This window comes from Dysidea avara, chromosome 4 (assembly GCF_963678975.1).
Source record: "Dysidea avara chromosome 4, odDysAvar1.4, whole genome shotgun sequence".
NCBI lineage: Eukaryota > Metazoa > Porifera > Demospongiae > Dictyoceratida > Dysideidae > Dysidea > Dysidea avara.
Window position 1 is genome coordinate 37,166,999 of NC_089275.1, and position 144,179 is coordinate 37,311,177.

Consider the following 144,179-nt stretch of genomic DNA (forward strand, 5'->3'; position numbering starts at 1 on the left):
CAAGCAGCTACAAGTACTGGAAGTGGCTTGAAAGGTAACAGATTGATGCATCTTTTGTGTAAATTTCATACACGTGCTTGCTATCCTTGGAGAGTTATGCTGGCTTTAATTCTTTAAAACCATTTATCTCGAAACTTCTAATGTGCGATTTGGATCGTTTTTCCAAAATCCAGTCACATATATTGATGATTATAGATTAATATCTATAAATATGTCAAAATCAGTGTCTGCAAATATTGAAAATTGATATGATATTGAAAAATTATTGTGATATTGCACACCACTAAGTATGGGTTTGGAACCGTGGGTATGGCTCCTAACCAACTTAGATAATCGTATCATTTTATATAGATACATAGGTGGAGTCATGGTGGGATTGGATATGTCATTTTAAAATCACTCAGTAAATGTGAAAGACCAAACAAGTATTTTGTATAAGAGCTGGAGAAATCGAAGCTGGCACCGTATTGGCTGCTTCCTTGGAACTGAGAGCAGTAGCTACTATAGTGAAATATGTGACTTAGCGTCAACAAGAAAAGGTATGAGTTGTTGAGTGCCCATGGTGTCATAGCAGTGTAAAGGACAGGGTATAAAATCTGTTACAGTTCGAAGCTTGAGTGCTGGCGAACAGTTGTCACATAGCACGGTTTTGATTATGAACCGCACCCACTTTACATATAGCACAAAATAACTATTCCATGAGGAAGCTTACTCATCTAGGTCTTTGCTAATAGTTTAATAGAAGACGAAACAGGGATAAAACACTTATGCACTGTAATAGAAATTTCTGTAATATTTCTGGATTTGTCCAAGTTTCTAACTTTAACCAACTGTAACTTGACTACTCAGTAAGCTATTGACCTAAAATTTTCACACGGTTGGTCCATAGCATTGTAAAATATCAGATAAAAATTTGAAACTAATGACATGCTCCTACATTGAGTTATGGTGCTTCAAAGCCATAAAAGTGGATGCGTGTGGAAGCCTCGTTTTGTCAAATTTGGTCACAATTAGAGATTGACTATGAGAGTAATTTTACAAGAACAAACTGACTACAACTAAAGGCAAACCGCTAGTTACTAACTGATAAGCGTATTGACAGGTGCACAACATGCCAAGCCAGGGGGTCTGGGGAAATGCCCTGAGGGAATTTTGAAAATTAGACTCTCTGAGATTAAATATGAGAGTACTTTAATAATTTATCACAATATAATTATAATTTTATTGGATCGTTATATTAGGGTAATGGCTAGGGCATCCTAAGCGTGAATTTTACAGCAAGCTTTCTGCCAAATACATACATATCACCTAGGAAATTTTTGTACCCTATGCCAGACTGATTGTTAACAATTACTATGACTACATATTTGCCTGATTGCTGTAATAGGGTGACTGTTCTATTTGAGTATCTCGATCTTATGTAGAAGTCACACTGTCTATATATAGGTGCCCTATAAGATGTTTACGAGTAATGGTTTGCTGCCATTGGCATTGCTTCACTGGTTGCTATGGATAGGCACCAGCACAGCGCAATGAGAGGCATAGACTGATCAGTATAGCAGCATCTACAACACGTAAAGACTGATTACATACGTGTAGCGTCAACCCAAAGATATAGATCAGTCTGTCCCGAAACTGGACTCTTAACTTAGACGGCACCTCTGTATATGTCACGAGTACAATCGTATTATAGACCCACACAGTCACACATACCTCAGTACGGCTGCATACTATCCTCTATATGGCTGTATACGCTTCTACTAGACCCACGCCTTGCCCTCAGACGGCCCTTATCCCTTCCGAAATACCCAATTAATGACGTCGCTTTCGATTTATTGTTGCTATTTCATGTGAGCCAAAACAAAGTACAGTTGTACAATAATGAAACTGAAACAAAAAGGTAAAACAACCTCATAGTCAATGAGTTTCAGTTATAACTGTTCTGCCTGATCATCACTGAGCTGTGTAGCAAGAGCCCACAACACTATCCAATCCTTGCTTTCTTCATACCGAGAACAATCACATCATTTCTTCATCTGCAAATAGTTAACATTAATGTTCATACTTCGCATGTAGTAAATATACTTACCAACACCAGTTTCAAGGTGAGTAGGTGCACTGAACTTATGGAGTCATTGATGGGACTGCTGTAGTGCATGAGATAAAAATTAGCAAAACCATACAGTATAACTCTACTCACATCAGTATCTCTCAAACTAACTGCTCTTGGAGTGCTCTATAAAAGCATACATGTGACCCACATCTTGCATGCCACGTACCACGCTGTGATATTCAGCACTTGTGCACCTTGAAGATTCAAGATTGCTAGAAATACAGGGTCAATGCAGCACAAATAACTTACTGAATCACCCAAGCAGGTACATCATACAGAGTTTACAAAGGAGTAGACAATATCCACTTTCCTTCAATGCATTATTCAATGTTCCAGCATTTCAAAAATATAGGCAGTCCAAAGTCTATATTGCATAAGTGCACAGTCACCAATTATTATAGGGTACACATATACACATACTGTTAGATCTCCACAGTGGTTAGTAGGACGTGTAACACCTGATTAATTTCATCATCCCTCTTCTCTTAGGTCCATGTCCTGCATGTAATTCTTCTATGAAAGGACATATGCAGTCAACATAATGCAGCTTGCATATTACAGTATCTGACTATCTGTAGTTTATCTGCACCTCTTTTTTAACTGTTTGTGCGATTCATTCACTCCTTCATGGTTGACGCTGTAAACGTTGGTGTCATAGTGTCGATGTGCTGCTCTGTGAACAGAATTAGAGATATAAGACAAAATTACAACTTAAGAAAATAGTCATCAGTAGGCCTGCGCCGATTATGCCAGCATAATTTGGGGCATAATAGGTAACCAAATGCTTCAGCATAATGCCAGCATAATAGGCAAAGTTTTGTACATTGGTTATCAGAGAAGCTGAAACTCTGCCTATTTTGCATGATGCAGAATGGGATAGTGTGCAAACATGGTAAAAATCAGATTTACAGCTACGTTGTGAAAAAAAGATTAGTTAAAGATCGATATACTCTAATAGAACAGTCACCGCATAATGAAATATTCTAATAGAACGTTCACAGATGCATTTGGTACTCTAATAGAGCAGTCAAGACACAATTTTATATGAGCATATTTGGAGCATAATGGAACACAACTGGGCATAATTGGAGCATAATAGGGGAAATTCTGGAGCAATGCTCAAAAGCATAATAGGTAATTTCAAAAGCATAATAGGCTCAGGCCTAGTCATCAGCTTTCTTTCTCATCTTGAGTAAATTTGTTAGCAAGTAATTGAATATAACAGTAAAAAAACCTATAATATTTAGGAAGTTGTTGTAAATTAAAAAATTGTGATAATTATAACACTGATTGGTAATGGCTCACTGCATGGACTTTCCCTTACTGCAATTTCATGTTGGTCATCTGACTTCACAGCTCACCAACGTCCTTCCTAAGAGTTAAAATTGCCTGTGTCATCATTTGGCGCTCTTGAGACCCACATGCAGCTATATAAGTAGAGAATATTGTACACAGGACATGATATACACAAGTAAAATTCATACCAATACCTACAGTAAATTATTATTTATTCTTGCCAATACTATTAGCACACAAAGCTAAGGGGTATATATGGCCACATGTTGTCTTGGGCTTGGGCTAGGCCAGTCACATGCACCACACCCAAGAGAGATGAGACAAAGATGAAACAGTTACACTTTTGTCTGTAACCGTAGTTATTATATTAATAACTAACTGGGAACTTTATAACATGGTACAGAGATTTAAAATAAAGCACACTACAGGAATATCACAATAATTAATATTTGTATGGGACTCATCTGATACAGATGGGTCTCTTAATACATTGCACCAGCTCCCACAGATGCAAAGCATCCCACAGAATTCCCATGCAAGAGACCAGACGAGTAGAACTGGTAAGTCAACCGTGTCAACAGTTTTATGAGTACGTGTAAAGAATGACCCCTTACAATCCCACACTCAAGCAATCCCGTGCGTACTACTGCGTGTGTAAAAGCTTCTGTTGTTCTTTTTGAAGGGGTAAGCATTGCCATACTGACTCAACAAAATTTAATTCTGCCATGGATTCACCTTCATTGACCCACTCGGAGTTTTACACCTCTGTTCCAAGACCACAGAAATCAGGCCAGCCCAGATTCTATGCTGGGACCATTGGATTGACTCTACTAGTCTGTTGTGGCCATGCCACTTTCTCTTCAGACAACAGATGAAATGTGCTGCCATATATGGATTGGCGGTGAGCAACTAGTCTACTTCCAGAGCACTGTTTTGTCATTGGGTCAGCAAAGAAACAGATGTTTTACTATGTGAAGCGGTGTTGTGCCATTACTAAATATCTACCATCAAGAATCTGCTAACGTTTGCACCTTGAATCAAATTTACTAATAACATGATGCTGATATTTCATACATCACAAAGAATCTCTCTGGCTAAAGTTTGTAAAGAGTGGCTAGGAATTCATATTGTCTAACCAAACTCATACAAACTGAAAATAATTATAACTAATATACGATCTGTAGCATTTAGCTAAGTCTGTTCCATGTCCACCAAGACTGTAGCTACATGACACTGTTTGTGGCAGTATGTTTCCCAAAGACTTTCTTTTCTTCCTGAGTGTAGCTAGCCGCATGATGTTTCATCCGTTGTTCATTCTCTTTTCTGACCCAATGACTAAAAGAATAAAAGGGACAAGCGAACAAGGGCACCTGAGTTACCCAAGAGTGGGCAAAACCAGTTCTTCCTTCCCGTTGGGCCGCTGGTAGCTCAACAAGGATGGCGGCTAACTGCTGTTATATTTGTACATACAAACTAGTACTCACTCGAAACATCAGTCACTTCTACCATCTGTGCTTCGGCTGTACCATACTGCCACTCGAGCGTCAGTCAATCAGTAGCTGCGGCTGGTTCTTTGTCACAATAGCGATTCGCCCCTGACAACGTTTCACACAATGCAGTCAGTCTTGACCACAATTATGTGAACAGAAGAAGGCGTTCACGCGTATATGTATCGTCGTTCATTGGCAAGCTATACACCTGTATACGGCCTGCTATCTTGCTCCGTCTCTATATTTTTCTGTATATTCTCCATGCCATATACGTCTGAAAATGACTGTTTTGTATATATCCGTATATGCTTCCAGTTGCGCTGTGCAGCCTATTATGCTTTTAATTTTACCGATTGTGCTATGCTGCAGTGCTCAAAAATTTTGCCTATTATGCTCATAATTATGTTCAAATTTTTTGCCACAATTTCCATGTTTTGTTACTTTCTATGGATAATGATAAACTTTGGCTTATGAACAACTGGTTAAATGTAAAAAGTACTTGTTGTGCATTAAGAATTTGGCTACATTGTAAACTATAATAACAGTTGTGTCAGATAACTACTTAATGCCATATCAGTGGCATCAACTGTTCTATCATTGTACTAAGTAAACCTTTTTCGGTGACATGCATTTTTGCTTACAGTATGACAACTATTCTGCTATTATGCTAGCATTATGCTTGATGCTTTCAGGCACCTATTATGCTTAAAATTATGCCAGCATAATAGGCTGGTACCTAGCTATGGATCTCATTGAGACGGGATGATATCTCTTATATTGAGGCTTCTTATGTATCTTCAAGTCTACAGGGAAGATTTACACTGTTGTAATTTTGTTTTATTGTAGCTACGCGTGGATAAGTACAGTAGCTATGGGCAGCTACTATAAGCCTCTCTGGAGGCCACCTTGGGGCCCTTACAAAATGGGTCCCAGGGCAAAAAGACACAGTCCCCACCCCCAGGGCAAAAAAAGACACAGTCTCCACCCCCAGGCAGGCAGGCGGGCGGCTGGGAAGGCAGGCAGGCGGGCGGCTGGGCAGGCAGGCAGGTAAGCAGTAGAAAATTCCATTGGATATATTATTTTTAAATTTCATAACAGTTTATTGGAAGCTTTTAGGATCGTACTTAGGGACCCGCCAATTATGCTGGCATAATAATGAGCATAATAGGTGCCTGAAAGCATTGAGCATAATGCTAGCATAATAGGCAGAACACTTGTGCATTACCATAAATTCTTGCTTATCAAAATATATATCACAGAAAAAGATCAATATACTCTAATAGAACAGTCAGAAAATAATAGACAGCTGACTGTTCTATTAGAGTATATCGATCTTTTCCGTGACTTGGATTTTGACAAGCAGGGATTTAGAGTCTATGCTTCAGCAACTTACTGTTTTCCCATAAAGTGCAAATTTACTAGAAAAACATGAGAACTGAGGTATAAATATTGAGCATAATTTGAGCATAATAGGTAAATATTGAGCATTAATTTAAGCATAATAGGCAAAATTTTGAGCAGTGCAGCATAGCATAATAGGTAAAATAATGAGCATAATCGGCGGGTCCCTAATCGTACTGAAGGCACTTTGGGCTTAATTATACCTAACCAATACTGCCAAGGTGCCAGGATGGAGTTGTGAAGCTGATTTTTGGTGAATTTTCTGGCTAGGAAAACCCAAATCTTCATGATCACTAATATACAGTACTACCGTACCATATGATGATGATGCTCTATCTATTAAAATGTTATAGTTTTGATATTTATGTCATCTGTAAAGGCTATGAACAGCATTATTTAAGTTGAATATAAATTTAAACAGTGCACATTAATTAGAATGCTACAATCATTTAAATATGTAATTATATACCCTGTAACTAAAAAATGCATTGATGCTTTAGCAATATATATCAGAAATATTTCTCAATAGATCATAAACAATGACGTACGTATTTCATAATAGTGAAATTTTACATTTGTTCAGATAATCAGAAATTTTATAAATTTCCACTTTTCACCCTAAGGTCCTTTTCTATCTTTCATGGCTAATATATTGACTTTCATCTAATAGACTTACATGGGTATGTTCCAACTGGCAAGTTAGTCACGCATTAGTTAGAAAGAATAGTGAACATTAACTGGAGTTTACAATTGCACAACATTTAATATGTTCCTTACAGTGTGAACAGCATGATTTATTAGAATTACAAATAACACATACCGTATGGCTCCAAATTTTCGTAGCTTAAACGTTTTGCAAAATTTATCCATTTTTGGATGTCCTACAGACCTTCAGATTTTTGCTGTAAAGCCTTAATAAATGAATTAATAAATAAATCACCAAAAGTTTCATAAAACTAAATTTGTAAACATAAAGTTAGGTAATCCAAAGGCTGCAGCACATGTTGCTGTCAGACCTTCATTATAAAGTGCTAATAAAACATATTTTTATGAAACATGGAGCACATTGTGTTTATGGTTCAATGCACATGAACACGAGGTTTGAACAATGTGGAAGCATGGCATACAGTGATGCCATCTACTGGAGGAGTCTTTTAGGCAAATTTTGATTTGCATGTGAGAGGCTTCCTTGTAGACCAAGATGAATGGGTACCAATGTGAAGTGAAATATCCGTAAACTTGAAAATCTCACGATATTTTGGCTGTGAAGGTGACTAAAGCTGACATAACTGTAGCTGAAGTAATGATACAGTCTCTTCATTTTGTCTTAAGTGTTGCTTCATAAACAATATGGTGCCTTTTTGTAGGGTTGGTGTAGTTATGAAAACTACAGACATTTTAAAGTTGGAGCCATATGGTATCAAAATTGTTAGAACACATTAAGTAAATCATCATTTAATTGCTATTCCTGTATATGTACAATATTCAATGTAGTGTTAAATGGTATACGTAGTCTCAGTTCAAGAGTTGTTTCCTTCTGAATACAATAATCACCCACGGTACGACCACATTCTAAATGCTTCCCTCCATAATACAGTCTTTGGTTATAAGGAGAAAATCCTTCTTTGTCTTCAATTTTTGTCATAACATATTCTATGGTATCTGAGTCCTTTACATTCAATGTGAGAAGCTTTCCAGTAGTAGTTCTAACAAATATTTGCACTCCACCTGAGTATGTACAAAATGATTTAATGAATGCAGCATAATAAACATATTGTATAGACCACTGGCACAAGAAGTATGTGTACTTATTAAGTGTTGCATGTTGTTATAATAGTGAACACTGTTGGACTGTGCTGTAAATCTTTTTAATACTGAAGCAACACGGAGCAATATTTTCTGAGTGTAGTAATGGAAAATAAATATATTAACTAGACTGAATCGTGCCAAATGACTAATCCTTCAGACTCAGAGAGGGTTATCAAGTTGAAGTGGCCACATCCAGAGAAATATTTGGATGTTTGTATAGCTTTTAATTGCAGAGAAATTAAAGTAAATTGCAGCTATTAAAACATGCATATGGTATGGTCCAACATTCATTGTGCACTTGTAGCCTCGAAGGTATGAAAGTATCATATATGAAAGCCAAGTGAATGTTGAATGGAGAGTCTCGAGTTTTGATTTCTCTGTCACTCAGTCCAAGATCAAGATTTCTTGCAGTGCAAAAGGTGTGCTGTAGCATTTACAGAGAGGTATATCATACAGTACGATAGTATCTGTACATGCTAGGGATCAGTTTTCTGGCTAAAAATATATCACTCCAAAGTTAGCTTCACAATATCTTCAGCATTATTGGTTGGGAATAATTAAGCCCAAATATGCCTTCAAAGGCACCCAAAATGCTTTCAACAAGTGTCAACGTGTATTTAACTGCATTTTCCCATTGACTGACTAACCAACTAACTTCCCGATGCCTTCAGACAGGTGTAACTCAGATTTAGGGATTGATTAACAGACAGTGCTTCCACCCAACTGGTACCTTTTGTCATACCTGAGTTTCTACAGCACACAGATCATGGTCCTACCTTTGTATTACATCACTTCTCACTGACAGTGCCAGGTGCTGATTTGTGGTAGCAAAATATAGTTTCCTCTCTATCACATGAATAGTCTGCATCTGTAGTAGTTGCTGGATTTAATGCAGAAGTGTTTCTCATACTGTTCTTTGTCAGTAAATGCTGTGTAACAGGTTGAACCTGGCTTTTAAACAAAACTTAATGAGACTTCACTATTGATAGTTGTGGCACATGTTCAGATGCAACATTATCCGTATGGCACTGTATGTCAGATACCATTCTTCCTTTTGATATGGTATGCGCTTGTTCACCAGTTACATAATTATGTTACATGAATAAACAATCAAGTAGAATGAAAATTGAGAATATTAAGTTCGATTAGGGATCAAAGGAAATTAGTAGTGAAACAAGGGAATACTATATATAAAACAATACCGAGTGTTTGGCTGTGCCTGCAGATATACTAGCCGATATTTAACTCCTAATTAATTGCAGTCACGGTTATAGACCAAAGTATAGGGATTATACTGTATGTCCAACCTGCAGTGTTGGGCAAGTTACTTTGTAAAAGTAACTAGTTACATATTACATATTACTTGCAGCTGAACTATTTAGTTACAGTTACATATTACCCATAAAATAAAGTAACTGTAATAATATTACATATTATATTACTTTGTGTACACAGCCTTAAGCTGTCACGTGTGAAACTGCCACCTTATCATGTGACACGATTGTGTTGTTGGACAATGTGCAAATCTTGATTATAAGTAAGAAGTTGGTAAATAAGCCTCATTCAGTAGGCTTCATTACTTCGTTGTCGCTAGGCGTTACTCAGTAGATTACTAACAAGATTAGTAACTTCGTTACTTGTAGGAATAATATTACGTGTTATTAGATTCGTTACAGTAACTATATTACTTAGGTAACGCGTTACATTTGTTAGTAAAATAACTTGAGTTATATTACCTGTTTTTATAGCGTATTTCGTTATATTACTTAGTTACCACTAAAGTAATAATATTTGTTTGATCTTCGTCCAGGACACCAGGATGATATTGCGAAACTGGTTTTTGGGTGATATTTTTTTGGCCAGACCTCCATGATTCCTAATATACAGTACTACCATACAGTACTACTATACTGTATGGCAGTCTGTGAGCCTACCACCAAATTTGACTGATTGGTACCATTCAAGGTGACCAATTCTATCATGCTTTCCTGAAGTATGCTTGTGTGTAGTTTGTATATTTGCACGATAGCAATGCTGAATCAGTAGTTTTCCCATCGTAGGTCCTAATGTTGCCATGGTGCAACAAGGAATCAGCTCCCAGACAATTTTATACTTCACTTTTGTGACCCAGTCTGAGAAAACCGGTCTTATCACCCATGTCAGCAAATTCGATTTTTCACCCAAGACACAAAGCTACATGAATAAATTATCTAATTCCACAATCAAAATGAGCTATACTTGAGTGGTCTGGTTTTGCTGGCTTCTTTTTCCAAGCCCAGTGGCAATCTATACGTGCAGTGTGGGGCCTTAATGGAGCTCTGGTCAGCCTAGGGATGACTGTATGTGGCTATACAGCTCTGTGGTGTTGAATAAGTATCTCTGCTGTGAATTTCCTTTCATTTTAGCCGATTTTGAGACCTTAATAGCCCTAAACTTGGCCTAATTCATCCCTACACCTTGCTTTTCAATTATCAACACCATCTTGCCCACCTTCCAGCTCCCCCCCACCTCCCACCCATTTTGCATCTCGCCTGATACAGTCAACCTAGGTTTAAAAACTATCTAAAATGGCGGGAAACTTAGTTGTTGGCTGCTTGCACAGTGGATGTTCTGGAAGGTAAGGAATTGGTGCAAACATTTGAAAATTTTGTACACATACTGTAGCTTCAACCATTAGCGAGTTACAACACACTAAATACTTTAAACCAGCGTTTCTTGGTACTTTTAAATAGGCGATAAGACTCGTTTTCCCAGACTGGGTCACACTTTTGATTGTATCTCCAGGTATACACTAGATATCTTAATTCTGTTTTTGAATATGTATACTTGTTACCATGGCAACTACCATAACTCTGTCACTATTTGTATTTTATTTAGATTCTTTCTATGTACAATAATAGCTGCTTAAAGGCCTAGCAATTTGTGGTGCCAACTTTGATTAAATCTGTTAAAAAGAAAGATATCTTGTGATTTTCATGGAGTCTACAGTAATGTGTCTATATTGTTTCACATACAGTACATCGGTAAAGATTTTAGAATATACAACAAAGGTAGATCCAACTTAACATAGTTACCCATAGTGTTTATATTGTTAGCTCAGATTATACATTTTCAAAAAACAGTTTCTAATCATAAAAGTGTGCAATGAGACACAGTGAGCCATGATAAAGCAGTAGATTATTAATGAAGATGTTACATGCATAATCAACATTGTATAACACATATCTACTTGTGTATACTGCACAGGCTTTTAGCAACCTGCTTATAAATCAATAAAATTTACTTAGATGAAATGTGTAGACAGGTGAAAATAAGGTACTTGGATGTTTTATGGCTTATGCTTTGTTGCAATTTATTTGTATTTAATGTATATGTAACAGTAGTAGAATTGATTTTATTAAAATTCAATGATTTGTTGTTCCCAAAAAACATCTAGTCACCCTTGTCATGATCATCACCACTGTTATTTTCATCACTATGAACACCTAATGCCTGTGTGAGTAACATCTCTATCAGTAGACTGGTTCTTGCAAACTAATAGTCTGTAGAGTTTGGACCATTTCTTACCCCAATAACAACACAGCTACAGAGTAAATACACTTCTCCTGACTTAATTGCTTGGTAAGTAAAGTTGTTCCGTTAATTACTTGTTCTAGCTAAGTAGCTAAATTTATAAAACTAATTATTTACAATTGTCAAAGATGGTGAAAAGTGTAAGGGGTGTTAAGATTGTACTTGAGAGTTTTTTCAATTCTTCTGAATTGATGCAAGGGAAGTCTGTGTGAATGTGTTTACTATAGAAAAGTGATTGGCATCAGAGATTATCTAGAATAGATTTGTTGCTTATTCCACTGCGTTGTTCATCTGTATACCATATCCATCACTAAAGCATCAATGTTTTATAAACAAGGTGTGGATTCCCATTTATATGATGCATGCTCTAAACTGCGTAGGTTTTGAAAGGTGAATATGCCATGCAATTGACTTCTTTACTACTGTACTATTTATAGGCTTCTGTGTTTGATATGAAAGACATAGTTGTCAAATATAATTTCTTAAGCTACATAGAATGTCTTTTATAGTACGATTGAGGATATATACAAAGAGTTCTGAAGGTTTCCACTTTCCAGCTTCCAATCAAAAAGCGCATCGGCAACTATATTTGATAATATGCACTGGGCAAAAACGGAAAGACGTGGTGAGCATCACCATCTTCCATATTGCAGTAATGTATTGATGAACAAATTTCATGCAAGCTGTTATACAAGGATTTTAGGAAGATGCATGATACTTAGTACTAAATCCACAAGCTGCACTGCCTTTAGCTGGCATCTAGTTTATTTCAGAAGTGATTGCCCTTCCATTAGTTGCTAATGAACAACTTCATAAATATTCCTATCAAGGTGCTTTTCATTGTGAAATTCCTCAGACAGTGGTAAATGTGTGTGTACTGCATTTTTTAGATCAAAGTTATGATTCAATGGACCATGTATTGTTTATTACTACAGAGAATTTGTGACCTTATTGTTTTCTCCAATGTAGTAAAGTTGTTTTAAAATCTACTTTAGTGACAGGGTTCATTGAGCTTATTCAATAATTAGAGTGGATACAAATGTCGGGCGCAATTCCACAAGATAGTATGCTTGGCCTGATTATAATCATGCCTCTAGTCCATAAAATGACAATGCATTAATAATATTCTGATGATCCGCAGTCAGCCTATTTGATTGCTGCTGCTGCTGCCGCTGATTGGTGCTGCTGTTTGCTGCTGCTTGCTTAATGTTGCCATTTGATGTTTGTGGCTGCACCTGCTACTTCAGCTGAATTCTGCTGTTACTTCTTGCTGCTTGCTGCTGATACTTGCAACTCCTGCTATTTGCTGCTGTTTACTGTTTTTGCTGCTTGCTACTGCTGCTGTTTGTTGTTGATACTTGCTGCTGCTTGCTGTTTCTGCTGCTGCTGCTGTTTCTGCTGCTGCTGCTGTTTCTGCTGCTGCTAATTATTTTTTATTAAAGATTATACTTATCACATGTGAAGATGCTGGGGTAGCCAGGTAGCAGATAAAAAGGGTTCCATGGAATTCTTTGGATTACCCCTAGGATGATGTTTCTGTATACGCAAGTATATATAACCAGGAGTAATATTTGAATCTAAGCTTTCATGAATGTTTGGTTACAAAAATATGGTTAGTTATCTTCACCTTGTCACACTTGTCACTCCTAATTGCTTTAAGTGACCAGGACTGCTAGCTTATAAATTACAAGTAGACTTGTTGGTATTGTCTTACTTCAAAACATTGCAGAGAATTGGGTTTTAGTAAATCAGAGCTTTTTACACTCCGATTTTCTCTAAAATTTTATTTCTGCCCTAATGGCACACTCCCTCAGCTCTAAAATCATGATAAATACCTGATACATGTACATCACTTCTGCCTTCCTCAACTAAAGGTGCAAAATTATTTGTATATGGAGCAGGGGGTTTGGGGGCACACCCCCTGGAACACACTCTAAAGCTATTTCATTTGTTTCAGGACTGAAAATTATGATGCAGAGTGATTTTATACACAAACATTTAAATCATACTGCTTTCTAAGTGGACTACATTGATCAAGAGTTATATAGAGTAGTTCGACTTACTATTTAAGCCTAAAGAATGGCATGCACAAGACCACGTGCATTACGCTTTTGCGGCATAATTCGAGCATAGTAGGGCAGAAAAGCATCACATAAGTATACAGACATTTTCAAGAATCTAATTTTATAAGCAAAATTAACTTTACTACACTAGATATGAGAAAGCTAGCCATGAAATTACAATACAATACAAACTTCAAGGATTTCAAACCACCTGTCAGGGGTGGATCCAGGAGCTGGCAAGGGGAGGGGCACAAACAGGCTAAGTTGTAGGTGGTTTGGGAGAGCCAGGTTCTTTTGGTAGTTGTTGCATTTTTTGAAACAGCAAAAATAACCTCTTAGCAGTATCACACTGTTGATTTTTGCTATTGTGGCCTTTGCAGATGGTTGTGAAGTCTTAAAAGCTGTTTAAAGGCTCTGAATGTTTTACAATAGCAACACAGTAATTGTTTTTAGAGGCGCTTAGTATGAACGAAGGTGCTGGGTGACAATTTCGCAGCCAGTTTGACTTTGAATCGCTTTGTTTTCAGATGAATTTGTAATAAATGCTTGTAAAATGTGCATATTTATAAACTGATCTTGGCCTGACAAAGTTTAGTATTTTAATCAGAAGTATCCTCCACAAGGGGGGGGGGGGGAGGGAATTTGCCCCAAATGCCCCATCCTGGATCTGCCATTGCCTATGTACCTACACATTTTATCAATTAAACAATATTTATAGGAAAATGAAAGCCCATGCACTGTAATATTGTTATAGCTAATGTTATATGATGCTTATTATGATGCCCTGCAGCTGCTCATTATGATTTGTAACTTACTTCTTTCTTACATGGATAAAGTGTCTTAGAGCATACTTTCAAAAGCTAATAAACATTATGATATATAATCTGAGCTGACAATATAAACACTAAAGATAATGATTATGAATTGGGTCTACTTTCATTGTACATTCAAAATGTTTACCAATGCACTATTTGTGAAACAATGTACTGTGCTTTAAACCCCACAATCTTCTAAACACATTTAATCAAACCATTGCTACCTTTAATGAGGGCTTAAATCAACTGTAAAATTATTGCCAAACCTGTGAGTATGTAAAACTAGATAGAAAGGATCTAACAGTATAAATAAACAAATGGCTACATTATCATGTTAGTTGCCATGGTATCAGGTATACAAATAAGTAACAATTCTTGAGGGCAATTGCATGCAAAAAGTACAGAATTAAGATATCTGGCATAGACCTGGAGTTATAATCAAAATATGTGAAATTTAAAATCAGCTGGGAGCTGATACCTTGGTAACATTAATAGGGCCGCACAATGAGAAAGCTACTGATTCATCACTGCTATCATGCCAACTTCAGAACACATGATAGTGTGTCATGCAACCAAGTACAGCCAGTGCAGATGTCCAACAGACAAGTGTGCAATTTACAGGAACCAAGAAATTGAGACCCCCCGTTTTCACGCATTCATAGCTCAATAGTGCATGAACAGAAATTAACCGGTTTTGCTGCAGAAACTTCCTCTGGGTAGGACACCTCCTATTCCAAATTTGAGTTGGATCCGCCCAGCCATCACTGAGATATGCACTTTCCTAGTTTGTCTTATTTCTTCACACTTCTCTTCTCAATCTTCTTACATGAAGTTCCTTTTTGCACATTTTAGAAAAATTGGAAAAATTTGAGATTCCCTACCCTGAGGAAGCTTCCACAGCAATAATGGTTAATTATACTGTTCAAGCACTATGAAGCTACAGATACATGAAAACTTCTTAAGATTTTTTTATTATTGGGGTCAAGCACCCCTAGCACTAAAGATGTTAAAAGTGCTGGACAAATATTAAGATAAAATTTCAATCAATGAGCTGGAGTCACTTGTCCCTCAGCTAGTGCAAGGTCAAGTGCTACTAGTGAAAGTGGACAGCCCTGATGTGATCTAGCTCCTTTCAAACACATAACAGCGGAGTGTAACAACGAATAAATAATCCTGCAACACACACATGACATCACAGAACTATGTGACAACTCTTTCTGAAGAGAGACAAGGAAAGCAAGTCTTCTGTAAAATACAGCAGCAGCATGACCCATACCACCCCGTATTGTTGAAAATACAAGTGTGGTAAAAAAAACCCATCTCAATTTCCTGCTTCCATTGTTTCTCACATTCAAAACATTCATAAAACAAGGATACTTGGGTACCATGATATAATAGCATTAGACACTTTCACATCAAAAAATGCCTGTGATTTCACATAAGCAGAAACACAACATATGTAAGCAGAAACAGAAACGTCTATGCGGGCTGCATCTTCATTATTAACTGTTGCATATTGAAGGGTCTCACCTGTAAGAGGCTGCAACGGATACATGAAATGGGATTTTGTGGTTCTGTAACACAAGTATGTTGCCTGCCCACACTGGCAGTACTTGGCCGCATGACAAACGTGATTATAGACTATTGTCATAATAATATTTTTGTAATACTTTAATAGAACACACATTTTTTTCTGAGCATTCCAATGCAATGCATATAGAATGTTCTAGAATTTCCAATGATAGATTTATGAGTTATCATTCTAGTGTACTAAACCAGAACCTTCATTTATAAGGTAGAAATTAAATGAGGTGAGCAACTAACATCTGTGGCAGAGTAGTAAAGGGCTTGGGTATATAAAAGTGGAGGTCCCTGGTTAGAACCCTGGAGAAAATTTTTCTGACATATTTTGCTCACATTTTTTACTTCTCAGTGATTGTTCTATTAGACTATCTCAGTCACACTTTTTTCACATGTTTGATTTTGCTTTATATCTCCTTAACTGATACTCTCAGTACTTTAAAGGCACAAAAGGTTTTTTGTACTACAATAGTAGCTTCATGTACAGACCAATTTTCAAGTTATTCTGCCAATCATATTGCCCTGTAGGCATGACAACAAATCACTTTTGTAGTTTCAAAATCATGCATTATTCTGTTAATCTTAGTTTGATCTATATGAAAATTGGACTGTAAATGTGCTATACTGTAATATTATTATGCTCTTACTGCGCTCCAAATTTGAAGTGAATTGACTAAAGCACACACAAATTTTTGCAATTTTTCTAAAGTGTGCAAAAAGAAATTTAGGCAATTCCTGTATTAAAAGCAAACAAAGTTAAAAGGAATTATCAAGGCCAACCATAGGCTGACTTTGGGACTTGCGATTACAAAAAGAAGTGATTTCTGCACATAAACAGCCAAGCTGTGAAATAGGTGTGGCCTTAAAAAGCCTGGGTGAAAAAAAGTTGTGAAATCAAAGGCAGCCAACAAATGGTTGCAATGATATTAATTTTAATAATAGCTGTGTGCATTGTTAAAATTCACATCATTGCAAGTATTTGTTGGCCACCACTCTTGATTTCACAACTTTTTCACCCAGGCAGTTTAAGGCTGCACCTTTTTTTCACAGCTTGGCTGTTTTTGTGCAGATACAATCTATACACATGTATCTTTCAGGAAATTCATTGGTCACCTTGAATAGTACCAACTGACTCTTGTGAGGTCAAGGACTAATAAGCCAAAAACCGCCAAGCTGCAAAAATGGGTGCTGCCCCCAAAAAAACAAAAGATGTGAAATTCATGGTGGTGGTCACAAAATGGCTGTGATAATGGCTAAAATTTTAATGACAATGCAGGTGAATTTGGTGCCAAGAGTAGATGGCACCAATGAATTAGTGTTATAATTTTTTTGCCATAAACCAAAACTTAAAAAATCACAGCCATTCCTTGGCCACCATCTTGGATTTCACATGTTCTTTTACCCTGGCCTTTTTGGGGCCACACCCTTTTTACAACTTAGAGCTGTTTTGGATTATGTATCATTTCTTTTTTGTAATTTCACACCTAAAGCCAACCTATGGCCAGCTTTGGGTCTTTTTCTTTTACTACAGGACTGAGCAGTATGGTCGTGAGGAGAGTGACATTTTTGTGTTAACTTTTAAATTACATTTATTTACAATTGTGTAGATTTATTATAAGCTATTATTATCACCATAGCTATACAAGTTGAACTGCTTCCACAGGGCAATATGTATTTAGCTGAAACTTCCACAAAGAAACTTCTAATGTAGCTGAGGTCTTAGACTACATGATGAATGGTTGGTACTTGAACTCTCCACAGGAGGAGTTTAAGCCAGGCATTGTCACCTCATTGCATCCAAAGTTTGTCATTTGGAATGCAGAATTATGCTTCTGTATGCTTGCCAGAAAATGTTTGCTCTCGCTATCTATACCCTCATACAGGTGTTGCAAGAAAGGCTGTGGTTGAGGGAATGGCTCCGGTTGGACATTACCTTTAGAACAGCAAAACAACTCAGTCTCCCCAGGAAATTTCAATGCCCCACAATGTGAACACTCTAAACTAAGTGTGCCTACATCTACTGTATTGTAGAAGTTGTTTGGCTGATAATTAATGCCCATTAACTAAACTAGGTAGTCTACTGGCACTTACCTGTTGACGACATGTGTTGTTCATCTGCTACTCCTGAGCTCTGTACTGTGAATCAGCCCAGGCGAGTTGATGAGCAACTGTCCTGCTGCTGTTCCCGTTGTCTTATGGCTGGATTAGCATGCACTTGTTGTTTGGAAGCTGTATCCCTCTGCTGTTCTTGTTATCTTGTGGCTGGATCAGCACGTGCTTGTTGTCTGGCAGCTGTATCCTTCTGTTGCTCCCATTATGTTGTGGCTGGATCAGCACGCTCTTGTCTGCGAGCAGTTGTATCGCATTGTTGTTCTTCTAATCTGCTGTCAAGATCTAGACGGGCAAGATGATGAGCTTCTGAGTAACGCACCCCCTGTCTATGGCATCTTCACTCAGTAGCCCAGTCTGTTCATGCGAGACAGTGGTAGTAGATACTGCCAGCTAATGTCACTCACATTGCCTGTCTGCATGCTGCTGTCACTTCACTGGATCCAGTCTTTGACATTGTTTATGTCTCTACTTGAGAAACACAAAATGAAGAACACTTTTACTTTGGCATTTAAGATTTTGAATTTTGAATGATGTGCTATAAATTCTGATGATCATGTGTAAAATTCGTGTGACATAAAAATGTGGTTTGACAAGAATGTACAGAAACAACTTGCACTAAAAAGGTTGCCAGAACAAAAAACAAAAGAAAAAAGGAAATAGCCTCTACCTGGATTTGAATTTGGGACTTTGTAGCTAGGAAGCATGTGCACTGCTACCAAGTCAACTGTCTAACATTAAACACTGGTCGTTGAAAGACTGGCATAGGTATTTACTTGTGGTTTACAAAAAAAATTCAAATGAAGTTTTGCTCTACACCCTTGCACTAAATGCATTGTAGATGATGAACGACTGCAGCTAGAAGCTTCATTTAATGCTATATAGCTTATTCCTAGATGATGAGTGCTTTGTTTGGTGCCAATACCGCTTTGATACGTGCAGCAACTGGCAAGAAGACCGCGTGAACTCAAATGGAATGCAGACAGACAGACAGACAGCTTTATATATCAAACAGTATGGTCATACCGTTTAGTACGGTCGTACCATTTAAGTAGGAATCCATATGAAATTTTTGTGTGCTGCCCAAAATTCCGCCGTTAAAAATCATCCTAGAGATATCTTACGAGACAAAAATCACCTTTATGGAATAGTACTAGTCCATATAATACACAAAAGAGCATTAAATACAACTAAACGCTTACAGGTGGCGGGATACAGAATTTTAAAAATCACCAAAACTTTGAATTTTAGACTGACTGCCTGACCACAGTCGCAAGCCTAGAGGCCAAATGAAGCAGTGCATGGCCACCATTTTACGCAACAATAACAAACTCACCAGTGGAATGTGCCTTTTTGGGTTCCGACAAGTGTGTACCAGGGCCTCTGCACCTTGTTTTTCTTTTATCTTCAATCAGGCTGCTTGTCTTCTTCTTCATCCAACAAAACCATATTGAGGCATTAATTTTCTGTATCAACACTTTCTTTAAGCAGCATAACAGACACCACAAGATTATTTAAGGTGCTCAGACTACGCTATTGTACAGAGGAATAGATTATATTCCTTACTGATATAATCTTTATATGATGGAGGGTACTGTACGGAGGTACTGGTACTACAGGGTAGATAGCTTCACGATAGGTCACAATATCGCGTCCATTCTTCATTCTACGTATTATCGATCTATCAATTGAAACCATGATGACACACCCCTTTTGCACTAGCTGGTATTTCAGTGACCACATACCTTCAATTTGGAAGGCTGACTCGACATACTCTATAATCGATTGAAACCATGCCCTTTTTGGGCAAGCGCACATCTTGCAGCCTGCCGCGAGATACTCTAACACAGCAGTCACCCTAATAGAACAGTCATATGTTTGTAGCTAGCTGTATGCCTTAACAAAAAACTAAACAAACTAATATATTAAAAATTATAAGTTTAAAAATAAAGTAGGAATCCAAGTTATAAAAAGTAGCGAAACAAGAGAAGATCAATGGTAGCTATTACAGCATAGTTCAGTGGGAAATTCCTAGTTTGGCATTGAACACAAAATAATGGCCATATCATGCCAAAGTAGGGATTTCCCACCGAGCTATGCTGTAATAGCTACCATCGTTCTTCTCTTGTTTCACTACTTTTTATCGCTTGGATTCCTACTTTATTTTTAAATTTATAATTTTTTATATACTATATATATATATATATATATATAGATATGCCATGTTTCCTCGAATAGTGGCTGGTCTCAAATATTGGCATGGGTAAAAAGTTGCCTATACATTTATTTCACTGAAGTAGCTTTTCATACAGGCCACTGGGTCTAGGTGAAAGTTGCTAAAAAGAAATTCCTGGGGCACTATTTGAGACAATACGGTATATATAATATAGTAACACTTTCACACCTCAGATCAAAGAAGCCAACCGGGCTACATAGCCCAGCTAACCAGGCTACACACGAAATGTAGCCAGTCTACAACTGGGCAGTGATTATATAGACGTCGATGCTGAAATCGATTGTGGGATTGATCAACACTCACGTGATTAGGATACACGACTTGGATTTTGCCATAAAAATTACTCAGACGGAGAAAGTTTTGTTATCCTCACCATCCTATGAGTTGAAAAATGTTGAACTAAGGTGAAAACTAGTGCTATAACCTATTCATCTATCATTTCCACACGTTTTTGAATAGGGACATGCCCCCATCACGAAGCTATTACTCTGCATGGAGTAACCACTCTACAAGCAAGCTTACCTGTCTAGGCTTTTAATGAACTGCATAATTTTTCTATAAACGATTCAATAGCACTGATTAAAACATTAAACTCGCGTAACGAAAATTCTCTGTGATATCTCTAAGATATGTCCGTTTTTCATAACCAAACATAACCAGAATATACTAGCTGCTGACCCATAATCACAAATTTTAGGCATGCATATATAATACATCCAGTGGCTGCCTCGTACTGGCTTTGGCGATTGATCACCCTGTACAGGCTATCAGCCTAATAAGTGTTACATATTAGCTGTAACACGGGACATTCGGGCTTTGCCTGATATGTATGCCCTCATGCCCATGTTACAACTATTACATGATTTAGATAAAGCACTGCTGCGAGTGCTATACAGGAAATATAGCACAAAAAGAGTGGGCGAAAGACAAATATAGCATGAGGTGAAGCCGAGTGCTATATTTTGTCTTGAGACCACCCTGTGAGTGCTATATTTCCCGTATAGCATGAGTGAAAGCAGTGCTTTATCTGGTATAGAGAACTGTCAACTTGAGGTACACACAAGACACACGAATTAATTAGAAACTCACGAAGGAGTGGTATCATCAGTAGAATAGGCATTGCACCTGTGTTTCACCTGCATTGCACTGTGCTGTACCTTCATTAGTTGTTTTGTGAGTTTATGTGAGCAAAACATACTAAGAACATTCACTACTGCTGACCACAAGCAACCATCATCAAAATCTTTAAGTATGTCTATAAATTAAACCCAGTGGTTTTGCTCTTACTGGTTGGGTTGACTGGTCAGCCGGTGCAGTCAGGCTATCAGCCTACACTGACTTGGTTGATTGGTTGTACTGGCCAGAATGAGTGATGATTACTCACTCAAAGTAGGCTGTCAGCCTACAAAATAGACCTAGCAGTTCTATAACTACTGATATAGAACTGTGGTCTATTAAAGTGTTCTATAACTTCCCAATATAGAACCAAGAGTTTATAATATATACTAGTTAAAGCACCGCCACAAGTGCAATATGGAAAAAAATAGCACGAGGGCATGGGCGAGAGACTAATACAGCACGAGGTGAAGCCAAATGCTGTATTAGGTTTGAGACCATGCCTGACTGCTATTTTTTCCATATTGCACGAACAATGTCGATGGGTTTATTGTACTAAAATAGTGATTGCGAAGAGTGGGGGTGATGCCAAGTAGCAGAAGGTAGGCCTGCACCTATTATGCGGCATAATCTTGAGAATAATAGGTCACCAATTTCGTGAGAGTAATTCCGGAATTATAAGATGGTTACAGGCATAATTTTAGAATAATCGGACGACCACGGGAATAATTGGTGGAATTAGGGGGCATGCCTCTTCTTGATTACCTAGAAGAAAGAGTTAAGCTACTACAAATGATATAAAGCTGACAGGAGTGCTGGCTGAAAGGAGCTGAAAAGCCTCTAAAAGATCGATATACTCTAATAGAACGCTCAAATACTCTAATAGAGCAGTCAGATCGTTTCATGCTAGCAATCTGCAGCCAGCATCAGGGATTTAACTGCATGATTATCTGAAACTTGTACATCTTATACCAGTGTATCTTCTTCAAGTCTTTGAGCATTATTATCTGCCTAACTTAGTAGTTACAGCATATTATTGTAATGCACTAATAATTAAATACGCTTGAATTATTACTCTAATTGCTGATGTAAGAATTCGTGGTGTTTGGCAGTCTCAAGTTGATGCTTTGTTTGATGTTCAGGTTGTTGACACAGATGCTCCTTCATATCAATCTCGTTCACCTCAGGCTGTCCTTCGTACTGCTGAAGTTGAGAAAAGGAGGAAGTGTGGTGCTGCTTGTCTGGCGCGTCGTGCCAGTTTCACGCCTCTGTACTTTTCTGTAGATGGTTTATTTGGCTCAGAGGCTGATTATTTTTTGCGCAGGCTTGCAGACTCTCTATCAGTTAAATGGGAAAAGAATTATAGTGTTGTGATGGGATATGTGAGGGCACGATTATCATTTGCAATTATTCGAGCAGCCTTATTATGTGTGCGTGGATCACGAACAAAATGGAGATCACTAAGTTTGGCAGATGGAGCGGCTATTGATGAGACATCTTATTGACAGTTGTGACAGATATATTCCTTTTTAATTGTCATATTTACTGTTGTTTCATTGTGTGTATGCTTTAATGTGTTTTACTCTAAATAGTTATTCTAAGTCTGCTGTAACTATTAATAAAGTCTATTATGGATAGAAAAATGATGTGTAAGGTGGAGTACTTCATATATGGCTATTAATAATTCGGACAAAGTTACTTATAGTAGCATCTTGAAAACTAAGCGACTAGCCACAGATATATACTGAATGAGAATAATTATGGAATAATAGGCTGGATACAAGAATAACAAAAAGAATAACAGGAGAATTTTTTGGGAAATTCTGGAAAGAATAATAGGTAAAATTTTGAGCATAATAGGCTCAGGCCAAGCAGGAGGTGAGTGCCTATCCACGTAAGTTCGAGACCGTGTGTATTACAGTGATTCAGTGTGATGAAGCTAGCTAGCTATGTCGCTTTAATTGATTTGAGCTGCCAAGAGCGACAGTAAGTGGCCAACTGTTTGTTCTTCGTTTGAGACCTGGCTTAATGTCCATGAGTAAGTCTGTGACTTTGTTATAGAGAGGCTTGCTATCGTGTTTAGCGGGTGAGAGTGCATTTATAGAAGCCATGGCTCTGGGAACGATACCACGAAGGAAACTGGCAACTAGAAGTGGATTAATTTAGCGCGTTCCACCTGGCTTTACAACGTGTGAATAGGAGTCACTTTGTAGTATTGATAACACCATCTGCTCTGTTCCCTGCTAATTGCATTCGCTAAGAATGGCTTTCAGGGCAGTGGTTTGGTGAAAGGGGTGCGATAATGTGTCTGTCATTGGTCATGCTTTGGTCAACTTGTTTACTGTTTCAATAGTGCTGCATTGGGATCAAAGAGAAAATACAGCACATTTGGGCAAATACAGCACAGTTGAAACAAATATAGCACACTGTCAGCTTTGAAGTGTGCAGCCAGGTGTACAATATGGAAATAAAAGCACACTTTTCACTTTGATCTTTTCACCCAAAGTACAACAATATTAAGGAAGAGTGTCAAACTGCCAATATAGCCTGTACAAACACACTGAGTAAAATTAGACTTTTGAAGTTTTGATCCAATTGACACATTTACTGGTGGAAGGCAAGTGTTGATATGTGTTGAGATGCTGAAACCTTTGTACAAACCAAGTTGTTGACATTCTATCATACTCAGTGTATTTGCTGGAATGTACTCCTCTTGGACACTCGCTCTTACTACTTTATATTATGAACTCTTGATAGAACACTTGGGCTTTCATGGCAAATATAGAACACTTTTTTGCTTTGATCCTCCCATGCAAATTCTTTATATATATATATCAAGACACATGGCAGTGTGTCGTGCGGCCAAGAAAGCCGGCAACCGCAACGTGAGTATATTTACAGGAAGAAAGAAAACAGCTTTTTTATGTGTGCATACCTCCATGTTCCCTTCTCCAAAGCACACCATTTTTGCATTATAGCTGTCCCCCAAGTAGGGTACGCCACATAGAAAATTTGACTAAATTCGCAACAGCCATTTGCGAGATATGGGTGTTCAAAATTTCGTTTTAATTTCTTGGTTTTTTTCTTCTTCTTAAGCCGTACAGAGGCTACAGGGGTTTCAAATTCTTTTCACACACTTAGCAAAAATTGCTATAAAATGCAAACGTGTAACTTGATTGCCACGATCTTTGGCACAAATGAAGAGCATGTAACGGTGGATTCATGTACTAAGTTTGTTGTGAATCTGAGTAATATTCAAGGAGTTATGAGTGTTCATTCACGTAAAACAAGATCAAACTTCTGTCACGGCTACAGGATAAACCAAGTATAAAAATAACTTGAAAATTGGTGTATAGATAGGCTGATCATCGTAGCAGTGCCTTTTGATAATTTGAATAGCAATAGAGTTACAGCAACAAAATTATAAAGCAAAAACTAAGCATATGTAAAGTCGCGGGATCGAGATACTCTAATAGAACAGTCACCGCAGGGTAAAAAATAATGGTGTGCAAAAATGTCGAGAAAAAAACTTACCAGAGTTCGAACCAGGGACCTCCATACCTAACACCTGCATCCTTAACCACTGAATCACTGCTACCTTTGCTGATCACCTTACTTAATTTCTGCTTTATAAATGAAATTTCTAGTTGAAATCTTCTCATAATCAGATGTTTGTAATTTCATAGATCTACCAATAGAAGTACTAGATTGTTCTAGAACATTCTATGTATGTTCTATTAGAAGTCCTCAAAAAATGTGCACTCTATTAGAGTATTACAATGATATCAAATATTGAATTAAATCATGCAATGAAATACATTTATAAGTCTGTCTTCAATAATCGTCATTGTATCTACATAGAAAAAAAGAAATGTGAGTAAAAACAAACCTCAAAGTCAGCCATAGGCTGGCCTTATAAAGTACAAAAAGGAGTAAAATCCACACAAAAACAGCCAAGCTGTGAAAAAATTGTGCGGCCTTAAGGGTGCTCTGTACAGTTCCGCGTATGGCTTCTGAGGTTATCACAGCTGGGGTTTACTAATGGATTCCCATGGTCACCAGTAATTATCTAATTAGTCTGTGGCTTGTTTAACGCGTGGCACGCCCAACGAGAAAATGTCTTTTATGATGAAATAACCTGCCACAAGCGAAGAAAGAAGAGCGATATGCAAGAAGGAAGCGAAGTAAGTGTTGTATCTTCTTCATCGTGGTGTAATGAATATAGCGATCCGTAATTTACCGATTATCTTCCGGTTACACAATTAAGAAACAATAACTGTGGCCATAGAACAGCTGCGGGCGCCTCAGTTTCTACATCTTGATACTAAAATTAGAACTAGTTCGTCATTTTAGACCCGATAGGCATGAAAATTTCTGATGGACAAGCATGATATTTATGCATTAAAAGAGCATTTGTCGTTTTTTGATAGCTCCTTCTGGCGAGGAATGGTGTGGAGGTAGAGAAGACTGATTAGTGCCAGCACAAAAGCGGAAGAAGAGTATCTGATGACTGAGAAGCCAGAGAACAAAAATAGAAACACACGTTTGTTTGTACAGTTTTCAATAATGTATTTTTAAAGAATCAAGTCTCTAGGGCATAAACTGTGGGACTAGTTCTAGTTTGAAGCAAAAATTTATAACTCGCCTTCTTCAGTGAGTTAAGACATGGGATTTGGACTAAACTGTGCAGTAGTGATAGCTTACTGCAAATAAATGGAGTTTAGCAGAATAGTTTAATCCGTTCGTTAGTTATAGCAGAAAACATAATTTAGGGGAAGCCATACGCGCAACTGTACAGAGCACCCTTAAAAGCCTGGGTGAAAAAAGTTGTGAAATCAAAGGTGGCGGCCAAGAAATGGCTGCAATGATGTTAATGCTAAAAATTTTTATTAATGGCTGTGTACATTGTTAAAATTTATAGCATTAACGTCATTGCAGCCAATTCTTGGCTGCCACCTTTGATTTCACAACTTTTTTCACCCAAGTTTTTAAGGCCGCACCATTTTTTCACAGCTTGGCTGTTTTTGTGTGGATATACAATTACACAAAAAAATTGGCTAGAGCAGGGACCATAGTACATCGATTAAAAGTACTGAAACAAGCTGGAGTAGTCAGTAAAACAATAAGAAGTGTTACATCCTTACTGTACTCAAGATACCATAACAGAAATGCACAGTAGGGATATAGCTAACACTTCTTATTGTTTTACTGTGATTTAATATCATAGACTACTCCAAGTTGTTTCAGTACTTTTTACCAATGTGCTATGGTCTCTACTCTAGTTAAAAAAATCCAAATTTTTTCATGTACTTGTTTGTTAACTTTTTGTAAATAATTTTATTATGACTGGACTTGTACGTAGAGCCTTTTGTAAAACCATTGTGCCTTCGGTTACGCTCAAACTATATATATCCTTAGTAAGATCGCAGCTCCTATACTGTGCACTAGTGTGGCGACCTCATCTCTTAAAAGACATCTCCAAAATTGAACAATTTCAACGTAGGGCAACTAAATATATTTTACAAGACTTCTCCTCAGACTACAAAACACGGCTGACAAAACTCAATTTGCTTCCATTAATGTACATCTTTGAAATATCAGACATAATCCTTTTTGTCAACTCTCTGAAACATCCCACTCCAAGCTTCAATATCAACCTGTACATTTCATTCTCCCATAGTGCTACAAGATCCAATTCAGTCAAGCTACTCCACAACATATCCTTTACTAGTAAAGAGCGTCATTTTTATTTCAACCGAATCTGTCGCCTTTGGAATTCCCTACCAATCATTGAAATAAGTTTGCCTATAGAAACCATCAAAAGACGCATCAAATCTTTTCTCTGGAATCATTTTATCGCAAACTTCAATTCTACTGACCCACACAAATATCATTATCTCTGTCCGTGTGGTAACTGTGTCAGCAATCATCTTGTCATGAACTTTGATCTCTTGTAGTTACATACTAATTAATTTATAATTAAATAAATAAGTAACTTACTGTAGTTAAGTAATTAATTTTTGTAACATACTCAGGCCACTAGCACAGGTTGCTAGTGGACCCTCAGCATGGACTAATATTGTTTTCATGAATGTATAACCACTGTATCTGTATGTAGTTGCACCCATGCTGAAAAGCCTTATAAATAAATAAATAAATAAATGAATAAATAAATAAGAAGAGCCTTTCAGTGATTGAGAAGAAATTGGATTAAGAAAACCTTGTAGTGTAACCAGCGTGTGTGATTTAGATACTCTAATAGTACAGTCACCATATAAGAGTGTTCAGCTACGTATGTTTAAACTATCAGAGAGAGATCAGCTCCAATGCAGAGCTCAGCTCTCTGTAAAAGTCACTTAGTGGAAAGTTCAGCTACACCCTGTAAAGAGCTCAGCTTTGTGATTCATTTCAAATCACTAAAGTAGAAAGTTCGGCTACATTATAAGTCACATTGCAAGAAGTTTACAAGTCACTCTGTAGAGTTCAGCCAAGTTAAACTCTGTTGGAAGTTCAGCTAAGTTACAGGCCACCCTGTAGTATAAGCCACCTTGTTGAGGGTTCAGTTACATTTCAAGTCACCCAGAAGAGAGCTGAGTTAAATGCCTATATAGCAACCCAAATTACATGCCACTCTGTAGACATAACAAGTCACTTGTAGAGAAAGTACAAGTCACCCTGTAGAAAGCTTGACTACATTAAATACAAGTCACTCTGTAGGGAGTTCAGCCAAGTTGAAAATCAAAATTCAGCCAAGTTACAAGCTACATTACAAGTCACCCTGTAAAGAGTTTAACCACGTTAAAACCACCCTGCAGAAAGTTTAGGTCATACTGTATAATTTTCAACCAAGTTACAGGTCACCTTGTAGAAAGCTCAGCTACATTACTTACAAGTCAACCTGTCAAGAGTTCAACCAAGTTAAAGCTTACCCTGTAGAAAGTTCAGCTATACATTACAAGTTAGCTCAGCTAAGTCACTAGTAGAAAGTTCAGCTATATTCTAAGTCACTCTCTAGAGAGTTCAGCTAAGTTACAAGTCTCTCTCTTGCAGTAAAGAAAAATATAAATTAAAATAAAACTTGATGTTGTGCTACTTCTAACTACCATGCAGCTAGGTAACTCATCTGGAATTAACCTACTATGTATTATTATTATGTTATTATTTTGCCTAATAGGTATTGGTTTTGCAATAATACCACAATTAATTAAGTTATTGCAATTTAGGATTTCATAATTGTGACCAGATTTGTGAAAAGGGTCTTCCACACACATCCAATTCCATAAACTTGGGAGGCCTTAACTTAGTGTTCAAGCAACATATTAACCTGACATTTTCACCATTTACTTGACTATTTTAGCACTCACCTCTGACCAAATTTCAAGTCAGTAGCTCTTTCCAATCTGAAGTTATAAATTGTCAAAGTTGGTAAGTTGGATGCGTGTGGAGACCCCTTTTTGCAAATCTGGTTACAATTCATGAATTCTTCAATTAAGTTGCTATGTATAACTAAGGAAGCACTTACTAAAAAATGCTTTTAATGACATATTACGCACAGAAGTATTAAACTGTTTTACAGTTTGACTATCCCAAAAATTCTTTCAGCAAAGCCTTGAAGCTGCTCTGCATTTTATTTGGGGAACAAGCCACTTTCAGCTTGAAGAGGTTATGCTATTCATGGTAGTCTATAAAGTCTGCAGCTCAGTTGTTAAACGCCCTTAAACCTGAAGGGAAGGTTATTCGCAAGTCTGACGTGAGTCAACACATTCGCATTTCAGACTGCCAAAAAGAAACCACCTCAGAGCAAGGTTTATTTGTGTGGAAGTTTAATACAGACTTCATTTCGCTTTTGCTTCTTACATGCAAGCTGCTTGTACTATTAAATGATTTTGCTCATGTGGGTTAATACTGACAAACATAGGTAGATGGGTAGGCACACATATACAAAAACAAGCAAAGCAAAGCCTCCGGCAGCCATGCAAAACATACCAATTTCCACCCAGTGAGCCAGCACTGGGATACCTGTGCACCATTCAGGATCTTGAGCCTTGTGCAGGAAAATCCTCCTGTAGCAGGGTTAGTAGCCCGCAGGAGGACTGTCCAGGCCTCATGGAGAGAGGTCACGGAACCTAAAGTTCCACGTCGACCCCGACACCACTAAGCAAGGTAAGGGCAATTGGGCATTGCTTCCCAGTTGACACCAGGCCACCAGGTTCCCATTTAAACAGCTGGGTAGACTGGAGCAATGTGAGTAAAATTTCTTGCTCAAGGAAACAACAACACAACAACAACAACATCAAAGTGGCTTAACTGGAATCAAACCTGGAAACTTTTGATTACCAGGCCAATGCCCTAACCACTTGGCTATGCTGCCTCACACACACATACACACACACACACACACACACACACACACACACACACACACACACACACACACACGCACACACACACGCACACGCACACGTACACACACACACGCACACACACATTCACAAAAACAGTTTCAGTAAACTAGGCATGTGGCCACAGCCGGCCGAATGGGTGCACACTCGGTTTAATAACAGCCAATCTACATGAAAAAAAGGGTGCAACCCCCAGAAAAGATAGGGTGAAAAATATGTGCAATCCAAGGTGGCGACCAAGAAATGGCTGTTAAAGTACAGTAGATTTATGGCACAAATTTTAATCATGACAATTCAGGTGAATTCTAAGATTTGGAATAGATAATTCTTGCACAAAATTGTGTATGTAAAAGTACACTAAGGCAATAAAAATATTTCAATATTGAGATAATATTGTTTATTGTGATAAAATAATTTTTGATATCAAAACTTATCAAAGTATGTGACCAGATTTGTGAAAAGGGATCTTCCACACACATCCAATTTACTAACTTTGTTGACTCATAACTTCAGATCGGTATAAGCTATTTACTAGAACACTTTGGTCAGTGATAAGTACTAACATAGGTTAATGTATGAAGAAAGTTTCAGCTTTGTATGGTTTTCAAAATCTAAGTTATGGTCTTTCATATTCATAGAATTAGATGTGTGTGAAAGACCCCTTTCGCAAATCCGGTCACATATAGGTTTTTCACAACTACTTGCTACATTCTTCAACTATGCCAAATTTTATAAAAATAATTTTACAATTCAAGGCTTGGGAATAGAAATCACTGAAAATAAAAAGTAAAGAAACCAGCATCAAACAAGCCAGCATGTTAAACACAGAGAGATCTCTATTTGTGGCCAAATTTAACTAAACAAGGTTTCCACTCACATCCAGTTATCTGACTTTAACCAACTGTAACTTGACTAATCAATAATCTATTGACCTAATATTTTCACACTATTCTTCCATAGCGTGGTAAAATACCAGGTCAAATTTTGAAACTAATGGCATACTACTACATTGAGTTAAGGTGCTTAAAAGTTATAGAAGTGGATGTGTGTGGAAGCCTTGTTTTGTCAAATTCGGTCACATTTGGACTTAAACAAGCATTTATACAGAAGTATTCTCAGTACTTACATATCTGCCCCTGATTTATGGAGATACTATTGTTTTTCCTTAGTTTCTAGTCCAAATAGAGATCTGTGTGTGTTTAACATGCTGGCCTTATTTGACTCTTGTTTCTTTACTTTTTTCAGCTATCTCTATTCCCATGTTTTAATTTTTAAAGTTATTTTTACACTAGTTTATTTACTTATTTATAAATCTATTTATGGATAGATAACATAACAACAAGAGGTACTGGTGGTGCTTGATATTATACTGTTTTAAACATGTATATGAAGCTAATCATTATGTACAGTAGCTGTTAAATGATCAGCAAATATCAGAGTTAGCGAACACCAGTGTATTGTTTCCTTACTAAATAATGTATTTATGTTATCCAGTACTCAGTGGCACACAACACTATTGCTCTGGTATGAATTTAATATACTGTGGTTAGGGACCAGGTTTTTTTTCCTCCTATTTTTCTTTCCAGCAATTCTTTTATTTTTCACCTATTATTCTCCATATTTTGCTCAAGAATTATGAATTTGTTCTGCACTTATCTTTGCTAATTGAATATTTTCCAAGTGCAAAGCTACAGTTTCGCCTTAAAGTGACTGTTCTATTAGAGTATCTCAATCAGCACTTACTCCAAACATGTAAAGCAAGAAGCCAGCTAATATTGCTTAACATGTGTAACTGTTTTATTAGGGTATCTCGATTCTCACTTGTTGTTCCTGTAACAAATAGCTATGCATTGTTGATATTTTAGTGCATCTGACTGATCTATTAGAGTATCTTGATCTTTTATGCAATTTTTATGTCCACTTCACAAAAATTGCACCTATTATGCCAGCATTTTGCTCATTGCTTTTACCCACCCATTATTCCAAAAAATTTGCCAACAAAATCAATGCGTCCCTAACTGTGGTCAAAATATAGGTAATGATGTAAGGTTTCCAAATGAACATGCCAATGTGAATGGATAGGATACTTATTAACACATATTAGCACATTGGTTTCTCTTGCAGAGACAAAGTCAGAAGATCAATGGCTTAGTGAACCTGCAAGAAGTAAATTTGCTTGAAAGTGGATGTTAACATTGCAATATGCATTTAAGAATAAGTCATAGACATGCGATGAAAGACATGGAAGGGAAAGTTATGTAACACTTATTCCCCAAAAGTAGTCACATTTTGCTCTAGCTCTGTGGAACAAATAATCATACAGTACAATAGTACTGTATTGTAGGGATGATGAAGGTGTGGTCCACGAAGAAAAATCTACCAAAAATAATCTTCAGAACTCCTTCACGGCGACTTCACAGTATTGGTCAGGTATATATAAACAAGCCCAAATGTGTCTTCAGAACGACCCGAAATGTTTCCAACGAAGTGCTACGAAATTAAAAAAAAGTTATTTTAGCAAATTTTCTACTGCCTCACTGATGCGTTCAGTAAAGCGTAACAGAAAACTGGCTATAGCTACAACCTTGCTTCTTTGGCGGAAACGCTTCGAATTTTGTGGTGAAAAAACCTTTCACAACATTAAATACCTACGATGTGTGCGCTACTGTCTTACTGTTTTATCTTTGATCCTTCTTTATCATGGCCATCTCTCATGGGTACGGCTTCCATCAAAGCACGCACACCACAGCTCCCCAACATATTGGAATAAATGTGTAGCATAATTGTAGCGAGCACATGATTTTAATGTTGGGATACACCTCGGGATATGCTGCTGCCTGTTCAACATCGCCAGTTGAGAAACTACACGTGTAAGGATTAGAGTGTTTGCTTTGGCTCAAAGGTCGAGTTTAAAAACCGGGTGTATATAGCGCCTCTCTACAGACTGTAAGGGTAGCTTTCCCAGAGCACTTTTCAGGTGTACTACAACTGAAAAACACTGTAGTAGACGTTATAGGCTCACGTATCTCGTCATCTAGAAAGTGGGTGTGACCCGTGCTTAAAAGTAAGAACAGCTCTGAGGCTTTGTTAAGAGACTTAGTGGAAAATAATACTGTAGACACACTATAAAACAGTTGAAAAGATACTTCTGTGGGTAATGTGTTGTTTAAAGCGGTTTGTTAAAAATACGCATCCTTAGAAACGTTTACCTGCATATTTCGGGAATTGCAGGTTATTCACGAATTACTAAATACAGTTATTCAATAAAGTTTACAAAAAGTACACAAACAAGTGCAAGAAAAATTAGGAATTTTCCATATGAGTATGGACTGCAGCAATAAAAAGTACTGAAACAAGCCGCTGAGACAAAACACAACTGAATGATTGCATTTTAATCCCTACTTGAGCTTGCTATGATGTATGGTTAAAGTAGGGATTAAAATGTAATCATTCAGTTGTGTTTTGTCTCAGCAGCTTGTTTCAGTGCTTTTTATTGCTGTAGTCCCTACTCATATGGAAAATTCCTATTTTTTATTACACTTGTAATAATAATCAGAAGATGAACAAAAATGGTAGATGTCAGTTCTTTTAAAAAGTACATTTTCTCTTCATCTTTGCTAGTGGACCTAAACAACTTCCAAATTAACTTCTGAGGTTTCTTTTAAGGTTGGAAGAGATTTCTAAAGTGGCGTTTAACTGAGTGTTCTATTGGTAGTGGTTCATGATAAGATGAAAAAAAATGGCATATTTCAGTTATTTAAAATATAATTTTATTGGCTCCTTTGACTTCATGTATTCCAGTGGACCTACACTGCTTCCAAATTAACTTCTATGGGTCTTTTGTGGTTGAGGAGTTTCTTAAGGTGGTGTTTTAGGTGTAGAAATTTGGCTAGGCCCCGGCTGACTTTGCCAGCATAATTTAAAGCATAATAGGTGACCAAAAGCATCAAGCATAATGCCAGCATATTAGGGATGATATTTGAAATTTCAATTAAAATGTGGAATACGCATGCCTGAAAGAATGTAAATAATCACTACCAATAGTATTGTTAGTGCATTTCACATTTAAAAACACGTAATATAATTTATTAAACTGTTTCTTTATTGGTAATTCACACTTTGCAGAAATAAGATCGAAATACTCTAATAGAGCAGTCAGAAAACACTAATATACTCTAATAATACAGTCAGTTCTAGAGTATAATCTTGATTTTGAAAGCATAATTTTGAGCATAATAGGCTTCATTTTGAGCAATGCTCAAAAGCACAATAGGTAAACTTTGTATAATAGGCCAGGGCTTAATTTGGCAAAAAACATAGGCGATCTCTACTATGAACCACTACTGTGGTCATGATAATGGTTTCTGTAAAGTGTGTGAAAGGAACACCTAAGCCCCTAAGCTCTCTTATTATACAACCAAGTACTAAGAATAATATGAAATGCGGTTAAAATTAGCTACGTCATTAATAATGAAATAAATAAATAAATAATGTTTGAGAAAACTACGAGGCCTAGAGACATGAACTAAGCGGGGATAGATTCGCCTGTGAATGAAGGTACAACCGTATAATAAGTACGCCTGTTCGTGCTGATGACTTTATCGTACGTGTAATTCTATATAACGCCCGGCACCACACTCTTTTTTAATTACAGATTGCTCTAAGGAGAAGATTAGTAAATGTCCGCGAAGAGGCCAGATTCCACTTTACTGGTAAACAACAACACTACAAGTATGTTTAAATGTTTGTAACTGTGTATTTTGTGTGTAGGATATGCGCTCCAGGTGTCATGCAATGAACAACCAGCTGATTACCAGTTGGGATACCAGCTGATGCGCTCATAAACAACCAGCTGGAACAACAAGGTAATGAGTAATGTAATACTTGTACCGGTGGTAGTTGTATTATACATCTTCATCTTTCATCTGGCTTGCTAGCGGCTGGAATTATTTTCCACTGGACTTATCTACTGTGAGCCGTCTGTATAATAGCTAAGAAGCCGATGCAGTATATACAACAATCTCCTGTATGTTGTGCATGGCTGTATGCATAATATTATAGACTGTGATCACTGTGCCAATGCCACACCGCTGATATACTGGCACATCACCTGTGGCCTCTAGTTACAACAGAGTCTGTTGTGCCATATTGGCTTGATTGGGATCAATTGTTAATTGTGACTTCACCATGTCCCTTGTTCTGCATAGCCTCATTTCACTGCTGAGTCATCTTGAGAGACACATCACACCTACAATATATAGCTACTTTCAATATAGCTAGCTTAACTTGGTTTTTGTGTAGGTTGTGTTTTAGTATTGTGGTTTTCTGATGCCAGTTAAACTCCCTTACCTGTGTACGTATGCATATGTATCATTTCCACCGGTACACGCACACTGCTCTGAGTGCTGCCTATGCCACTGTTTATACTTGCCCAATAGGTAGGTTGCAATGTTGGTGTATGTACTTGGTTGTATGTGATGCGGTCCTAGTTATACAACCAAGTACTAAGAATAATATGAAATGCGGTTAAAATCACGTCATTAATAATGAATGAATAAATGTGACCGGATTTCACATAACAAGGCTTCCACACACACAAAATCAAACTTACGTTTTTACCAGAAATGGATTGCTGGCCTAATACACTATCACATTCCACACTGTACTTCCTTCAGGACTGGCAAGTCTGGTTTCTGTGGCAGCTTTCTTCCGACCCTGTCAAAGCCACGAGTGGGAGATTGGCGCCATTGAATGGCCATGGCTTTGTGATAATGGTGTGTAGTGAGCTGGGACTTCACAGAGAGCTCACCAATAGTGTTCTCGGTCAATTTGGAGTGATTTGAGGGCCATGGAGAGCCCAAACTTGGCCTCTGGATTCCAATCGTCTTCTTACTCCATTTTATACCCGTATATTAAGACCACCATCCACCCCCACCCTCCCACCCTATTACTATCACCTGTGATATTATTACCCACTCGAGAAAAGCTGCCCAAAACAGGGCTAATTTTGGGTATCAGAAATGTATACACCCACTCAGTGATAGCTAGTAAATAGATGCATACTTGGTGCAAATTTTGTTTGCACAGCTGTAGGCACTGGGAAGTTATTACACAATGATTACTTAAAATCGCCATATCTCCTAACGAAGTTTTGTGCGTCGAAGCCGGGTTTTGTCAAATTCAGTCACAAATAAATAAATAAGGTAAATGCGGGTATTTCCGGACAGCGCACAATTCCGGACACTTCGTGTATAGCACCCAAGAATGAATCAACTAGAACACACTTTTCGATTTTTATAATCCCTATAAGAATAGCTATTCACAGCAGAAATTTCAAGGCAATCCGTTGTTTCGTTCCTCGGCTAGCTTGATAAAGGTACCAAAGTGTCCGGAATTGTACGCTGTCCGGAAATACCCACATTTACCTTAATTAATAAATAATTTTTGAGAAAACTACGAGGCCTAGAGACATGAACTAAGCGGGGATAGATTCGCCTGTGAATGAAGGCACAACCGTATAATAAGTACGCCTGTTCGTGCTGATTACTTTACCATACGTGTAATTCTATATAATGCCCGGCACCACACCCTTGTTTAATTACGGATTGCTTGAAGGAGAAGATTGGTAAACGTCTGTGGAGAGGCCAGGCGCCACTTTACTGGTAAACAACAACATTACAAGCATGTTTAAATGTTTGTAACTGTGTATTTTGTGTGCAGGATATGTGCTCCAGGCGTCATGCAGTGAACAACCAGCTGATGACCAGTTGGGATACCGGCTGATATGCTCATAAACAACCAGCTGGAACAACAAGGTAATGAGTAATGTAATACTTGTATCGGTAGTTGTATTATATATCTTCATCCTTCATCTGGCTTGCTAGCGGCTGGAATTATTTTCCACTCGGCTTAACTACTCACACTCTACTGTGCCATATTGGCTTGATTGGGATCAATTGCTAATTGTGCCTTCATCATATCCCTTATTCTGCATAGCCTCACTTCACTGCTGAGTCATCTTCAGAGACACGTCACACCAACAATATATAGTTACTTTCAATATATCTAACTTAACTTGGTTTTTGTGTAGGTTGTGTTTTAGTGTTGTGGTTTTCTGATGCCAGTTAAACTCCCTTGCCTGTGTACGTATGCATATGTATCATTTCCACCGGTACACGTACACTGCTCTGAGTGCTGCCTATGGCACTGTTTATACTTGCCCAATGGGTAGGTTGCAACGTTGGTGTATGTACTTGGTTGTATGTGACGCGGTCCTAGAAATAATAATAATAATAATAAAAAAACAACAAGAATTTAGCCAAACTTTGAGGACTCATATTTCCCAATTGTACTAAGCAATCTTTCTCAAATTTGATATGTGTGGTACTGAGAGTGGAGGGGAATTTGTGATACAAGTATCATTCTTCTACAGGTAATTATAAAAAGGAGCTTGGAGATATTTATGCATGAAACCACATTTTCTTTCTTCCAGCCATTATACTCAAAGTGTGGTAAACCAACTTTCTTGGCTGCACAACACACTACCGTGTGTTTTGATAGTATTACATACGTGGAGGATTCTTCAGATCATCAGACGTCAAAGACTTCATGGACTGGGTTGACTGGCTATTAGCTGTAAGGTAAAGTAAACATAGAAACCTGAAAATAAATCATACTATACAGTAACACAGGGCAATTCATCATAAGAACTAGCAAGCTGCATCATCATGCAGAGCTACAATAGTTTCCTCAAATTGTACCATTTTTGTATGAGACATAGCTATCCATATTAGCAGTAGATCACACACTAAATTTGATGGCAGGCATTCCTAAGATATTGATAGCCAAAGTTCCAAATCTGTTTCAAATTCTTTGTTCTTTTTACTTTTTTTAAGGGGCTTACAGAAGCCAAGATTTTTCTATGCATGTTTTGCAAAAATTGCTAGTCTAAGAATGAAAATGTAGAGCTCGATTGTTTTGAAATTTGTAACAAATAAAGAACATGAATTCACATGATTTACGTACATACCAAGTTGCTTCAAATCCTATTAATACTCACAAAGCAATGGATACTTACTACATTTTTCAGGGTAATGCTTGTTAGAATAACTATTAAAATTGGAGTGTACATGAGTTAACCAGTGACAGCTGGGGAAACAAAAAATCAGTTACAAGGCAAAACCAAGTGTTACATCACGGATAATAAAACAATCATCACAATGTTACAATAACCACAAAAACAGTCAACAAGGAATTAGTTGTCCACAGATTGTCAAATCTAATTACATCCAAACTTTAAAAAACTCAGCCACTACTGCAAGTTAATTAATTACATCACTTAAGTTTCTAAATAAAGGTTCTAGCTTAAATCTATGCACGTAATAGCAAAAATTAATTATGAAAATTGATGCAGCCTCTGCGTTACAAGATGTGAAATATAAGAAAGTCAAGCAAGAAAAGACTGCTGCATTAATATATTTGCAGCCATTTTTTATCACCTCCTCTTGTTTCACAACTTTTAAAACCCAAGGCCTCAGATCCAGTCTTTCAAAAGGGGAGTTCCACTTTGGAGGATGGCAATTGTATAACATATGTGTACATACAGTATGTCTGTACATACAGTACCTCTGGTAGTAGTACTTTCAGTGGAATGATTAACTGGTTTTGTGGCAGTGGTACTACTCTGTTGACTGGAACACGTACTAATGACAACTTGAGGTAGAGGATGTTCATGTCCACTTGGTGGATGAGTGGTTTGTTGGTGTACTTCTTGTGACTTCTGCATTACAGCTAGATAATAATACATGAACATACGTATGTATATCACTGAATTTTAACAGCCAAGCTACCAAGCACAAAACACCAAATTGGGGCTCCCAGTTGGCACTCAAATCACTGTTGATGAATTTGAAGAAAAAGAGCGACTATATAAGTTAGCTCTCTGTGACTTGACAAACATAGTATTCGCCATGCCAAGAATACCAAAGACATTGATATATGTAGCACCATTCATATTTACAATAGTTTTCATAAGGTGTACATAAGAAAAGCTGCTCCAGAAACTAGTGCTGGAGATGACAAATTGGTAAGGTGTGAGTACAGCAGTCCATTTGAGGTTAAAAAGTACATATATTTAATTTGTGTGTATGGAGGACAGGTCTCATCAGATCCAGAATATGTTTATATCATTTTAAGTTAGAAAAGGTTAATAGACTAAGTGTTTGAGTCAAAAATCAACAGTTAAATGAAACTTTTGTAATTGTGCACAATTGAAGAAAGACTAGGAAAAGTTGCTATGCTATTAATAGCCTATTCAAAGGCAGAAATAAAGGAAACTTGGTCAACTATTGTGGTACAAGCCAAACAAGCAACTGGAGTTATATATATAAAATTGCTCTATTTTTTCCAGCAGTGGAACAATATTACTACATTACAAATAACACAACAAATACACTTTTCATTTTTGTCAGCGTTCTTCAGCAGTGTGATATCAAACAGATACATATAGTACCTTTTATTTAGTAAATGTACACACACACACACACTTAATATGTGACCAGATTTGTGAAATAGATGCCTTTTTCACACACACACACAATTTGGCACATTGTTTAAACTTTGAAGCTTTATAACTTTTTTTATCATTGCACATAAACACATAGCTTCCTGAAATTTTCCATGAGTACAGCTAAAGTATCTGGCTACATTTTGCAACTAAATCAAGTTAATCAGTATAAGGAGTCAAGAGTTATATCACTTTGTTTGTTGGCATGTAAAATGTGTGGAAGGTGCCTTTTTGCAGATCTGGTCACATATCAAGACACATGGCAGTGTGTCATGCGGTTCAAGAGGCCGGCATGCAACACCGTGCGTATATTGACAGGAAGAAAGAAAATGTGATTTTCATGCATTCGTGACTATGTGTAGCCTTAATGAATGAAGTATGACAATTTTTGCTGTGGACAACTGGACATGCCTGTTAAATTGTGCCAATGTCACTACTTCACAAACCAAATTTCAGCAGAATTGCTTCAAGCATTCCAGAGATATGATACTTTGAAAATTGGCTTTAGTTTCTTTCCTTTTTTTTTGTCTTTTGCACACTTACAAAAGCTGCCATAAAACACGAACGCAACATCCGATTGTCTTGAAATTTGGCACACAGAAGAGGGGTACAGAGGCAGGGTAAACCACTTATGGGGAAGAAGCTAAAAATCAGTACATGAATAGGTTAACTATTGAACCTCAAACTGTTTGTGGTTTGAAAGAAATTGAGCTAAAGACTGTGAAGATACAGTGAAACAATCAACAGTGTGTAACAATTATGCGATCGAGATTAGCTAATAAAAACTATCACTTGCCATGCTTATCAGACAAACCGATCGGTGGAATGATTTGCAAATAGGTGTACACATGGATTAATCATCTTAGAAAGGCCCTCAATAGTATAGAAGAATTATATTTAAAACCACAGGGTTACAGCACGAAATTCAACTCAGTGTACGTAGCAAGTGCGACATCGAGATACTCTAATAGAGCAGTCACCCTGAAAAGAGATCAGCTAGAAACAAGTAACACTATAAAAATATAGAGATCAACTACAAACAAATCACCCTGTAGAGATCAAGTCAACCTGTAGAGAGTTCAACTACATTTCAAGTCACCTTGTAGAGATTTCAGCTACAACTTGTAGAGATATCAACTGAAAATGTAGAGAGATCAGCTTGATCAAGTCACCCTGTAGAGAGTTCCACTAGAAACAAGTTACCCTGTCAGATAGAAACAAGTTGCTCTGTAGATACATATATATATATATACTAGCAAGAGTATATAATGGGGAGGGAGAGTGTCGAACTGCGCTATAGGCTGTGAAAAATGAGCCCATAAAGTAACTCGCATACCTTCGTTTCTTCTTGTAAATCTGACCGCTGTTGATTGCTCAGATTTAACACTTTAAATGTTTTAACGGGTGGTCTGTATGAATCGAAATGGCTGAAATTCCATCTAGACGTGTCACGTTAACTAGTAGAACTGTTGAGGCATGGGATGGCGACCATGATGAAATCTCTACCATGAATTAATATTGAAATATCAACCTTGCTCGACTATGATGAAACCTCGATGTTTGTTTACCAGGTTAGCTGCTTCTGTCTTTCTCTTTGTACAGCGGGTTCCTCTGTATAATGTGCCATACTTTTCTCGAGTATATCATTCTTTCACTCAGTAGTCACATGTACAAAGTGTGCCCACTGCACTTATAATTAGTCGCTAATCAATTCAAATTACCGAGTCGTTTGAACGATACCATAGGACTTTACAGGCTCAATTATACAGCATATAGCGTAGTTCAATAGTCTCCCTCCCCATTATATACTCTTGATACTAGCTATTTAAAAAATTAAAACTTTTAAAGAAAGTAGGGATTGGCATTCACAAGTAAGGAAACAAGCTCAAAAATGTTAGAGTTGAAATGAAATGATAATGATTCATGAAACAAAAAGTAAAGAAACAAGTCGAACAAGATTAGACGACTACTTGCTAAAATGAGACACTTTAATCCCTACTTTTGGCTAATTTGATGGTCTCACTTCAAGATACTAGCCAAAAGTAGGCATTAAAGTGTGTCTCATTTTTAATTAGCAAGTAGTCGTCTAATCTTGTTCGACTTATTTCCTTACTTTTTGTTTCATGAATCATTATCATTACATTTCAACTCTAACATTTCTGAGCTTGTTTCCTTACTTTGTGAATGCCAATCCCTACTTCCTTTTAAAAGTTTTAATTTTTTAAATAGCTACTTTGTTTACTTTTTATGTCTAGCTAGCTAGCCATGTTACATGATCATCGATCACATTAATTGTTAACAAGAATCACAACACTAGAACAAAGCTCATGACCTCCCCAAACATTCGGAATATTGGGTCTTTTAAATAGGAATATTGGATCATTAAATTATGGAATTAAATGGCATAGCTAATGTAGCTAATGGTACAAATATATTATGATATATGGTGCTCTCTTATACATGATGCATGTGCGTGCAAAAGTCATGTGCAAAATCATGTGTTAAGGCAGTGATGCGCACTGCATCTATTAAGCGCTGCAACTATTAATTATCCTTCAAGAAGAACAAAGAAGCAAATGAATGAGAATGCAAACAGCATGGTACAGTGGACAGAACGTAATCGGAACAACAGATTCATGAATCCGCCATCGTTACCTTGGCTGTCTGAATTTCTGGTGCCATACACCTAGCGAAACCGGGTCTCACAGCAGGCAGACAGGCAGGCAGACGAAATCTAGGTGAGTTTCAAGTTTCAAAATTTTTAAAACTCACTGTACATCGACTGTTTGCTTCGCCAAGGTACAGCATCATTACATCAGTACTAATGTATTCCGGGTGGTTTTTTTGGGGTAAGACATATTGCAAGACCGTTTTTAAGGTGTGAAAATCCACAAAACCATATGATTTCTTACCAACCCCTACTATTCAGTACTACGGTACGGTCGTACCGTTTAAGTAGGAATCCATATGAAATTTTTGCGTGCTGCCCAAAATTGCGCCTTTAAAAATCATCCTAGAGATATCTTACGAGACGAAAATCACCTTTACGGAATAGTACTAGTCCATATAATACATAAAACAGCATTAAATACAACAAAACTCTTACAGGTGGCCTGATCCACAATTTTAAAAATCGCCAAAACTTTGAATTTTAGACTGACTGCCAGACTGCCTGACTGCCTGATCACAGTTGCAAGTCTAGAGGCCAAACGAAGCAGTGCACGGCCACCATTTTATGCAACAATAGCAAACTCACTAGTGGGATGTGCCTTTTGGGGTTCCGACGAGTGTGTGCCCTCTGCGCCTTGTCTTTTCTTTTATCTTTAATCAGGCTGCTTGTCTTCTTCATCCAATGAAACCATATCAAGGCGTAAATTTTCCATATCAACACTTTCTTTAAGCAGCATAATAGACGCCACAAGATTATTTAAGGCGCATAGACTACGCTACTGTACAGAGGAATAAATTATATTCCTTACTGATATAATCTATGATGGAGGATACTGTACGGAGGTACTGGTACTAGCTAAATAGCTTTACGATAGGTCACAAGATCACACCCATTCTTCATTGTATGCATTATTGATCTATCAATTGAAACCACGATGACACACCCCTTTTGCACTAGCTGTATTTCAGTGACCACACACCTTCAATTTGGAAGGCTGACTCAACATACTCTATAATTGATTGAAACCACACCTCTTTTTGGGCAAGCGCACATCTTGCAGGCTGCCTCGAGATACTCTAACACAGCAGTCACCCTAATAGAACGGTCACATGTTTATAGCTAGCTGTATGCCTTAACAAAAAAATAAACAAACTAGTATATTAAAAATTATAAATTTAAAAATAAAGTAGGAATCCAAGCGATAAAAAGTAGTGAAATAAGAGATGAACGATGGTAGCTATTACAGCATAGCTCGGTGGGAAATTCCTACTTTGGCATTGAACACAAAATAATGGCTATACCATGCCAAAGTAGGGATTTCCCACCGAGCTATGCTGTAATAGCAACCATTGTTTATCTCTTGTTTCACTACTTTTTATCGCTTGGATTCCTACTTTATTTTTAAATTTAAAATTTTTAATACACTAGTATAATATATATATATATCAGCAGGAAACAAGTCACCCATGTCAAGACATCAGCTAGAAACAAGAGGTCAACTACATTTCAAGTCACCCTGTAGAGAGTTCAGCCAAGTTAAAAATTACCCTGTGGCAAGTCAATTCAGCTATGTCACTGGCTACCACCATGTAGAAAGTTCAGCTACATTACCACTCTGAAGAGAGTTCAGAAGTCACTCAAGGTCTCCTGCAGTAAAGAAAAATCCAAAGCCAGTCTATAGCTGGCTTTTTGGGTATGCAGTTACAAAAAGATATGATATCTAATCTAAAAAGTTGATGTTGTAAAAGCCAGGCACCATGCAACTATGTATTATTATAGAATACATATGTTTTTGCAGTAAAACACCAATTAATCAAGTTATTGCAATTTTGGATTTCATAATTCAAGAAAGTTTTGTAATTCTTCAATCTTCAATTACTTTGCTATGCACTGTTAAGGAAGTGCTTGTTGAAAAACCGCTTTTAACAACATATTACACACAGAAGTATTTTCTAAACTGTTTTACAATTTGACTATTGTGTTTTTTCCAAAAAATTTTCTTGATAAAACCTCAAAGCTGCTCTTCATTTTACATAGGGGATATGCCTCTTTCAACTCAAAGGGATAGGCTACGAGGCCTGCACCATTTTTCAGTTGCTAAATGCTTATAAACGCAAAGGGAAAGCGATTCACAAAGTCTGAGGTGAGTCACCACACCCATATTTCAGACCGTCAAAGAGAAACTACATCAGAGCAAAGTTGACTAGTATGGAAGTTTAATACAGACTTCATTTCACATTTATTTCTTACGTACAAGCTGCTTGTACCATTAAATGATTTTGCTCATGTGGGTGTGTACAGACCAACATAGGTAGATGAGTAGGTACACACACACACACACACACACACACACACACACACACACACACACACACACACACACACACACACACACATACACACACACACACACACACACACACACACACACACACACACACACACATACACACACACACACACACACACACACACACACACACACACACACACACATGCATTTACCAAAACAGTTTCAGTAAACCAACAGCCGGCTGTGGGTACATGCCTGGCTTAAAAACAGCCAAGCTGTAATCAGAGGCCCCTAGAAAAGACAAGGTGAAAAGATGTACAATCCAAGGTGGCAATCAAGAAATAGCTGTGATGGTACAGTCGGTTAGGCAAAAATTTTAATTACAAAAATTCAGATAATATGGTACCGAGGTTAGGAATAGATAATCCTTACATAAAACTGTACTTGTAATAGTACACTAAGACAATAAAAATTATTTCATTATTGAGATAATATCATTTATCATGACAAACTTATAAAAATATTGTAGATTTTTTCATTACTACTTACTACATCCTTCAACTATGCCAAACTTCAAGACAATCAAACCATGCATGTAGTTGTATTTTATATTGGTGTTTGTGAAAAGAATATTCTAAGCCTCCAAGCCCCCTAAACAAAGAAGAAAATTTAAAACAAGAATCAAGCCAAACTTTGAGGACTCATACTTTTCAATTGCACTAAGCAATCTTTCTCAAATTTGATATGTGTGGTACTGAGAGTGGAGGGCATTTGTAGTATAAATATCATTCTACATGTGGTGCACCAACTTTCGTGGCTGCACGACACATTACTGTGTGTCTTGATATTACGTACCTCCTGACATGGCTTGCAGATTCTCCAGATAACTCACTAAAGACTTCATTGCCTGGGTTGACTGGCTATTAGCTGTAAGGTGAAGTGAACATAAAAACCTGAAAATGAAACATACTATACAGTAACACAGTGTATTTTAGGGCAATTCATCATGATATAATATGTATGTCAAGGCACAGGGACAATTTGCCATTCAGTAAAGAAAAATAGCAAGCCACATCATCATGCATAGTTTCCACCAAATTGTACTATTATTGTATGATACATACATGTGTATATAGCTATCCATATTAGCAGTAGATCACACACTAAGTTTGATGGCAGGAATTCCTGAGATATTGATACCCAATATTCCAAATCTGTTTCAAATTCTTTGTTCTTTTTACTTCTTTCAAAAGGCTTACAGAAGCCAAGATGTTTCTATGTACATTTTGCAAAAATTGTTATCAAACAATACTAATGTTTAAGTAGGAACCCCTCAAAATGATGCACACCACCAAAAATATTGCCTTTAAAAAACCAGCTTAGAAACTTCTTATGTGACGAAAATCACCTTAACGGAGTATATAATATCAATCTATCTAACATCAAATGTAGCGTTAAAAACAAGAAAATGCTTACTGGAGGCCGGATATAGAATCTTTTTAAAATTGTCAAAACTCAAAATTTCTTCTCACTCACTCACTCACTCACTCACTCACTCACTCACTCACTCACTCACTCACTCACTCACTCACTCACTCACTCACTCACTCACTCACTCACTCACTCACTCACTCACTCACTCACTCACTCACTCACTCACTCACTGACCACAGTCGCAAGCCTACAGGCCAAATGAAGCAGTGCATGGTCACCATTTATGCCACAACAACAAACTCACCAGTGGGATGTGCCTTTTGGGGTTCCGACGAGTGTACGCCCTGAGCGCTTTGTCTTTTCTTTCAATTTCAATCAGGCTGCTTTTCTTCTTCATCCAACAAAACCATATTGAGGCATTAATTTTCCATATCAACACTTTCTTTAAGCAGCATACAGGGACGGATCTAGGATTTATAAGGGGGGGGGGGGCTAAATCAAGGTACTAACCTCTTGGGTAGAGGTGTGCAAAGCACACTTCCCAGTATGCGAAGCATGCTGGAACTAGGGGGGTCTGGGGGCATGCCCCCCAGGAAATGTTTGAACATAGATGCTAAAATACTGCAATTTGGAAACATTTCCACATAAAATTCATAATATTTTCTGTCTGTAGATATTTCATATACTGCCTTTAGATTATAGCAAGAGTCCATAGTAAAGAGGAGAGTGTCCAACTCAGTATTGTACCATCAAAAATGAGCCCAGTAAGTACATAGTGATAATTGTTCCTATTTGGCCACATTATATTCAAAGAAGCCTCTCTATGAATGGGTGTCAAAGTGTTTAAAGGGCTTCTATCAAAACTCACTAGGCTTCTTTAATTTAATATGAATATGGCTAAAATATGGTCACACGGGACAATTACCACTATGTACTTACTGGGCTCATTTTTGATGGACCAATACTGAGATAGACACTCTCTTCTTTAGTATGGACTCTTGATTATAGGTATGGCTCTTTAAAGCATTTTGCTAATGGAAAAGTTTGGGTAGGTACAGACAACCAAATACATGATGCACCCCTCCCACAATTGCACAACACTGAATAGGTGCATGTTAGAATAATAATGTTGAACGTGGAAAATTTAGAAATTTGAACAATACAAGATTGAATCTGAGAGCATTTTCAATGGAAATTGTGTACCTGAATTAAGCGTTGCCATATATATTAACTACACAAGTGGATGAATGAAGCCCTTTAAACAAACCAATGCACTTCATTGTATGTATAGGTGCAGGCAGATTTGGAAAAATTCCATAACAGAACAATGGCAGATCCAGGATGGGGTATTTGGGGCAAATGCCCCCCCCCCATTGACCTTGGGGAGGACTTCTAGTAAATACTAAGGCCAAGATCTGATTCAGTTTATCTCATGAAAATATGCATATTTTACTAGCATTTATTACAATTCACCTGAAACCAAAGTGAATCAAAGTCAAACTACCTGTGAATTGTCAACTAGCACCTTCGTACGTACAAAGCACCTCTAAAAATAATTATCGTGTTGCTGTTATTTAAGACATTTAGAGCCTTTTAAAACTTCACAACCATCTGCAAAGGCCAGAATAGCAAAAATCAACAGTGATACACTACTAAGAGGTGATTATTTGCTGCTCCAAAAATGTAGCAACTAACAAGATAATCTTCTCTCCCCAACCACCTACCAACTTATCCTGTTTGTGCCCCTCCCCTTGCCAGCTCCTGGATCCGCCCCTGCAGAACCAACTACATGTTTCCAGTGAACGTTCTATTAGAGTAGTTAGCTGACTGTTCTATTAGAGTATCTCGATCTTGTACACCTCCAATGCTGATCCGGGTCCTTGTTGCATAAACTTTAGCATAAATCCACTAATAATACCTTGGAAAGATGTTTATAAGGTGGTTTTATGAGTATTTGTATTATTAGTGATCATATAATTATGCTAAGACAAAATTTCATTATAATACTCAGTATATTGATCAAGTAAAGACTAAATATGAAGGGGGGGGGCTTCAGCCCCCAAAGCCCCCCCCCCTGGATCCGCTCCTGGCATAATAGACACGACAAAATTATTTAAGGTGCTTAAACTACGCTACTGTACGGAGGTACCGGTACACCACGATAGGTCACAACATCATGTCCATTCTTTATTCTACGTATTATTATTTTTATTATTATTATCTAGGACCACATCACATACAACCAAGTACATACACCAACGTTGCAACCTACCCATTGGGCAAGTATAAACAGTGCCATAGGCAGCACTCAGAGCAGTGTGCGTGTACCAGTGGAAATGATACATATGCATACGTACACAGGTAAGGGAGTTTAACTGGCATCAGAAAACCACAATGCTAAAACACAACCTACACAAAAACTAAGTTAAGTCAGCTATATTGAAAGTAACTATATATTGTGGTGTGACGTGTCTCTCAAGATGACTCAGCAGTGAAGTGAGGCTATGCAGAATAAGGGATATGGTGAAGGCTCAATTAGCAATTGATCCCAATCAAGCCAATATGGCACAACAGACTCTGTTGTAACTAGGGGCCACTGGTGATGTACCAGTATATCAGCGGTGTGGCATTGGCACAGTGATCACAGTCTATAATATTATGCATACAGCCATGTACAACATACAGGAGATAGTTACACATTGTTGTATATGCAGCACTGCATCGGCTTCTGGTTTAGATAGTACAGACTCACAGTAGAGTAGTAGTTAAGCCGAGTGGAAAATACTTCCAGCCGCTAGCAAGCCAGATGAAGGATGAAGATGTATAATACAACTACCGATACAAGTATTACATTACTCATTACCTTGTTGTTCCAGCTGGTTGTTTATGAGCGCATCAGCTGGTATCCCAACTGGTCATCAGCTGGTTGTTCACTGCATGACGCCTGGAGCACATATCCTACACACAAAATACACAGTTACAAACATTTAAACATACTTGTAATGTTGTTGTTTACCAGTGAAGTGGTGTCTGGCCTCTCCGCGGACGTTTACTAATCTTCTCCTTCGAGCAATCTGTAATTAAACAAGGGTGTGGTGCCGGGCGTTATATAGAATTACATGTATGGTAAAGTCATCAGCACGAACAGGCGTACTTATTATACGGTTGTGCCTTCATTCACAGGCGAATCTATCCCCACTTAGTTCATGTCTCTAGGCCTCGTAGTTTTCTCAAACATTATTTATTATTTATTCATTCATTATTAATGACTTAATTTTAACTGCATTTCATATTATTCTTAGTACTTGGTTGTATAATTAGTACTAGTAATAGCATGGGTAGCAGTGAAATTTGGGATAAATATCACGAGTGTTGTATTGGAAATGGGGATAAATTTCACGAGGCGAAGCCGAGTGAAATTTACCATTTCCAATACAACAAGAGTGGTATTTATCCCAAATTTCACTGCTACCCATGCTATTCCCAGTTAATACCATACTCGCTGCATATGCGCATGCCGTGCATTAGCATTGCTATGTACGCAATTTGTCACTATGTACTAAACATGTGTCAACACTAATTGTTAACATAAATTCTAGCCAATGAAATTGCAATTACAACTTTTTCACTGCTACCAGTGAAATACGGGATAAATTTCACTGCTACTATTGAGACTTTTGTATGGGCAGTGAAACAGGTATGGTATTAGAAGTTAAACCTAATTTAATTTATAAAAGACAAAAAGCAGAAAAAAGCAGCTAAACCTACAGAGCCTACACAGACCTACAAAAACACTGCATGGACCACCAGTATGCACACAGCAAAACCCCCGGACAGGGGTCTTAAGAAGAAAGCCTTGCGGACTATTGACCAAACTGCAGGGAGTGGGAGCATGAAACAGAGTTCAACTCCCACAAAGGACTGCCAGGCAACAGGCTAAATAGATGCAAAAATGTCCGGCCATTGTGGTGCTACAGACAAACAGAGAGTTGTTCTAGAAGATGGCAGTACACTAGGCCATGAGAAATGCCCCTCCTGGTGGTTGTCATCAAAGCAATATCCTGCAAGACAGGATGACTAGTAGGAGACTACAAACCCAAGGACTCAACCACCAGGGGGACAAAGGCACCTCCAGCAGCCTGCACAAGTTCATCACGGTGAGCATCCTTGTCTTCTTCTCCCTTAGCAGCAGCCACACCTGCTGAAACTGCAGACCAACCCAACAAAGATTCCTGTATTGGACAGGATTCTACATATTTTTGATCTATCAATCGAGATTACGATGGCCACGCCCTTTTATGCTATCTGCATTTGTGACCACACCTTCAAGTTGGTAGGCTGATTGGAGATACTCTAGTCTAATAAACAATCGAAACCACAAAGACCACACCCCTTTTTGGGCAAGCACACATCTTTGCAGGCTGACTCAAGATACTCTAATACAGCAGTCACCCTAATAGAACAGTCACATGCTTATAGCTAGCTGTATGCTTTAACAAAAAAATTAAAACTAGTACATTAAAATTTATTAATTTAAAAATGGAGTAGGAATCCAAGCAATAAAAAGTAGTAAAACAAGAGATGAACATGGTAGCTATTACAACATAGCTCAGTGGGAAATCCCTACTTTGGCATGCATGGTAACTACAAATACAAAGAAAAATTTGGAATTTTCAACTAGAGTAGGGACCATAGCACATCGATAAAAAGTACTGAAACAAGCTGGAGTAGTGCACGATATTAAATCACAGTAAAACAATAAGATGTTTTACATTCCTAGTGTGCTCAAGATACCATATATAATGGAAATGCATAGTAGGGATATAACACTTCTTATTGTTTACTGTGATTTAATATTGTGCACTACTCCAACTTGTTTCAGTACTTTTTATCAATGTGCTATGGTCCCTACTCTAGTTGAAAATTCCAAAATTTACTTTGTACTTGTTTGTTAACTTTTTTGTAAATAATTATTATGACTGGTGAACCCACGCATACCGCATCTGAAATGGCGCCTCGTGCCCCAATTATTGTCTGAAGAGTGAAGTATCCATTACGCTTCATTGTCAGCTATATTTAACCTGTTATGCAGCATTTTCGAATAAGAACTGTTTGAAAAGCACCTCTTCACACCGAGATGCATTCCGAAAGAAATGATTTCGTGCGCCCCAGTTAAATCAATTATCGTATGAAAAGCAGAAGTATCCATTACACTTCGTTGTTGGCTGTGTTTAACCCATTACTCAACAGTACAAATCAAGAACTGTTTGACAAGCACCTCTGCTATCAAAATAGCTGCTATGAAAAATATGGACGATTTCCGTTACGTGAAGGGAAGCCATCACATGCTATCGCCAAATTGACACTTTTCGCTGTCAGCAAAGATGAATGGGACACAAAGGAGGACACTAGTAAGTCCATGAAGAATGCATTGTACATACTACGGTATGCCAAAAGGCACCTGTCGGGGCGAAGCAACGTTGAACAGTGAAACAATGAAGCCGGTAGCCTTAGCCGTTATCGAGTTACGCTTGTCTGAAGGCATCAGTCAGTCAGTTACTTACTCAGTAAGTAATTAGAAAATTTTGTTAAATAAATTATTTTTAAAATTCTGTAGCAACTTGTTAAAAGCATTTCGGGTCAATCTGAAGGCTTGTTTGGGCTTAGTTTCACCTAACCAATACTTTCTGATCATCGTTACGGGAAAATGAGGCTGTTTTTTGGGTGATATTATTTCGTGGGCCACGCCTACTCCTTTGTGGTCCCTACTATACACTACTATCGTAGTGTATGATAACAATTATTTTGTGTTCAATGCCAAAATAGGGATTTCCCATTGAGCTATGCTGTAATACCTACTATGTTCATCTCTTGTTTCACTAAATTTTATTGCTTGGATTGCTACTTCATTTTTAAATTTATAATTTTCAGTGTACTAGCAGAATGCAAAATGTGGAGCTCATTATTTTGAAATTTGTAACAAATAAAGAACATGAATTCACATGATTTACGTACATACCAAGTTGCTTCAAATCCTATTAATACTCACAAAGCAATGGATACTTACTACATCTTTCAGGGTGACGTTTTGTCAGAATAAGTTTTAAAATTGGAGTGTACATGAGTTAACCAGGTGGTGACACAAAAAAATCAGTTACTAGGCAAAACCAAGTGTTACATCACGGATAATAAAACAATCATCACAATGTTACAATAACTACAAAAATAGTCAACAAGGAATTAGTCGTCCAAAGATTGTCAAATCTAATTACATCCAAACTTTAAATCACTCAGCCACTACTGCAAGCTAATTAATTACATCACTAAATAAAGGTTCTAGTTTAAATCTACGTACTTAATAGCATAATAAAATCCATGCAAAACAGCAAAGTTATGAAAACCCAATGCAGCCTATAAAATACCTATGCTAAAAGATGAAATATAAGGTTGCAGTAAACAAGAAAAGGCTGCAGCATTAACATATTTTCAGCCATTTCTTATCACATCCTCTTGTTTCACAACTTTTAAAACCCAAGGCCTCAGATCTAGTCTTTCAGAAGGGGAGTTCCACTTTGGAGGATGGCAATTGTATAGCATAATCATGTGCACATACAGTATGTCTATACATACAGTACCTCTGGTGGTAGTAGTACTTTCAGTGGAATGATTAACTGGTTTTGTGGCAGTGGTACTACTCTGTTGACTGGAACATGTACTAATGACAACTTGAGGTAGAGGATGTTCATGTCCACTTGGTGGATGAGTGGTTTGTTGGTGTACTTCTTGTAAGCTCTGCACTACAGCTAGATAATAATACATGAACATAACAACGTGACTGTGTCCAGCTGAGCTACCAAGCACAGAGTACCAAATTGGGGGCTCCCAGTTGGCACTCACAACACTATTGATGGATTTGAAGAAAAACAGTAGCTATATAAGTTAGCTTTCTGCGACTTGATAAGGATCTACCATTTCAAGAATACCAAAGACATTGATATAGCACCATTCTTATTTACATAAGGTCTACATAAGAATTAAAAGCTGCTCCAGAAACAAGTGCAGTGATGACATTCAGTAAGCTGTGACAACACAGCAGTCCATTTGAGTTTAAAAAGTATATTTAATTTGTGTGTGTGTGGAGGACAGGTCTCATCAGATCCAGAATAATATGTTCATCATACAGTACGATAGTAACTGTATAGTAGGGACCACAAAGGAGTAGGCGTGGCCCATGAAATAAGGTCATCCAAAAACCAACCTCAATTTTCCCTGATGACAATAAGGGAGGTAAAACTATGCCCAAAAAAGCTTTCAGATTGACCCAAAATGCTTTCAACAAGTTGCTACAGAAGTTAAAAAAAAATTGTTTGATGGAATTTTCTACTGACTGAGTAAGTAACTGACTAACTGATGCCTTCAGACAAGCGTAACTCAATAATGGCTAAGGCTACGGGCTTAATTTTTTCACTGTTTGACAGCCCGACAGGTGCCTTTTGGCATACTGCAGTATGTACAATGCATTCTCCATGGACTTACCAGTGTCCTCCTTTGTGTCTCATTCATCTTTGCTGACAGCGAAAGGTGTCAATTTGGCAGTAGCACATGATGGCTTCCCTTTGTAACAGAAATCGTCCTTATTTTTCATAATGGCTATTTTGATAGCAGAGGTGTTTTTCAAACAGTTCTTGATTCATACTGCTGTGTAACGGGTTGAACATAGCTGACAACAAAGCGTAATGGATGCTTATCTTTTCAGATGATCATTAATTATTTGGGGCGCATGGCACTATTTCTTTATTTTGGTATGCGTGGATTGTAGAAGTGCTTTTCAAACAGTTCTTGATTCAAAATGCTGTGTAACGGGTTGAACATAGCTGACAATGAAGCATAATGCACCTATCAACGTATTGCCCCACCACCCCTGCCTCGGGAATATATGGGGCTATAGTGGGGATTTGACACAGCCGAATGTAAAATGCCCCATGGTATGGAAAACCTATCATGTCAAATCCCCACTGTTGGCCCCAGTTGCATCACAGAGATTTATTCGGGATTTGACATAGCATAGAAAGTTACAACGAAAATAATAGTTGGGCGATTAATAAATGATCATCAAATGCCCCATAGTGGGGATAACACTTCTCTTTGTTTTACTGTGGTTTAATATCATGGACTACTCCAACTTGTTTCAGTACTTTTTATCAATGTGCTATGGTCCCTACTCTAGTTGAAAATTCGAAATTTTTCTTTGTACTTGTATCATTTTAAGTTAGAAAAGGTTGTTAGACACCACGTTTTTGAGGCAAAAATCAATAGCTAAAGTAAACTATTGCGATTGTGCACAATCAAAGAAAGAATAGGAAAAATCACTATGTTGAATGAGCTGCTTCTATATTAATAGCATATTCAAGGGCAAAAATAAAGGGGACTTGGTAAACTTTACGGTACAAGCTAATGAGCAGCTGGAGTATAATTCCCATATTTATTCCATCTGCAAAACAATATTACTACACAATGAATAACATAACAGATACACCAAGCCTTTTCATTTTTGAACAGAACTCATGCATTCACAGAGATAATCTGTAGATATCTAAAACAGATAGAGTATCACTTATTTAGTAAACGTACACACACTTGATATGTGACCAGATTTGCAAAAAAAAGTATTGTATTTCCTTGTATAAAAGCTGCATTCAAATAAAATCCTGGTCCTAAATGAAGGCCAGAGGGCACTATTTTATTACAAGGGGTATACGTAGTACAAGATCACAGTAGCATAATTTGTAGAACAAGCCTTACTACATACAGTACAACTACTTTAACCTGTGACTTGTCAGAATTGTGTCAATAGCAGTTGTTACAAGGAGCAACAAGATCTTCAGCTGGTTCACGAATTGATTATAAGAAATAAACACCCAGGCTTTTATACGAGGAAATACAGTACCATTTTGCAAATCTGGTCACATAATTATACAATACAGTAAGTATAAACACATTAATTATTAAGCAAAAATGTACAAAAACCCTTTGTCATACTGTACTCACCCATCCTAAGATTTTCTATTATCTGTGTTAGCTGTGGAGCATTTTTCAACAGTGACAATCTTTCACACAGATCTAAAATATCTTCTTTACAATTCACTTGTTCCATGAGACACTCCATTATTATCTGATTAGCAGCAGTAAAGTGAGAACACTCAAATATTGATGAGATGTGAGTATCACACAATTCTCTTTCTAATAGTTGTACAGTCTCATAATAGTTGTCAGGCATGTTCTTGATAATATCATCATAACATGACCTCAAGTCTGACAAACCTGTGAATGATTTTGAATGTGAACAGTAGTGGTATGTATAGATATACATAGGAACTTCATCATGTTATGCATTTAAAATTTAATGAATGTGGGGACCCAAGCAATAAAAAAATAGTGAAACAAAATAATTATACAAATGATATTATCACAACATAGCATTGTGGAAAAATCCCTAAATTGGCATGTAATAGCATTATTGCCAAAGGAGGGATTTTCCACATGGTTACATTGCACTATCATCAACCATATCTTTTGTTCCACTAGTTTTTATCATTTGTAGCCCTACTACACTTTTAAATAAATTATTTAAAATTCATTAGCCACAGCATAATTTTATATAATATATAAAGCTGTCTGTCTGTCTGTCTATCTGTCTGTCTGCAACATCCATAACTCAACAGCCAAAGCACATAGTGACATGGGACTTTAACGAAATTAAGTGCTCATCATCTGACAACTCCAAGTTTGTTGTTACAAACTGCTGCATGCTTTCTTTCGTTCACTATACAGCGTTGAAGGCTTTGGTGTAGAGGAAAGCTTGAGCTACATTCCTGTCAAAACCACGAACAAACAGCCAAAGCGTTAGCACATAGAACTGTTAAACCAGAGGCCTCAGGTTAGATTCCTGCCCATGACAACTTTTTTATTTTCTTCTCAGTGCCACCTTTTCGTGACACACTTTTTCATGTGTCAGCTATTGACGATCATTACTCAGCAATCTGTTCATGTATCGACATGATTCACATGTGAAATACAACGCTCACCAACTGGCTATGTCACAAAGTTTACTATAAGCTTCTATGTACGTTCCTTTGTCCACCACAGCATGTTGAAGGCCATGATGTAGAGAAAACTTCAGCTGCATTTCATTGCTAACCACACAATAAACAGCTCGCACCTCCCTGAGTTTTTGTGGTTACTGCTATGTAAGTTGTGGGTACAAATCCTTCCAGCGACAAAAAAAACTTTTTTTTTTCATTTTATACACCTTTTTGGTGCATACGTTTTCTAACTCAATTTTTTTCTCATAGTAATTTCATAGCATCCTGGTATTGTTACACCACATATGGACTGTTGGAAAAGTATACAGCAGCACATTAATTATTATTATTAGCACTTTACAGTGACCAGCACTGAAGGTCTGACAGCAACATGATAAGTATAGGGCAGGCTAATTAGGTGCAGTCTGTATGTTTGTCCCATGTGTTCTGTTAGAGTAAGAGCTTCCTTTTTGTAACTCCGATTTTTTGTGATGTGATGAAGTGTGTCCCTGTGTATTTGCTCAAACCTTCAGTTGTTTGCAGTATAGCCACAACTTGCTTTAAATACTGTTGACCACGTTATTGCAGTGCCTGCATGATAGGATAGCACCACATAATAGGCCAGTTTCATGTAAGGGAAAGTGTTTTAATTGATCTTTTAATTGTGGTTGCGCAACCACTGGATGCTGTGGTTAGCCATAAAAATGTACAGAAACCATTAGGAAACGGACAACCACGGACACAAAATCTATTGTCACATAGAATCTAATGGAAATATCAAAGTTTTTAAAGCAGCACTGTAGACTACATTGATTTCTACTCCCTGTGGTGTTTGTCTGCTGTAAATACGCTAAGCCACTAGCGAGTTATGAGCCAATAAAGGTTAGAATGTGAGATAAAAATGTTTTCTGGAGACGAAACACACAAGAAGCTGCTTGTTATTCTTGTTTACCAGATGTACAGTATACAAGAGCAAGCTGTACTATCACCTGGATGATGTATCTGGGCTCCCTGAACACGCTGTTAACTTATTAGCTCTCATGCCAATTCAGCGCTTTCCTGCGAAGCGATTCGCAACAAAAACTATTGTTAAGACTTGTTGAAGTTCCTATGTTATTTTCTGACTTCGAACTTACAAATATCAGCTGTGGAAGGCCTTGTCTGGTGACATTTCTAACTTCACCACCCTATTAACTCGGGCATCTTTCGTCCTATTCACAGCGGACAACCACGAAACGAAAGAGAAATCAATGTAGTTTCTTTCCATGTACAGAAAATTAGAACATACCGTTGTATACTTTGTAAGTTACCGAAGTTTTGCTGCCGGTTATCATCGTTTTCCCAATGGCTTCAATACATTTTTATGGGCATCCACAGCATCCAGTGGTTACGCAATAAACAATTAACACTGATTGTATTCTTAAGGCCTCTTATGTGAAACTGGCCTATTCTGCTGTTTAGTTAACTCCACTTTAATTACTAGGCTTGCATGATGGTGAAAATAAGGTTCACAATAATTATCTCCATGCATTCTACTCAGTATAGGACATGATCTTCAATGCTTCATTCCTACAGCATTGATTCATGTTATTGCAGTTATTGTGAATATGTGAAATGGTCTTGAGTGAGAACTTATAATGCTTCGGGTTAGTGGTCATGTAGTATTAATATGATTATTGCCAATGGGTTGTGAATGTAAAGTTAATCTTTTCCCACATTTGTTATTTCATTACAGCACTTATGTTTAAAGCCAAGCTGCTGAAAAAGAATGATGTGTGTAGCTTTTGGCTAAGCATTTCAGGCACTGGCCAGTGTATGGTGTAGTTAAGTTAAACTCTTGGCTTAGGAATGTCACTTTTCTGGTTGAAATAATGTCTACAATGACTGAATTTGTGTCACATTTCCACTTATTCTTGTGGTGATTTCCTGTGGTAATTTTCATGGAATTTGACATCACAAAATTGTTGGTATTATAGCTGAACTTTTGCTACAGCCGCACACCCGTCACACACTAAAATATTATGTGGTATGAGTATTTGTTTACGTCTGGTTGAAGTGATAGTACGTTTCTGTACTGAATTCACCTTTGTATGTACTGAAGAAAGGTGGTACAAGCAAAAACTTACTCAGCAATGGATTCCCCTATTCACTGCAAATATTATGGTACTAATTTCAACTCCTTATTCACAAGTTACAACTATGTTAATAAGCATCAGTGAGTTATTTTGTCTGTACTAGCTGTACAAAGTGATCGTTTCACTTTATAGGGCTTTAACTCCAAAAGATGTTGGCATATGAGGCTGAAGTATACATTTGCCTAAAATTGATGTTTGATAATCAACAATTTGAAAATGTGTAGACGTTTATAGTACGTGCACTGCATGTGTTTTGTTATTATAGCTACTTTTTACTTGTAGGAATATTTCTGCCAATTTTCTATTGCCCAGTCAGTGTGAATTCCAGTTCCATATGGACCTCCCTCACAACATTTCAAAAAATATCTTGGCATTGCTAGCAGGTATGGCAAACTGTAGTGATTGGTGAAGGTTGGTATGTCATCTTACTTTGCAGGAAACTTCTAGAACTACAGAAACAATGTAAGACATGTGGTGACTCTTGGAACTAGCGCACACATGTACAATTCGTTTGAAGCAAAAAAGCATTAAATAAAATGTCAGCAATAATAAAATCGGTAACAGGATAAGCGAGCAGTAGGGTAGGTGCTATACAATTGGTCACCTGGAGGTTGAATGAGGTTAGTAAGCCAATTAGTGGTTAATATAAATTCCGTGTGATTAAATTGTTATGGAAGCATTGTGCGGCTTCATGACCAATCATATGGTTAGCCCAAAGATTTCTTTCTATCCAGTTATATGCTGCATTTAAAATTATCTTTACAAATTGACTACCGGGGTATCTAATGCCATTCATTTCCCAATCCTTCATACTTAAGTGTCAAAACTTTCATATAATTTGCCTTTGCCTTTGGCTGGCCCCCTTGTATTACTGGATTTTATTGCTACTAAGCATTCCACACTATATTACAGTTTTCCCACCCCTGTACTCTTTTCACTTATACTGAAAACACTTAAATTCAACGTTTAACCGCATCTGCTGGCATGCCCTTAGACAATCCTAATAACCATATTCTGTGTCATTAATTGTAAATTGCCAAATAATGATAAAAGTAATTTTTTTTTTTGCAATTAACAAAAATCTTAAATTAATTAGCCAAATTAAGTTTCCTATTTTATGAAGATATTCAGATTTCCATGATAGTTTTGCTGGGTGGAATTTTATAAGTTCTGTGGGATCCGTTATTTCTATAGTTAGAGATTTCATCTTTTTATATATTATTTATGATGCATATGTTAAAAAGGTATTATTTTGAGGTTGAGGGTATGATGGAGGAACATTAGAATGAGTGTTAGGATCTCCGCCTGAGTATATATGTAAACAGTGATTGATTGTTCAATAATGAAGTCTCACAATGGATGCACGCAGACTTTGTATGCTTGGACTGCCACAGTAAGCATTGTTCTGTTGTTGACTGGAGAAGATGCCGCTCATACAAGTCCATAGTTTAGGTGATGATCTGTTGTGTAATGTCAACTTATTGCTGTATCAGACCATTTAAATTGATGTTTCAGCTTTAGATAGGCATCTTCACTTTATTTTGTTGCTATATTAGACTATTTTGTTTCATATTTGACTATATGTGACTTCTCAGTCTATTTTTATTAGAGTTGTATAACTAAAATGACTACTGTATTAGAATTACTGACTGCTCTATTAGATTGTCTCAAACTTTTTAAAGTAATTGTACAGTTAGCAGATTTTCTTACTGATAAAGCTTTATAAATGCTTCAAAATGCCCTGATTCCTATTAGTATATGTAATAGGATGGATGGCCCTATTGCAAATTAATCCGACAACCATAGCAACTGTTACTATGCAACAGAAATTCAAAAAATAACCACTGCAAAAGATCAATCACACTTAACAACCGTTGCCTAGCAACCGTTGCTATGATCTCAAAGTGGTGTTCACCTTAGCAACCGTTGCTAGGAAACCATGGACAACCATGTGCCATCTATCACTATGGTAACACTAGTTGTCAAGTCGGACATTTACTTTTAATAGAAACATACCACACTGTTTAAGCCAATCAAATTAGTATTACAGGTTTTTGTTAAGGGACCTTGACAAACAAGTGTAATACTAATTCTATTGGCTAATCGCTTGACGTATTTCAAAATAATACGTCAAGGTGCTATTGAGAGTATTATACTGTAACACATTCACTTGTTGGATTATTCCTGAAATTAAGCTAGCATAATTGCCACATGCATAAACATGACTAGGTTGACTGCTTTATTAGAGAATATTGTGTTGGCTACAAATGACTGGCCTACAAGGGATATGGCCTTTCCATGCCTCCATGCTACCAGTTAGAGGTGTGGTCAGTATGATTGATTGCAATAAGTATGGCTATATCATTAAGGAATGTGTTGCAGCACTCAACCACCTATGTCTAACATTCAGTTATGAGTATGGTACTTACTAGCTAGTAACACCTCTTACAGCAGCATGAACACTTTAATAATATGTGGTATCTAAATATGGAAAATGTTGATATGGAAAATTAATGCTTCAATTTGGTTTTGTTGCATGAGAAAGATGACTAAAGATAAAATGAAGAAAAGACACAAGCCCAAATATTAAAGGCACATACCACTGGTGAGTTTGTTATTGTGGTGGTCATACAATGCATCATTTAGCATGTAGCTTTGCAACTGTGATCAGGCAGGCAAGGTTTGAACCCTGGTTGAGTCAACTTTTTTCACTTTCTTATACCTTTTCAGTATTTTTATTTAATTGTAATGACCGGCTAAATATCAACAGCAGGGGCGTAACCAGGATTTTTTGAAGGGGGGTTCCAGCACCAGCATTGAGTTACTATAAGCAGGGGTCTGGGGGCGCAGCCCCCAGCCACTGAGAGACTTTCAATATTTTAATAAATCAAAACTCAGCAAATTGCTATATTTTATACAAAAAGTACATTAATTTTGATGCATTAAGTGCCCCTGGGATGAAGGTAGTACTAGATAAAGTCACCTAGTGGAAACAGACAGCATAACACATAGACACACATATAGTAATCTGTAAGTGATGGTTATATCTCACTGTGGTATAGGAGCCATGAATCCACTGATACAAATGACAATCAAAACAATATAACTATACAAATATGCATAGCATGAATTCATTTTGCATAACATGAGTGATAAATTACTGGAGTTCTATATCTTTAAACACTGCACACCAAAGCTATAGCAGTATACGGTCATGCTAAGTTTTGCATTTAATGTTGGAATGTCTAAAAAACTTCATATGGACATGGATATTTACATCATGTTCTATTAGAGTATACCTGACTGCTCTATTAGAGTATATACCTGACTGCTCTATTAGAGTATATCGATCTTTTAAACAAGTTTTGAAGAGGGCTCATGTTACCTCTGTAAATGTAAATCCTTCCCTGAGACATGAATGTAAGTTTTATCAATTGTTGTGCTGTGCCATTACTGGGCACTATATTGCTCACTCATTTTGTCCTGCCACACTAAATGGTGTGTTAGGATCCTGCTTGCAGAAGTCTAAATTTTACAGGGGGGGGGGGTTCCTGAACCCCCCGGAACCCCCCTCCCTATGCCCCTGAACAGTCTTTCTAAAATTAGATTGCATATGTTACTTACTACATATGGCTACTAGGAACAATAACATCGATACACAATGCATAATGCATTGTGAACCACAATAGTGCACAATAGGGATCAGGCAGAAATATATTAAAACTCCCTAATAGAATGTACACCAAAAACAGCCTTCTAGGCTTTTGGATTTGCCTTAAAAACCTTCCAGACCTTTATCTAGCATTGTTAAAGACTGATCAAAAAGTGCTATACACCAGGGAAGTGCTTTTAAATGCTTTTCCAGCTTTACAAAGTAGTCCCAATTTTCCATCTTCTTTCTTGTTTCACATGTCTACAGCTCACAGGAAGCAGAATTCTGCACAAAACATTATGGCATTTCAAAAGTATTCCTATCTAGATGTTTGTCATATTGAGATCTTTTATTTTCTAATGGGATTGCAAGGTGGACTCTGAAGACCAAGAGTTGAATTTTGAGATGTCATACCCTTTATGAAGCCATATGAGTGATATAGCTATTTAAAAGCCATTTGCAGCAATGCACAGAACAAAATGCATGAAGATGTGCTAGACTAAACATTAAGCATTAATGCACAGCTCACTGAAATCTATGTTTCAGATTTTTGAGGCAATATGTTGCTAAGTTCACTATGGTGTAGCTGGTAGCCAGTCACTGAAACCACATGTACCAGGCCTTGTAATCTACCAGAAATAGTGTTTCCTTTCAAATTGAAAGGGGAATAACCATTTTATATGCACCTAAAAATTAAGAGCAGCTTTTATAGTCTCACATAGCCAGACCACTTTTTCTCTGCACAGCACTTACCGATCGGAAATCACAAACTCCTGCTCCAAAAAAAGGATACAGAATGGTTAGCATACATTTCTAACACCCCGGGTGTTAATGAATTCCAACAAGCCTTTGCCCACAACTCAGTCCACAAACATTCAATATTCAAATTCTAAATCTTTTTTTGACACTTGTTTCAGTCATGCACCACTCAAAGTGAAGCTGGAAGTGAAGCATGGATTTGGTGACTAAAGCGACCGACACTATGTCTAACTTTCGTCAGTCAATTCTCCTCATTGTAATTAAAGCAGGCTCCACGGCATCACAGCACAACTAGAAATCTTTCTGTTGAAAAGACCTGAAACTAAAATATTGATATTGAATGTTTGTGGGCTAAGTTGTGGGTGAATGCTTGTTGGAATTCATTTACACCCTCCATGGTTATGCTAACAATTCCAGACGCAGGCACTTGTCTTTTCCAATCAATAAGCACTGTGTGGAGAAAAAGTGATCTGGCTATGCAAGGCTAGACTTGAAGCTTTGGCTAAAGAATTTGCACAAGAAAACACCATAGACAAACTCTAAAACAGTTGAAAAAGATTCATAGACTATTGTATGGTGGGAATGATTTATAGAAGAAAACTTTCATGAATTTCACGATTTTAGATGCATCCGCAAATGTTTTCTTGCTAAGTATTTCCTACAATTAAAACATTTTTCCATGGATCTGTTGATGCCGAGTTCATATAAGGAGTACATAAGGGGGTAGCTACTCGCCTTGCTACATACTTGTTAAACTTACACGTGACAGTATAGCCAGTGAGGCGCAAGACCATGTGATTCGAATTCAAACAGATGCAAACTTCAGTGACAGTGAAAAATCAGTGCTATTAGTACTGTGACATGAAAGAGAAATGGGACAAATATAATTACATCTCATTGGGGCAAATGGGGCAAATATAATTGCATCTCATTTAAAAAAAAATATTTTAAAAATGTAGCCCAGCAATTCACTTTGCCAGAATGGTGTGTCTTAGCTTCGGTTTTAGTGCTGCCCCCCAAGGCTAGGGATGCCTATCATCTGTACTCATTATCATGAATGCCTACTTCTCCATCTTAGCAGTGATCATGCATGGTGTAGTATGCAACATGTCAGAGTCGAGTGCTCCCTATCCATCATTAACCCATTGCAGGAGTGCACCCAATTATTAAATTACCTTATGCAATTAATCGCGAACGTTTCTCGCGAATGAAGAAATAGTAGATCATTCGTGAATGTTTTCATCCGCGAATAATTCCTGTTATACAGTATTTCTGTGTGCAATATATAAGCTGATTCAAGCAACACTTCCAATTCCAGGTTCCTTATTGTTGTGTATCAAAGTATTTAGCATGTTGGGTAAAAACACTCTTACACAGCCACGGGTAGTCACTAATACTATCAACAGGGATGAACCCACAGTGGTCAGCAGTAGTCTGTACCTACTACCACTTAAACAAAATAGCCACTACTACTACTCAACAACCACTACAAATTAAGCCCCCACACTACATTTCTGAACTCAATTATGTCTGTTGTAGCCACCAATATTCAACTTGGGCGCATTACTGTATCAAGAGTACATTAGATTGAGAAATAGACTCTTAAAAGGGTACTAAGTCAAATCCAACCATTGGCATTATACCATAAAATAATTGTTTTGCCCATGTACATGGACATGAAATAAATTAAGGAAATAGGACAACAAAAAACTGTTAAGTTAAACAAGTGTAATAGGGATCAAAGTTGTGACCAAGAAAGAACTGCTTAAATGAGAATAAATGGAAATAGTGACTCACAAAACTGCTTACAAGGCAAACACTTCGATTTGTGTATATTGAATTAAAAATTCCTATTTCAACTTTTGATTAGCTAATCAGACATCGAAATATGAATCTTAAATTCAATGTAGGTGCTTGCCTTGGGTATTAAGTAGTTCTGTGGATCATCATCCCTATTACTATGCAGTTTCTTCATGATCACAACTTCAATTCCTTTGTTTAAATTAACATTTTTACATATACAGTACATACCTTTGTAATTCAGCAACTTTAGAGGAATATTTATACCAGATTGTACACCAGATTGTCCACTTTTATCACCAATACTAGTAACTACAACAAGTATCGTCATGAGAACATTCTGTGGTGAGTTGTTAGCACATACCTTGAGGATTATTGGGTGGGTTAAACACAGAATTTGAGGAGGTTTTAGATGGAGAAACATCAATACTAGCTGCTGAATGTAATGTACACGTACTATATAGTTACAGATTCACAAATATTCTTACATAGATTGTTCAGTTGTAAAGGTGCAGATGTAGTTACCGGTACACTACCAGCAGTATCTGTTCTGCCAATAGAATCTGGTGCCTTTCTCCCTGAAAAATAATGATAGAGAATTAACCATTTACAGTAGTAGAGTGGCTAATTGTAGATGATTAATCACAATCATGATTAAATTAATCGTGACTGTTTCTGAACACTGTGATGTTGATGTGTAATATTAATAATCATGATTGTGATGTCACATGTAAATTTGCATTGAAAATGGTGGTGCATACTGTTGTGGAAGAACTTGATCTAGAAAACAAGCCTACACTTCTGAGACAGTTCATTGTGTAAATCTTAATCCACACAAAAACAGCCAAGCTGTGAAAAAATGGTGCGGCCTTAAAAAGCCTGGGTGAAAAAAGTTGTGAAATCAAAGGTGGCGGCCAAGAAATGGCTGCAATGATGTTAATGCTAATAAACTTTAACAATGCACACAGCCATTATTAAAATTTTTTAGCATTAACATCATTGCAGCCATTTCTTGGCCGCCACCTTTGATTTCACACCTTTTTTTCACCCAGGATTTTTAAGGCCGCACCATTTTTTCACAGCTTGGCTGTTTTTGTGTGGATTTCACTCCTTTGTGTGGATTTCACTCCTTTGTGTGGATTTCACTCCTTTTTGTACTTTATAAGGCCCCAAACCAGCTTATGGCTGACTTTGAGGTTTTTTCACTCACATTTCTTCTTTTCTATGTAGATACAATGATGATTATTGAAGACAGACTTATAAATGTATTTTATTGCATGATTTAATTCAATATTTGATAATATTATTGTAATACTCTAATAGAGTGCACATTTTTTGAGGACTTCTAACAGAACATACATAGAATGTTCTAGAACAATCTAGTACTTCTATTGGTAGATCTATGAAATTACAAACGTTTGATTATGAGCAGATTTCAATTAGAAATTTAATTTATAAAGCAGAAATTAAGTAACGTTATCAGCCAAGGTAGCAGTGGTTCAGTGGTTAAGGATGCAGGTGTTAGGTATGGAGGTCCCTGGTTCGAACTCTGCTAAGTTTTTTTGACATTTTTTGCACACCTTTTTTATCCCATGGTGACTGTTCTATTAGAGTATTTCGATCCCGCGATTTTACACATGCTTAGTTTTTGCTTTATAACTTTGTCGCTGTAACTCTATTGCTATTCAAACTATCAAAAGGCACTGCTACGATGACCAGCCTATCTATACACCAATTTCAAGTTATTTCTATAGGGGAATTTGTGAATTGGGCATATTTACAGATTTTTCATGTGTCACGAAAATTTACGAAACTGGACCATGACTGGACGTATAAAACTTGGCAGTCAATAGACAAAATGTGAAAAAGCAGCTCTGTCAGGTACTCTTATATATTAAAGAAGGTTTAGGATTAGTTACTAATGTTTTTAAAAGCTTTCTAGCGACATATTTAGCAAGAAAAGTCGATAAGAGGGTGGTTTTGCTCGTACTCATGCCTGATACGGACATTGGCATAAAAGCCTCACTTTAAAGCTTCGGAGCTCAAACTCCCGACACAACATTGGTGTAAACTGGTTAACAACAAGACGTGTTCAATTACAAAATCGGGCTGCTTGTTCAGCAGAAACCTCAACTTCAATTTCGCCATTGGAAATGTACAGTGATATTGAAGTCGACATTTCTACTGAACATGTAGCGCGATTTTGTAACTGAACACGTCTTGTTGTTAAGCAGCTCACAGCAATGTTGTGTCGGGGGTTTGAGCTCCGAAGCTTTAGCAGTGAGGCTGTTATGCCAATGTCCGTATCAGGCATGGGTACGAGCAAAACCACCCTCTTAGCGAAGTTTCTCTCTAAATATTTTGCTAGAAAGCTTTGAAAAACATTAGCAACCTATTCTAAACCTTCGTTAATACACAAGAGTACCTCATAGGGCTGCTTTTCTACGTTTTGTCCAGTTGCCTCATAAATTTATACGTACAGTTTTATTTATGTTCCGTATACTTCGAGTATGAGCAAATCACAAATTCCCCTATACTTGGTTTACCCTGTAGCTGTGACAGAATTTTGATCTTTTTTTACGTGAATAAACGCTCATAATTAACTCCTTGAATATTACCCAGATTCACAACAAACTTAGTATGTGAATCCGCAGTTACACGCTCTTTGTTTGTGCCAAAGATTGTGGCAATCGAGTTACACAATTGCATTTTATAGTAATTTTTGCTAAGTGTGCGAAAAAAAATCGAAGTCCCCGTAGCCCCCGTACGATGTAAGAAGAAAAAAACGAAGAAATTAAAATGAAATTTTGAACGCCCATATCTCGCAAATGGCTGTTGCAAATTTAATCAAATTTTCTGTGTGGTGTATATACCCTACTTGTGGGACAGCTATAATGCAAAAATGGTGTGCTTTGGAGAAGGGGCCATGGAGGTATGCACACATGAAAAAGCTGTTTTCTTTCTTCCTGTAAATATACTCACAGTGTGGTCGCCGGCTTTCTTGGCCGCACGACACACTATCGTGTGTCTTGATACATAGTTAAAAAGTTTACTTGTTAGAATTTCTAAGGATACTACATGTGTACTGTTTCATCATCTGTAATAAACTGTAACTGCCTATTACTTGTGTTAAACAACTTTACATTGTTTCGTTAGAACAACAAAGTTGTGCCTATTGATGCATACAAATCGTGATAGTTATCATAATTGTGATATGTTGCATCAAATAATCATTATTATAAGTAGCAAAATTTCATAATTGTACAGGCCTAGTTCATACAATACCATTAAAATAAGCAATCATATCACATGCAAAAAACCAAAGAAACAGAAAAGTATGAGGCTACCATATCAGTGCTTATTAGTATACACAGTGAACCTTTGCATTTCCATAGGTAAGCAAAGAATCATAAGATCCAAAATCTGATCAACACGCTTATAATCTTAAGAAGTACGAAGTGTTGTTATGCTACATGAAGCGATCATAATAAATTATGCAACCAGAATTGCAAAAACCTGACATAATGGTGCATTTTTAAATTCTTTATTATTGAATATTTATAATCTACTTAGCCAAGCGTGTGCTCTGGCTAAGTTTCAACCTTGTATGCCAACAACGTTTGGAGTTACAACCCTATGAAGTAGCAACAACGGAAATATTAATTTGTACAATAAGTGATATGAAAATAAATTACAGGCACTTACAAAAATAGCTGTAACGTACAGGCACAATGGAGCACAGAACTGTAATTTACACTGTTGTCTTCATCATGCATAAGGGAGCCAATTACTGGGTAAGTTTTTCTTTGTATCACCATTTTTTACTACATACAGAGATGAAATCAGTGAAGAAAGATTGATTGTGTACGATTACTTGAAGTTACGTAAACAAACGATTATAACTCACATATCCTTTAGCCTACTGCAAAGAAACAAAGATTTTCAAACTCTCTGTAAGTAGGAAAATAAAATGATATCCAGATTTTTATTATCACATATACCTTTTCTTCACAAAGAACAAAGAGTTTAAAATTTTAGTAAATTTTTAATTACACAAATATCTTCACCCATTGCAACCAATGGCTCATACTGAGAATTTAGGCTTACGTCATTATGACAGGCTTTCGCAGATGCAGTCACATGTTAATAGGATTTTACTTGTATACTGAACTTCAGAAGAGTAGCAAAAAATCTGTTTGTATAACCAAATTTATGAAAGGTTATTGGAGATTGCACTAATAATCTATATATATACGTGTATATATATATAAAGCTAAAAAGCTGTCTATCTGTCTATTCATCCATCTGCTTCATCATGAATGCCACTAACTTGGCAACCAAAGCACGTATCGACATGGGATTTTAACAAAATTAAGTGCTCATCATCTGGTAACTCCAACTTTGTTGTTACAAATTGCTACGTGGTTTTATTCCTTCTCTACAGCGCCATTAAGATGGGAGTGTAAAGCTAAAGCTTAGTGAAATTCTTTTATAATTTGCATGTGGTAAACACCTATGCCATTCAACTCGACCATGTGTTTATAAGCACTTTTTATTCAAAGCCTTATTAGTACATGTATATGCAGTTGGCTTAGTGGTCAGATCATGTGCTTCATACTTACAATGCTGAGTGCAGGTGTGGGTTCAAATCTGCATAGGTTCAAATTCTTCTCTTTTTTTCCATTAAGCAAACCATTTCGTGCACCTTTGTTTTCTTCTTTTTTTACACCTTTTTTGTTACACATTTTTCTTTCTGTTATGAGTTATCTTATTGTAACTTTTTATGACATCTCTCATTGTGAACCTGTTTTGTGACACCTTTATCTGTTGTTATGCACCTTCCTTTTTCAAAACACCACTGTTTCACCAAGAGTTAATAATACCTCTCTTATGTATGTAAACTGTTGGTTTCACTGCACAGCTCTTTAGGATATAGAGCAAGAATGCAGGTATCACTTAGTTAAGTAATACTATATAGCGTATATATACATCTAATCCAAAACAGCTAAGCTGTAAAAAAGAGTGCGGCACTTAGAAAGGCTATGGTGAAAGGCCTTGGCACAAAATTCACCTGAATTGTCGTTATTAAAATTTTTACCATTAACCTACCATCACAGCCATTTCTTGGCCGCCACCTTGGATTTCACATCTTTTTTCACCATAGCCTTTCTGAGGGCCGCACTCTTTTTTACAGCTTGGCTGTTTTGGATTAGATTTCACTTCTTTTTGTATTTGTATACCCCAAATAGGGCTTTTTAACCTATCAAGTATCATTCTTTTCTTTCCTACAGGAAGAAGAAAAGATGAAGCAAGGTGATTTCTTTGTAGCTGAACTCTCTACAAGGTAATCCTTCTAGCTGATCTCTCTACCGAATGACTTGTTTGTAGCTGAACTCTCTACAAGGTAACTTCTTCTAGCTGATCTTTCTACAGAGTGATTTGTTTGTAGCTGAATTCTCTACAGGGCGATTTGTTTGCAGCTGAACTCTCTACATGGTAGTTTCTTTGTAGCTGAACTCTCTACAATGTAATTCTTCTAGTTGAACTCTCTACAGGGTGACTTGTTTCTAGCTGATCTCTCTACAGGGTGACTTCTTTCTAGCTGAACTCTTTACAGGTGATTTGTTTGCAGCTGAACTCTCTTACATGGTGGTTTGTTTGTAGCTGAACTCTCTACAAGGTGACTTCTTCTAGCTAATCTCTCTACAGGATGACTTGTTTTTAACTGAACTCTCTAAAGGGTAATCTGTTCATAGTGGAACTTTCTACTGGGAGATTTGTTTGCAGCTGAACTCTCTACACAATGGTTTCTTTGTAACTGAACTCTCTACAAGGTAACTTCTAGCTGATCTCTCTACAGGGCAATTTGTTTGTAGCTGAACTCTCTACATGATGGTTTCTTTGTAGCTAAACTCTCTATTAGGTACCTTCTTCTAGCTGATCTGACTACAGGATGACTTGTTTGTAGCTGAACTCCCTACAAAATAACTTGCAATGTAATATAATTCTATAATGGAGTAAATTATAAACGTAGCTGAATGCTCTATTAGGGTGACTGTTCTATTAGAGTATCTCGATCTCGCATGTGCTACACGTAGTTGGCTTTGGAATCATAAATCAGTGGTTTGTAATCCGATTCTTCTGTACTACTGCAAGAACTTTCTATGATAATTATTCCAGCTACACACCGATTTTCAGCTTACTGCTCTAAGCGGTTTGTCTGGTAGGCGTGAAAACTAATAGTTTTTGTATTCATAAAAATCGATTGCGTAATTGTGACACAGGTTGGGTTTTGTGCCATATCTCGATGGCCTTTAATTGGATTCCTTTCAAACCACAAAAAGGCACTCCTACGATAGTTACTCCATCTACATAGCAATTTTTAGCTCATTCCTTCAAACGGTTTACCCTGTGGGCGTGACAGACCTTCGACCTAATTTTACGCAAATAATCGGTCATAACTTCGTGAATGTTCATCGGATTCCTACCAAACGTGGGGCAGGTACCAATGCTAGTATAGAAATAAATTCATGCTATGCAAACTTATTTCTAAATGTATTGTATCGCTTCTGGTCAGCTAGAATATTATTATTTGTGATCAGATCTGCAAGAATTCTACATGTTAGTACAAGTAATTTTACAGTAGAATACAATAAATGCAATGTGTATTTATGAGTTTTTAAAAAAAATATTTGAGCACTTGTTTCATAGTGAAGGAAGGTATTAACTCTTGGTAGCATCGTGAACCCCAACCAAGAAGAATTCCATTTGTTTTGTGTCAATATTATTATTATTATTGGTTAAATAGGGCAGACAGCTGAGGCTTATTAGGCCCTACAAGGTACAAGTAAATACATTACAGACATTCAATTATGGCCTCTGAAAATTTAGTTAAATTGTCCATTTCTATCAGTGGTATTGGTAGTGCATTCCATTCTCTGATCGTCTTCGGGAAAAAGCTTGTCATATATGCAGTGGTACTTGTGGATGATATCATTAGGTGGAATGGGTGATGTTGTCTGGTATGTGTGGTGGTAAAGTGATAGTAGTCAGGTAGAGATAAGCCAATCACGTCATGCATTATTTGGTAAAAGATGTTTAGTCTTTATTGCTTCCTTCTCTTTGCTAATGGCAACCAATTAAGCTGCTCCAGCATAGTACTGACACTACTGTGATAGTTATAGTCAGAAAGGACCCATCTTGCAGCACGCCTCTGGACTTTTTCTAAAAGTGTTATTTGTACAACGTAATGTGGGTCTCAAACAACACATGCATATTCCATTAATGGATTCCTAAGGATATTGAAGATATGAGTGCTAGTCTGCCTTGCATTGGGCAAGAAGTCTGGTTTCATATTTTCTCCCATTTTCACCTTTGCCTTGGTAGTAGGAAGAGCCTGGAGGACAAAACGTACACAGTAATGGATTTGCCTACTCATGGAGAACCTGATGGTATGTAAAAGTTGCATTTCCATAGAGGATGTTATTTTAGTGCTTGTAATTTATTTTCCCTGTTATCACTATAGAAATTGATTTTTGTTACCACTTTGTAGCACTGTAACTTCATAAGTAAAAAGGCTTCTAGAGTTGAAACTTTGGTTGATCGCTCTTTTGGCTATCTAGCCCCCTCACTGCTGCCTAAATTTGTAGAGGCTTCCAATCTACTGCTTCTACACTGCTATAACTTACACACCATACCATATAATCCTATAAAACTATATATCAATTTACTCTCCATAGAACAAGGAATTCGATTGTCAACTTTTTGTTTACACAAGAACAACCACAAAGCGATTATATAACTTCGAAGTGCAAAACCAGCCTAAGTGAAACCAAACGTAAAATTTCACTACTTTACAGACTAGGACTATTAAGACACACGGCAGTGTGTCGTGTGGCCCAAGAAGCCGGCGCGCAACACCCGTGAGTATATTGACAGGATGAAAGAAAACGCAATTTTCGCACCTCCGTAGCTCTGTGCTGCCTTGACAAAACTAGCTGTGGACACTCCCTCCAACTTCAGTACTCCACATTCCAAATTTGAGCGAAATCGCTTCGCGCGTTCCCAAGATATGCAACTTCAAATATTGGCTTAGTTTCTTCGTTTTTTTTTCTTCTTGTTTTTCTTCCTCTTGTCGCACACTTACAAAAACTGCTATAAAACGCGAACGCCATATCCGATTGCCTTGAAATTTGGCACACAGAAGGGGGGTATAAAGGCACATCTCGGTACCAACTTTGACTGGAATACGATAAACAGGCAAAGAGGTATGAGTGATTATTCACGAAAAATAGCAAAAATATGTTGTCACGCCTACAGGGTAAACCGCGTATGGGAAGAAGCTGAAAATCGGTGGGTGAATAGGTTAACTATTGAACCTGAAATCTTTTGTGGTTTGAAAGAAATCGAGCTAAAAACCAGGAAGATACAACGAAAAAACCAACAGTGTGTAACAATTACGCAATCGAGATTAGCTAATAAAAAAAACAACTGCTTGCCACGCCTACCAGATAAACCGTTTGGGGTAATGCTTTGAAAATCGTTGTACAGATGGAGTAATCATCTTAGAAAGGCTCATCAATGGTGTAGAAGAATCAGACTTAAGGCCACGGAGTTATAACACGAAATCCAACTTGGTGCAGCAAGTGCGAGATCGAGATACTCTAATAGAGCAGTCATCCTAATAGAGCAGTCATCCTAATAGAGCAATCACCCTGAAGAGAATTCAAGAGATCAGCTAGAAACAAGTAACCTGTATAGAGATCAGCTACAAACAAGTCATCCTGTAGAGAGATCAGCTACAAACAATTCACCCTGTAGAGAGATCAGCTAGAAGAAGTTACCTTGTAGGGAGTTCATGCAACTATGGAAAGAGATAGTTCAACTAGAAGAAACCACCTTGTAGAGTTCAGCTACAAAAAAACCACCATGTAGAGAGTTCAGCTACAAACAAATCGCCCTGTAGAGAGATCAACAGAAGAAGTTACCTTGCAGAGAGTTCAGCTACAAAGAAACCATCATGTAGAGAGTTCAGCTACAAACAAATCTCCCTGTAGAGAGATCAGCTAGAATAAGTTACCTTGTAGAGAGTTCAGCTACAAAGAAACCATCATGTAGAGAGTTCAGCTGCAAACAAATCACCTGTAGAGAGTTCAGCTACAAACAAATCTCCCTGTAGAGAGATCAGCTAGAAGACGTTTCCTTGTAGAGAGGTCATCTTCAAACAAATCACCCTGTAGAAAGATCAGCTAGAAGAAGTCACCTTGTAGAGAGTTCAGTTACAAAGAAACCACCATGTAGAGAGCTCAGCTACAAACAAGTGACCTTGTAGAGACATCAGCTACAAGAAGATACCTTGTAGAGAATTCAGTTACAAAGAAACCATTCTGTAAAGAGCTTAGCTGCAAACAAATCACCTATACAGAATTCAGCTACAACCTGTAGAGAGATTAGCTAGAAGAAGTTATCTTGTAGAGAGTTCAGCTACAAACAAACCACCCTATAGAGAGATCAGCTAGAAGAAGTTACCTTGTAGAGAGTTCAGCTACAAACAAATTACCCTGTAGAAAGATCAGCTAGACGAAGTCACCCTGCAGAAAGTTCAGTTACAAAGAAACCACCATGTAGAGAGTTCAGCTACAAACTAGTCACCTTGTAGAGACATCAGTTAGAAAAGGTACCTTGTAGAGGGTTTAGCTACAGAGAAACCATTTTGTAAAAAGCTCAGCTGCAAACAAATCACCTGTACAGAATTCAGCCCAAAGCCAGCCTATGGCCGGCTTTGGGACTTTCTTAACTTATCATTTTTTCTTTACTACTGGAAGAAGAAAAGATGAAGTAGATGTACTTTAAATGTTTTATCAGTAAATGTACAAATTATATATAATACATAATATTATATTGATTACAGAAATCTCCATGGTGGTTCTTTGTAACTGAACACTCTACAAGGTGAGATGCTCTCTCTACAGGGTGAATTGTTTGTAGCTGAACGATCTACAAGGTAACTTCTTCTAGCTGATCTCTCTACAGGGTGATTTGTTTGTAGCTTAATTCTGTACAGGTGATTTGTTTGCAGCTGAGTTCTTTACAGAATAGTTTCTTTGCAGCTGAACTCTCTACAAGGTAACTTATTCTAACTGATCTTTCTACAGGGCAATGTACGAACAAATCACCCTGTAGAGAGATCAGCTAGAAGAAGTTACCTTGTAGATAGTTCAGCTACAAACAAATCTCCCTGTAGAGAGATCAGCTAGAAGAAATTACCTTGTAGAGAGTTCAGCTACAAAGAAACCACCACGTAGAGAGTTCAGCTGCAAAGAAATCACCTTGTAGAAAATTCAGCCACAAACAGGTATACAAATACAAAAAGAAATGAAATCTAATCCAAAACAGCCAAGCTGTAAAAAAAGTGTGCGGCCCTCAAGCTTCACAAAATTCACCTGAATTGTCATTATTAAAATTTTTACCATTAACCTACCATCACTGCCATTTCTTGGCCGCCACCTTGGATTTCACATCTTTTTTCACCATAGCCTTTTTGAGGGCCGAACACTTTTTTTACAGCTTGGTTGTTTTGGATTGGATATATAATAACACAATAAGCATCGCTAATTTGTTTACAGTTGAAGCAATAATCACTAAGTCAGGTTTTCCAGCATTTGAGCAAGTGCACATGCACTTCAGACACAAGGTCACTGTTTCAAGGCGTAAGAAAGTAGCAACACGCCACTCTAACCTATAATATAATCTTTATCCTTACTGTTTCTCTTCATTAGTAGTGCCATTATCACGTCGAAGAATCATCTACAATGCTTCATTCCAAAAGTACGCAATTAATGCGCAATAGTGAACGAGTGACTGGTTATCCCTGTTCCTGTTCACTTAAGGGCGTGGCCATTACAAGATAAGTGCAGGAGCTACTAAAATGCTCGATTGAAGTTACAGAGTGCTTAGAATGTGATGCTATGAGCATTTATATATTAAAACCGCCATATGGCGGATGTGGCAGTGAGAGAGCTGACAAAGAAAGTTAATAAACTAGAATTTGAAAATTGCACTAACATGTGGGATTCTTGCAGATCTGGTCACATTTAGCTTCAAATCTTCCAACCATTCCTTTAGGCATTGATTTGGTATCAACCAACTCCCACAGAAAATTTGGTACTTTTGTCACAAAGTGAACATTTTAGACAAAATTCAGTGCTTATAGACACTCTACTACAGAGAGCAATAGTGCTTCTACATGGAAACAAAATTGTTAGCTGAAGTATTGCATTGCATATACCCAGCCAATTCAATAACACATTAATTGTGTCACCATGCATGGTGCTTGCTTTCAATACATATTAGGGATGTACTAGTACTGATGCTGATATTATAATCAGTATTGATACCGATATTATGAGTATCAGTATCAGTCATTTGCAAGTCTACAATACAGATATTTCACTTGAGCCATTTGCACTATTAAAAGTAGTACAAGTAACATGAAAAGTGGCTTGCTGGCCAAAGTGACTTAGTTGTCAAATGGTTAATTAAAGTCCTAAGCCTAGCAGTCCTTACCTAACGTATAATAATATACACTTTTGGTTGATACTTTTGCAGTCCTTACCTTACATATATATTAGGTATTGGCTGTGATGTGAATAATATATACACAGCCAATACTTCACAGTCGAACTGATATGCATTGCAGCATAAAGAGTATGTAGCATGATCACTATGACTGCAACAATTCATACACTTTTCAACACTGTAATCCTTTTATTTTTTGGTACTAATGACTGTTCACAAAAGGTTTTTATCAAAAGTTGTCTGTGTTTTTGTCATAGAAAATCAATGACCAAAAAAATCAACCACTAAGCAACCATAAAGTGGTGGTACAAAAAACCTTAAGAAAAGGAAGAAAAAAATGGCCATCCTGGGATTTGATCCTAAGCCAACTCACGTTAGGTAAGGACTGCTAGGTTTAGAACTTTAATGATATCGGTTTGTTAGAAAACCTGTATCGGAAAAGACAATAAATATCAGATATCGGTATCAGATGTAAAATGTGGTGTGGTATGGGTGCAGCTCTAAATTACACATCACAAACTCTAACATTGGAATAATTGGACAGTGCAGTGTATGTACGTAAATATGTGACTGGATTTTTGGAAAATCACCTTTGTTTATTCAGAGAAAAACGTATTTTAATACTTTAAAGGTGGTGTTATCTCAGTTTTGGCTATTGTGCACGTATGGTTGATGTAGCTATATCCAGTCACATATTATGTATGTGTAACACTTTCATGCTTCAGATCAAAGGAATTCCTGATGATACATTTGCCATATATATGTGTACGTTACCTTTATACAACTAAATGTACACTGGTGTATATTGACATGTACCCCATGAAAGTGATTCCTCTTAAAAGAGCTAGCCACTTTCATCAAAACAAGTATAGCCTTGACGTGAATGAGGTAGTAGTACCACCCTGTTTATTTTATAAAAGCTCAGACCGAAATTGATTATAGGAATAAATTAATGCTCACATGACTATTATTACAAATTGGAGTCTCTCCACAAGAAGTACTCAATTGAAGGTGTTTCTGTATCATTGCCATTATATGAGTTGGGAAACATTAACTATAACATGATGAGCATTTAGGATTTTCCCGACATACATACTCCCTGTTACAACTGTTACATATATAACACACCTTCTTTAAATTGAGTTGCTTTGTTTTCTAGTGATCTTTTTCTGTTGATAAAAGTCTACACAAAATAATACAGCAGTTAATTGTGTCATTACAAATGTTGTCATGTACACACATGTAATATTGTACAGTAAATTATACACATTTTGCAAGTATAATATAATTAATTTTAGTGTATTTCACAATGTAATTAAAAATTTCACACAAAAAATGTATAAGACTAAAGAAATGAATATGTACACATGCAGCTACTAGACCAACAGTAAACTATATTCCACAAAAATAAAAAGCCAGTGGTGAGCTGTACAAAAAAGTTAATGTCAACTATGTGGTAGAAACACTACACAAGGATGAAGTGACTATGAGCATTAAAGAGCAGCCTACTGTAATTCACAGTTCACATAGCCATTACCTCCACTTCTGTTTTATACTTGTCGTGTTCTTGTAACATAAATGCCAATTTCTTCTCTAAATCATCAACATTTTTTCTTGTTGTCAACACCTTGCATCTTAAATCAGAAATATCATTTTTTTGAACCTGAGAAGATACACACATATGTAGCTGTAATTACAGACATAAAGCATTTCTTACTTCAAGCAGTGTAGCTATATCATTTTTCAACACCTTCACAGTTTGGTAGTTCAGTGGCAACTATACCATAAAACAAAACTAGTACATTAAAAATTCTGACCAGGCTGGCACAAATAGGGCATGTGGGCACATAAAATTCAATTGACTACTTTTCAAACTTTCATGAATTAAACTTTATGGGCCAAGATGTGAGTTTCCACATGTATTAAATGTTTAATTGGCTTTAAAATACAATTGACAGAATGTAGTTACACTCAGTTATGTAATGGGGTGTACTTTGTGCCCACGTGCCCACGTGCCATATTTTTGTAGGCTTGGTCACAAATAATAAAAAGTACTGAAAAAAGAAATGAATGATGATATTGCAGTATAGCTTGGTGGGAAAATCTCTACATTGACATGTTATAACCATCATTTTGTTTAATGCCAAAGTAGGAATTTTCCCACTGAGCTATGCTGCAATACCATCATTCATCTCTTGTTTCGCTACTTCTCATTGCTTGGATCCCTACTTAATTTTTAAATTGATAATAATTATTGCAAACCAGGTGCACACCCACAGCCAGCCAAAAGCTGGCTGTGGTTGCATCCATGGTTTACTAAAATTGTATTTGTAAAGTGTGTGTGCATGTGTGTGTGTGTGTGTGTGTGTGTGTGTGTGTGTGTGTGTACCTATTTACCTATCTATCTATTTACCTGTATACCATATGCACCCATGTGAGCAAATCATTAAAATTAATGATAAAAGCAACTCTTTGGTAAGAAGTAAAAGCAAAATGAAGTCTGTATTAAACTTTCATACAGGTAAACTTTGCTTTGAGGCAGTTTCTTTTTGTTGGTCTAAAATATAGGTGTGGCAACTCTCCTCAGACTTTGTGAATTACCATCCATTTGGATTTTAACAGACGTTTAACAACTGAAAACAATGATGTAGGTCTTGTTGACTACAAGGAATAGCCTATCCCTTCGAGTTAAAAGGGGGCATATCCCTACATATGTACGTGAATGAAAACGAAGAGCAGCTTTGAGAGAATTTGTTGGAAAAAACTATTATAAAACAGTGTAGAAGATACTTCTGTGTGCAATACGTCTGTTGTTTAAAAATAGTTTGTTTAAAAAGCACTTTCTTAGGAGTACATAGCAACATAATTGAAGAATTATAAAACTTTCATGAATTCAGAAATCCAAGGATTACTAATTATGTAATATTGCACAACCAAAAACTTATTAGTTAAAATAATAAATAGTAATATATATATATATATATATATATATATCTAATCAAAAACAGCCAAGCTGTAAAAAAAGGTGCGCCCCCAAAAAGGCCATGATGAAAAAAGATGTGAAATCCAAGGTGGCGGCCAAGAAATGGCTGTGATGGTAGGTTAATGGTTACATTTTAATAACGACAATTCAGGTGAATTTTGTGCCGCTTGGTCTTGGCACCAAATTCACCTGAATTGTTGTTATTAAAATATAACCATTAACCTACCATCACAGCCATTTCTTGGCCGCCACCTTGGATTTCACATCTTTTTTCATCATGGCCTTTATGGGGGCCGCACCTTTTTTTACAGCTTGGCTGTTTTTGATTAGATATCACTTCTTTTTGTATTTGTATACTGCAAAGCCGGCCTATGGCTGGCTTTGGGACTTTTTTAACCCATGTGTTTTTTTCTTTACCACAGGAAGAAGAAAAGAACTTAAAGAAGAATTTTAGTACTTCAATTATTTTTGATTTTATTAGTAATTATACAAATTATATACATATATTTATTACATGCTCATTATTCCCCACAGGAATTTTTTTTGCAGCTGATCTCTCTACTGGGTGACTTGAAATGTAGCTGAACTATATACAGGATGGTTTCTTTGTAGCTGAACTCTCTGTAACAGGTGATTTGTTTGCAGCTAAACTCTCTACATGGTGGTGTCTTTATAGCCGAACTCTCTACATGATGGTTTCTTTGTAGCTGAACTCTCTATAAGGTGACTTCGTCTAGCTGAACTCTCTACAGGGTGATTTTTTTTGTAGCTGAACTCTCAGCAGGGTGATTTGTTTGCAGCTGAACTCTCTACATGATGGTTTCTTTGTAGCTGAACTCTCTACAAGGTGACTTCGTCCAGTTGATCTCTCTATGGGGTGATTTGTTTCTAGCTGAACTCTCTACAGGTGAATTGTTTGCAGCTAAACTCTCTACATGGTGGTTTCTTTGTAGCTGAACTCTCTACAAGGTAACTTCTTCTCTACAGGGTGATTGTTGTAGTTGAATTCTCTACAAGGTGGTTTGTATGAGGCTGAACTCTCTACATGGCGGTTTCTTTGTAGCTGAACTCTCTACAGAGTGATTTGTTTGCAGCTGAACTCTCTACATGATGGTTTCTTTGTAACTGAACACTCTACAAGGTGACTTCTTCTAGCTGATCTTTCTACAGGGTGAATTGTTGTAGCTGAACTATCTACAAGGTAACTTCTTCTAGCTGATCTCTATACAGGGTGATTTGTTTGTAGTTGAATTCTGTACAGGTGGTTTCTTTGTAGCTGAACTCTGTACATGAAGGTTTCTTTGTAGCTAAACTCTTTACAAGGTGACTTCTTCTAGCTGAACTCTCTACGGGGTAATTTCTTTGTAGCTGAACTCTCTATATGATGGTTTCTTTGTAAATGAACTCTCTACAAGGTGAATTCTTCTACCTGATCTCTCTACAGGGTGATTTGTTTGTAACTGAACTCTGTACAAGTGCGTTTTTGTGGGTGATCTCACTGCAGGTTGATTTGTTTGTAGCTGAACTCACTAAAGGGTGATTTTGCTTGTAGCTGAACTCCTTGCATTGTATCTAGTTTCTAGCTGATCTCTCTACAGGGTGATTTGTTTGTAGCTGATCTCTCTACAAATTGATTTGTGTGTAGCTGATTTCTCTGCAGGTTGATTAATTTGCAGCCGATCTCTCTACAAGGTAATTTGTTTGTAGCTGAACTGTCTATAAAGTGATTTATTTGTAGCTGATCTCTCTGCAGGTTGATTTGTTTTAGCTGAACTCTCTACAGGGTGATTTACTTGTAGCTGAACTCCTTACATTGTGACTAGTTTCTAGCTGATCTCTCTACAGGGTGATTTGTTTGTAGCTGATCTCTCTACAAGTTGATTTGTGTGTAGCTGATCTTTCTACTGGTTGATTTGTTTGTAGCCGATCTCTCTACAGGGTAATTTGTTTGTAGCTGAACTCTGTACAAGGTGCTTTTTTGTAGGTGATCTCACTGCAGGTTGATTTGTTTGTAGCTGAACTCACTAAAGGGTGATTTGCTTGTAGCTGAACTCCTTACATTGTGTCCAGTTTCTAGCTGATCTCTCTACAGAGTGATTTGTTTGTAGCTGAACTCTCAATAAGGTGATTTATTTGTAGCTGAACTCCTTACATTGTGTGTAGTTTCTAGCTGATCTCTCTACAGGGTGATTTGTTTGTAATTGATCTCTCTACAAGTTGATTTGTGTGTAGCTGATCTCTCTGCAGGTTGATTTGTTTGTAGTCGATCTCTCTATAGGGTAATTTGTTTGTAGCTGAACTCTCTATAAGGTGATTTGTTTGTAGTTGATCTCTCTGCAGGTTGATTTGTTTTAGCTGAACTCTTTACAGGCTGATTTGTTTGTAGCCGATCTCTCTACAGGGTAATTTGTTTGTAGCTGAACTCTCTACAAGTTGATTTGTGTGTAGCTGATCTCTCTGCAGGCTGATTTGTTTGTAGCCGATCTCTCTACAGGGCAATTTGTTTGTAGCTGATCTCTCTACAGGGTGATTTTTTTGTAGCTGACCACTCTTCAGGGTGATTTGTTTCTAGCTGATCTCTCTACTGGGTGATTTATTTCTAGCTGATTGCTCTACAGGTTGATTTGTTTGTAGATGAACTCTCTACAGGGTAATTTACTTGTAGCTGAACTCCTTATTTTGTGTCTAGTTTGTAGCTGATCTCTCTACAGGGTGATTTGTTTGTAGCTGAACTCCTTACATTGTGTGTAATTTCTAGCTGATCTCTCTACAGGGTGATTTGTTTGTAGCTGATCTCTCTACAAGTTGATTTGTGTGTGTATAGCTGATCTCTCTGCAGGTTGATTTGTTTGTAGCCGATCTCTCTACAGGTAATCTGTTTGTAGCTGAACTCTCTATAAGGTGATTTGTTTGTAGCTGATCTCTCTGCAGGTTTATTTGTTTTAGCTGAACTCTCTACAGGGTGATTGCTTGTAGCTGAACTTCTTACATTGTGTCTAGTTTCTAGCTGATGTCTCTACAGGGTGATTTTTTGTAGCTGAACTCTCTTCAGGGTGATTTGTTTCTAGCTGATCTCTCTACAGGTAGATTTGTGTTGATTTGTTCATTGCTGATCGCTCTAAAGGTAATTGATTTGTTGCAGTTGAACACCCTGCAAAGTGTTTTGTTTGTAGCTGATCACTCTAAAGGGTAATTTGTTTGTAGCTGAACTCTCTCCACAGTGACTTGTGTGTAGCTGAATTCAGTGTAACTGAATTCTCTAGAGAGTGACTTAATTGTAGCTGAATTTTCTACACAGTGCATGACTTGTTTATAGCTGAACTTTCTTCAGTGTGACTTGTAATGTTCTGAATCTCTATAGTGGTATATTTGCTTAACTCTCCACATGGTGACTGTCTTCTTGCTGAACTGTCTATAAGATTAACTGTTTGCAGCTGAACTCCCTACAGAATAACTTGTGATGTAATAAAATTCTATAATGGAGTAAATAAATTAGCCGAATGCTCTATTAGGGTGACTGTTCTATTAGAGTATCTCGATCTCGCATTTGCTACACGGAGTTGGCTTTCGAATCATAACTCAGTGGTTTGTAATCCGATTCTTCTGTACTACTGCAAGGACTTTCTATGAAGATTATTCCAGCTATACACCGATTTTCAGCTCATTGCTCTAAGCGGTTTGCCTAGTAGGCGTGAAAACTAATACTTTTTTATTCATAAAAATCGATCGCGTAATTGTGACACAGGTTGGGTTTTGTGTCATATCTCCGTGGTCTTTATCTCGATTCCTTTCAAACCACCAAAAGGCACTCCTACGATGGTTACTCCATCTACATAGCAATTTTCAACTCATTCCATGAAGCGGTTTACCCTGTAGGCGTGACAACAAATCGATCTTGTTTTACGCGAATAATCGGTCATAACTCCTGAACCATTCATCGGATTTGTACCAAAGTTGATGCTAGGATTCGCCTTTGGACTCCCTTTCTGTGTGCCAAATTTCAAGGCGATCGGAGTACGCGTTTGCTTGTTATAGCAATTTTTGCAAGTGTGCGAAAAGACGAAGAAGAAGAAAAAAAAAAGGAAGAAAAAAAAACGAAACTTTGGCAGCTCGTATCTCGGAAATGGCTGGAGCGATTTCCTTCAAATTTGGAATGTAGACTCCCTTGGCTGGCGGGCAACAGTGTAGCAAATTTGGTTCCAATCAGATACGTGATCACCGAGATACAAAGGTGTGAAAATGACGTTTTCGTTCTTCCTGTCAATATACTCACGGTGTGGCGCGCCGGCTTCTTGGGCCGCACGACACACTACCGTGTGTCTTGATATATATATCTAATCCAAAACAGCCAAGCTGTAAAAAAAGTGTGCGGCCCTCAGAAAGGCTATGGTGAAAAAAGATGTGAAATCCAAGGTGGCGGCCAAGAAATGGCTGTGATGGTAGGTTAATGGTAAAAATTTTAATAATGACAATTCAGGTAAATTTTGTGAAGCGGCACAAAAATTCACCTGAATTGTCGTTATTAAAATTTTTACCATTAACCTACCATCACAGCCATTTCTTGGCAGCCACCTTGGATTTCACATCTTTTTTCACCATAGCCTTTCTGAGGGCCGCACACTTTTTTACAGCTTGGCTGTTTTGGATTAGATTTCATTTCTTTTTGTATTTGTATACCCCAAAGCCGGCCTATGGCCAGCTTTGGGACTTTTTAACCTATGTTTTTTTTTCTTTTCTACAGGAAGACGAAAAGATGAAGTAGATGTACTTTAAATATTTTATCAGTAAATGTACAAATTATATATATAATACATATGTGATCGGATTTGCGAAAAGGGGTCTTCCAATTTGCCAACTTTGACAATTGATAACTTCAGATTGGAAAGAGCTATTGCCTTGAAATTTGGACAGTGGTGATTTCTTTGCAGCTGAACTATCTACATGATAGTTTCTTTGTAGCTGAACTCTCTACAAGGTAATTTCTTCTAGCTGATCTCTCTACAGGGAGATTTTTTGTAGCTGAACTATCTACAAGGTAACTTCTTCTAGCTGATCTCTCTACAGGGTGATTTGTTTGTAGCTGAATTCTTTACAGGTGATTTGTTTGCAGCTGAGCTCTTTACAGAATGGTTTCTTTGTAGCTGAACTCTCTACAAAGTAACTTCTTCTAACTGATCTTTCTACAGGGTGATTTGTTTGTAGCTGAACTATCTACAAAGTAACTTCTTCTAGCTGATCTCTCTACAGGGTGATTTGTTTGTAGCTGAACTCTCTACAGGTGATTTGTATGTAGCTGAATTCTGTACAGGTGATTTGTTTGTAGCTGAATTCTGTACAGGTGGTTTCTTTGTAGCTGAACTCTCTAAAAGGTAACTTCTTCTAACTGATCTTTCTACAGGGCAATTTGTTTCTGGCAGAATTTTCTACAGGGTGATTTCTTTGCAGCTGAACTCTCTACATGATGGTTTCTTTGTAGCTGAACACTCTACAAGATAATTTCTTCTAACTGATCTCTCTACAGGGTGATTTGTTTGTAGCTGAACTATCTACAAGGTAACTTCTTCTAGCTGATCTCTCTACATGGTGATTTGTTTGTAGCTGAATTCTGTATAGGTGATTTGTTTGCAGCTGAGCTCTTTAAATAATGGTTTCTTTGTAGCTGAACTCTCTCAAGGTAACTTCTTCTAGCTGATGTCTTTACAGGGTCACTAGTTTGTAGCTGAATTCTCTACATGGTGGTTTCTTTGTAACTGAACTCTCTACAAGGTAATTTCTTCTAACTGATCTCTCTACAGGGTGATTTGTTTGTAGCTGAACTATCTACAAGGTAACTTCTTCTAGCTGATCTCTCTACAGGAAGATTTGTTTGTAACTGAACTTTCTAAATGGTGGTTTCTTTGTAGCTGAACTCTCTACAAGTTAACTTCTTCTAGCTGATCTCTCTGCAGGGTGATTTGTTTGTAGCTGAATTCTGTACAGGTGATTTGTTTGCAGCTGAGCTCTTTACAGAATGGTTTCTTTGTAGCTGAACTCTCTACAAGGTAACTTCTTCTAACTGATCTTTCTACGGGGCAATTTGTTTCTGGCAGAATTTTCTACAGGGTGATTTCTTTGCAGCTGAACTCTCTACATGGTGTTTTCTTTGTAGCTGAACTCTCTACAAGATAACTTCTTCTAGCTGATCTCTCTACATGGTGATTTGTTTGTAGCTGAACTATCTACAAGGTAACTTCTTCTAACTGATCTTTCTACACGGCAATTTGTTTGTGGCAGAATTTTCTACAGGGTGATTTCTTTGCAGCTGAACTCTCTACATGGTGTTTTCTTTGTAGCTGAACTCTCTACAAGGTAACTTCTTCTAGCTGATCTCTCTACAGGGTGACTTGTTCGTAGCTGAACGATCTACAAGGTAACTTCTTCTAGCTGATCTCTCTACAGCGAGATTTGTTTGTAGCTGAACTCTCTACAGGTGATTTGTTTGAAGCTGAACTCTCTAAATGATGGTTTCTTTGTAGCTGAACTCTCTACAAGTGAACTTCTTCTAGCTGATCTCTCTACATGGTGATTTGTTTGTAGCTGAATTCTGTATAGGTGATTTGTTTGCAGCTGAGCTCTTTAAATAATGGTTTCTTTGTAGCTGAACTCTCTCAAGGTAACTTCTTCTAGCTGATGTCTTTACAGGGTCACTAGTTTGTAGCTGAATTCTCTACATGGTGGTTTCTTTGTAACTGAACTCTCTACAAGGTAACTTTTTCTAGCTCATCTTTCTACAGGGTGATTTATTTGTAGCTGAATTCTGTACAGGTGGTTTGTTTGCAGCTGAGCTCTTTAAAGAATGGTTTCTTTGTAGCTGAACTCTCTACAAGGTAACTTCTTCTAGATGATGTCTCTACAAGGTCACTAGTTTGTAGCTGAGCTCTCTACATGGTGGTTTTTTTGTAACTGAACTCTCTACAAGGTGACCTCTTCTAGCTGATCTTTCTACAGGGTGATTTGTTTGAAGCTGAACTCTCTACAAGGTAACTTCTTCTAGCTGATCTCTCTACAGGGAGATTTGTTTGTAGCTGAACTCTCTATAAGGTGATTTGTTTGTAGTTGATCTCTCTGCAGGTTGATTTGTTTTAGCTGAACTCTCTACAGGCTGATTTGTTTGTAGCCGATCTCTCTACAGGGTAATTTGTTTGTAGCTGAACTCTCTACAAGTTGATTTGTGTGTAGCTGATCTCTCTGCAGGTTGATTTGTTTGTAGCCAATCTCTCTACAGGGCAATTTGTTTGTAGCCGATCTCTCTACAGGGTGATTTTTTTTGTAGCTGACCTCTCTTCAGGGTGATTTGTTTCTAGCTGATCTCTCTACAGGGTGATTTTTTGTAGCTGACCTCTCTTCAGGGTGATTTGTTTCTAGCTGATTGCTCTACAGGTTGATTTGTTTGTAGATGAACTCTCTACAGGGTAATTTGCTTGTAGCTGAACTCCTTACTTTGTGTCTAGTTTGTAGCTGATCTCTCTACAGGGTGATTTGTTTGTAGCTGAACTCCTTACATTGTGTGTAGTTTCTAGCTGATCTCTCTACAGGGTGATTTGTTTGTAGCTGATCTCTCTACAAGTTGATTTGTGTGTATATAGATGATCTCTCTGCAGGTTGATTTGTTTGTAGCCGATCTCTCTACAGGTAATCTGTTTGTAGCTGAACTCTCTATAAGGTGATTTGTTTGTAGCTGATCTCTCTGCAGGTTGATTTGTTTTAGCTGAACTCTCTACAGGGTGATTGCTTGTAGCTGAACTCCTTACATTGTGTCTAGTTTCTAGCTGACGTCTCTACAGGGTGATTTTTTGTAGCTGAACTCTCTTCAGGGTGATTTGTTTGTAGCTGAACTCCTTACATTGTGTCTAGTTTCTAGCTGATGTCTCTACAGGGTGATTTTTTGTAGCTGAACTCTCTTCAGGGTGATTTGTTTCTAGCTGATCTCTCTACAGGTAGATTTGTGTTGATTTGTTCATTGCTGATCGCTCTAAAGGTAATTGATTTGTTGCAGTTGAACACCCTGCAAAGTGTTTTGTTTGTAGCTGATCACTCTAAAGGGTAATTTGTTTGTAGCTGGACTCTCTCCACAGTGACTTGTGTGTAGCAGAATTCTGTGTAACTGAATTCTCTAGAGAGTGACTTAATTGTAGCTGAATTCTCTACACAGTGCATGACTTTTTTATAGCTGAACTTTCTTCAGTGTGACTTGTAATGTTCTGAATCTCTATAGTGGTATATTTGCTTAACTCTCCACATGGTGACTGTCTTCTTGCTGAACTGTCTATAAGATTAACTGTTTGCAGCTGAACTCCCTACAGAATAACTTGTGATGTAATAAAATTCTATAATGGAGTAAATAAATTAGCCGAATGCTCTATTAGGGTGACTGTTCTATTAGAGTATCTCGATCTCGCATTTGCTACACGGAGTTGGCTTTCGAATCATAACCCATTGGTTTGTAACCCGATTCTTCTGTACTACTGCAAAGACTTTCTATGAAGATTATTCCAGCTATACACCGATTTTCAGCTCATTGCTCTAAGCGGTTTGCCTAGTAGGCGTGAAAACTAATACTGTTTTATTCATAAAAATCGATCGCGTAATTGTGACACAGGTTGGGTTTTGTGTCATATCTCCGTGGTCTTTATCTCGATTCCTTTCAAACCACTAAAAGGCACTCCTACGAGGGTTACTCCATCTACATAGCAATTTTCAACTCATTCCATGAAGCGGTTTACCCTGTAGGCGTGACAACAAATCGATCTTGTTTTACGCGAATAATCGGTCATAACTCCTGAACCATTCATCGGATTTGTACCAAAGTTGATGCTAGGATTCGCCTTTGGACTCCCTTTCTGTGTGCCAAATTTCAAGGCGATCGGAGTACGCGTTTGCTTGTTATAGCAATTTTTGCAAGTGTGCGAAAAGACGAAGAAGAAGAAAAAAAAAACGAAGAAAAAAAATGAAACTTTGGCAGCTCGTATCTCGGAAATGGCTGGAGCGATTTCCTTCAAATTTGGAATGTAGACTCCCTTGGCTGGCGGGCAACTGTAGCAAATTTGGTTCCAATCAGATAAGTGATCACCGAGATACAAAGGTGTGAAAATGACGTTTTCGTTCTTCCTGTCAATATACTCACGGTGTGGCGCGCCGGCTTCTTGGGCCGCACGACACACTACCGTGTGTCTTGATATATATATATATATATATATATATATATATATATATATATATATATATATATATAGTTGGTTAATTTAGCTAGCTACATAAATCTTGGGTGGTTTTCATTTTGTCAATCATGGCTCAGTGTATAATATGCCACTGTGACACCTCCCTTCATTAAAAGTGTTTTGCTGGATGGAACTTGACATTTTGGTGGGATAAAAAGCTGGCATTAAGAATGTTAACTATACAATAGGGTGCTAAATGAACGTTTAACCAATCATACCAGCGGATATATAGGTATACTGTAGCTGCACTTCAATACTTAAAGCCTAAAATACTCAAGGCTGATTGTGAAAGCCGTGTCAGTGCTGATTTCTGGATAAGGGCCTGACACAAATTTGCAGCAGCTAGTGTACTGCTGGATCGCATGTTACAGTTGGACAAAAGTTTTCTTGCAAATCAGCCACTAAGGAGCCAGTGAAGCCCTGTACCCTTGTAGTGTGGTGTGGGTGCACTTTAATTAGATACATATTGTAACCATACATTTTACACTGGGACATTGCACAAAACCCTGAAGTGTGCCTCATACCTATTCAGTTACTGCGCATGCTGCATAATCCTTGCATTAGTACACTAGCTAAGTCCACCATAGTAAAAGAATCATTTTAATGTGCACATATACAAGCATTGTTACAAAATTTTCGATTTACGTAAATGTCTACATGGATTTGCAAAAATCAAATTTTGGCTGAAGTTACTTTGGAACAGAGTTAGTTTTAACCAAGGCTCTTTACTTGAAATCTGATTGGTTTATTTTGAAATCAAATTAATTTTTAGAATCGAGTTGATTCTAACTTGAAACCAAGTTGATTTTCTTCAGAATCAAATCAATACTTATTTTAGGACCAATTTGATTTACAATCAAATTGACTCAATACTATCACCACTGCCAGTGCATAATTTTGAAACAAATGCCGTGCAATAAGCTTCTACATGAAATCCCTATATTGACATAGGAACTAGAGAGTAAAGAGTATCAAGACTTTTTGATTTTTAGTGGTGCCCAAAAATTATTCCCTATGGCAGAAGTGTTGAGTAATGTTTTTGCTTCAAGATTTGCAGGGTGTGTTAGTTAGAAAGATCAAAGTGCAGGGCCTGATGAGCAACATAAAATGCTACAAAACTCTTAGACCTTGTAAAACAAATATGATTATCAACTTCATGTCTATCAGCTGATTGGTTGAAGTAAGAACATAATTTTGTGACTGGGTTTTGGATATTGCGCTGGTATTGGTTTAGAAGCTGGAATGGCTATTTGACTGGAAGTCCATTAAATATCAGTTTTATGATAGTGACTTTTATGGTGATTAACCTTTGTCACTTATGTGTTCATTGCAGCAGGGGATTGCGCTGATATAGTATATACATACAAATGTCTGGATTCAGTGGAACGGAATGGTGGACTGGAATGGTAATTAGATAATTTGCCCTAGTGATCACCTCTTTATAAAGACCACCTCCCAACAAGACCATCTCTTTATAAAGACCATATTATTGTGATGTCTAAATTGCTGCTATCTTGTTGCTTTAGAGTGCATCCCATAGGATGGTCTTAATTATGTGCCACACAACAATAGCCCATCAGCTTGGCTGCATAAAAGGTGTGTCCATGAAACTGGAAACTAAAGGAGCTAATATCTGGTGAAGCCAAGAACTAGATGTCAATTAATACTGACAGCTAACTATAATCTATATAATTGGTCCTTTATCATTGATTCATGCAGTCTGGCTGCATTCCTACTTTTTAACTGTAACTGGCTAGTAATTTGGCACCTTTTTCAATAGTCATTTTACAGAAGAGAAAAAGGCAGCCAAGTTACTAGAGTTACAGATACGAATGCAGCAAGACTGTATGAGTCAATGATAAAGGACCAAAGTTTTAGTTACTGTTTTGCCAGTAGGGGTTAACATTCATTTCTTGGCCTCATCAGATATTGGCTCTTTTAGTCATCAGTTATTTATAGTTTCATGGACATGTCACTTTGTACAACCAAGATGTTTTTGCATGGGGTATCACAACACTCACAAAACTCAGTGAGCATGTCTATATAGTTTTTATCATTAAAAAGTGCATAACTTTGGCTGTACATTGGTGAAAGGATTAACTACCATATAGTAAAAAATTTTGGCAGCAAAATACTTTGGTGAATTTGGCAAATAGCATTACAATTGCCAAAGTTTTATCTGCCAATTATTTGTAGCAATCACATACGCAGATTAGCCTTGTTGAAAGGATGGGTATTAAAGTATCATGACAATTATATCGTGAGTATTTCCAAGCGTTCCCTTCAATTGTCATAAGGTTCATTGACCTATAAGAGTTCACGAAAATCCAAACATTGCTCTTGACTCCCTTCTTGACAATACAAGAACCAGCAAACTATGTTTACACTTGTATGGTAGCTATCACTCGAATGCAATGTCACTACACGAGATTAAAAGGGTGTGGCAGCTATTTTCATCGTGAGTCATCATCATCCCTCAATGCAAGGGATAAAGACTCGTGATTGCAACAGCGAGTTCTTTAATCACTCGCGTGTAGCGAGCAATGTTGTATTTGAGCAGTACAGTACATGGTAGCCACAGATGAAGCCCCATTTGCCAAAGTTTTTTCGTCAATTTTGAGGTGAGTGGGTTTTCGCCAAGCTTTTTTTACCGCCAAACGTTTTTACTCTATGGTATACAACCAAGTACTAACTTAAAGATCATAAGAAATGTGGTCAAAATTATCTGCCAGCAGATCAAAATTATGTCATAAATAATAATGAATGAATAATGAACGAATAAATATACTAAGTAACACAACACTTCTTAATGTTTACTGTGATTTAATATCGTGCACTACTCCAGCTTGTTTCAGTACTTTTTATCATGTGCTATGGTCCCTACTCTAGTTGAAAATTCTAAAACTTTTTGTGTACTTGTTTGTTAACTTTTTAATCATCACTGGTAAACTCACGCATACCGCATCAAGATAAAGAAATGGCACTGCACATCCCAGCTATATCAATTATTGTCTGAAAAGTGAAAGTATCCATTACACTTATTGTCAGCTATGCTCAACCTATTACACAACAGCACAAATCAAGAACTGTTTGAAAAGCATCTCTGCAATCAAAGTAGTTACTATGAAAAATATGGACGGTTTCCATTACGAAGTGAAACCATTATGAAGTGAAACCATTATGTGCTACTGCCAAATCGACACTTTTTGCTGTCAACAAAGATGAATGGGACACAAAGGAGGACACTGGCAAGTACATGAAGAATTCACTATACGTACTGCGGTATGCCAAAAGGTACCTCTCAGGCCGAAGCGTCATCAAACAGTGAAAAATCAAGCCTGTAGCCTTAGCTGTTATTGAGTTACGCTTGTCTGAAGGAATCATTTACTCAGTCAGTAGAAAATTTTAAAAATTTCATAGCAACTTTTTGAAAGCGTTATAGAGTTGTTTGGGCTTAGTTTTACCTATAGCTAACCAACACTACTTCATCACCATCATCAGGGAAAAGTGAGGCTGGATTTGAGTGTTTTTCATGGGCCATGCCCACACCTTTGTGGTCCCTACTATACAGTACTATCGTACTGTATTATTGTACTGCATGATATTCTAAACAGAGTTTTTAATTCTACCCTTCAGTACCATTTTAAATGTGACTAACTAGAAATTCTTTACTAAAATTGATCTCATTAGTAGTAGTGCATGCATAACTACCAAGACTGAGGTAAAGCCGAGGTGTTGATGACCACATATCCTAAGAGTACAGGTGGAGTTTACTGGCTTCTATCCCACATTCTAAAGCAGTCAAGTTCGTAAACAACGTGCCAATAAGGCTAGATCAAGACACACGGTAGTGTGTCGTGCGGCCCAAGAAGCCGGCGCGCCACCCGTGAGTATATTAACAGGAAGAAAGAAAACGCACTTTTCACACCTATGCAGCTCTGTGATCCCTTATCCGATTGAAACCAAATTTGTTACAGAAGTGCCAGCCAGTTAGGGAAGTCTACATACCAAATTTGAAGAAACTCGCTCCAGCTATTTCTGAGATACGAGAGAACACAATTTCGTTTTAATTTCTTCGTTTTTTTCATCTTCATTTCGCACACATCGCAAAATCCGCCATAAAACACGAATACGTGCTCGGATTGGGCTGACATTTGGCACCCTTACAGGGCTCATTAAGGCGGAGCTTCGTACCAACTTTGGTAGGAATCTGATGAATATTCACGGAGTTACGTATGACCGATTATTTGCGTACTGAAAATAAGGTCGAAGGTCTGTCACGTCTACAGGGTAAACCCCTGGGAGGAATCAGTTGAAACTTGATATGTAGATGGAGCAACCATTGTAGGAGTGCCTTTTTGTGGTTTGAAAGGAATCAGGATAAAGACCTTGGAGATATGACACAAAACCCAACCTGTGTCAAAATTACGCGATCATGCAATTTTTATGAATAAAAAAAAACTATTAGTTTTCGTGTCTACCAGGCAAACCGCTTAGAGCAACGAGCTTAAAATCAGTATGTAGCTGGAATAATCATCATAGAAAGTCCTTGCAGTAGTACAGAAGAATCGGATTACAAACCACTGAGTTAAGATTTGAAAGGCAACTACGTGTAGCAAAAATGCGAGATCGAGATACTCTAATAGAACAGTCATCCTAATAAAGCATTCAGCTGAGTTTATAATTTACTCAATTATATTACATTGCAAGTTATTCTGTAGGAAATTCAGCTACAAACAAATCACCCTGTAGTCAGATCAGCTAGAAGAAGGTGCCTAATAGAGAGTTCAGCTACAAAGAAACCATCATGTAGAGAGTAGAAGAAGTCACCTTGTAGAGAGTTCAGGTACAAAGAAACCACCATGTAAGAGAGTTCAGCTGCAAGCAAATCACCTGTAGAGAGTTCAGCTAGAAACAAGTCACTCTGTAGAGAGATCAGCTATAAACAAGTCACCCTATAGAGAGTTCAACTAGAAGAAGTTGCACTGTAGAGAGTTCAGCTACAAAGAAACTACCATTTAGAGAGTTCAGTTGCAAACAAATCGCCCTGTACAGAATTCAGCTACAAACAAATCGCCCTGTAGAAAGATCAGCTAGAAGAAGTTACCTTGTAGAGAGTTCGGCTACAAACAAATCACCCTGTAGAGAGTTCAGCTACAAACAATTCATCCGGTAGAGAGATCAGCTAGAAGGATCACCTTGTAGAGAGTTCAACTACAAAGAAATCACCCTGCTTCATCTTTTCTTCTTCCTGTGGTAAAGAAAAAAACGATAGGTTAAAAAGCCGTAAAGCCAACTATAGGCTGGCTTTTGGGTATGCAAATACAAAAAGAAGTGAAATCTAATCCAAAACAGCCAAGCTGTAAAAAAAGAGTGTGGCCCTCAGAAAGGCTATAGTGAAAAAAGATGTGAAATCCAAGGTGGCGGCCAATAAATGGCTGTGATGGTAGGTTAATGGTAAAATTTTTAATATAAACACTTCAGGTGAATTTTGTGCCAAGACCAAGCGGCACCAAATTCACCTGAATTGTCGTTATTAAAATTTTTACCATTAACCTACCATCACAGCCATTTCTTGGCCACCACCTTGGATTTCGCATCTTTTTTCACCATAGTCTTTCTGAGGGCTGCACTCTTTTTTTACAGCTTGGCTGTTTTGGATTAGATAATCATATTAGTTGTTTATGGCTTCAACTTTTTACTGAACAGATAGTTTTATAATGTGTATGGCTTCAAATTTTGCTGAACTTGTAGTTTTACAATGTGTGTGGCTTTCCATTTTTGCTGAACTTGTAGTTTTAGATTACAACTAAATAATTTATTATTACATGCATGGGGTTTTAGCTACTATATATTATACTTACTTTGATGTAGGGTTTTAGAAGTACCCAGCCTTAAATTGCATTTTAACCGGAGCTGTACTCGCTTGCGATCTATTGACCTATATATTTTACACTTTATATGTGTTCTAAGTGCCTATCGACACGGTTAGCCCACATAGCTATGCTGTACACTATACATAACTTACACTTTCTGTGACGTCCGATACCTTAGTACTTTCCACAGGCAGTTTCTGCTTAGTCGCCATCAATCATCGTCATGCAGTCTGACCTCTGTATGAATACAATTATACACGAGAAGGGAGTTCACCCAATCCCATGTCAATCACGTGATTTGCATTATGTAACCACAGTATTGCGGGTGACGTAACACATAGATCAGCACTCAAATTAAAGCGCTTTTGTTATGTTATATTATCTACTTTACCAGTTAGGCACTGGAGGGTGTACACAGAAGGCAGAGCTTTTACGTTTTTGATTAAAGTTGTAGGACGCTTTCTGGTTGGAAGACAGCTATTTCTCACAATCTAAGTGATCAAACGTCAACCAATGGCTAGATGGGGTTACTGAAGGGTTTACTCCTGACGAGGAAGGAAGCTGTGGTAAACCTAGCAGCCTAGATACGGGATGGCACACGGAGCGGCGCGCCCATTTGGCAATACTCTGATCTGTGGAAACACACCTTGCCGGCAGTTGACTCTGATGAATGTTAAGAATTTGCCTTCTGTGTACACCCTCCAGTGCCTAACTGGCAAAGTAGATAATAACAATAATAACAATTTACGCTAGCACCTTTGCTAGTCTTTAGAAAGTGAGCTAAAGCATTGTGGCTGTTTTTGAGGAATGTTTAAACCGTTCTTGTAAGTTGCTGAGGTAAGTACAAAGTGATTAATTACAACATATATACATGTGAGCTACAGATCTGGTCTGGAAAGTGTTAAAGGTCTACTACTAACTGTAGGCGGATGATAAAGGGGCAATTCTAACGGGTAGTGAGCTTGATTACTAGAGTGCCTCAAATCATGTGGTTGCCCATCACACAGAGTTTCAGAAGCAATCCCATCAGCAACAACTAAAGGAGAGTTCACAGTATCTGGGATTGTCAAAGTTACCAAATGTGAAATCTTCTGCTCTGCAACAGCAGCAATGGCCTCCTCAAGCAACTCAAAATCAGTTGGCCCAATGTTATTTGTTGTAACAGCTCCTTGAGATGATGCAAAACACATCAATAGAGTTCTTTCGCACAGCTTTTCCATGAGAAAATAAGAAATGGCTGTACAGGTGAGTGGCAAATTTTGTCGACACTTACTGCCTCACTGGATTAGTCTATGAGATTCCTGTTTCGCTTAAACAGTGGTTCAAGACTTGTACTTTCGCATAAGGATACAGCCATTTCGCTACTGTTGTGACTTTTTGTCTTATTCAAGGTGATAATTTATACAATTTTAGAACCCAGTGATGTTGCTTCAGGAAAGGTGAAGGACAAGGATAGTGAACAGGCTGTATCCTCATGCAAAAGTATAAGTCTTGAACTACTGTTTAAATGAAACAGGAATCTCGTCTAGCATTTAACTGTTGAAACCATTTGTGTTGCAATTAGTTTAAGATCAAGCCATAAAATGACTGGACTACATTGTAACATTTAAACAAGTTTAAGGAAAAATTAGGAATTTTAAGTTCGATTAGGGATCATAGAAAAAAAAGTAAAGAAACAAGGAAGGTTGCCTACACCTGCAGATATACTAGTGAACATTTAATCCCTAATTCAGTCTTGGTCTTGGGATATAGACTGAATTATAGGGATTAAATGTTCACTAGTATATCTGCAGGTGTAGGCGACCTTCCTTGTTTCCTTACCTTTTTTTTCTACTGTATGATCCCTAATCAAACTTGAAATTCTTCTTAAACTTGTTTGTTTACTTTTTTTGTAACATTATTATGATGGTAAACCTATGCATACCGCATCAAGAAAGGATAGCGCCAGAATTAATGTTTTGTCTGAACGCACGCCCCACCTATTAATACTGCTTCGAAAGTGCAGTGGCCATTACGCTTCACTTTCAGCTATGTTCAGCCTGTTACACAGCGCTACAGACAAAAAATAGTAGAAGCGCCTCTGCAACAATCCAGTCATCACGAAAACACAACAATTTGCATGCCCCAACTATCAATTAATGCCTCGAAAGTGCAGCGCCATTACGCTTCACTTTCAGCTATGTTCAGCCTGTTACACAGTGTTACAAACAAAGAACAGTGTTAGAATTGTCTCTGCAATCAATCCAGTCACCACGGAAAATACGGATGATTCTTGTTTACAAACGTATTGTAGGGAAGCCATGCATTGCACTACCGTAAATTGACACCTTAGGCTGTCAGCAAAAAGAAATGGGACACAGGAGGACAAAGGTAAGTCCATGATGCATGCATTGTATGTACTGTGGTATGCCAAAAGATATGTCTCGGGTCAAAGTAATGTCGAACAGTGAAAAAATCAAGCCCATAGCCTTAACCGTTATCGAGCCTGAAGGCATCAGGCAGGCAGGCAGTTAGTCAGCAGAAAATTCCATTGAACAATTTTTAAAAAAAATTTGTAATAATTCATTGGAAGCCTTTAGGATCATACTGAAGGCACTTTTGGGCTTGGTTATACAGTACTACCATACTGTATGATATGACAAAATAAGAAGTGCTGGCAGCTAGCACTGGTGGTAGAATGGTTGGGAATACTATTCTCAGGATGGCCATGCACCCTGTTCGTTTTCGTTTCTAGAATTTAACAACTTTCTTACACGTGTATGATCAATCACTGACTTATTATCTCACGTGAGCATAAAACAACATAAAAAGTTCCTACGAATAAATAACTCACAAAATTATCTAACACTCCCGGCGGTTGGTGCACGGAAGTGAGCCAACTCAAAATTACAAAAAAAAACTCTACATGATAACAGGTGTACAAGGTAACTAATTGCTAGTGTTAAGTCTTCTTTGTTTCTCTCCCCTGATAGCAGCTGCTCGTCTTCGAGATTGTGTAGAACTGGATGTAGAACCGTGTTGCTCCTCATCAGTAGTTGATACCGAACTATCATTGACTGCATCAAGATTAGTATTCAGCTCAACTGGAATGAGATGTTTGATACTGCGACGAAGAAATTGAGTCCTGTCAGAATTAACTGTCTTGACAATTGCTGCCCTGGTTGTGTCATCTACTCCTGTTAAAAGTTCAGTCACAATGCCTAATCTCCAAAGCGCCCGCTTAGTTAATTCATCACGTAGTATGACTACATCACCAACTTCCACTGACTTCACTGCTGATGATCTTGAAGCAGTTGAATGAGCTTCTCGCAAACTTAACAAGTATTGGCGTCTCCATTGATTGGTGAAGTGTCTAAGAAGTGTTTGATGGCGTTTAGCACGTCTTGACAAGCTTTCCGAAGTACTGACAATCTCAAAGTGACCAATATTTGGAATGTTGGCAACCTTCCTCCCATATATCAAATGAGATGGTGACAGTGAGTAGTTGATGCCCTCTGAATCATCAAAGACATATGTGAGGGGTCTTGAGTTGACAACTGATTCAACTTCAACCAAGAGAGTACTTAGTTCATCATGGGTGAGGGAGGCTCGACCAATACACTTCTTCAAACTACGTTTGACTGAACGGACCATCCGTTCCCAAAAACCTCCCCACCACGGTGCTCTTTCAACTATAAATTTCCAGGTTATACGGCTGGATGCAAGGTGCTTTATCACTTCAGGGGAGCGAATCAACTTCTGAATCTCCTTAGCAGCAGTCTTGAAAGTTTTGGCATTATCAGACCATATGGTTGATGGTAATCCCCTTCTTCCAACGAAGCGTCTGAAAGCTAATAAAAACGATTCAGCCGAAAGTAGCTCTGTAAGTTCAAGGTGGACCGCTCTCGTTGAGCAACAAGTGAATAAACATACATACACCTTGGTTTGATTGGAGGACTTATCTTTGATGTAGAGCGGACCCGCAAAGTCAATACCAATGTGGGTAAAAGGAGGGTCGTCAGACACCCTCTCTGCTGGTAAGTCAGGAGTTGTAGTGACACGATAAGGTAGTCCTTCGCATTTTAAGCATGTTACACATCTGCTAATAACTTGTTTCACAATTCGCTTACCCTTCAGAATCCAATAGTTCTCCCTCAGCAGTGTCAAGGTATCATTCACCCCACTGTGCCTTGACCTCTCATGGTATTGCTGAATCAACAAGGTAACAAACGGATGATTGTGGGGCAGTAGAATTGGATTCTTGGCATTTAAAGGCAATGTTGAATTATTCAATCTTCCTCTACACCTCAATATTCCACCATCGAGAAAGAGTGCAAATTGTTTAACAAGAGGAACACATTCACTTGGGCGGTCAGTAGCAAGATGCTTGATTTCTGCTGAAAAAGAGTCTCCTTGTATAGATTTTATCCAATAAGATTCTGACTGTGTTATCTCCTCAGCAGTAGGACTTAAACAACCACTGACTCTTGAAGAAGCATTGCTGCGGATTTGATTACGTAACAGTCTTGTAAACCGAAATACATAAGCAGTAGTGTTTAGCAACTTAAGCAGACTACTAAATCTTTCACAGTCAATCACATCATGTAGCCTAAACTGTGTACTCAAAACGACCAAGGAATGTGAAATGACAGGCACCTCCTTGATTAATTCCAGGTTAGCTTCTTCAACACTGCTAAGACTTGTGGTATTTGGCCACTCGGACTGTGGCTTACACAAAAATTCAGGCCGAATCCACCAATGCTGGCTATCGCAAAGTTCAGAACCTTTTAATCCTCGTGATGGCATATCTGCCGGATTGACAGACCCAGGGCAATGATTCCATTCTTCTGAAAGTGAATGACGTCTAATCTCATTCACCCGGTGACTGACATATTGCTTCCAAGGTTTGTGGTTTCTGATCCAAAATAGCACCACTGTGGAGTCGGTCCAATAGTAACAGTTTAAACTAAGCAAGGAATCAAGTGACTTCTTCACAGTCAAGACCAATTTAGTAAGCATTAGTGCTCCAAGCAATTCTAGTCGGGGGATTGTTTGGTGCTTCACTGGAGCAACACGTGTCTTAGAAGAGACCAAAGTTGATGATACGCTCCCATCATCATAAACTGTTCTGAAATAAACTACAGCACCATATGCTTGAGACGACGCGTCACTAAACCCATGCAATTCAAACAAGATTGGTACACGGGAACTGTCAAAATAACACCTTGGCACTCTTATCTGACCAAGAGACTCGAACTCCTGAATCAATGACTTCCACTTATTAAGAATCTCCCCTTCTACTGGATCATCCCAATTGACATTCTCAGAACACAAATTTCTAAACAACAGTTTCAGCTTAACAACAAATGGACTGAGTAACCCTAAAGGGTCAAATATCTTGGCACTCACCCTAAGAACTGATCGTTTGGTCATTGGAAGACTATGGGCATAGCGTACCAACTCTGACAGGTCGACTAGAAGCTCATCTGATTTACTATCCCACAAGACACCCAAGAGCTTGTTGTGTGTCTGAGATTCAGTGGGGTTCATTAACCCTGTGTGGGACTGAGCATAAGTTTGCTCTTCTTCAGATACTGATGTCAGGGTACTACCATGGTTACCAGCATGGGCCTCTTCAGCTTGTCTTATTCGTTTTAGAAGGTCTGGTGAATTTGTTGTCCATTTTCGTAAGTTAAGTCCACCTTCACTCATAATTTGTTTAGCTCTGGTATAGATCTGAAAGGCCGAAGCCACACTATCAGAACCAGTAATAAGATCATCCACATATAGCCCTTTCTTTATCCCTTCAATTAACTGAGGTTCTATGCTACTGTACTTGTCGAGGTGATGAAGAATAACTGCACCTAACAATGCAGGGGATGGCCTTAAGCCAAACACTACTCGAGTGAAATGAAATTGACGTATGGGACTATCCAGCTTATAGGGATCCTGAAACCACAGAAATCTAAGTACATCACGATCCTTAGGTGCTACGCCTATCATAAGGAAGGCCTTCTCAATGTCAGCAGTAATGGCTATAGGATGGGCTCTAAATCGAAGAAGAACATCAAATAATTTTGGAATTAAGTTGGGACCAGTTTGAAGACACTCGTTAAGAGAAGGCTCAGACTCGTTGAGTTTGGCTGAACCGTCATAAACAATTCGAATTTTAGTAGTGGCTCTCTCCCGGCGGATAACAGTATGATGAGGTAAGTAATGTACCGACTCACCTCTCTTGTTAAGTGTGTACTTCTCAAACTGACCTGGAATTGGTGCATTGACTTGCTCAATTATGCCCTTCTGGAGTTGTTCTTCTATGATACGATTATACTCTGTGAGAAGGTCCGGATTTCTTAGTAGCTTGTGTTGAAGGTGTCTTAATCGATTAAGGCTCAAGGAAAAATGATTAGGGAGGTCACAATGTCCTTCCTTCCACGGTAGCGAAACTTCATAGTAATTCTCATGAAACTGTATGTGATTCGAAAATTCATTTGTCATTTCTTGCTCTGTGTCCACTATTCCGATTGACTCAGTGTCCCAAAACTTTCGTAGCATGTCTTGGACTGGATCCTGAACTTCAGGAATACTAGTTACGTTGGATGTAGCCAAGATCAAATGTGTACAGGTATCACCGGATACTTGAGTGGGGTTGATCGAGCCAGACAAAAGCCATCCAAGTGTGCTATGTATGGCCACGGGACCAGCACTTCCACGACGTACCTCTCCAGTTACAAACTTCCAGTAGAAATCGGAGCCAATCAACAATTCTATTGCTGCGGTATCTGGTCCTCCAGAGAAATCTGCTAGCTCCAAATCTGATAAGTGTGTATACTCTCCCACAGCTGTTACTGAAGGCAAGGTGGAACAAATGGTAGGATAACCTATGGCAGTTATCGAGTGGCATTCATGAACTCCAGGTTTAGACAAATCAATTCTGTACAGCTTGCAACTTTTAGCCTTAAAGTGTTCACCACCGAATGTATTAACTTGTAGTCTTTCAGTACTAACTGGCCTCAATTTCAGCCTGGAACAGAGTTGTTCTGTAACATAAGACCGCTGGCTCCCACTATCAAAAAGAATTCGAACTCTGGAAGAAGATTCAGTGTCATGATTGTAAGCAACAGCTCTGGCGGTCTGTAGCAAAACAGTTTTAGCGTTCTTATTGCTACTGGTATTATTAGAGGTTGCTACACTACCATCGGTTGGTAGGGAGACAGGTGGTAAGGAAGAAGGGACAAAGGGCTCTACTTGTTGTGACAAAGAGTTACAAATCGACTGATGGTGTTTTTGATGACACAGCCTACATGTCTTGGTACTCAAACATTCCCTAGTCTTGTGATTTGCCTTGAGACAGTTAAAGCAACGTCCTGTCTTGATAAGATGGTCCTTACGCTCCTTCACATCACGGACTTTATCACAGGAAGCTGAGTAATGTAGTGCATTACAGTACACACATTTGATTGGACGATTTTGAGACACAAAGGCACCTGCAGTATGATTGTGTCTGTTTTGTGAATGATTTTTGGCAGCAGTCTGTGATGCTGACTTGAGCTTAGTGGTCTCGCTAGCCTCTCTGGCATCTACCTCCGTTTGTAAAACCTTCATCAAGTCCTTGATTTGCCATACATCTTCTTGGTTTTCCCGAGCTACCTTAAGCCTAACTTCACTTGGTAGCTTAGACATAATGATTGGGATCAACAAACTGCCATATTGATCAGAATTGACTTCAAGTGCCTCAACACCTCTGATGTGTACTGTTATATGGTCATACAATGAACGCAAGCTATGTGGTCGATCATTATTACAGTCAGACAATTTGACAAGTTCCTCCATGTGGGCACAAATGATCTGTTGCTTCTTCCCAAATCTCTGTTTAAGCAAGTCTAGGGCCGTGTTATAATTATCTTCACTCAATTGCAAGCCCTTTACACATCGTAAGGCGTTACCTTCTAAAAGACTATTCAAATAATTAAACTTGTCAATAGGAGCAAGTTGAGGGTTTTCATCAATGGCTGACTTAAAGGAGTCCCAAAAGGTAGTCCATTTAGTAACATCTCCATTGAACTTGGGCAAAGTGAGCTTCGGCAATCGAGGTTTTGAATGGGTCAATGGGTTAACGGGTGAAGCAACAGTTGTCTCAGATGAAGTGAAACTTGCACTACTAGTTACGGCTATGAGTTCATCTATTTTAAGCTTACAACTAATCACCTTGGTTACAATAGCATCTGATTCCTCAATCTCAGTAACAATGACTGTAGGATCACAGCTAGCTAAAATTTCCTTGTTCAATTCTTCTAAAGTTTTGAGCTTTCCTTCCAACTGTTGCTTGATAGCATTAACTCTGTTTCTTCCTGGAGCGTCTAAAGGCCCTGTTGCGGCTGTTATTATCTCTTCTGCTTCACGGATAAGTTTCGTTACGACGCCGCGATGACCACCTCTAATAGCACGTGTTCTCTCGAGCGCACGTGCAGATGCTTCGTCCTCTGACATGTCACACAATTCTCGAGTCTTCTTCGAATTCTACAAAAAACAACAACAACAATACTTTCAATCGAATCGTGCGCTTGCCTTCACGGGTACCGTTAAGAATGTTGCCACGGTACCAGACGTTTTCGTTTGTGGTTAGAATTGAGATCAGAATCGGCTGTGAAGGCTGTTCAGTGAATGAAAGTGGGTTTGTTGTTTTTCTCTCAGTTTTTCTCCTCGTTGTTTCAATCTTCTGCTTCGTCGGACGGTGTGCCAGTTCGATATGTCGTCGTCTCCGGACTAATATCAAGGTAGTTGTCTTCGATTCGTGCCTTCTAGAGCCCCACGTTGGGCGCCAGTTGTTCGTTTTCGTTTCTAGAATTTAACAACTTTCTTACACGTGTATGATCAATCACTGACTTATTATCTCACGTGAGCATAAAACAACATAAAAAGTTCCTACGAATGAATAACTCACAAAATTATCTAACACACCCATTGCAGCAACTTTTGTTTGTTTTAATACATTGTGATGTCATATTTTCTAAGTTGTAATGGTAACACATTGTATACCTAATGCCTTTTGCATTGCAATTGCACTATTAACACTTATATATGATGAGTGTTAATATATAAAATTTCTGATATATCCAAGTAAAATCCTGTCAGTACTTTGATACACACGGCTTCATATATAGCCAAGGATGGCTGGCTTATATCTATTAAAAGGTCTTTTGGTGTCTGTGGCCCAGAAATGGGTCAAGCACTTAGGTCAAGTATTTAAAGCACATCTCAAGCACTTGCTAAAGTGCTTTAGTATAAGCACAAGCACAAATTCTTTAATAAACTAAATGCTTCAATTACAAAATTGAGCACTATAAAAGTGGTGCTTGATATCATTACTTAATTACTTTAAATTAAAGGTTACAATTTGCATCAACACAGCTGTGAATTTACTGTCTATAGTATTTATTATTGAAACGAACAATCATTAATCTGTAAATTGTTTCATCCTTTAACCTACATTTGAAACATTTCTCAGGTCTGAATACTTTTCCTGCAACCGTTCTACACAGGAACTGATGACACAGAAATTCCTAGTACGGTTGCTGCTTCTTGGGCCATGTTTGGATACGTACTTACCCAAATGCTTATGCTTGCTCCAGTACTGTAATGGACTAGTCTTTTCATCCTCTACAGGTGCTTCTATGTATTCCTGTACCTTTTTAGATGTAACCCTGAGATTGTCTTGTGGCACTGTTTACATCTGACCTTGAAAATGCCATCCAGACAATTAGGTAGTTCAAAGTGACTGAGAACAGCAGGCAACTTTTTCTCTGCCATTTCCTCCAACTGAAAATAGCTCTTGGTTGATGCCCTGGGGGGGGGGGGGGGGGGGGGGGGAGGACAAGCCCACATGAATTCGTAATAGCATTACACAAGGCCCCTAGTGCTACTAAAATATATTCAAAAGAAACGGATTCTTCTATCTCTCTATAGGGATATGTCCAACACGGATGATTGTTTGTGGTTGTTTGATAAATGCGGAGACCGTTTGTGGTAAATTGATGATTGCCACATGTCGTCATTTCGGAACGCTGATTTCTTCGTAACGGTTTTGTATTTCTCCACAAATATCACACCATCATAAAGTACAAACATGGTAGAACTCAAATATCTATCGAACCTTGTCAAACCTCTCCATCGATATTTTGTACAGTAACCATTCGTTCACGTGAAATATTTTCAAGCATCACTTTAATGCATTGCATAATGTACATCAGTTCATGTGGGCTTGTCCTATCCCCCTGGTTGATACCCACTTATATAATGCTAGAAGCCATAACATTAAAAATAATAAAACGTTTTGCCTACTTGCACCTTTTGGCTGTTAAAATTTTAATTTTATTGAAGAAAAGACTATTTAATCAACATCTGCCAGTCTTTGTGCTTCAAAAGTGCTTATAAACTGCTTACAAGCACTGTTTCATAAAGTGTTTAAGTGCCAGCACAACACAAATGCTACACAATAATAAATGCTTGCAAGCACTTTAAAACAAGTGCTTAAGGTGCTTATAAGCACAATTGTGTAAGTGCTTGACCCAGGCTTTATATTCAGCTTGTATAAGCATGTTATACTGACATTGCATATTTGGAGTTTAGCTAACACCTTACTGGACATAATAACTACCATACAGTTCCAGTAAATTCTTTGAAGTATGGCTTCACTGGGATATATTGTACACTACTTTTATTAGTTAGCCACAAGTACAATGAAAGTTCCTTAGTATGCAGCAAAAACTTAATCATACATCTAATAAATGACTGACTTAGATGCCACATGATAAAGTGTATTGCAATATATTTTATGCATAGGACTTTTCATTATACCTGTGAGGCTGTGACGTTGTAGAAAAGAATTATTTCATATCCACTTCCTCTTCCATAATTTTAATAAGTGCCTCTAAAATAATTACCATTATGTTTAGCTTTGACTTTGATTGTCTTTGTAACCACTTTGGAATTTTAAAAAATAAAAAATAAATCTCAGTAAAAGCTCTGCTAAACTTCAAGACACAATTGTGACTGGATTTTGGAAATGAATCCAAATCACACATAATTATGAGAGTTTGTTTTTCAGCAGAATTTGCAAACCATATTTGTAATTTTATGCTAGAAAGAATACTTCCCTCTTTGAATTCCAAGTAAGTACATATGAATTACCTGATGCAAGAGAAATCAATAGAGAAATACACTTAATGATATGTGTGATTTGTATCCATTTTTAAAACCTGGTCACAAATATAGCTACTTCTAACACTTGTATTATTCAGCTAAGCTTAAATTGTATATGTTTATAATCAAGGGTGGCTCCAGGAATATAGTTGGTAACAGGTTTACAAAATGTCTGTTGCATGCACACTTAAATCTAGGGGGTCTGGGGCATGCTCCACGAGCTAGAATATAGTATGGCCATCATTTATCCTTGATCAAAGAAAAATTGATAAGGTTCAGCAAAGAGCCACATGATTGCTCCCAGCTGCAGCTTTCAAAGATGCATGTGTCGTACAGTGAGTGACTGTGAACAATTCAATTACCATCTCTAGCCAACAAGCAACACAAAGGGGGACTTGATTCTGTTATACAAACTTCTTAATACCTCAGATTGCTCCACATTATATTCCTACCACTGCACATCAGTTAAGTTGTTATCAATCCAGATTCAATTGTAGATCCAATTACTTTTTCAATAGGTTGATTAAAAATTGGAATGCTTTGCCACCATTTGCAGTTAACACTGATTCTGTAATGGTTTTGAGTCCTTATTGGATAGCTACTTGACTCTAGATTTGTATGTGCATTTTGTATTGATCCAGTATACAGGTTCTGCCTTTACTGCTATTTTAATGTTAATCATAATCATTAAAATCAAGACTCACGGTAGTGAGTCGCGCGGCCAGTAAAGCAGAAACGCGCGCCGCAGACAATAAATGACGCGACCACTACGTGAGGATTTTACAAGAACGAACGTTGTCAAATTCGGCCTTCCTGTAATCCACCCGTCACTTACGCTATCCCTCTGAAACTCTGGAGTTGAACTCATCGTGTCACTAGTAACTACCACACAAGCAGTGAAGCAAATCCATGCCGATTGTTTCGTGATCGAGGTTGCCGACATCAAAGGTGAAGTTTCATTTTTTTTATTTTTTTTATCGCATGCGGTTAGACGCAACCGCAGGTGTATGCCTTGCGTTCCTTTGTGCATTCCGAACATTGATCGCCCTGTTATCGCTTCAGTATTCACTCAATCACCTCAAGATTCACATCATCGATTTCACCATACATGATTACCCTACAGTCGTGATTTCAGCACCAAACGAAGTTTCAGTTGTCCTCAGTCGACCTAGAGGCCAAATACAAATCCCAGATTGTTGTTTTCTGCAATACTCGCTTGGCATGTAGGGCAATGTGTCTTTAAACTGTTCTAAAAGTTTCGTTCAGATTGAAACATTTGTTTTCGAGAATGGCTAGTTTGAAATTTGAATTTAGTCGCCCCCACATCATTTGCTCTCTAAGAATTTTACTCGGAATTTAAAGAATGACGCAGAGCACAACTGCGGTCACTGGGTATTGATGAACTGGCGCTCTATGTAGTTAATCAGTACATATAGCCACCAAGAAGTGTGTTGCCATAGATATAATCTATGGTGCTGCATACCATCCTTCGTTTTGAAATTAGTCGCCCCCACATAATTTGTCCTCTAAGGGCGCGGCTTAAAGAATGACACAAGAGTACAACTGCGGTTACCAGTTGTTGACACAAGCTGTGAGTAATTAGCACATGTAGCTAGCTTAAAAGGAAGTGTGCAAAATCGCCTAATACAATTGTCACCATGCATTATTGCATTTTATAGCACCCCCACACAAAATTACACATGTAATTACAACATACAGAGGAGACACATGAATACCAAACACTTTTCACAACAATAATGTAAGAATTGTACAATAATGACTGTAATATAACTGCTATGCAAATGTTTTCCAGTGGCCCGCCATGGTAGCAAGTCTCACATGACGGCATGTATATTCATCCAAGGGAGTAACGAGTAAGTATGATGACAACAAGTTGGTATGACTTCATTTGTAGAATCCAGATGAGTGGGTGTGGCTCCAGCATGTCTACACGGTTAACAAACATTCCTGTTATAAATACGTGCTACAGTTGCAATATAATAGTATAGTATTTAAATGCAATAATACATAGTCTCCATTGCATCACTATCAAACGACACTAAGTGGAGGATATTGTTGCATCTCTAGTATGTACACTTTATCAGTACAACCTGTCTTAATGGCCACTAGTATAGAAAGACAACCACTCTTGAAAAGCCAATTCCAATTGAGAATTTATACACTGTTACTTGCTGAATGAGTGAAGGTGGCAATAAACAAGTTCCACCGTAATTTATACACGTGATCTGATCCTGTATATTCTGTCAGTGGATGAGATCCACTTGGCCAGGACAAAATGTGACTCAAGTACCCTGGATGATCCATACTCAACCAACTTATGACCCAGTGGCACAATGGAACTGACTATTTATAGAGAATACAATTATATTTATTTCTAAGATGTGTGGATGTGTGGACACATTACAACACATTACATGTACATACAAGACATGCTACGTACTGTTTTAGAATTTCAAGTCACCACATTATACACGTACCAGTCAACAATGCTTCATAGTGCCCATCAGTAAACCTGAAGAAAAGTTACGAAAAATAAAAATTCACATAAGTACAATGAAACCTCATTAATATGGCAGGCTGTGGGACCAAAAAATTTGGCCTGAATAACAAAGTGGCCTTATTAATGAGGTCATAAGTGATGCTTAGCTATATTTGGGACCTACTAGAGGTGGCCAATATAATGAGGTGGTCTTATTAAAGAGGTGGCCACTAAGTGAGGTTTCACTGTACATATAGTTCACAATATTGTGAACAATATTAATGGTTAACAATATACACTGAAACCTGCAGGTCAGGAAGATTGCTCTCTACACAAAATGACACATTCAGAGATTGTATTTAGATGGATGATACAGTAATGCATTGTGACTTCAATACTCGTGATGTGTCACTGCTAGGCAGCAACCATATACACGGCACTGCCACATCGCACTTGCTCGCACACACAATTTTGCTAAAGATTTTACAAATTGATAATTAAGGGGTGTGGCAACTAGCTGTTTCGCTCGCAAGACTGTGTGGCAGCTGTTTCCCTTCTGTACAAGTGGCCACCAAGACAGGTCCACTGTGGATGAAAGCCAGGCATTAGATATTTGGTATTTCATGTGTTGAAGACATTCCAGGGCTTCTGGTAGTCTCAAATCTCACCACAGTTTAACTCAGGCAGTGTTGTGGTCACCACTAAACTACTGGAATGCTGTGTTATGTTATGTTCATCTTATGCTTGGCTACTATATTGTAGAACTGAAATGGATACTCTGAAAAATATATCTTATGGATAATGACTTCATCAGGAGCTTATAAGGACCAATAGTGAAACTTTTTACACTTGGGGCTGACAGTCAACTGCCTATGTCTGAAGCAGTGCTTTTGGTGCTCTAACAGATTGGCTGCCCCCTTGCTACCAGCACTCACTGTCTCATATGCTGTCATACACTAAACCCATCTCTATAGCCAGTTAGAGCAGCATGCTTCTTACTTTTTTTTAAGGCCGCATAATGCAGCCACCTCTTTAAAAGGCAAGGTCAGAAAATTTTGTCCCTACGGCCTGAATAATGACCAGTTTTCACTGTACTATTAGTGATTAGTGATCATGGGGGATTATTTATTAAGATACTAAGATATACAAACGCTACAACCTCTAAATATAGCAGTAAATTTTTACCCTGGTCCAATGTCTCGTAATAATCGTGACTTCGTGAGAGACTCTACTGTGACAAATACATGTTTATCATGATATGTGCTAATCGCCTTTTTACAATTAAGTTTTACAACACAAATACATGTATAGTTAAACTCACCAATTGCGACTAAATCCCTTCAACACGAAAAGACAAGTAATGAGACAACCTTGGAGACAACAGCCACACAAACCTATTCTGGTGCATTTATTTAGTAGTAATATAAATTTTAAAGGAGTTTATTTACAACAGGACATAATTACGCGCCCCTCTATTGTCTCTGTACATACTTGCCTTTTCTTTACTATTCTCATTTCATTTCACAAGATCTCTTGGCAGGGGCGTAGCTTCTTCACTTGAATTAGTCAATGCTTGAAGTAGATCGAGATACTCTAATAGAACAGTCACATTTCTACAAGTGCCATATTTTTATATTGTAAAGTCTGTAAGTAGCTAGTAATTTAAACTATACAATCCGATGCTAAGCAAAAGTTGTAACTATGCTAAATATTGATTGCTGTGTTACAGCTGTTTTGTGACTGCTCTAATAGAGTATTTTGATCGTTTCAATGCAGTACAAGATGAAAGGCAAAGCGTTGTTAAGGGTTTAATAGTTAAAATGAGTGTTAGTTGACTGCAGTTGCATGCCACTAACAGGGCCGACCTGAGAAAATAAAAGGGCCCAGGGAAAAGAGTTAAAGAGGGGCCCAGGGGCAAGGAAGGGTCTAGATCCTGACTGCTCTATTAGAGTATATCGATCTTTCTTTAAACAGGTATTCAAGTGGCCCCTTTCGGGCTGTGGTAGGGGGAAAAATACCCCAGTTACCCCCAATGTGGGCGGCCCTGGCCACTAAAATTACAGTTATATTTTAATATTCTGTCACTGTAATCTGGGGTTTCTGTCAAAATCATGGAAACTCACCTACTGTTATCAACAGTACATTGCTTATTCTAACAAAAAGTATTGAAATCCCATCCAAAAACAGCTTATAGCTGTAAAAAAAGTGCGCGTCCAAGTAAAGCAGAGTTAACTGCGACAAAAAGTAATGATATCATAATGCGGCCATGTGCGAGGTGTGCAAGTTGTAAAATTAATATTAGCTAATCAGATAATACAATGTTATTGTTAAAGTGTTAATGAGAACTATGTGATGCTGCTAGTTTTTAAGTGTGTGAGCATCTTCATAAATACCACATAAATTTAATTCTCAATAAAGCAATGTGTATAGATTCTCTGATAGTAATAAATAGTTTGAGTTTGGCCGCCTTTCCTGTATACAGCAATGCTACGAACAAAGGAAAGGCAATGGCCAAGTGGTAATGGCCAAGTGTTGAAATTTCGATAGTTTCATAATACATGTAACTGGCCATATTTAATCTGTCAAATTTTGCCAATAATATTCAACTTTCATTTGCTTTCTATTCTGTGCTGATTCTAAATGATGGACAGAGTCTAGTGGACAGGTCAATTCCAACATAGCAACAGAATGGACTTGCAAATTGTACACAACATTATCAGGGCGATCATATGTATAGAATCAAAGTTGGAATGGTAGCTTGAAGTGCTTCACAGGCTTGGCGGTTATGCAAACTTAAATTGATGGACAGTCAGCAAAAACCTTAGTAAGCACAGAGGCTAGAGCAGAAAGCACCTGATTATGATGATAATTAAGTGTAACACTGCAGAGTTAATGCAACAGAGCAACCATTCAATACATGTGCTGTTGTAATTTGGGTGGAATCACATAACAAACACTTTGCATCACATTGTATTGACCAGACTGATAACAGTGGGTACTGTGTATCAGAAGTGGCTAGTAAGAGAGAAATGATAGTTGGCCAGCCCAGCCAGTAGCCTATTCCAACTTCCAAGTCTTGCAGGAGCTTTCCTATTCAGCAGAGCTACCAAACTTGGATTGGACAGTGAGTATCTGCAAGTGATTTTCACATTGAGACTTATTGTACTGTGTAGGCTGAGTTTTAGCTTTTAAATACAGGGAACGAGCATGCAGATGGTTAACAGATTGCGTTGGCTAAGATGGAGTGTTCATTTTTGTTAATCTGCAATGCAACATTTTCAAGGTGTAGCTGTAAGCCTAACTCCTGAAGCTGAGGGTCAGAAGTACTGAAGTAGCACTAACACAGGACAGCAGACTGAGCTTTGCCTCCCTGGATACATGAGTAATACTAGGACAACAAACTCCTGGGTAGTATATATATATTAGCAATCACCCAACAGCCAATGATAAAAGGTGTGAACAAAGTAAATCACCTCCTAATGTACAGATTAATCTCATCCAAACAATGTATCATTTAAGATGCATGAGTGATTGTCACTTACGAGGTCACTTACTAGCTGCTTTAACTGATAGTCTGATTGTCACTCTTTAGTAGCTAAGAGCATTCACAAGGTCAAGAGTTCATAATATTTGTGTAGAGTTTATAACTCTTGATATCTTAAATGTTCCCTCTGGCAAAGCAGCTATACTCTTTAATTATGATGTGTTTCTCTTTTTGACTATGTTCTACGGTACTTTATACCTTTATGATAGTTACAAGGTTTTCTTCTATACATACATTGAATCCTCGTCCAACATGCATTATACTGTATGAACCTGACTATATGTAACAGTGTAATATGTAAATTATTCTTGGCATACAAGTGATATACATAATACATAATTTGCCTTGTGCAGTTGCAATTGTATTTAGACTCACCAACGCCTCTCTGATATTATTACAGCTGGTGATATTTACTATATGACATTCATACATAGCTATATGAGCACTCCAAATATATTCTCTAGCCATTTCATTTCAGTTTCAGGTGTTCTCTACACGGTAATACAGCTTTATTTTAGAGAACAGTAAACAGAGTGTGTCAGCAAGGAATCCATTCAATTTAGCTGTTGCATGTACAACACATACTGTAGGTGCAAAATTATGATTTTGTTGCAACAGAGTTCAACTATGATGTGTTACTACCCATGAGAGTCCATACAGCTAGCAAATATATTTCACTTAGAATCCACATAACAGGCTTTTCCTCGTTCATGCTTGCATACTCAATTTGATTATCATTTCTCAGGAAACACATTCTATACATTGCCACCCAATTAATATTTCCTTGCTTAATGCACTTCTGTAGGCATGACAAGGAAACATCAACTACATAATATTATCAAGAGTTTAGTTTGAACTTATACATGAATTTCTGGAAACCTTGCCCTATTTAACCACTGTATACATGTATCTGGTATGTACAAGTGTAGCATTTGTAAATACCTTTTGTACACTTATAGAGTGTCATAGTGTATGTATATAAGTTTAATTTTCCTTGAGTGTTACATACTTGTCCGTAGATAAATCAGAGAGCCTGATTCAAGAAGAGTTACAGATCTCTCAAAGAAGACGCAATCATGCTCAGTAAACCAATATTGTGTTTAGCGATTGCAGTAATCTTTACACTTGCTGGCAATGCTAAAGAAATCAAGGCAATAAGAAAGCGTCGTAAGTTGATATTTCTTCAGGTTGTAAATAATCTAATCAAAAACAGCCAAGCTGTTTAAAAAGGTGCGGCCCCCAAAAAGGCCATGGTGAAAAAAGATGTGAAATCCAAGGTGGCGGCCAAGAAATGGCTGTGATGGTAGGTTAATGGTAAAAATTTTAATAACGACAATTCAGGTGAATTTGGTGCCAAGACCAAGCGGCACAAAATTCATCTGAATTGTCGTTATTAAAATTTTTACCGTTAACCTACCATCACAGCCATTTCTTGGCCGCCACCTTGGATTTCACATCTTTTTTCACCATGGCCTTTTTGGGGGCCGCACCTTTTTTACAGCTTGGCTGTTTTTGATTAGATATCACTTCTTTTTGTATTTGTATACTGCAAAGCCGACCAATGGCTGGCTTTGGGGGTTTTTTAACTCATGTGTTTTTTCTTTACCACAGGAAGAAGAAAAAAACTTAAAGAAGATTTTTAATACTTCAATTATTTTTGATTTTATTAGTAATTATACAAATTATATACATATATTTATTACATACCCATTATTCCCCACAGGATATTATTTTGCAGCTGATCTCTCTACTGGGTGACTTGAAATGTAGCTGAACTATCTATAAGGTGACCTCTTCTAGCTGATCTCTCTACAGGGTGATTTGTTTCTAGATGAACTCTCCACAGGTGATTTGTTTGCAGCTAAACTCTCTACATGGTGGTTTCTTTGTAGCTGAACTCTCTACACGATGGTTTCTTTGTAGCTGAACTCTCTACAAGGTGACTTCTTCTAGCTGAACTCTCTACAGGGTGATCTTTTTGTAGCTGAACTCTCTACAGGATTTGTTTGCAGCTGAACTCTTTACATGATGGTTTCTTTGTAGCTGAACTCTCTACAAGGTGACTTCTTCTAGCTGAACTCTCTACAGGGTGATTTCTTTGTAGCTGAACTCTCTACAGGGTGATTTGTTTGCAGCTGAACTCTCTACATGATGGTTTCTTTGTAACTGAACACTCTACAAGGTGACTTCTTCTAGCTGATCTTTCTACAGGGTGATCTTTTTGTAGCTGAACTCTCTACAGGGTGATTTGTTTGCAGCTGAACTCTCTACATGATGGTTTCTTTGTAACTGAACACTCTACAAGGTGACTTCTTCTAGCTGATCTTTCTACAGGGTGCTTTCTTTGTAGCTGAACTCTCTATATGATGGTTTCTTTGTAGCTGAACTCTCTACAAGGTGACTTCTTCTAGCTGAACTCTCTACAGGGTGATCTTTTTGTAGCTGAACTCTCTACAGGATTTGTTTGCAGCTGAACTCTTTACATGATGGTTTCTTTGTAGCTGAACTCTCTACAAGGTGACTTCTTCTAGCTGAACTCTCTACAGGGTGATTTCTTTGTAGCTGAACTCTATATGATGGTTTCTTTGTAGCTGAACTCTCTACAAGGTGACTTCTTCTAGCTGATCCCTCTACAGGGGGATTTGTTTGTAGCTGAACTCTCAACAAGTGATTTATTTGCAGCTGACCTCTTTATGTGGTGGTTTCTTTGTAGCTGAACTCACTATATGATGACCTCTTCTAGCTGATCTCTCTCCAGGGTGATGTGTTTCTAGCTGAACTCTCTACTGGTGATTTGTTGAAGTTAAACTCTCTACATAGTGGTTTCTTTGTAGCTGAACTCTTTACAAGGTGACTTCTTCTAGCTGAACTCTCTACAAGGTGATTTCTTTGTAGCTGAACTCTCTACATGATGGTTTCTTTGTAGCTGAACTCTCTACAAGGTGACCTCTTCTAGCTGATCCTTCTACAGGGCGATTTGTTTGTAGTTGAATTCTCTACATGGTGATTTGTTTGAGGCTGAACTCTCTACATGGCGATTTCTTTGTAGCTGAGCTCTCTACAAGGTAACTTTTTCTAGCTGATCCCTCTACAGGGCAATTTGTTTGTAGTTGAATTCTCGACACGGTGATTTGTTTGAGGCTGAACTCTCTACATGGCGGTTTCTTTGTAGCTGAACTCTCTACAAGGTGACCTCTTCTAGCTGATCTCTGATTTGTTTCTAGCTGAACTCTCTACAGGTTATTTGTTAGCAGCTAAACTCTCTACATGGTGATTTCATTGTAGCTGAACTCTCTACACGATGGTTTCTTTGTAGCTGAACTCTCTACAAGGTGACTTCTTCTAGCTGAACTCTCTACAGAGTAATTTGTTTGCAGCTTAACTCTCAGAGTCTACACGATGGTTTCTTTGTAGCTGAACTCTCTACAAGGTGACTTCTTCTAGCTGAACTCTCTACACGGCGATCTTTTTGTAGCTGAACTCTCTACAGTGTGATTTGTTTGCAGCTGAACTCTCTACATGATGGTTACTTTGTAGCTGAACTCTCTACAAGGTGACCTTTTCTAGCTGATCTCTCTACAGGGTGATTTGTTTCTAGCCGTGTCAACTCTCTACAGGCGATATGTTGGCAGCTGAACTGTCTACATGGTGGTTTCTTTGTACCTGAACTCTCTACAAGGTGACTTGTTTCTAGCTGATCCCTCTACAAGGTGACTTCCTCGAGCTGATCTCTCTACAGGTTGATTTGTTTGTAGCTGAACTCTCTACAGGGTGATTTGTTTGCAGCTGAACTCTCTACAGGGTGATTTGTTTGTAGCTGAACCCTCTACAGGATGGCTTCTTTTGTTACTGAACTTTCTACAAGGCAACTTTTTCTAGCAAATCTCTCTACAAGGTGACTTCCTCTAGCTGATCTCTCTATAGGGTGACTTGTATCTAGCTGAACTATCTACAGGATGATCTGTTCATAGTTGAACTCTCTACAGGTTAATTTGTTTGTAGCTGAAACCTCTTGTTTCAAACTGATCTCACTGTAGCATAACTTCTTTGCAGCTGAACTCTCTACAGAGTGATTTTTTTTGTAGCTGAACTGTATATAGGGTGATTTGTTTGTACCTGAACTTTCTACAGGGTGATTTGTTTATAGCTGAATGCTCTGCAGGGTGATTTGTTTGTAGTTGATCTCTCTACAGGGTTTCTTTGCAGCTGAGTTCTCTACAGGGTGACTTCTTCTAGCTGAACTCTCTCTTGTTTCTAGCTGATCTCTCTACAGAGTAACTTGTTTGTATAGCTGAACTCTTTACAGAGTAGTATTTTGGTTGCTGAACTCTCTACACGGTGACTTGTTTGTAGCAAAATTCTTTACAGAGTGACTTGGTGGTAGCTGAATTCTCTACAGAGTGACTTATTTGTAGCTGAATTCTCTACAGAGTGACTTACTTGTAGCTGAACACTGTATAAACTATAAAGTGACTTGTCTGTAGCTGAACTCTCTTCGGGGTTACTTGTTTGCAGGTGATCTCTATAGGGTAACTTGTTTGTATAGATGAACTCTTTACAGGATAGTTTCTTTGTAGCTGAACTCTCTCCACAGTGACTTGTTTGTAGCTGAATTCTCTAGAGAGTGTAGCCGAACTCTCTACAGGGTGCATGACTTGTTTATAGCTGAACTCTCTTCAGTGTGACTTGCAATGTTATGAATCACTACAGCGATATATTTGTAGCTGAACTCTCTATAGGGTGACTTGCTTCTTGCTGAACTGTCTATAAGATTAACTGTTTGCAGCTGAACTCCCTACAGAATATGGTAATAGAATTCTATAATGGAGTAAATAAATTAGCTGAATGCTCTATTAGGGTGACTGTTCTATTAGAGTATCTCGATCTCGCATTTGCTACACGGAGTTGGCTTTCGAATCATAACTCAGTGGTTTGTAATCCAATTCTTCTATACTACTGCAAGGACTTTCAATGAAGATTATTCCAGCTATACACCGATTTTCAGCTCATTGCTCTAAGCGGTTTGCCTAGTAGGCGTGAAAACTAATACTTTTTTATTCCTAAAAATCGATCGCGTAATTGTGACACAGGTTGGGTTTTGTGTCATATCTCCGTGGTCTTTATCTCGATTCCTTTCAAACCACTAAAAGGCACTCCTACGATGGTTACTCCATCTACATAGTAATTTTCAACTCATTCCATGAAACGGTTTACCCTGTAGGCGTGACAACAAATCGATCTTGTTTTACTCGAATAGTCGGTCATAACTCCTGAATCATTCACCGGATTTGCACCACATTTGATGCTAGGATTCGCCTTTGTACTCCCCTTCTGTGTGCCAAATTTCAAGTCGATCGGAGTACGCGTTTGCGTTTTATAGCAATTTTTGCAAGTGTGCGAAAAGACGAAGAAGAAAAAAAAAACGAAGAAAAAAAAACGAAACTTTGGCCACTCGTATCTCGGAAATGGCTTGAGTGATTTCCTTCAAATTTGGAATGTAGACTCCCCTAGCTGGCGGGCAACTCTGCAGCAAATTTGGTTCCAATCGGATGAGGTATCACCGAGATACAAATGTGTGAAAATGACGTTTTCTTTCTTCCTGTCAATATACTCACGGTGTGGCGCGCCGGCTTCTTGGGCCGCACGACACACTATCGTGTGTCTTGATATGAATAGCTTGTAATTAACTGATTACTATAGCAGTAATTGAAGGGGTCAGCAGCAAAAGGTTGACAAGTGCCATTTGAAAATTACATAGTGGACATTAAACAGAATTTTGATAATTGAATTATTGCTAAAAATTAATTTATTTGCTTTTAAATTCCATTGTTTACTTATAGTAACAATATTATTCACATGGTTAAAACAAGCCATTCTAAAATGGCACATGTCCTCTTTTTCCACTGACCCCTTCAATTTAAATTAAGCATGCTAAACTACATGCCATTGAATATCCATTATTTTAATTAAATGTTCAACGTATTGTTCTACATGTTACTGCTAAGTCACTTGAACACGATTAGCTACAGCTTAATAACCAATTTAGATTTTATTCTTCTTAATGGCATTAATAATGCTATAGATCCCACAAGGAATTATAGTATAAGCAGTTCTTAGCTATAGTAGCAGAAAAGGAAGCAATTGTACAGCTATCTAGCTACCTATCTATTTAATATAATATTATACTGTTATGTAGCTATAGGTTACATTGATCATCAACACTTGGCTGTGTACGTATACATAAAACAGCTCTAGTAGCTACAGTTGTATAGAATATGGTAGAATTTTCCTACTGACATATAGTGCTGTACCACTATATCATTAAGATATGTATGAGCTAAAGAACACTTTAGCAATAGTTTGAGCTTGCATCCATGTGTAAATGGTGGCCCTAGACAAATGTTGTATTAGTACACAATTGCTTTTGTTTGCAGCAGTGATTACACCAGTTTGAAGTTCAAAGTTTGCTGAGAAAAAATCATACAACGTCTAATAACTTCACAATAGCTCCTGTGGTACTTTAAAAATTCAATAGTATCAGAGAATATTGCAGTATAACTGCATAATCAGTAGCTATAGTGCACAATACTATCTGACAACTAGCTCTGTAAAGCCTTAACTATAATATGTTGGCATGCAAATGTTTAGTTTTGTATTGCTGCACAAAGGTTAGTGCAGTAGCTAGCTACATGCCAAATGACCAGCACACAACATTGTCTGTAGTAAAGTACGTATTTATAAGTATTAGTAAAGTATTTATTAATATTAGTACAGTGGAATCTCTCTTAACAAACTCCCCGAAGTAAGGACACAATAGAAAAAACCTCCATAATGAGGACAAACATTTGGTCCCAACAGGTCTGGTTAATACATTTTTTATCTCTGAAAGAGGAAAACCTCTATATTACAGCAAAAATAGCCAAACCTTCTGGGTCCCAAAATGTCCATAATAGAGAGGTTCCACTGTATAGCTAAATTAGTTGCTAGCATTAGAGTGAACTATGTGAACATGTAAGGTTTTTGCAGAGGCTATTTTGTCTTAATCTGATCATTTGACACAATTCTCACATGGCCTGTATAACCAACTAACATATATCATTATTACTACATATAATGTTATACTATTAAGCAAGCCATGAGCTCATTCCATAAAATAACTGAGCAACACATGAACACATAGTACGTTAACGTGATTATACTCTCTAATAAGATTGTATACCTTAAGTCACATATTTGATAACATTATCCAGTGCATTATTGTAACCTCATATTTTAAGATATTTCCTTTATGATAAACCATACAGTATATATGAGTGACTGTTGTTTGCTATAACTTAGAAACCATAGTAATCCATACAGTACATGCTATACTTATGATAGCTACACCACAACTTTGAGCATTAGTTTACACTATAACTTCATAATAATTCTATTAGAAACATTCACTGCAGTGAGAGAATATTATTTGGGATTTCCATTAAATTATCAAAGGAATGCGGGAGCTGTACCATCGCTATTACTATTAACCTCAAACACTTCACCAGTGAATTGTATCATTGATGTGCCGGCCATAGGACAGACCTACCAAGCAACCATTACAGCTGCTAATGAAGCATTTGTGGAGCTCCCTCATGATCTGCAGACATTTGGCGACACTACAATTACTAATAAAGGCATACATGTTCAAGTAGACAGCAATGACATTGTTGTGATTGGTCAAAACTTTAGGCGACACAGAGCAGATACAGATGGCAGTTATCTTGCTGTACCTACAGTTGATCTTAACATAATACAGTACAAGTATTTTGAACTGGGTATGGTTCTTGGAGCTGGAAGGTGGCCTGCTCAGCTGCTAGTAGTTGGTACACAAGCAAATACAACGATGAACATAACATTGACACAACCTGTTAGGACTATCATTGATGGTGTTAATATTGATCTTGTTGCTGGAACAGAGTATTCATATAACATTGGCCAACTACAGACTTTCTACGTATCACATTCAGAGGATTTGACAGGAACTAAAATCATAACAGATAAACCAGTTTCACTGTTTAGTGGTCATGGCTGTGCAATATTACCAGTAACAGCTGGAGACTGTGATCACATGATTGAACAAAGCTTACCAACTGCAATGTGGGGAACAACATTCTATATTGTTCCCATTCCCAGAATAGTAGATACTTACTACATTAGAGTGTTGGCAGCTAATGATATAACTGAAGTTAACTTTTATTGTAATGATGTAGAGGAGTCACACACTATCAATGAAGGAGAATATATTCACAAAGAGTTAGGGATGTTGGATCACTGTGCTATTCATTCAAATAAGGAAATTCTGGTAGTCGAGTATGCACGGTCAAGGTATCCAAGTGATCCTGCTATGGTACTAGTACCAGCTACAATTCATTATTCAAACCAAATATTATCATCCACAGTGTCTGGGTATCAAACAGATCTGCGTTATATACATTCTGTGATTGTAATAGTGTTGGCTGAGTACTTCAATGCTACAATGATGTATTTTAACTCTGGAGGAAACAGTATATCATTAGACACATACCAGTGGGTGCCAATACAAGCCAATGGCATCAATGAAGCCTACTACACATATATTAATAACATTTCAACAGGAACATTTGAAGTGTTTCATACTAACCAAAGAGCTTTGTTAAATACCATGTTGTTTGGCTTCTCCTTTGCACTGCATGGTGGATATGGACATGCTGGAAGCCTTGAAGTTAGAGGTGATGAGCATTTGTGTAATTGTGTTACATGCATGCATACACATGTTACATGTACAGCACTAGTGCAGTGCAAGTAATATATACAAGCATTTAATGTACAGTACGTACCCTGCAAAACGTTTTGTTGTAGTCAACATATACAGCTAGTTAGTTAACAGTGAGTCATAATTTAGTTTTTTTGTCTCACATTACAGTTGATGACCAACAGGAGCATCAATCAGGTATGTTAAGTTGATCACATCTATAGTATAGACTAATAAGTGATTACAGTTATTTTATTATAACTCTTTCAGTCAGTGGTGATCCTCACTTCAGTATACCTCTACCATCCAATGAAATGTTGTGTTACTCTATCCAAGGATATTCTGGACTATCCTTCAACTTGATCAGTAATCATCATATGATCATCAACGCCTTGTTCATTGACAGTATCAATGATCAAACTGAAGCTACTTGGATTGGTAAACTGGCTGTGATATTACCAAGTGGTGAAGATGATGACACAACTGTCATATTTAATAGCATTGATCATAAAGTGGAAATTCAAAATAAAGGAGAATTTAAAGCTTCAGCTATTGAACAAATCAACATTAATAGTCATGACAATATTACAGTTAAAGGGATGGTGAAGCATAAGGGTAACCCTCGTGTACGTGTTGTCTACAGTAAACAGGCAGCCATCTTTGATGTCACATTTCATAGTCAGCATTTAGACATTGACTGGGTAGTACAAGAGAAACTGATGGAAAATTCACACGGTCTAATGGGTAACCACGTAATGTAATTATAACTTGTACTTAATCTGTACTTGTGTGTGTATATAGGGCAGTTCATGAACAAAGATATTACTGTTGATCCTGTTAAAGAGATCTTGATCCGTCCTGGATTTGAAGCCATTCCAGTCAGAAAGGATTACAAATGGTAGTACTATGGAGAAGGAAGCAGTGAGTGCTGGAGGGTGATGAATGTAGGGCATCAGGGAGAGAAAATGATCGAGGGAAACATTTTGCATTACATTGTTGAGAATATCAAGCAAAAGAAGTTTATATTCAAAAAGGAGCCACAAAGTGTTTAATTTCAATATGGAACATTAAACTTGCATACACTAATTTTGTTGTGTTATTATACAGAGTAGCTACATTAGGAACAGTAACCATTGACTGAGCTATAGGGACAGATTATTAGCTGCATCACATTGCTATTGTATTTAATCTGATCAGGGGCGGATCCAGGGGGGGGGGGCTTTGGGGGCTGAAGCCCCCCCCCCTTCATATTTAGGCTTTAGTTGATCAATATGCTGAGTATTATAATGAAATTTTGTCTTAGCATAATTATATTATCACTAATAATACAAATACTCATAAAACCACCTTATAAACGTCTTTCCAAGGTATTATCAGTGGATTTATGATAAAGTTTATGCAACAAGGACCCGGATCAGCATTGGAGGTTTACAAGATCGAGATACTCTAATAGAGCAGTCAGCTAACTACTCTAATAGAACATTCACTGAAAGCATGTAGTTGGTTCTGTTATAGAATTTTTCCAAATCTGCCTGCACCTATACATACAATGAAGTGAATTGGTCTGTTTAAAGGGCTTCATTGTGTAGTTAATATGTATGGCAATGCTTATTCAGGTTCACAATTTCCATTGAAAATGCTCTCAGATTCAATCTTGTATTGTTCAAATTTCAAAATTTTCCACTTTCAACATTATTATTCTAACATGCACCTATTCAGTGTTGTGCAATTGTGAGAGGGGTGCATTATGTACTTGGTTGTCTGTACCTACCTAAACTTTTCCATTAGCAAAATGCTTCAGAGAGCCATACCTATAATCTAAAGGCAGTATATAAAATATCTACAGGCAGAAAATATTATGAATTTTATGTGGAAATGTCTCCAAATTGCAGTTTTAGCATCTATTTTTCAAAATTTTCCTGGGGGGGGGGGGGGGGGGGGGGGCATGCCCCCAGACCCCCCTAGTTCCAGCATGCTTTGCACACCTCTACCCAAGAGATTAGTACCTTGAGTTAGCCCCCCCCCCCTTTTATAAATCCTAGATCCGCCCCTGCTGATATTACTGATTGTTTTGCAAAAAGTTATTTATATATAGAATTTTAGTTGTAAAACATAAAGTGATAACCTACCCCTTAGCCATGCCTATGTACGTACATATGTATGTAAAACTTCAGGTATACATACATAACTGTCTTAAATTTCAAAATTGTACAGATACAGCATTCACATCTCTCTCATTCTCTCACAGTAATATAACTTGTAAATATGGATACTGTAATAATGTATACGTAGCTAGTTACTATATTGATAGTTTACAGATATATAATAATCAATTACTTAGCTACAACTTATAAGCCTATTACTAAAGCATACATCATTACAGTTGGAGCGTAGTTAGATACTACACTTGGAAGTGCTGACGTCACACCATATATAGGGCCTATAAGATACTTTGTATTAACAAATAAAGCTTTGAATAAACCCTCTGAACAATAATCACAGACTGTATTTTTGCTACTCATGTAGTGTATTTTTGTGGGGGAATAACAGTTACAGTAGTCACAGGTTATACGATTTCTTATTGAAGTGATAAGAAAGCCAGAGGCATGTAGAATCGTAGTTATATACTTGTATAACAGGCATGGCTGGAGAATCACATCACCAGACCAACAGCTCTGGCATGGCCAGACACCTACTTGCAGCAAATGGCATATAGCTACATGGTATTGCTGGAATATCAATCAAGTTTCATACTGGCTGATTAAGAAGCCAGTGACAGTCATCGGTATGGCCAGCTCCTATATATATATATGTACCTGGTAATTAATTATTGCTTGCTGCTAGACCAATTGTTAAGTCACTATTGGACAGCTATACCGTAGCTAAGCATTTACCTGCAGTACCATGCATTATGCACCCTTCATGACCAGCTACCCACCCATATATATACTGAAAGACCAAGCAACGGCACAAACTATCCCTTGAATTCCTGACCTAGCGTCCCTGAGCTATAGCCATCTAAAACTATAGGAGGCACTAGGAATTCAACAAAGTCTACTAGTTACTTTAAGCCTCAAGACATGCCTTAGGCTAATTTAAGCCTCAAGACATGCCTTAGGCTAATTGTACACTGTGATATGATTATAAAAAGGTGTCTAAATGGCACTGTAATGTGACATATGTAATAGGTTCCTTATGTAACAGGTGTCTCAATTGGCACTTTTGTAAATGTGACATGAATGCATGGTCTGGTATTTTCAGTAATGAGAAGCAGCTTTGGTACAGTGTAGCTTTGCAGCAGCAGTGCAGCAGCAGCCCAAATTAGAGGCATTACCTTAGAAAGTAGAAGCAGAATGTATATAGCTCCAGGCTGATGCAAAAAGATTAACAGTGTGGGCAAATTCTTTTATCTTTTTATCTTAAGTAATTTGACTCATTCCTATTTTACTTCATGTTCATCTGTCCTTTGCACTATGTAGTGTACGTATCTACCCATCTTCAGGGCTATTCTCCAGGTCATGCCATGTATATATGATCAGTTTAGGTTGCTTGCAAGTTATTGGGTTTTTAACAAGCTTGTTCTTCTGTGGGTATACCACAAGAGTTGATAAGGCCACATAGTCATCCAAAATGCAATCCTCCAGCAATTCTGCTTTTGCATGAATTATTACAGCTGATATGCTCAGGAAAAATGTTTACACGTGTGTTAATTAATATAAGTGCTGAAAACAACTTATGTAATAAATACTGGAGGCAATTAATGTTGTTCCACTTGTCAATTGTTCTTAAGAAACTATGCTGGTACATAGTAGTGAAAGAAAATGCAATATTGCAATGGTGGGGATGATACTATGTATCGATCTGCTACCAAGAGGGGATTCCACTCAAGTGATCAGATTGTATGGGAGTGTACACCTCCAATAACCACTTGCAACAATCAAGTTTGTTTTACAAAGTGAAGAAGGTGTCTAGGTACAGTGCATCCTGTGTTAGTGACCACCTGTATTGAAAGACCATCTATGTGCTGTAGTTAATTTACATGGGATATTATATACTCTAATAGAACAGTCACCACACAAAACACTATTCAGAATACTCCTGCTGAGTATACTATAGTATCTGCAACACTATCCCATGCATGGGAACATTAATTTTAGCCTGCTAAGAATATTTTGTAAATGAAATGCATATGGTCTTGTGTATGCCATTCTTTAGACTATTATTGTATAGTTATAGGTAGCTCAACTATACATACTGCTTATCACAACTATTAGAAAGCAGTATGATTAAGATATTTGAGTGCATAAACAACTGTATACATTTAATTTTCAGTCCTGAAACATATGACATAGCTTTAGCTTTTGCCCCAGACCCCCTGCTCCATGATCCATATACTTACTACCCTGGTGCACCCCCTCCCCTTTCCAAACCCTGGATCTTCCCCTGTTTTAAATGTATAGTACTGAAGCATCAACTCTTTCTAGAAAATCCAAAAATGATCAGGTATGTTGCACCACCTCTTCAGAAATACCTTATGTATTAAGTCAAATCCTGCCATTGTGCTAGGGTTTTATCAGCTTTTCTCTGTTAAGAATGTAGAGAACCTGTTGCATTTTATCCATCCTGATCTACTATTGCCAAAGGCCACGGTGCAATAATCCTTGATACTGCAGCATAGAAATATATATATCAGCTTCTCAGAGGACATTTTATAATATGGCCAGGCAATGCAGTGAGTGATTATCTCCAGACCTGAACTGATTTTACACTGTATTAATATATAATATTTTTATATTTCACACCTTGTCATGCACACGCCGGTGTTTATTTAACACTTCTCTGTGGTTGTATATGTGACAGTACCACTCCACAAGAGGGATTCCACTTCTTCCCTCCAATTCAGTTTGATAATGTGACTAATTACAACACAATAGGACTGCTCCTTATTTTGCCAACACGATCAGATGTAATTTAACATTTACGCAAAGATTTTTTCGATACAAAGCCACTCATTTGTGGAATTCCTTGCCGTCTGATATTAAAGAACTTCATTCATTTAGAGATTTTCATGGCTGTGCGAAAAGCCATTTTTTTGTCAACTATGTAATTCAGTGTTATTTGTGTACTTGTATGTGTGGGTGGTGCTTTGTGTTTATCTTGTATATTCTTGTATGCTTAGTTAGTTGTTGTTTTTGTATCACTCCAACAAGGCATTGTGCCGATTGTTGTGAGTATAAAATAATAAATCAAATCAAATCCCCGTAGTTATGTGACCGAGGACACATTCACACTTTTATTGTATGTATATGTGCATTTCGATGATGGTATCAATCAATCAGGCTGGGTAACTATTCGTGCCATGCATTTTCAACAACATGGATGTAAAATGTACAGGCTGATGTAGCTACGTACGTGTGTTGCTTGGCTAGATAGCTATGATCGTCCATAGACTGCATGGGAGTATTATAGTTCGAGCTCTGGTCAACTAGTTGGTCCAGCTCCAGATTATTGGTCCGGCTCAGGCCTGACCAACCGGACCATCTCCGGCCTTGTTGTGAGGTTACAAAATCGCTGAGTCTCAAGTCACGTGATAGTAAATGACGTCAGTTTGACCAACACGTGCTTCATTAGCTTCTGGTTTCTCTGCACCATAGATTGGGTTCGAAGAATATACGATCTATGTCTTCACTTTAACAGGTGTGAGTTTTTTTGTGTCCACTGAATATGTATAATTGATGGGCTCTATCGTATGTGTGCGTACGCATGTCATGCCAATTTTTTCACACTTTTTCTTAACTGATTCGGTAGTGTGTCACGCGTATGCAAAAACTTTCCAATTAGTCGAGCAGACTTCTCACCTATAGTCATCAGACCCAGTCATTCACCTGAGGGTTGGCAATAAAAAAATTGACCCTGGCCTCTTTGGATTAACTTGTAACTCAGGGGATGGAGCCTAATTAGTCGAGCAGACTTCTCCATACAAGGGGTTGTCACGTAGGCACACGCTGTAGGTAGATCTGTGACCGCGGTCAAAGTCTTGACAGGCCGAAATATCGCTTTGACCTGTGACTAAGAGCCTTTTCCGACCTTTTACCGGTGACTTAGTGGCGATATTTCAGCACTTTTCGATTGTGGGTTGGAAGCTTTTACCCTTGACCGTTGAATTGGCACGATTTTGGTGGCCTTGACCTTTGACTTAGACTTTGACCGCAGTCGCAGATCTACCTACAGTGAGTGCCTGTGTGTCACCCCCTTGCCATATCAAGATAGGTATTGAGTTTACGAGACTAATCTAAATTTACTAATGTTTGCGGAATTCCATTTTCACACACATTGAAAGACTCAAAAACATGCTAAAATGAAACCTAGAAAATATAAATCATATTGATAGAGTCTTAAACAATACAGAACAGCATCTTTATTAACATTTTAACTTTCGCAATGGTTTTCAGGATGACTCAGCCGTAAATTCCGTATTTACACTGGAAAGCAGAACCTTGGGAACTGCCTCTTCGTCCAATTCCTACGAAATATTAAAGGTTAATCAGTATAATATATGGTATTTCTGACCGTATTAGATCATTAACTTGATTAGTTTAGGGTAAATTCCCCTAGTCTTGGTAATGGTTGAATCCCACAATACATTGTGCATTGGAAAAATCAATGAATCAGTAGTGGAAATCGTAGAAGAGCGGAAGTATCTACTGCTACTACAATCGTGAAATTCATGTGGAGTGTTCCCAAAAGGTATGTGAGTAACCAGTAGTCCATATTAGTTGGTTAGCACTTCTGAATGTTGCTGGCATTTTGAAACTAGTCTAAAATCAATGTCATTTTGCACCGTTTTATGCGTTTTACATATTTTAGAGGGGTGTACTTTTCAGTTGTAGAGTTTCAAATTTTTTGATATGCACCTGAAAGCTGATATAGTCATCAGATCCAGTCACTCACCTGAGGGTTGGCAATGATAAAAATCGACGCTCTTTGGATTAACTTGTAACTCAGGGGGTGGAGCCCACCAATGGTCTAGTTTAAAATGGTGGGTTTGGTAGCAACCAAATTAATGCCTTCCATTTGGGATATAGCCATGTCGTAAATTTTGATGGATCTCAGCTTATTTTCATAAAAATGGGCAGGAACATCTAGAATGTTGTCCATTGCTTTTTTGGGTTATCGGGTGAGGTGCTCTATGAAATACACTTGCTTAAAAGGTGATTTGCTGTACTTCAGTTTTCACTAAAACGGCGTTTGCCTGGTCTGTAATGAAAAATCAACCCACTGAAACTCACTTAACGAAGTCCAAGGTTGTTTTATTAACTCCCAGGACCTTATTAAGTAAAGCTTTACAGTGTTTACGTGCGCTGATGCTCTCACTCACCCTATGATTTAGAAACTTGCAGGATCCACTTCATCATCTGTTTTTGATAGTATAATGATCACCATGTAATGCACCATTCATGGAAACATTGAAGCTCTCTAAACAGCATGCTGCTGCCTATTTTTATTTAAAAACCTAAAAAATTACAAAAAATTAAAATGCACGCTGTAGAAACAGCAAGGAGAATCACCATATTATTATCCTACGGTTTTGATGTAGACTTGGGTAGGATTTATAACTTAGAGTTGCAGGAAAAACTATAGAGGTTGATTTTTTCATTGCCAACCCTAAAGTTATTGGTAATAGACTCATTTACATGGATATTTTATCTGATATGAATTTTATCACCAGGACTCAGTTAGGCCCTACCAAATTAATCATATGTTTCACAGATGGTTTGCCCTCTAGTGGAGATCCTGCGTGTTGAAAGATACATAAATAAAAATATAAATCATTTTAGCTGCAACTGACATTTTGTTAGAGTTTATATGACGTACTGCTTTATAGAGGTTATGCAGGGGGCGTGGCAGTATCATGTTGATGCATCATTAACTTGTCTACACGTGCAAATGCCATTTTGAGTATATAGAAACATTCCTAGTTTAGTACAGTGGCATTCAAGTATTCTAAGTACTTCTCTGAGCTTAAAGGCAAAGAAAAGAAGAGATATGAGGATAAAATGAAGACTGTGGGATGTGCCAAAGATGCTTTTGTTTTTCAATAACCCAGAATTGACGGATATAACCTATGTCAATGGAACCTTCTCTACTGTAACACAAAATTTTCGTGTCAGAAAAGCAGCAAAGATCCTTTGGTGTAGAGTCAGGTTGTTAAGCGCATGTGTCTATTAAGCGCATATTGCACATACACGTTTCTTGCGATTAACCATGGCTGAGAAGCGCACATGGCCCAATGCAAGGCTTACATGCATGGTAAAGCTACGCATGGAAAAAAAACAACTAGAAATACCAGAAAATTAATGTCTCCTAGAGTGCTTACATCTTACTTGAGGTTTCCCTTCACTATGTATACAGCAAATCAGCCTTCTGGATTTCAGTGTTCTTGTTCATCATGAAGGATTTCACTCAGGGCGTGGTGACCATGAACTACTCTATTACATTGTAGTGATTCAGTATTATATAGACGTATGCGCGCCTAACAGATGGTATTGTTTTTTTTTTTAAACTCTCCGAAAATTTGACGTAAGTGCATGCGCTTAACAACCTGATTCTATGGTAACATAGTTAAGAGAGCAAAAGGCGCCTTTGAAAAGATATGGAGCAGAGATATTAATTGAACAGGCTGTAGGACCAGGTATCCTGCAGACACTATCAGTGCTCATGTTGAGTAAGCCATTGGAATGGTCAGGCAATTGTTCAGTCTATTTACTGATACAGTAAATCTAATCAAAAACAGCCAAGCTGTAAAAAAAGGTGCGCCCCCTAAAAAGGCCAAGGTGAAAAAGATGTGAAATCCAAGGTGGCGGCCAAGAAATGGCTGTGATGGTAGGTTAATGGTAAAAATTTTAATAACGACAATTCAGGTGAATTTGGTGCCAAGACTCACCTTGGCCTTTTTAGGGGCCGCACCTTTTTTTACAGCTTGGCTGTTTTTGATTAGATATCACTTCTTTTTGTATTTGTATACCCAAAGTTGGCCATAGGCTGGCTTTGGGGCTTTTTTAACCTATCCTATTTCTTTACCACAGGAAGAATAAAAAGACAGAGCAGATTTTTAATACTTCAACTGCTTTTGATTTTATCAGTAATTATATAAATATATTTATTACATGTCTATTATTCCCTACTGGATAACTTGTTCGCAGCTGATCTTTCTACTAAGGGACTTGAAATGTAGCTAAACTCTCTACAGGTTGATTTGTTTGTAGCTGCACTCTCTACAGGGTGATTTGTTTGCATCTGAACTCTCTACAGGGTGATTTATTTGTAGAAGAACTCTCTACAGGATAGTTTCTTTGTCACTGAACTCTCTACAGAGTGGGTTCTTTGTAGCTGAACTCTCTACAAGATCACTTCTTCTAGCTGATCTGTCTATAGGGTGACCTGATCTCTCTGTAGGGTGACTTTTATCTAGCTGAACACTCTACAGGGTGATTTGTTTGTAGCTGAACTCTCTACAGGGTAATTTATTTGCAGCTGAACTCTATGCAGGATGATTTGTTTGTAGCTGAACTCTCTACAGGATGGTTTCTTTGTAGCTAAACTCTCTACAAGGTGACTTGCTTCTAGCTGATCTCTCTACAGGGTGACTTGTATAGCTGAACTCTCTACAGGGTGATCTGTTCATAGCTGAACTCTCTGGGTGATTTGTTGGTAGCTGAACTCTCTACAGGATGGTTTCTTTGTAGCTGGTCTCTACAAGGTGACTTGTTTCTAGCTGATCTCTCTACAAGGTGACTTCTCCTACTACAGGGTGACTTGTATCTATAGCTGAACTATCTACAGGATGATGATCTGTTTGTAGCTGAAATCTCTACAGAGTGATTTGTTTGTAGCTGAATTCTCTACAGGATGACTTTTTTCTACATATAGCTGATCTCTGTATAGGGTAACTAGTTTCTAGTTGAACTCTCTACAGAGTGGGTTCTTTGTTGCTGAACTCTCTACAAGGTGACTTCTTCTAACTGACCTCTCTATAGGGTAACCCGATGCCTCTGCAGGGTGACTGTTATCTTGCTGAACACTCTACAGGGTGATTTGTTTGTATCAAAACTATCTATAGGGTGATTTTTTATACCTGAACTTTCTACAGGGTGATTTGTTTATAGCTGAACTCTCTACAGGGTGATCTGATCTCTCTACAGGGGGTGATTTGTTTGTAACTGATATCTCTATGGGTAGATTTGTTTGTAAGTGAACTCTCTGCAAGGTGATTTGTTTGTAGCTGATTTCTCTACAGGGTAATTTGTTTGTAGCTTAATTCTCTACAAGGTGATTTGTTTGTAGCTGAACTCTCTACAGGGTGATGTATTTCTAGCTGATCTCTCTACAGGGTGATTTTTTTTTGTAGCTGAACTCTCTACAGGGTGATTTGTTTGTAGCTGATCTCTCTACAGGGTGATTTAGATTGTAGCTGCTCTCTCTACAGTGGGTGATTTGTTTGTAACTGAAATCTCTACAGGTTGATTTGTTTGTAGCTGAAGTCTCTACAAGGTGTTTTGTTTGTAGCCGATCTCTCTACAGGGTAATTTGTGTGTAACTGAAGTCTCTACAAGGTGTTTTGTTTGTAGCCGATCTCTCTACAGGATAATTTGTTTGTAGCTGAACTCACTGCAAGGTGATTTGTTTGTAGCTGATCTCTCTACAGGGTGATTTGCTTGTAACCGAATTCCCTATATTGTGTCTAGTGTCTATATAGCTGATCTCTCTACAGGTTGATTTGTTTGTAGCTGAAGTCTCTACAAGGTGTTTTGTTTGTAGCTGATCTCTCTACAGGGTAATTTGTTTGTAGCTGAACTCACTGCAAGGTGATTTGTTTGTAGCTGAACTCTCTACAGGGTGATTTGTTTGCAGCTGAACTCTCTACAGGGTGAATTGTTTGTAGCTAATCTCTCTACAGGGTGATTGTTTGTAGCTGATCTCTCTTCAGGGTGATTTTTTTGTACGTAGCTGAACTCTCTACAGGGTGATTTGTTTGTAGCTGAACTCTCTACAGGGTGATTTGTTTGTAGCTGATCTCTCTACAGGGTGATTGTTTGTAGCTGATCTCTCTACAGTGGGTGATTTGTTTGTAACTGAAATCTCTACAGGTTGATTTGTTTGTAGCTGAAGTCTCTACACGGTGTTTCGTTTGTAGCTGATCTCTCTACAGGGTAATTTGTTTGTAGCTGAACTCACTGCAAGGTGATTTGCTTGTAGCTGATCTCTCTACATGGGAGATGTGTTTGTAACTGAACTCTCTACAGGGTGATTTGTTTGTAGCTGATCTCTCTACAGGGTGATTTGGTTGTAGCTGATCTCTCTACAGTGGGTGATTTGTTTGTAACTGAAATCTCTACAGGTTGATTTGTTTGTAACTGTGAAGTCTCTATATGGTGTTTTGTTTGTAGCTGATCTCTCTACAGGGTAATTTGTTTGTAGCTGAACTCACTGCAAGGTGATTTGTTTGTAGCTGATCTCTCTATAGGGTGGTGTGTTTGTAGCTTAACTCTCTCCAGAGGGTGAATTGTTTGTAGCTGAACTCTCTACAGGGTGATTTGGTTGTAGCTGAACTCTCTACAGGGTGATTTGTTTGTAGCTGATCTCTCTACAGGGTGATTTGTTTGTAGCTGATCTCTCTACAGGGTGATTTGGTTGTAGCTGATCTCTCTATACAGGGTGATTTGGTGGTAGCTGATCTCTCTACAGTCGGTGATTTGTTTGTAACTGAAATCTCTACAGGTTGATTTGTTTGTAGCTGAAGTCTCTACACGGTGTTTTGTTTGTAGCTTATCTCTTTACAGATTTATATGTAGCTGAACTCTCTACAGGGTGATTGGTTTTTAGCTGAACTCTCTACAGGATTGTTTCTTTGTCACTGAACTCTCTACAAGGTGACTTGCTTCTAGCTGATCTCTGTAGACGGTGACTTCTTCTAGCTGATCTCTCTACAGGGTGACTTGTATAGCTGAACTCTCTACAGGGTGATCTGTTCATAGCTGAACTCTCTACAGGTTGATTTGTTTGTAGCTGAAATCTCTTGTTTCAAACTGATTTCACTGTAGGGTAACTTGTTTGTAGCTGAACTCTCTACAGGATGGTTTCTTTGTAGCTGAACTCTCTACAGAGTGATTTTTTTTGTAGCTGAACTCTATATAGGGTGATTTGTATGTACCTGAACTTTCTACAGGGTGATTTGTTTATAGCTGAACACTCTGCAGGGTGATTTGTTTGTAGTTGATCTCTCTACAGGGTTTCTTTGCAGCTGAGATCTCTACAGGGCAACTTCTTCTAACTGAGCTCTCTCTTGTTTCTAGCTGTTCTCTCTACAGAGTAACTTGTTTGTATAGCTGAACTCTTTATATGTGGTTTTTTGGTTGCTGAACTCTCTACACTGTGAATTGTTTGTAGCAAAATTCTCTACAGAGTAACTTGTATGTAGCTGAATTCTCTACAGAGTGACTTACTTGTAGCTGAACATTGTATAAACTATTAAGTGACTTGTCTGTAGCTGAAATCTCTACAGGGTTACTTGTTTGCAGCTGGTCTCTATAGGTTAACTTGTTTGTATAGATGAACTCTCTACAGGGTAGTTTCTTTGTAGCTGAACTCTCTCCACAGTGACTTGTTTGTAGCTGAACTCTCTAGAGAGTGTAGCCAAACTCTCCACAGGGTGCATGACTTGTTTATAGCTGAACTCTCTTCAGTGTGACTTGTAATGTTCTGATTCTTCTGAATCACTACAGCGATATATCTGTAGCTGAACTCTCTATAGGGTGACTTGCTACTTGCTGAACTGTCTATAAGATTAACTGTTTGCAGCTGAACTCCCTACAGAATAACTTGCAATGTAATAGAATTCTATAATGGAGTAAATAAATTAGCTGAATGCTCTATTAGGGTGACTGTTCTATTAGAGTATCTCGATCTCGCATATGTTACACGTATAGTTGGCTTTGGAATCATAACTCAGTGGTTTGTAATCCGATTCTTCTGTACTACTGCAATGATGATTATTCCAGCTTCACAGCTCACTGCTCTAAGCGGTTTGCCTAGTAGGCGTGAAAACTAATAGTTTTTTTATTCATAAAAATCGATTGCGTAATTGTGACACAGGTTGGGTTTTGTGTCATATCTCGATGGCCTTTAACTGGATTCCTTTCAAACCACAAAAAGGCACTCCTACGATAGTTACTCCATCTACATAGCAACTTTCAGCTCATTCCTTCAAGCGGTTCACCCTATGGGCGTGACAGACCTTCGACCTTATTTTACGCAAATAATTGGTCATAACTCGGTGAATGTTCATCGGATTCCTACCAAACTTGGTACTGAGATTCGCCTTAATGAGCCCTTTAAGTGTGCCAAAGTTCAGCCCAATTGGAGTACGAATTCGTGTTTTATGGCGGATTTTGCAAAGTGTGCGGAAAGAAGAAGAAAAAGTAGAAGAAAAAAACGAAGAAAAAAAACCCAAACTTTGGCCGATTGTATCTTGGAAATGGATGGAGCAATTTCCTTCAAATTTGGTATGTGGACTCCCCTACCAAGCCGGCACTTCTGTAGCAACTTTGGTTTCAATCGGATAAGGAATCACGGAGCTACAAAGGTGTGAAAATCGCATTTACTTTCTTCCTGTAAATATACTCACAGTGTGGCGCGCCGGCTTCTTGGGCCGTATGACACACTACCGTGTGTCTTGATTAGATCGTATGAGACAGAATCAGATATTTTTCTGTAGATAAAATAGCTTGATAATTGTGTAGCTAACCATTGTGATTCTGTTGTACCTCTGGGTTAGGTACGTAGTATGTACAGTAATAATTATTATTGTATGCGTATCCTTAGTCTGGTGCCGCCGACCCTATTTAGGCGCTTATACAAGCGCTTCGAAAATAGGGTCTGGTCTGTCTAGAATCTAGGACTTGTGCCACCGTTACCGAAAACTGGTGTGTCCAATCAAATCGCAGTATTGCCAATTAAATGCATTTAGGCCGCACGACGTGAGTAAATACTGAGGCGAAAGTCACAAAATGAAAGTTGCGTGAGTTCTTTTTGTGTCAGGGTGAATAAACCCAGAGACGATTTTCCATTTACCATTTGTGTGTAATAGACGCCTTCCCTGTGAAAGTAGAAATATTGTCTCCACAGCCTAAACATCAACCGCCCATAGAAATTAACTGATTGAAACCCTTAACACATCAGTGTTGTGATTGAATTCTTTGCTGTTCGATATGTTTGTTAACGCGAGCCGCAGTGTAATTACACATTCCTAAACACAAGTCCTGAATGCTAGACAGACCAGACCCTATTTTCGGAGCACTTGTATAAGCGCCTAAATAGGGTCGGTGGTGCCAGACTAGCGTATCCTGTGGTAGTGCCAAAAATCTAGGCCTGATTCTCAGAATCTTTCTATCTCGATGTGATAGTGTCATGGCTGGGATCACTGATCATGCCACTATCACACATCACAATCCTGAAGTTATACAGTATACAATAGTACGTACAGCAATACAAGTAATATATGTGACTGACTCAGCAAAAACCTGACTTGTTTTCAAAATTTCAGAATTTTAAAAATTTTCTTATCATTATCTACAGTGTCCAAGGAATGGATCACCCAAGTTTCAGCTTTCTGTGGTGAGCAGTTTTGAATTTATATACTAGTTAAAGCACCGCCACGAGTGCAATATGGAAAAAATAGTACGAGAGCGTGGGCGAGAGACTAATACAACACGAGGCGAAGCTGAGTGCTGTATTAGGTTTGAGACCATGCCCGAGTGCTATTTTTTCCATATTGCATGAGCAATGGCGGTGCTTTAACTGGTTTATTGTACTAAAGTAGTGGCTGCGAAGAGTGAGGGTGACGCCAAGTAGCAGGAGGTGAGTGCCTATCCGCGTAAGTTCGAGACTACAGTGATTCAGCATGATGAAGCTAGCTAGCTACGTAACTTTAATTGATTTGAGCTGCCAAGAGCAACAGTGAGTGGCCAACTGTTTGTTCCTCGTTTGGGGCCTGGCTTAATGCCCATGAGTAAGCCTGTGACTTTGTTATAGAGAGGCTTGCTATCGTGTTTAGCGGGTGAGAGTGCATTTATAGAAGCCATGGTGTGGCGCTGGGAACAATATCACGAAGGCAACTGAAAGCGAATTAACTTAGCGTGTTCCACCTGGCTTTACAACGTGTGAACAGGAGTCACTTTGTAGTGTTGATAATGCCATCTGCTCTGTTCCCTTGCTAACTGCATTCGCTAAGAATGGCTTTCAGGGTAATTCGCCCACTTGTGTTTAGGTCATGGCATTGTTGTATGTGTTTATGGTACGTCATAATGGTTGAATGGCTTCATAACATTGCAGTGGTTTGGTGAAAGGAATGCGATAATGTGTCTGGCATTGGTCATGCTTTTGTCAACTTGTTTACTGTTTCAACAGTGCTGTATTGGGATCAAAGGGAAAATACAGCATACTTGGGCAAATACAGCACAGTTGAAACAAATACAGCACACTGCCAGCTTTGAAGTGTGCAGCCAGGTGTACAATATGGAAATAAAGGTACACTTTTCACTTTGATCTTTTCACCCAAAGTACAACAAAGTGCTAGACAGTAGGATGAGCAAGATAATTGATTTGTACAAGCGCTTACATTCACAGCCATACCTTCCATTTGGATTAGTCTACAATGCAATTTGGCTTAAAATGTTCACCATGGATTAGCACATCAGCCAAAGTAGTGCTAGCTTTGTAGTCACTTGTACATATGGGTATGAAGGCAGTTTGTTAGTAGAAATGATGACAATCTATTTTACATTTACTGCATCATAAACAAACATATGTACACGACACATTACACCATTTAAGCAAAACAAAACTTTTTGAACTCTCCATGGTAAGATGGTATATAGTTTTAATCGATTTGAATCTTCCTTTTTAAAGTACCAGCCCGATCAAAAGTTGCATATGCTTCTTTGTAGCATGCGTAATTTTACGAATTATTTTTTAAATTCATTTTTCTCAAAACACATTCTTATGCAAACAAGTTGGGTTTTTGCTGAGGCAGTCACATATGTAGTTTAAATGACAAAATGAATTGAACATACGTTCAGAGTAATCATGCAACAAATTCAATTACAGAGTAAAGCAAATGCTCATTCTGTTCAACCATGCCCTTCGACTGATATCTTGGGTTGTGGCAGTCTGGGCAGTACCATTTACTCTTCAGTAATTTGGCTCACTATCTGCTAGCTACTTGCAGACTCACAGCATGACAAATGATTAGGGATAGTACATTCCACTGGTTAATCTGTTGTCTTCTGTTAGCAATATCACCTGGCATAAAGCCATCAATGTTCAGCTTTAAAAATGCTTAATACTTAGAAGACTAAAACAAATGATTCTTCTATCTGACTTTCCCCTGTGTGAGGCTAAACTGCTAGTGGTGTGCAATATGTTAAAAATTATTGATATTGTGATAATTTTTTGACATTGTTGTCGTATCAGAGTTTGATATTGCATGCAGATGCTGATTTACATATTATTGATTAATCTATAATTATTGATATATTGAGATATTTGTGATAAAGTTACAACATTTTAGTCTTTGATTGTGCAATCGCACTAGAAATGAAGGTCATTTTTTGTGCAATCGCACTAGAAATGAAGGTCATTTTTGCGCAGTTTGCCGTTTTAAGCTTATCTACCAGTTTCCTAGGCTTGTTAGTAGTGCTGTGTAATGGTTTTTGTGAATATTAAACATTGGTTGCCTAAGCAATTAATTCGCCTACATAATTTAAATATCGAAATCACAATATTGTACTCATTATTGATGCCACACACCTCTATAAACTGTACTGTTGGTTACCAGCCATTCAGTCACCAAAAATTCAAACCTCTCATTTTCTTCATTACACACTGATGGCAAGAACTACATGTCTGGATGCATTACAGCAGAGTGAACAGACCGATCAGTCCGTTAACACGAGGATTCAGCAGTACCAGCAATGTCACTCTTACTCTCTAAGTAGCAGTACAAATCATTGGTACATCCACAATTTTCCTTTTGTCCTCATAGAAACTATCTCCTTTTCTTCGTCTTAAGCCCAAGGAAGTACCTATAGAATACTTGAACACCACTGTAGTTCACTAGAAACATTTCTACTCAAATGGCGATGGTGTGCACGTATGTGACTTAATGATATGTATGTAAATGTGATGCTGTCATGCCTCCCTGCATAGCTTCTATTAGGCTTGACAGGCGCAAAAGCTAAAGTACTTCTGAAATAATTTGATTTCCTTCCCCTCTGCTACTACACTTGTTACTGCTTGCACAATATTAAAGAGTCTACAACCATATTAGCACTCTTTAAGAGATCATGTGATTTACATTTATTTTTCGATTTGCCAAAACATTGACCCACCGCATCTGGTCTGTGAAACGTAAGATTAATTTGTCATGGCCTCACTAGCAGCAAATACAAACCTTGCATTAGAGTTGCATACATGAGCATAATATATCTACAGTGAAATGGATAGATTTTTCAGGTATCTCTTGAACATCAATTAAGAACAGTGAGGCTATTCTGGCATGGCTAGATATCAGGTGGTGCTTATCAATGTTCAATTTTGAGTGCTTTGTAGATAAAGGGTCTGTTCCAGAGTCAATATGCCAACTTGTTTCCGTGTGTACATGGCTTGAAATTCAAAAGGAAGTACACATTTTATGATGAACATTGATTAAACACCCCAAGCTCTAGCTCAGGGTGTGAAAACGACTTGGCATATTGAAAGACCCTTTTTCAAGAGTGCGTTTATGATTGACAATTGATAAGCGTGCCAAAAATAAGAGTCCAGCCATGCAAGACTATGGTGAAGCATATACAGGACAGCACAAATATTTTTTTAAATATTTATCTATTCATGCATATTGTTGTAGCCATTTTCAACCTGCCTCTTCCATTTTTTACAGTCTCTAGAGTGCCAAATAACCCACAGCAATATAGAAACTAGCTACCATGGAAAATTTGGGAGTGCTTACTTTTACTGCCAGATTAGCGGTTACAGTAGAATCATATTTATCCGAGCAACCAAGCATGTAGAAAAGGATTGTCACTTAATTTACTATCTTGTAGGCCCCTTTAATAGTGGAATTGTTAACTAGGTAAGTAGAGTAGTGAATATACTATTACAGTAGATAAACTATTTTAATGGTGGCAGCCCCCAAGAAAGCCAGGGTGAAAAAGATGTGAAATCAAAAGTGGCAGCCAATACATGGCTACAATGTACAGTAGGCTTGAACCACGATTATGCTTTGCTATTGTGCTTTTGAGCAGATCTCAAATATCTAGCTAATTATGCTCAAAGTTATGCTTTCAAAACCAAGATTATGCTCTAGGGTTGGTTTTGTTATGGAGTATGTGACTGCTCTATTAGAGTATCTCAATCTCATTTCCACGAATTGTGAATGATCAGGATTTGAACTGCAGGTCACCCAATGTCTAGTTGGGGCCACACTCAGTCTTCCTCCAGGAGGGATGGATTTTCTTCCTTAAACCTAAAGTATTTATTATTAGCACTTTACAGTGACCAGCACTGAAGGTCTGACAGCAACATGTGCTGCAGCCTTAGGATTACCTAACCTAATTTCAGGGACGAAATTAGGCTAGGTTTTTTTTCTAGGATGTGGCACTGGCAGAGCACAGTCATCACGTGATACAATACCATAAGCGCTTCGTGCTTTAATTAAGATTTCTTCCAAGTCTGATATTAAGACGGAGATGTGTATATGAAATAAGAAGGCCAATAGCTAGTGTTCACCTAGAGTAAGATTAAAGTACATTAGTCATGCATACAGAAGTGTAGGTCACAGTATACGTAGTGATGCATACATGTTTTTAAAATGCTGTATTGATGTCCATATGTGACCGGATTTCACATCACAAGGCTTCCACACACACAAGATCAAACTTACGTTTTTACCAGAAATGGATTGCTGGCCTAATACACTATCATATTCCACACTGTACTTCCTTCAGGACTGGCAAGTCTGGTTTCTGTGGCAGCTTTCTTCCGACCCTGTCAAAGCCACGAGTGGGAGATAGGTGCCATTGAATGGCCATGGCTTTGTGATAATGGTGTGTAGTGAGCTGGGACTTCACAGAGAGCTCGCCAATAGTGTTCTCAGTCAATTTGGAGTGATTTGAGGGCCATGGAGAGCCCAAACTTGGCATCTGGATTCCAATCGTCTTTTTGCTTCATTTTATACCCCTATATTAAGCCCACCCACCACCCCCCACCCTCCCACCCTATTACTTCCACCTGTGATATTATTACCCGCTCGAGAAAACTTGCCCAAAACAGGGATAATTTTGGGTATCAGAAAAGTATACACCCACTCAGTGATAGCTAGTAAATAGATGCATACTTGGTGCAAATTGTGTTTGCATAGCTGTAGGCACTGGGAAGTTATTACACAATGATTACTTAGAATCGCCATATCTCCTAACGAAGCTTTGTGCGTCGAAGCCAGGTTTTGTCAAATTCAGTCACATATGAAGATGGGCATGTGTATGTATGTTGCGTGGTTGAAGGGCTTGCCCGCCCAGTGCCTTGGCATGGCAAAAAGTCTGGCAAAGCCACTGGATGGTATTATAGCATAGCTCATTGGAAAAGTCCATACTTTGGCTTAACCAATTTTTAAATACTAGTTTGTTTAGTTTTTTTGTTGCAGCACAGCTAGCTACAATTGAACTTGTGACTTCTATTAGAATATCATGCATGACTATTGTATAGAGTGACTGTTGTATTAGAGTATATCTCGAGTCAACCAAGAGGTGTACAGCTAGCTATACCAATAAGGGGCAAAGTCATCTTAATTGTTTACTGTTGTAAACAGCTAAATTGGTAAGAGGTGTGGTTCCATACTCTCACTATTAGTCCATCTAGATCTTTAATTGATGGGTGTGGTAGTGAACCTATCGCAAACGGGATCCCATTCGTGAACTTGCAGATATTTAACTAGTATATCTCTTATAGTAACACTGGAATTGAAGTGCTTCTGAAATCCAACTCTGAAATATTATTGTGGCATCTATATTTGCTGCTGAAAGGAAGTGTTGATACGGAAAATGAATGTCTCGATATAGTTTTGTTGGATGAAGAAGACAAACAATAATTGAAGATAAAAGAAAAGACAAGGCGCAGAGGGCTTACACTCGTCGGAACCCCAAAAGGCACATCCCATTGGTGAGTTTGTTATGGTGAAGCAAAATAGTGGCCATGCGCTGCTTCGTTTGCCTCTAGCCTTGTGACTGTGGTCAGTGAGGCAGTGATACTAAAATTCGAGTTTAGGCTTTTTTTAATATAAAAAATTCTCTATCTGGCCACTTGTAAGTGTTTTGTTATATTTAATGCTGTTTTGTATATTATATGGACTAGTAGTATTCCGTAAAAGTGATTTTCATCGTGTAAAATGTCTCTAGGGTGATTTTTAAAGGTGGACTTTTGGACGGCACTCAAAATTTTTAGGACGATCCCTACTTAAACAGTACTGCTGTACCATTTGATTGTACTACAGTACTATATGTTATGTACATAGATACATCACCATAATGATAGTAAGGTTTGAGAACAACCACCTTTATTACTTTATCACCTACAAAAATCACTTTCCTCTACCTTCCATTTTTAGTTTTTCAAATATTGTATAGACTTGCCGATGTGATAATGGGTTTGTGATGTGTTTATTGATTGAGCTTGTAATATAACACAACACTTGCCAAAAATTGTTATATAAATGTTAATCAATAGTCAACCTAGTGTTGGTCTGTGTGCTTAACTGAATTTACATGCCAATACTTACTTGCAGTAGACCAGTCTAATTCAACATCACACAGTATGGAAGTACTGTGTACTAGAGACTATGGAGGTATGGGCTTTTTTACCCAACAATATTGGTTGCTACAGAATTTAAAAATATATATATTCATTCAATAGAATTTTCCGTTGACTGACGGACGGACAGACTGACAGATGGAGGGATGGACGGACGGACGGACGGACTGACTGACTGACTGACTGACTAATTCCTTCAGAGAAGTGTAGGCTTGATTTTTCACTGTTCGACGCTGCTTCAACCTGACAGGTGACTCTCAGCATACTGCAGTACATACAGTACACACATCATGGACTTTCCTTTGTCCTCCTTTGTGTCCAATTTCTTTTTGCTGATAACCCAAGGTGTCAATTATCAGTAGCACAATGGCTTCCCTACAATTCAATGGAAATCATCCGTATTTTCCATGGTAACTGGATTTATTGAAGATATGCTTCTCCTACTGTTCTTTGTTTGTAATTCTGTGTAATGAGCTGAACATAGCTAAAAGTGAAGCACTTCACTTTTGAGCTTTTGAGTTGATTGATAGTTGGGGCACACGAGTTGTCCATATATTTTGTGGTGACTGGGTTGATTGCAGATGGGCTTCTCCTATTCTTCTTCATTTGTATCATCGGTGTGTAATGTGCTAAAGATGAAGTGTAATGCCTTCACTTTCAAATCAGTAATTAATAGTTGAGATGTGCATTCATATGAAATGTTAACCCTGGCACCATTTTTTTCTGTTGATGTGATATGTATGGGTTCACCAGTCATAACAATGTCAAAAGTATATAAGGAAAAATAGGAATTTTAAGTTTGATTAGGGATAATTGAAAAAGGTAGGGAAACAAGGAAGGTCGCCTATACCTGCAAATATACTAGTAGTGGACATTTAATCCAAGGAAACAAGGGAGGTCACTTTTTTTGATGGTCCCTAATTGAGCTAAAAATTTCCTAATTTTTCCTTCTACTTGTGATAATGTGTATAAAAGACATCAAAATGTTTAGTAGTGGTCCAGGAAATGTAAATTGTTATGTGACTACATAGAAATGGCATACACGTGAAGTACTGTAACAAAGTCACAACTAATGTCTAATGATAAGATTGCTCCTACAATGTCATGTATTCAAAGTTGTGGTTAAAAATTAAAACCCACAATCAATAGCTGAATGTATCTCTACATTGAGTGGTAAAGGTTAACAAAGAAGTACAGTGTTACAGCTATTTTGGCAAATTTTTTGATAAAATAATTTTTGAAAGGGTTCTGCTGTATTACTGCAGTCCCTTAATGGTACAATTGAAAACTCACCTACCTCTTAGCACATTTTATTGTTTCTTGTATTGCATATCCGTGAATTAATACCAAGAGTTCATAATTTATATACTGAGGAGAGTTTCCCACTCTCATATACCCTTGTAGAAGGGCGTATTGTGAAGTTATAATGTAGCATTTCTGAGTTCACCCGTTTTTCTTTGTATAATAATTATTAATGATGTCATTGGTTGAACATGGTATTGATTGAATGCATGCTTAACAACGTCACTGGCAACCAACTTAACTCCAGCTCTAAGCGTTTCTCACCAACCTACAATCATTCCTTCATGGGTTAAGACTGTTTTGTAGAAGTTTCTTGCTAGGCCATTCGCAAATATGGCTACTTGATCATCGTGAGTGTGAAGCGGTGCTAACAATTCTTGCACTTTTATGGCTGCTTGTACGTCACAAACCACAACATCTTGTCATTATGTCATAGCTTTATGATACACCCTTCTATGGGGGTATATGAGAGTAGGATACTCTCCTCAGCATATATATTATCTAATCAAAAACAGCCAAGCTGTAAAAAAAGGTGCGGCCCCCAAAAAGGCCATGGTGAAAAAAGATGTGAAATCCAAGGTGGCGGCCAAGAAATGGCTGTGATGGTAGGTTAATGGTTACATTTTAATAACGACAATTCAGGTGAATTTTGTGCCGCTTGGTCTTGGCACCAAATTCACCTGAATTGTTGTTATTAAAATGTAACCATTAACCTACCATCACAGCCATTTCTTGACCGCCACCTTGGATTTCACATCTTTTTTCACCATGGCCTTTTTGGGGGCCGCACCTTTTTTTACAGCTTGGCTGTTTTTGATTAGATATCACTTCTTTTTGTATTTGTATACTGCACAGCCGGCCTATGGCTGGCTTTGGGGCTTTTTAACCCATGTGTTTTTTCTTTACTACAGGAAGAAGAAAAGAACTTAAAGAAGAATTTTAGTACTTCAATTATTTTTGATTTTATTAGTAATTATACAAATTGTATACATATATTCATTACATGCCCATTATTCCCCACAGGATATTTTTTTGCAGCTGATCTCTCTACTGGGTGACTTGAAATGTAGCTGAACTATATACAGGATGGTTTCTTTGTAGCTGAACTCTCTACAAGGTAACCTCTTCTAGCTGGTCTCTCTACAGGGTATTTTGTTTCTAGCTGAACTCTCTACAGGTGATTTGTTTACAGCTAAACTCTCTACATGGTGGTGTCTATGTAGCCGAACTCTCTACATGATGATTTCTTTGTACCTGAACTCTCTATAAGGTGACTTCGTCTAGCTGAACTCTCTACAGGGTGATTTTTTTGTAGCTGAACTCTCTGCAGTGTGATTTGTTTGCAGCTGAACTGTCTACATGATGGTTTCTTTGTAGCTGAACTCTCTACAAGGTGACTTCGTCCAGCTGATCTCTCTACGGGGTGATTTGTTTCTAGCTGAACTCTCTACAGGTGATTTGTTTGCAGCTAAACTCTCTACATGGTGGTTTCTTTGTAGCTGAACTCCCTACAGGAAGGTTTCTTTGTAGCTGAACTCTCTACAAGGTAACTTCTTCTCTACAGGGTGATTTGTTGTAGTTGAATTCTCTACAAGGTGGTTTGTATGAGGCTGAACTCTCTACATGGCGGTTTCTTTGTAGCTGAACTCTCTACAGAGTGATTTGTTTGCAGCTGAACTCTCTACATGATGGTTTCTTTGTAACTGAACACTCTACAAGGTGACTTCTTCTAGCTGATCTTTCTACAGGGTGAATTGTTGTAGCTGAACTATCTACAAGGTAACTTCTTCTAGCTGATCTCTATACAGGGTAATTTGTTTGTAGTTGAATTCTATGCAGGTGGTTACTTTGTAGCTGAACTCTGTACATGATGGT

General features: G+C 37.9%; 3 protein-coding genes and 3 long non-coding RNA genes across 14 annotated transcripts; 2 read left to right on the forward strand and 4 right to left on the reverse strand.

Annotated features, from left to right (window-relative positions):
• Positions 1-1,832: 1,832 nt before the first annotated feature.
• LOC136252003 (uncharacterized) lies at positions 1,833-5,168 on the reverse strand. Of its 6 annotated transcripts, XR_010699304.1 has the most exons (8): positions 4,894-5,168; positions 2,703-3,540; positions 2,534-2,626; positions 2,363-2,477; positions 2,280-2,307; positions 2,201-2,236; positions 2,090-2,147; positions 1,833-2,036 (listed from the first exon to the last, which is right to left on the reverse strand). It is a non-coding gene; the product is annotated as an uncharacterized lncRNA (long non-coding RNA). The 6 variants fall into 6 exon arrangements; XR_010699305.1 differs by having other exon boundaries at positions 2,201-2,307; positions 2,703-3,485; XR_010699307.1 differs by lacking the exon at positions 2,280-2,307.
• Positions 5,169-7,739: 2,571 nt separating this feature from the next.
• On the reverse strand, positions 7,740-94,357 carry LOC136252004 (uncharacterized). 3 transcript variants are annotated; one of them, XM_066044332.1, is made up of 13 exons: positions 94,241-94,357; positions 77,690-77,749; positions 77,510-77,635; positions 77,101-77,155; positions 64,884-64,973; positions 64,760-64,828; positions 64,627-64,707; positions 55,016-55,288; positions 52,603-52,770; positions 45,389-45,460; positions 38,630-38,794; positions 37,575-37,637; positions 7,740-8,028 (listed from the first exon to the last, which is right to left on the reverse strand). In XM_066044332.1, the coding sequence occupies exons 1-13, from the start codon at positions 94,298-94,300 to the stop codon at positions 7,763-7,765; spliced, it is 1,548 nt and encodes a 515-aa protein (XP_065900404.1). In that variant the 5' UTR covers positions 94,301-94,357; the 3' UTR covers positions 7,740-7,762. The 3 variants fall into 3 exon arrangements, with proteins under 3 accessions (XP_065900404.1, XP_065900403.1, XP_065900405.1); XM_066044331.1 differs by having other exon boundaries at positions 64,760-64,831; XM_066044333.1 differs by lacking the exon at positions 77,690-77,749 and having other exon boundaries at positions 64,760-64,831; positions 94,241-94,345.
• On the forward strand, positions 36,585-37,657 carry LOC136252005 (uncharacterized). The gene is made up of 3 exons (XR_010699308.1): positions 36,585-36,666; positions 36,725-37,436; positions 37,497-37,657. It is a non-coding gene; the product is annotated as an uncharacterized lncRNA (long non-coding RNA).
• Positions 94,358-94,430: 73 nt separating the features above from the next.
• On the forward strand, positions 94,431-121,280 carry LOC136252007 (IgGFc-binding protein-like). Of its 2 annotated transcripts, XM_066044335.1 has the most exons (8): positions 94,431-94,925; positions 94,973-95,041; positions 95,096-95,333; positions 112,333-112,480; positions 118,750-120,060; positions 120,255-120,281; positions 120,354-120,827; positions 120,885-121,280. In XM_066044335.1, the coding sequence occupies exons 4-8, from the start codon at positions 112,390-112,392 to the stop codon at positions 120,983-120,985; spliced, it is 2,004 nt and encodes a 667-aa protein (XP_065900407.1). In that variant the 5' UTR covers positions 94,431-94,925; positions 94,973-95,041; positions 95,096-95,333; positions 112,333-112,389; the 3' UTR covers positions 120,986-121,280. The 2 variants fall into 2 exon arrangements, with proteins under 2 accessions (XP_065900407.1, XP_065900406.1); XM_066044334.1 differs by having other exon boundaries at positions 94,973-95,333.
• On the reverse strand, positions 97,017-102,557 carry LOC136253828 (uncharacterized). The gene has a single exon (XM_066046485.1). It carries the CDS (start codon positions 102,555-102,557, stop codon positions 97,017-97,019), a length of 5,541 nt encoding a protein of 1,846 aa, XP_065902557.1.
• LOC136252006 (uncharacterized) lies at positions 106,984-109,216 on the reverse strand. Its single transcript, XR_010699309.1, has 3 exons — positions 109,091-109,216; positions 107,731-107,802; positions 106,984-107,216 (listed from the first exon to the last, which is right to left on the reverse strand). It is a non-coding gene; the product is annotated as an uncharacterized lncRNA (long non-coding RNA).
• Positions 121,281-144,179: the final 22,899 nt, after the last annotated feature.

Bases quoted from the DNA above. Each gene is read 5' to 3' on its own strand.
- LOC136252004 (XM_066044331.1), bottom strand. From the start codon at position 94,300: ATGGCGACTAAGCAGAAACTGCCTGTGGAAAGTACTAAGGTATCGGAC. The intron at 77,156-77,509 runs GTAATGGCTATG...TATTTTGTGTAG, and splicing joins AGTATAAAACAGAAGTGGAG to ACTTTTATCAACAGAAAAAG. The intron at 45,461-52,602 runs GTACTGTATGTA...TTCACCTTACAG, and splicing joins AAGTACTACTACCACCAGAG to CTAATAGCCAGTCAACCCAG.
- LOC136253828 (XM_066046485.1), bottom strand. From the start codon at position 102,557: ATGTCAGAGGACGAAGCATCTGCACGTGCGCTCGAGAGAACACGTGCT.
- LOC136252007 (XM_066044334.1), top strand. From the start codon at position 112,390: ATGCTCAGTAAACCAATATTGTGTTTAGCGATTGCAGTAATCTTTACA. The intron at 120,061-120,254 runs GTGATGAGCATT...CTCACATTACAG, and splicing joins TGGAAGCCTTGAAGTTAGAG to TTGATGACCAACAGGAGCAT. The intron at 120,282-120,353 runs GTATGTTAAGTT...TAACTCTTTCAG, and splicing joins CCAACAGGAGCATCAATCAG to TCAGTGGTGATCCTCACTTC.